The following is a 122,058-nucleotide window of genomic DNA, read 5'->3' on the forward strand; positions in this document are numbered from 1 at the left end:
ATGCGAGAAGGATCTTCAGCGCCCTTGTACTCGAATCCGAGTATATGGCGTTGCTGGATTGGCTGGACTCGGCGCTTGAAGAAGGAGAACATCACGGACGCGCCGGTTACTCCTATTTCCTTATACGCTGCGATGGTGTCTAGCAGCTCCTCGACTTGATCCATGTCCCCCATGGAAAGTTCGATATTCCACTCTGGCCACACAACAGGTGGATTATTTGATTTTTCTGGGAGTTGGGGGGCATGATTTTCGATATAGAACCAATGATTTTTCCACCCGAGAATGTTGGAGGGGAATTTGTACGATAGGTACTTATCGCCGGCCTGCTGTCTCAGTTGGATGCCGGTGCCCCCTACAACAGATGGATTCTTGGAGGTGGGTTGAGGTTTGACCCGGAAGAAGAAGCGGAAAAGGTCCTAGTGGGGTTCGATTCCAAGGAAGGCTTCACAGAAATGGATAAAAATCGAGATGTGGCAAATGGAGTTCAGGTTGAGATGATGGAGCTCAAGCCCGTAATAGTAAAGAAGGCCATGGAAAAAAGAGCAAGAGGGGAGGGCCAGACCCCGTTCGGCAAAATGGTAAAATGTGACGATTTCGTCAACATTTTCCATGGGGAAAGGATCACGAAGAGAGGGGCGCCAGTTAACAAGATTCTTGTCTTGGAGCAACCCCTCAGAAACAAGTCTATTGAGTTCGTGGAGGGAGCACTTACTGTGTGTCCACTCTCTAGATGGCGGCTGCGCTTTCTTCTTCTTCCCATCCTTCTCCGGTCTCTTGGGCGCCATTTCCAGATCCGCTCGCCACGAATTGCTTGGAGGCTGCGGGGAAAGGGGCGTGGGGATTTGGGTGGTTTGGGATTCTCCAAGTAGAAGGAGCGCGGAGTGCGGTTCTCTTTGGGGATTATTTGGCAAGATTCTTTGCGGATTGCAGATTGGAAGCACGGGTTTTACCCCCCAAGTTACCACGATGTTAAATAACCGGCAGCTGGATTCAGATTTACTGTTCCGAAGGGGAACAAATCGTCAAAGGGTATATTCGGAAGCCGAGGGGTCGTTTGGTGGACTCTTGGATAAATTATTCGATTAATCATATTTTTTGGGTCTATTGTCCCGAAAAAAGGGGTTTTTCGAATTCTAAAATCTAATTTCCATCATTTGTACCATCGCTCCAATTGTTTAACATGGGAACATTTTTACATTGCACGCCACGAGTTTTGGATCCTTATTTCCAAATTTGAGAGATTTGGATTCAAGGCTCGGGGGCTGCGGGGTACGTGGCATCGACTACTTACTTTTTGAATTTATTTGAAAAGTAAGGAGGATTCAAGACTAATGCGACCCTCAGCCTGATTCTCTGATTCAACCTAAGGCTCGGGGGCTACTCCATATGGAGTGCGATTTTACAATCGCACACCATATCAAAAATAAAATTCGGGGCATGAGCACCTCATAGCTTCGATGCAGCCAAATAAGTACTCGAAGAAGGACTTCAAGACGGAGCTTCAAAGAAGCCGAAGACTACTTCGAAAAGTACTCGATAAGCCTGCAGTACTCAGCTACGAAGAGCTCGGGGGCTTGTCAGACCCGGGGCCACGGGACTGTGTACATAACATAGTTTAAAGAGGTTTAAGAGATTAAGTCCGTCTTATCTCTTATTTATCTCGTTTATCTCTTATTTATCTCGTTTAAATAGGAGATAAAGCTAACCGATACAGAAGGAATCTACTCGAGATATATTCTGGTACGATTCCTTGACTAGTGTTGGTTAGTATCCTTGTAACCCTGGCCTCCCGGATATATAAGGGGGGACAGGGACCCTCTCAAAACAAGATCATCAGATCATCCTACACCCAAAGGAATACAAACCACCATACAGGACGTAGGGTATTACGCACCTCGCGGCCCGAAGCTGTCTACATCTTGTGTTCCTTGCACCTTCGAGTTCCTGATCTCGGTGTCTCCTCACCCAAATTTACCACCTTGGGTATATCCCTCGGTGGGCAGCCGGTAAAACACCGACAGGGTGTCGCCGAGATCGAATTCGAAAGTGCAAGGAACACAAAGTTTAGACAGGTTCGGGCCGTCGAGAGTATAATACCCTACGTCCTGTGTGGTTTGTATTGCCTTAGGTGTTGATCAAGGTGATCTCCTACATGAGGTACGAGTTGTCCCTTATGGTCCTTTTCGAGGAGGGTCCGTGTCCGCCCTTATACAGTCTGGAGGGACAGTGTTGCATAGAAATTCTAGCCAGATATGAGTTTAGAAGTCCTACCCAAGTAATTTTCGGGTAGTTTCCGACTGTTTCCAATTAGTTCTACTATGGTACGAGTAGTTACAATAGATGTGGGGCGTGGATCATATTTCATCCCCTATCCTAGGATATGTACGCTGTGTGCACAGTCCTGTGGGCCCGGATCTGATAAGTACTTTCTAAATTTTGTGTTGATTTGTATGCATAAATTCTAATATCATCTATAATCGTGGCCTGATCTACCAGAACCAAAGACCCGAAAATGGGCAACGAGGAGCCCGGTGTGCTTGAAATAGGAGATTGACGAGCCCGGTGGTTTTCTTTCCCTTGCCCTTGCTTTTGCCGTAAGACTTCTGCACCATGCTGGCACTAGTCTGGCCCTCAGCAGCCTTAGATCACCCATCCTTGGCCCGAGCTTTTTCCTCAACATCAAGGGATGCTATCAGATCAGATACTGATATCTCCATCCTCTTGTGTTTGAGAGTAGTGGCGAAATCCCTCCATGAAGGAGGCAACTTGGCAATAATGCCACCAGCCACAAACTTGTCGGGTAGGTTGATCTTGAGATGCTCAAGCTCCTTGGCCATGCACTGTATCTCATGAGCCTGCTCGACTACAGATTTTCCATTAGTCATCTTGTAGTCATGGTATTGCTCCATGATGTACAGCTCAGCACCAGCATCTGTGCCACCATAGTCGGCCTCCAGGGCGTCCCACAACTTTTTAGCGTCTGTATGATCGAGGTACACATCCTGTAGACGATCTACAAGTGTATCGATCACAGCGCCCATAAAAAGTATGTTGGCCTCGGTAAAGGCCTTCTCCTGCTCAGGGGTAAGAGTCCCCTCAGGTTTATCCTTGGACACCCACAGCACGTTCATGGCACGTTCCATCTCTTAAAATGCTTGCCAGAGAACTTCTTGGACCTTAGAGCATCAACAAATCGAGCCATGAAACTGAAATTCCTAAGATAAGGTTTTTGGATTGATGGAAAAAAATAAGAGTTTCAGTTTTAAACTAATCTGAAGATAAATCATGACCATGACGAAAATTGCGTACAGAAAACGAACATATCTAAATATGCTCATCAAGTGATTTAAGATATAATATTGCAGCAGCAAGATCAACCCTAACCAGATCATACTAGGTATGAAAGACACAGTTAGGGACAGAAAACCGTACGTTTCTTGCCTGACCGGAATAATCGGGTAAAGAAGACGACGGCGACGATCAGCACCTCCGCGCGCTTGACGACGCCGAGTCGCGCCCCACTGACGAGGAGGAAGACGAGCCGTGGCGATGAGAACGTAGAGGACGGCGATGTGGAAGCGTTCGAACAGTCGCGCATAGCGCTTCCCAAAAACCTTATTCACTCTCTCCTGGTGCAGGATCGCTGAGGACGAGGTTCCGGAGATCTGCTCTCCCGATCACCGGTGCACGCCGATGAACGGGACGAAGTAGCGTACGCGGTGGCACAGCAGGCAGGTTGAGGCGTGTTGTGCGTCTTCTGTGTTCTGTTTTTTCCTGTACCCGCGCGTATCTATAAGAAGGAACCGCTAGAGTTTTTGGCATCCTAAAAACCAATTCGGTTATGAGTTTCTAAAATTCCGCGCGTGAAATCCGTAACAGATTCGAAGTGGCAAAACAAATCTGCAAAAAGAAGCCGCGTGCCCGCAAGAATTGGACCGGATTTTGGTGGACTATTCACGCGCACGTCCCGCGCCCGCGCACTTCGCCCGGCGAGGCAAGCGAGCGTGCGCGTGTTTTCTTCTTTCTTCCTCTCACCCACACTTGCAAGAGCATGGAGAGCATCCAACTATTTAAGTTGGGTTTCTTCCACCTCCACTAGCAAGGTGGGACTAACTTGTTGCCATGCACCTTTGCACTAATGGGCCTTTGAGATTTTATTAGAATTATTTAGATTTACATGGTAGGCTTTTGCACTAATAGGCCCAAATATTCCAACACCGATGAAAGTTGTCACCAAGGTTTGTAACATTAGTGCTCTTGATGATTGATTTCAATGATTCTAGCACCTAATGCTAAGCTGCTAACTCCCTATGACGTGTCACTTCCTTGTAGGATCGTTAATACCAGACCTGCAAATGATGGACTATTGCGACCATGGTAGAATGTATAACATGCACTTTCTGAAGATAATCTCTAGTGAACTCAAGCGGAAGTCCAAGATTTTAAGCAGAAAACAAGTCCCGGATCGCAAGCTGAAGAATTTAGCATATAGAGCTCCATGCTCCAGTCCTTTATTTATCCTTGTTGAAGCTGAAGTCCTTGAACTCTGAGCAGAAGACAAGCCCCAGACTGCAAGCTGAAGCATTTGTAGCATTTGGAGCTCCGTGCTCCAGCTTTCTATCCTTTTTTTTTTCTTTTGAACTATGATGTTTTTGAGTTCGTTTCTGCTCCAGCACCAGGGAAGCGGAGCTAGCACTTTCATTTCATGATGTGTTTCTTTACATAACCGCAGATGATACTTGCCACAGAATCGAACAGTCCAGCATACTCATAAGCTGCTGCTTGAAATGCACGGGAATTGCTGAACTTTATCCCATGTTATGTGGGTACCCGACACCGGATGGTGTGCAGGGCGATCCTTGTGCAGAGGTCTCCTTGTTAAGGCCTGTTTGTTCAAAACTACATCTTGCAGCAACATTTCTCCTGTTAGTATTGTCAAACCAAGCAGAGGGTAAGTGTTCATAGAAAATTACTTTAGCACTGCACCTCATAAGCCATCCTCTGCTCTGTACGGCCACGAGACATGAGAAGCAGGCAAGCAGCAAAGCAAGGGATGGAAGGAGCAGAACAGAACAGAGACACGAACTCCTCTGCCTCTGAACCCAGCTCCTCTGCATCTCCTTGCTGGCCGCTGCTGGGGATCGCCACCCAAGAGGAGGCCTCGCCGAAGGTTACGTCGCACTTTCGGGCATTACAAAAAGTATTTCACGGTTCTGTTAATTTGATTTGCAGGACTAGCTCTTTCAGTGACGGTCGATTTCAGTCAGTGACGGTCAATTTCAGTGATGGTCGAAGGTTTGCGCCTAGCCGAATGAGCGAATGTTGCACTGTGACCTTCGTGCTAGGATGAACCACTCGCCTGGGCTCGTAATCAGCACGTCGGAGATTAAGACCGACCTCCGGATGACGAAGGAATCGGTTGTATAATCTTCGACGACACCAAGATCCGGGGCGGAGGAGCGAAGGTTACCCAGACCCTTCACCGTCACATGTGTAGCATCATCATCTTGTTGTGAATAATTTGTACATGCAAATGTCCGCAAATGACCTAGGAACCGAAATATCCGAATATCCAACAGATATTCGGGGTAGGTAGAGGCATTACCGGAACTGTATACGAAGGTAGGGGTATAAATACCCCCGCCTTTTACTGTAACCGAGATGAGTTTTAAGATTTTTGGGAGTGCGTATAAGGTTATTTCGTTGAGTTAGAACATTATTTTTCACTTTTTTATTTAGAAAAAATATATTTCGGATGACGACAGATACGCCCACCGTGTTTCAGCTCGACAAAAACTTACAATCACTACCGGAGATATATTCTTTGCCGAGTGTAAAATTTTTTGCCGAGTGCACTATTTCGAGCACTCGGCAAAGAGCCTCTTTGCCGAGTGTAACACTCGGCAAAACAAAACACTCGGCAAAGAGTCTCTTTGCCGAGTGTCGGGCACTCGGCAAAGAAAAACACTAGGCAAACAAAACATTTGCCGAGTGCTCTTTTTTGACACTCGGCAAAGGTATTTATTTGCCGAGTGCTTTTCATTGGCACTCGGCAAAATATATTTATTTTTTTTCTTTTTTGCTCTCAAACTTTTTCTGTTGTGATGTTACATTATCTTTAACTACGTATGCAAATTTGGCTCATTACTCGAACTGTTTGCTGTATTTAGTCAATTAATTTTATTTGATTGAATTTCTTGCGATAATTGAAATATGAACTGCAAGTCATGGGAAGAATGGAAAAAAATGAATGGAAAAATGATATTCTTGTTATTGAGCCTACTTTGACACCTTATCCACGAGAGGACTTGAAAACTTCAAACATCTTGATCACGAAGCATGACGACGAACTTGTGCTCCAATTATTTTTTAATTGTATAAAAAGCAAATGTGGTTAGAAAATCATGAAACTTGCCGAGATGTCATGATACCATATGGAAAGACTATGATAAAAATTTAAAAATATTTTATGAAAATTTGTCAGGAACATGCTTAACACCTAATCCGCCTTCATATGAAATCATGAAACTTGTTTGGACATGTTTCATTTGTAAGCATCGTATATTACAAATTTCACGAAATCTTGTCAAATTTTTATCACAGCCTCCCCATATGATGTCATGACATCTCGACAAGTTTCATAATTTTCTAACCATATTTGTCTTTTATATAATTTAAAAACAACTGGACCGCAAAGTTTGTGTTCAAGTTTTGTGAACAAGATGTTTGAATTTTCTGGTGTGTTCGTGGATACGGTGTCAACGTGCGCTCAATAACATGAATACCATTTTTTCATTCAATTGTTTCCATTCTTTGACTGACTTGCAGTTCAAATTTCAATTATTCTTAGAAATTCAATTAAATGAAATAAATTTACTAAATATAGCGAACACTTCGAGTAATGAGTCCAAATTGCATATGTAGTTCCAAATAATATAGGATTATAACAGAAAAAGTTTGATGATAAAAAGAAAAAAAATAAATCTATTTTGCCGAGTGTCAATAAAAAGCACTCGGCAAAGAATGTCTTTGCCGAGTGCCGTGGAAAAACGCTCGGCAAAGTAAAGGCGGGAGGGGCTAAAATTTTGGAACGGACCGGCGGGAGGTAACGAAAAAAATCTCCTTACTTGTTCAACTCCCGGCCCTCCATCCTGAGAGCTCGTCCTCCTCCCTCTTCCCTCCTCTCTCTCTCTCTCTCTCTCTCTCTCTCTCTCTGGTCGACGGCGACGGCCCTCCCCGGGCGCGGCGGCGGCGCGGCCCGCCCTCCCTGAGGCGCGGCGGCCCTCCCCGAGGGGCGGCGGCGGCGGCGCGGCCCGGGGCGCAGCGGCGGCGGCCCTCCCCGGGCGCGGCGGCGGCGCGGCCCGGGGCGCGGCGAAGGCACGGCCTGGGGCGCAGCCCAGGGCGCGGCGGCGGCGGCGGCCCGCCCTCCCCGGGCGCGGCGGCCCTCCCCGGGCGCGGCGGCGGCGGCGGCCCGCCTTCCCCGGGCGCGGCGGCCCTCCCCGGGTGCAGAGGCGGCGCGGCCCGGGGCGGGCGGCGGCGCGGCCCGGGGCGCGGCGGCGGCACGGCCCGGGGCGCGGCGGCGGCCCTCCCAGGGCGCGGCGGAGGCGCGGCCCGGGGCGCGGCGGCCCTCCCCGGGCGCGGCGGCGCGGCCCGAGGCGCGGCGGCGGCGGCGGCCCTCCCCGGGAGCGGCGGCGGCCCTTCCCGGCGCGGCGGCGGCGCGGCCCGAGGCGCGGCGGCGGCGGCGGCCCTCCCCGGGCGCGGCGGCCCTCCCTCCCCTGGCCGGCGGCGCGGCACTCCCTGGCCGGCGGCGCGGCACTCCCTCCCCTGGCCGGCAGCTGTTTTTTTTTTATTTTTTAAACGGGCCTTTGCCGAGTGCGGAAAAGGCGCTCAGCAAGATCTTTGCCGAGTGTCCGAAATAAGGCACTCGGCAAAGAGCTCTTTGCCGATAGATTCTTTACCGGGTGCTCTTTGCCGAGTGCTACACTCGGCAAAGGTTTTGCCGAGCGTTTTTCAATCTTTGCCGAGTGTTCTGGGCACTCGGCAAAGCGTAGCTTTCCGGTAGTGAATGACACTAGTAAACCATCAAAGAAGACCGTAAACTCCGGAACAATCGCTAAGCCTGAGCCAACGGCACCAAGCACTAGCCGTCCAAATAAGGAAATCCTACCTCCAGTATAAGGCTAAACTCCTCCGGAGCAAAAACCGAGACCCTCAAAGATACTTACGCAACGAAAACCAATAGCATCAAGTTCTTCTCAGTTGTCGCAGGACTTAGACGGGTGGCCAGCCATGCTACTAAATCCTAATCTGCGTGCATACAGGTGACGTGAAAGCGAGTACTACATCCTTCTTCCGTGCATGAGGCTTTAGCCGGTGCAATAAAAACCTTGATGCTGGTAAGTAGTCACGCGCTCGGACCGCCTCGCTCCAGACCTCTACGCAAGATACCGACGAGCTAAATCAGTACTAGGCGTCGCTTTCAATAGTTTATTATGGAGGAGTTTGAATGGCTCATCAGGATAAATATCTTCCTAGTTGTTGTTAAGATCATCTCACTAGATGTTTTAACATAGTTCTAGATAAATTATTATGCTAGCACGTAGCATAAAGCTTCAAGGCAACTCCTAGACGTGTGCACCAGGCTCGGTATCCCAATCCCAATCCTAATCTCATGAGGTGGACGAGAGAGGGAGATAAGAGAGAATCTATGCTGGTGGATACGCCACGCGACTGGAGGTTCCTTTTTCTTTCTGTAGCTTGATCCTGCAAAAAAAAAAACTTCGAGTTGCCATTATTAAACAAAACATGAGACCCAAGTGTTGCATTTAACAAACTACTGGCTTCGAGATGCATTATCGAAGTAATATTCTAAATAAATCATTAATAAAGTGAGCTGCCTACGTTTGCTCTATGAGCTAGCTCTTCAAGAACACATAGTACTCTCTCCTCACCTTATCTTTCTTCCATGTAAGCAAAATAATTGGAGGAGGCCTAATAGCATCCCCAAATAGAGCTGACATAGCTAGATGAGGAAGAATATTTTTCTGACGCCTTGACGTGGATGAGAGAGGGAGATAAGAGAGAATGTATGCTGGTGGATACGCCACGCGACTGGAGGTTCCTTTTTCTCAGCCTCTGCCCTCTGATATGCTTTGCATTTGCAGTGGAGGAGGTGATATGATCTATGGGCAGGAGCAAAGTAATAGCACTGAGTGGACCTCACGTCTTTTCTTTATCTCACTTCCATGTGATGCAATGACGACCCGACTGGCCTACCCTTTTTCTTTTCTTTTTCTCATCTTTTCTTTTCCTCTCCTATCCGCCCCATGCTCTGGCCGCATATATTCGTTTCAAATTACAGTCAATTTAGTTTGCATACTATAATTTCTTATTGGAACTTTCACGTAACCTGCTCAACTTACATCCCTGTCGAAAAATTTCATAGCATGCAATGGAATAAATCACTCCATGCATGATACGTAATGTCTAAAACGTACAGAATTTTGGAAACAGAGGGAGCACTGTGGATCCATTTTTTTCCAATGCATGGTTGTATGCGTGTTCACTTGTACAGAAAGTGAGCTTGGTACTCTCCAGTTTCCTTGTTTCCTTGTTTCCTTTAACGAAATGATCAGGAGCCCAATTGGTGTTGTCCAAAATGCAACTCTCCACTTAAACATTCTGTTAGTTATTACAAGATGTGATATGATTTAGTGATAAAAATTTTACGAGCACGGTGTCCAGAACCTCTAGCTGTCCATTGGTAATACATACTACTACATTATCTGCACCACTAATACCTACAGTGGACACTGGGACAATGTCAGAGTGTTAGGACAGGTGCAGGGTACTCCAGCTGGAAAAGGGAACGTCCACCACCCCTTCCTGATATCAGCTCTTGCTACATATTGATTTCTAGCTACTGAAACCAACTATTGCTTGGCTTCATCAGCTAGCTCTCTCCATACCGCATCTGCGTTTCCTTGTGTTGTGTTTTGGAGCTCCAGGCATAGCCATGGCTGAGGTACTGGCCACCATGGTGGTCGGGCCGCTGGTGTCCATGGTGAAGGAGAAGGCCTCCAGCTACCTCCTGGACCAGTACAAGGTGATGGAGGGCATGGAGGAGCAGCACAAGCTCCTCAAGCGCAAGCTGCCGGCCATCCTGGACGTCATCACCCACGCCGAGGAGCAGGCAGCAGCCAAGAGAGAAGGGGCGAAAGTTTGGCTAGAGGAGGTTCGGAAGGTTGCCTACCAGGCGAATGATGTCCTCGACGAGTTCAACTACGAGGCGCTGCGCCGCAAAGCCAAGAAGGAGGGCCACAACAAGGACCTCAGCCTAGATGTAATGAAGCTCTTCCCTACTCACAACCGTATTGTTTTCCGTCATAGGATGGCAAACAAGCTCTGCGTGATCTTGAAAGAAATTGATGTCCTCGTCGCCGAGATGAATGCATTTAGGTTCAAATTCAAACCAGAGCAGCCAGAGCCCACAAATTACTTAAGGCAGTATAATTCTAATATCATCGACCCAACAAACATCGCCAGCGAATCGAGAGCTGACGAGAAGGAGGCAGTTGTTTCTACATTGCTTGATCAAGTCGGCAATGAGAATCTCACGGTCCATCCAATTGTCGGTATGGGAGGGCTGGGCAAGACCACCTTAGCACAACTCATTTACAATGACCCTCAAATCCAGAAGCATTTCGAGTTGCGGCTTTGGGTGTGTGTCTCTGATAACTTTGATGCAGATTCCTTGGCTGATAGAATAGTGAAGGAGAATGGTTGTAATCCAAGTGGAAGTTCAGCACGGGAGAAGCTTCAAAACGTAGTGAGTGGGAAGAGGTACCTTCTCGTACTGGATGATGTCTGGAACCGTGATGAGCACAAGTGGGAAAGGCTGAAGTCCTACCTTCAACATGGTGGCAAAGGTAGCTCACTGCTGACAACAACCCGTGATGACAAAGTTGCTCAGCTAATGGGTACAACAGAAGTAAAAAATCTCAAAAGCTTAGATGAAACCCACATAAAGAATATTATTGAAACAAAAGCATTCGGTTCAAAACAAGTAGAGCAAAGGCCTCCTGAACTAGTTGACATGGTTGGTGACGTAGCTAAGAGATGTTCTGGCTCTCCTTTGGCTGCTACAGCTTTGGGCTTTGTACTGCGTACCAAGACCAGCAAGCAAGAATGGGATGCTGTACTAAATAGAAGCACAATTTGTGATGAGGAAAATGGAATTTTACCAGTACTAAAATTGAGTTACAATTGCTTGCCATCATATATGCGGCAATGCTTTGCTTTCTGTGCTATGTTTCCCAAGGATTATGAGATTGATGTGCAAAGTCTAATCCACCTATGGATGGCCAATGGTTTTATCCCAGAGCAACCAGGAGTGTGTCCCGAAACCATTGGAGAAAAAATTTTCAATGAGCTGAAGTCAAGGTCATTTTATCAGGATTTGAAGAGTGTCCCATTTGAACAAAAATATGATACTTTTGGACGGATCAAGTATATATATTGTTCTAAAATTACTTGTAAGATCCACGACCTTATGCATGATGTTGCAGAATCTTCTATGGGAAAAGAATGTGCCGCAATAGCTACACACCCAAGCCAAAGTGAGTATGCTCTTCATTCTGCTCGTCATTTGTATTTATCAGTGTGTCAACCAGAAAATCTTCTGAATGCTTCCGTAGAGAAAGGATCTCCAGCTTTCCAAACATTGATATGTGATCGATATGTAAAAGAAGATTTGAAGATCTTATCAAAATACAACTCTATCAGAGCTTTAAAGATCAAACGAGGTTCATTCCTAAGGCCGAAATATCTTCATCACCTGAGGTATCTTGATCTGTCAGAAAGTGATATTGAAGCACTTCCTGAAGACATTAGCATCCTATATCATCTGCAAACACTGGACCTTTTTTACTGTTGTAAGCTTGAACGACTTCCAAAGGAACTGAAGTATTTGACTTCCCTCCGTCACCTCTACACTCACGGATGTAGAAAGTTGAAAAGCATGCCCGGAGGGCTCGGACACCTCACTTCCCTACAGACACTTACATGCTTTGTAGCAGGTACCGACTCCGGTTGCAGTAATGTGAGAGAGCTGCAGGATTTGGACCTCGGTGGTAGACTAGAGCTAAGACAGCTCGAAAATGTCACAGGAGCAAATGGTGCGCAAGCAGCAGGTCTTGGAAACAAGAAAAAATTGACTGAACTGGAGTTAAGATGGACTTATGGTGATCAAGAAGCACAAAATAATAATCACAAAGAGGTGGTGGAAGGTCTCAAACCTCATGATGGGCTGAAGGTCCTGAGGATATATTCCTGTGGGAGCAGTACTTTTCCAACGTGGATGGATATGTTGAATGGCATGGTGGAGCTTGAGTTATCTGGTTGCAAAAAGCTCGAGAAGCTTCCTGCACTCTGGCAGTTACCAGCTCTGGAAATTCTTCACCTGACAGGATTGGAGAGTTTACATTGTTTGTGCAGCGGTGGTACTACAGCCGTCACATTTCAGAAACTGAAGGTGCTTATCTTGATTAAGATGCCAATATTTGAGGCATGGTTGGACACAGATGTGGTACAAGGAGAAGGGCCAATATTTCCCGAGGTTGAGAAGCTGGAGATTCATTTGTGTGGAAGTTTGACTGCACTACCAAAAGCAGCATTAGTGATTACGGAATCGTCTGACGAAGTTGACACTAAGTGCCGCTCCGCATTTCCAGCATTGAGGAACATGACGTTAACATTTTTGAATATGTTTGATAGATGGGAGGCAGTCGAAGGAACTCCAGGAGACGGGGTAACATTTCCTCGGCTCGTGGAACTGGGCATCTGGGATTGTGAAAGCCTGAGTGCACTACCAAAAGGAGGGTCATTAATTGTTAAACAATTATTTGGCCAAGCTGAAACTGTGTGTTGTCGCTCTGCATTTCCAGCACTGAGGAAACTAAAGTTATCTGGTTTGTGGGCCCTTGAGAGATGGGGGGCAGCCGAAGGAACTCCAGGAGAAGAGGTAACATTTCCTCTGCTGGAGGACTTGGAAATTGGTTGCTGCCCGAAGTTGACTTATCTACCTGAAGCACCCAAGCTAGGTAAAACTGTGTGTTGTCGCTCTGCATTTCCAGCACTGAGGAAACTAGAGTTATCTAGTTTGCGGGCCCTTGAGAGATGGGGGGCAGCCGAAGGAACTCCAAGAGAAGAGGTAACATTTCCTCTGCTGGAGGACTTGGAAATTGATGCCTGCCCGAAGTTGACTGATCTACCTGAAGCACCCAAGCTAAGTGGATTAGCCATACAAGGAGAAGGTCAACAAATATCCCTGCAGGCAGCTAGCAGATTCATTCCTTCGCTGTCCAGTCTGAGTCTGGATGTGTCACCCGATGACACGGAAACAACATTGCTGCATGTCAAGCAGAAATGGGATCATGAACTCCCCCTGGCAGCTATGACGCTAACTAGGTGCGACCTTATGTTCTCCTCCCACCCAGGTGCACTAGCGTTGTGGACATGCTTTGCACGGCTTGTAGATTTGACAATTGAGAATTGCGACGCTCTTGTCTACTGGCCAGAAAACGTGTTCCAGACCCTGGTATCCCTAAGGAGGTTATCGATTTGGAGATGCAGCAAACTGACAGGACACGCACAAGCTTCTGACGGGCAATCTGCTCCAGAACGGGGTAGACTCCCGCCACGTCTGGAATATCTATGTATAAGTGGTTGCACATCTTTGGTGGAGGTCCCCAACCTGCCGGCATCTCTCAAGGAATTAGGTATTGGTTTCTGCAGTGATAATATCAAGTCCATCATATTCGGTCAGCATGAGTACGTGATGCCAGTGGGTGGAGAAGTTGTCGTATAGCCGGACATGTCATCATTAATTCCAGGGTCCAGCGGTAGTGAGGCCACGGTTTCTACAGCTGTACTAAAGCTGTCATCAGCAGCCAACCATCGCTCCCTTCCATGCCTAGAATCTCTAAGTATATGGAAATGCGATCGTTTGTCAGAGGTTGCCAATCTTCCTCCGTCTATCAAGTTCTTGGACATTGATAGCTGCGGCAACCTTAAATCTCTATCTGGAAAGCTAGATGTCATCCAAAATTTAAATATTCGGTTCTGCGATAGGTTGGAGTCACTGGAATCTTGCGTAGGAGAGCTCCGATCTGTGAAAGAACTCAGGCTTCTTCATTGCAGAAGCCTGGTGTCCTTACCGGATGGGCCTCAAGCATACTCATCTCTTAGATATCTTGATATTGATGGTTGTGATGGTATAAAGTCACTTCCGCCGGGCCTACAGAGCCATCTGGATTGCCTCGAGGTGAATTTTATAGATGCCCGTTACAAAGGTAATCTCCAGTTTCCAGCTTGTTTCTTTTAACAAAATGATCAGGAGCTCAATTGGTGTTGTATAAAACGCAACTCTCCACTTAAAAGATTCTGTTAGTTATTACAAGATGTGGTATGATTTAGTGATAAAAACTTTGTGAGCGTGGTGTTTAGAACCTCTAGCCAACTGTTGATGATATATACATTGTATCAAGAACAATGCACAACTAATTCCTGTATTTATTTGCACTTTCTCCTGTATATGTACTTTCTAATTTCTTGTTGATTTGAATGCATAAATTCTAACATCATCTATAGGATCACGGCCTGATCTGCCAGAAACGACTTGGAAACGTGCAATCAGGACGCTGGCATGCTCGAAGTAGCAGATTGAGGACCTAATAAAGAAAGTTACCATCAAGTTTTTTTTGAGGGGATATCACCAAGGTTTGTAATATTAGTGTTCTTGATGATTGATTTCAAATGATTGTATCTTCTAATAATGCTGCCTCCCTATGAGGTGTGACTTCCTTGTAGGATCGTTGTTACCAGACCTGCAAATGATGGATTATTGTGACCGTGGTAGAATATATTACCTACACTTACTGAAGATAATCTCCAGTGAAGTCAAGTCCAAGTCCTTGATTTTGAGCAGAAACAAGTCATAGACTGCATGCTGAAGAATTTGTAGCATTTAGAGCTCCATGGTCCAGTTTGTTATCCTTCATTTTCTTTTCTTTTGAACTATGATGAGTTTGAGTTCAGTGTCTGCTCCAGCACAAGCGAAACACAGCTAGCACTTTCTTTTCATACACCGCTGAAGATATGTTGTTGTACGTCAAGCCGTTGTTTAAGCTGCTGCTTGAAATGCACTTAAATTGCTAAATATCCCATGTTATGTGCGTATCTGATGCTGAATGGTGTGCAGGGTGATTCTGTGCAGAGGTCTCGTTGTTAAGCAGCAAAGCAGGGGATGGAAGGAACAGAACAGAGAGACACGAACTCCTCTGCCTCTGAACCCAGCTCCTCTGTATCTCCTTGCTTGCGGCCTACTGGCAACCTCTGATCTAAATTCTCCCCGAATTCTCCTCTGGCTGCGTCCAAACTATCAAGCACGCGAGCTCAAGAGTTGGTTCTCGTAGTAGTCAAATCGAGAGCCACGGACATCATCAACTATCCAGCACCGCGACGCTGCAGCACTGCCACGCCGCCTGCAGGGTGTTCGGCGCTGGTCCTCACCCAGGAGTCAGAACCCCCAGCGCGTCTTCCACGCCTTCCTCGACCTCTACTCTGCCGCAGGATGCGCCCACGACGGTCTCCGTTGCAGTTTCAAGCACGCCGGCCGGCCCATCCAGCGGCGCTCAGAAGGTGTTCGACGAAATGACACTGGCGCCAAAAAACAATGTTCAGTTGAGCTAACGTTGAGTTCAAGCGAGTTCATCATCGACGGAGCGTGTTCCAGCCGGTTATCGGCTGAGCAGATGGCATATCCGCATATATCGGCGACGACCGCGAGCGGTGTGCGATCCATCATCCGTCGTTGTCCTTAAGGCCATGATCTGGCCCCATCCTCACCAAGAACAAGGACTGGCCTCTCCTAATGAAGGTCAAGCTCCAGGAGCAGCCGCCTCTGGAACATCACCTACACGTCGACCGAATAATGTCTTCATCGGTTTGCATCTCCGTTTGTCTGCCAACTACACGCTATGCTTCGTATACGGCTGTGTCTTGATTTGCGGTGTCACGAATGAAACTGGTGTGGTAAGCTTATAAAGATGTGTACTTACTCTATCCGTCCTATCGAAGGGTTTAAAATTTATACCTAAATATAACATATCCTAACATATTTTGAAAAGTAATTATTTCTATCCGGCCATGCAATCAGCAAAATGACAACCAAATAAGGCATTAAATAGGAGTACATGCGTTATTTTCTCATCTTTTTAATCTATCATAAAAATGGAAGGATGTCCTATGTTACAGGACAAAGGGAGTATCTCATCAACCCCTAGTTGATGTGGCACTTTAATAATAATAATGAATCAACTGGCAATTGGAAATAGAAATAGTTTAAGTATATTTTTTTAGGCGCTCAAGACAATATCTATTATATATTTTATAATAATTGCCTTTCGTAATTAGGGTTAGTTCAGATCTTGCTTGATTTTATATTTATTCTTTTTCCACTAGATACCATGAAAATGATTGTTTAATTTAATTATAATTTCTTTTGTTTTAGCATACTACTCCCTCCTGCACCCACCAGCGGCCCGCAAGAGCCCCGCGCCCTCGCCCCTCTCCCATCCCTCCCCTTCCCCCTTCCTCCGCTTCCCGGCCGCCACGCGCCCCCGCCTACCCCACCTCCACCGCCTCCGCTCCGCCTCCCCGGCCGCCGCCTCCGACCTCACCGCCTTCCCCAACCCGAACGGCATCCTCGCGCCCATCGACGTGGACGCCGCCACGGAGGCCGAGCTGCGGGAGAACGGGTTCCGGAGCACGCGCCGCACCAAGCTCGTCTGCACCGTGGGCCCGGCCACCTCGTCCCCGGAGCAGCTCGAGGCGCTCGCCGTCGGCGGGATGAACGTGGCGCGCGTCAACATGTGCCACGGGGACCGGGAGTGGCACCGGGGCGTCATTCGCGCCGTCAGGAGGCTCAACGAGGAGAAGGGCTTCGCCGTCGCCGTCATGATGGACACCGAGGGTAGCGAGATCCACATGGGGGACCTCGGCGGCGCGGCCTCGGCCAAGGCGGAGGTGAGGTGCCTGTATGTAAGCTGCTGTCCGGTTTGGCCTTTGCGTTGTAGTTATCAGAGTGAACGCCTTCATTCACTTGGACCGTTGGTCGTATTCGACGAAGGGTGCATTTGGCAGAGTCTGCTGAATGCAGCAGGTGCTCTGCCAAATAGTTTTCCAGATAGAAGTGCTCTGCCAAACAGTTTTCCAGATAGGAGTGATTCTTCTGATTCTGTGGAGTGGTAGAAGTAAGGGAGCTGGAAATAAGGGAGCTGGAAAGAAAAAAGTAGGTTCTCCTAATTGTGTAAAGTGATTCTCCGTCCTGATTTTAAGAGTTTATGCTAAAGAATCAACTTCAGCCACAGAATCTTCTCTCATAGAATCAACTCCCACAGAGAATCGGGATCTTGGAGCTCTACCAAACAGGCCCGAAATGTGTTTGTTGTAATTTTGGTGAGAGAAAAAGGTTGTGGTAATGTCAACATTGTAGTCTCATACTTCTACAAAACCTACCAAGCCAGCATTTCACAAAGAGTTCTTTCTACATGGAATGTTTGGTTGATTTAGATTTTCAGCTCACGTTTGAAATCATTATAGGAGGGAAAGCATGCATTCAGATTGTTGTCGAACACTGGACTGTGAAAGTAGTAGTCATTTTCAAGTCTGTCAATGTAACTCAAATAAAGTGCTTGGTAAAAATCACCATGTTTTGGTAAAAATCACCATGTCACTATGCCAAAACGGAGATTATCTCACCTTTCGGCTGTTTATTTTAAGTTTTTAACAATACAGTTAGAAGTTTGATTGTACACCTATTCAGTACTCCTTGTTTTTCTTAAGCAACATTATTTACTGAATGACTTCCATTTTTTGTTATTAAAATATTCCTCACGTAGTTAACAAATCCTGTCACATTTGTTGGATTCCACAGGATGAAGAAGTCTGGACATTTAGCGTTAGAGCATTTGAATTGCCTCTCCCAGAACGAACTATTAATGTGAACTATGATGGGTTCGCTGAAGGTATTTAAGCAAGCCTATTTGTTGATGTTGTTCATAGTTACTGTTCAGCGCCATAATTTTGCATCTAAATCCTACACAGATGTGAGAGTTGGTGATGAGCTTCTTGTGGATGGTGGAATGGCTCGATTTGAGGTGATTGAGAAGTTAGGACCTGACGTTAAGTGTCGCTGCACGGATCCTGGTTTATTGTTGCCACGTGCGAATCTTACATTCTGGCGTGATGGCAGTATTGTCCGTGAGAGGAATGCTATGCTTCCTACAATTTCATCAAAGGTAAACGCAGTGGCACAATAAATTTCTTGCTGTAATTACCAAAAGGCTGCAAAATTTTGTGAATCTATTCCGCCCCTTGGTACTAGTAATGCATTGGAGTTGCAGCTTCTTTTTCTGTCAATACCATGGTCAGTTCAAAACAACATGTATTACTTACTTTAAAGCCTTATATTGTGCACTGAAGCTCATTTCTGGATATTTTTTATCAGCTATTTCTTAAGAAGGCTTCTACCTCCTAGAGTTGTTTAATTGAAAAATGGAATCATCTAGTAGCAGATACTAATATTATAAGTTTATAACAATGCTTCTCCTTTTCTTGTCACAACTTGTGCAGGATTGGCTTGACATAGACTTTGGAATTGCCGAAGGTGTAGATTTCATCGCCGTTTCATTTGTCAAGTCTGCAGAAGTAATTAAACATTTGAAAAGCTACATAGCTGCAAGGAGTCGTGGCAGGTACCAAGAGTATAATTCTATACTGTTGTTTAAGTTTATGCTTTGTTGGAAAAACCATATTTGACATTATTAAACTGATAACAGGGGGTCCTAGAACTGTTCTAGATGCTTAGCCACTGTTGTTGGTTGGTTCCTGGTCAGTCCCAGATGATTACTCATATTGGTAGAGTTTTATTTGTACTCTAACCCCTAAAAAAATTCTCCCAGGAATGTATTGCTTTCTAACTTTCTATATAGTTTACTAGAGAAAACAGTGAATTAGCAAGCTATCCCTTTCCGGTGTACCTCCTTTTTCAAATAATGCTGTGCCGCAATGTGATTCACAGAAGAATAATAAGAACTATTCAAAATTGTATGGCCAACCTCAACCATAACTTGGTGTCATCTCTGTGCCAAAAAAAAACAGCACATGCTGTCATCTCAGCACCTACAATTCTTCTGCATGCATTAGAAAACTGTATGTGTATGCATCTCCTGTTTGTATTTGTAGTGCTACTGTCATATGATTTAGTGATAAAAATTTTACGAGCACGGTGTTCAGAACCTCTAGCTGTCTATTGTTAATACATACTCCTACATTATCTGCACCACTAATACCTTTAGTATATTTATATGGACATGTGTCATCTAAATCCGTTAACTTTGGGATATTGCATATTCGGGTATCTAAACATGTAAGTTTAGGCACCAGCATCCTGCACTTACTATAGTCATCCTTTAACTCCTATATATATATATATATATCTCTTTTTCTTGTTGTCCCTACAAAGGAATTTAAATATAAGATGATCTTTGCTGTTCACTTTTTTGACTATGGTTGTAATTGCTAATTCGGATAGTGTAAAATCAATCATCTTCCTCTAGTCATAAATTAAATTAAGCATGCCATCACAGAATTAATGCGGCCAAATGGTATTAGTTTTTATCCAAACGCCTTGGTGAATTAACTTTTCCCACGGTGCTTTGAACTGATACTATATATATATACGATAGTACAGTACTCTATGATTAATTTCCCTTTTAGCCTCTGATTCGGATCAGCTTACATTTAGAGAACCAATTAAAGCGGCATTTGTTCTGATGTTACTCTGCAAATTCACTGGCTTCATTGCATATAGTTTGAGTAAGTGTAGTTTTCTTTACTTTCCTTTTGCCTTTTTACATAAACAATAATTTCCTCTAAAACTTTTACTATTGGATACCATAGTGTATTCTTCTTTATATATACTACCTCCGTCCCAAATAACAATTCGTTTTGACTTTTCTAGATACATATATTTTTCTATGCACCGATATGTACACTATGTCTAGATATATAACAAAAACTACGTACGTAAAAAAACCAAAACGAATTGTAATTAGGAACGGAATTGTCAGTGTTTTACCGCCGCGCCTACCGAGAACCTCCAAGGTGGTGAGTTTGTAGGTAAGGTGTCGCCGAGATCAGAAATTCAAAGGTGCGAGGAACATAAAGTTTGATAGGTTCGAACCGCCGAGAGCGTAATACTCTACGTTCTGTGTGGTTTATATTGCCTTAAGTATTGATCGGGGTGATCTCCTGTACGAGGTACGAGTTGTCCCTCATGGTCCTGTTCGAGAAGGATCCCTGTCCGCCTTTATATAGTCTAGGTGGACAGGATTACATAGAAATACTAGCCAGATACGAGTTTAGGAGTCCTATCCGAGTATATTTCGGGTAGTTTCCGACTGTTTCCAACTAGTTCTACTATGGTATGAATAGTTACAACAGATGTGGGGCGTGGGCCATATTTCATCCCCTATCCTAGGATCTGTACTTTGTGTGCACAGTCCTATGGGCCCGGGTTACTTTCTAAGTTTCGTGTTGATTTGTATGCATAAATTCTAATATCATCTATGATCGTGGCCTGATCTACCAGAACCAAAGACCCGAAAATGGGCAACGAGGAGCCCCGTGTGCTTGAAATAGGAGATTGAGGACCGATGAAAGTTGTCACCAAGGTTTGTAACATTAGTGCTCTTGATGATTGATTTCAATGATTCGAGCTCCTCATGCTAAGCTGCTAACTCCCTATGACGTGTCACTTCCTTGTAGGATCGTTATTACCAAACCTGCAAATGATGGACTATTGTGACTATGGTAGAATGATGGGCTTTTGCCGAGCCGTCTGCTGCTGCACGTCCAGACTTTTCGCTGAGCCTGAGCCAACGGCACCAAGCACTAGTCGGGACAATCGCTGATTCTGAGCCAAACGGCACCAAGCACTAGCCGTTCCGTTCAAATAAGAAAACCTACCTCCAATACAAGGCTAAACTTCTCCGGAGCAAAAAATGCAAGGCTCCAATACAAGCACTAGCCGTCTGCTGCTGCACGTCCATTTGTCTCCTTGACTTTTCACCGTGGCCGTGCGCCGCTCCAAGGAGGCCCGAAGGGACTGAGCGCGGGGCGGAAGAGGTGCTGCCAGGAAAGAAGGATAATCACCATATAATCCATGCCACCGTCATCAACGAACAAACAACGCGCAGCGCTCCGGCAGGCGTTGCGAGGGTAGGGACATCATTTGGCTGGTCGAGATATTTTCGGGGCCCCACCACCCGCCGGGCTTGTGCTCCGGGGACGATCATTCCTCTCCCCAGTAGAGCTGCCGACACCACTCACCAGCACCACCATCAAATCATTGGCAAATTTATGGTCAAGCAGGTGACATGAAAACGATCTTCTCTATCTGATTTCGAATTGAAGTCCATAGTTAAGCTACAAAGCGAGTACTACATCCTTCTTTCGTGCATGAGGCTTTCAATAGTTTATTATGGAGGAGTTTGAATGGCTCATCAGGATAAATATCTTCCTGCTAGTTGTTGTTAAGATCATCTCACTAGATGGTTTAACATAGTTCTAGATAAATTATTATGCTAGCACGTAGCATAAAGCTTCAAGGCAACTCCTAGACGTGTGCACCAGGCTCGGTATCCCACACTCCTAATCTCATGACGTGGATGAGAGAGGGAGATAAGAGAGAATCTATGCTGGTGGATACGCCACGCGACTGGAGGTTCCTTTTTCTTTCTGTAGCTTGATCCTGCAAAAAAAAACTTCGAGTTGCCATTATTAAACAAAACATGAGACCCAAGTGTTGCATTTAACAAACTACTGGCTTCGAGATGCATTATTGTACATGATCAATATTGTACATGGGCCTAGGATGCTGATTATAACATGGTGTTATGTGCTGTGCAATCAGAACTTGATAGCAGAAGAGAGAGGGTCGTCTAATACAGTACAATAGGATTATCTAAATGGAATTACATAACAAGAGAACAGGATGTAGCATCAAGTTGCAGTTAGTCATCGTCAGGTACATTAAACTGTTATATGATTGCAAAACTTGGACGCAGGCTATGTTTATTGTAATTGGGTGCTCCTTTCCTGACATGATACGTTCCAGTTTCTTCAAATAGGTACTTCTCTTAATAGTAACAAGTATGTTTTGTATCAGTTCTCTGTATGAACATGCCTATTTTACCAGCTAAGGCTCTACACATATATATATATATATATATATATATGTACATCGCATGAAATTAGGCTCGTGGATGAAATAAACCTAACTGTTCTATATTCTCTTATAATTTCTTCTAATGAAACCTGAACTACTTTTTTGAAATGTCTTGTCAAGTTTTGGGACAACAGCTTAATGCGAAGGCCCATCTTAGGAAAGCAATTTTGCATTAGCTTTCTGATTCACGGACCTTCTTAGTTTTCTTTGATTTTCAGGATTGACACCGCAAAGCACCTATTTGAGCACACTGACCATGAGGGCTTAACGGCTGAGGTCTCTGGTGGAGCAGACAATCTCTTCTCTGAACAGAGGGCTTGAGTAGCAGTGTAACTGGCACCAAGAGCCTCAGCACGGAGACATCAACCCACGACAGCCTCGGATTATTAGTCTATAGAATCTGGAAATTGTAGTTTCCTTGCAAATGCAGTATCTCAGCACACTTGCGAATAGTCATTATGATCCGGTTGTTTTTCTGATTTTAGCATCAATTAGTCTAAGTTGTTACTTGCATAAAAGTTGATTAAGTTGGTGCCAAGAGAATACATGAATTCTTTGATTGCCTAATTTTCATAGAGGATCACGATTAGGCACCGCAATGAAGTAAATTGTATTATAGTTTGTAAGCGAGGTGAAACCAAATAAAATGTTTTCTCTAGGTTTAATTGAGCAGTCCATGTGCACGGGCACTTAACTAGTGCATAGAACTCATCGACCATGCTATTCCAGTTGTCCATATATAACAGATCATAGAGTTGTCCATTTGTTTGGATGGAGACTCTTTCTGTAGCTTGATCCTGCAAAAAAAAAAAAAAAAAAACTTCGAGTTGCCATTATTAAACAAAACATGAGACCCAAGTGTTGCATTTAACAAACTACTGGCTTCGAGATGCATTATCGAAAGTAGTATTCTTTATTCTCCTGGCCTCGATATGCTGATGGACGGTCTACAATTTCTGCAAAGTGCACATGGTCTCCTTCTCCCTAGACTGGCTCCTCGTTGGTTGATGAGATGCAAATCAAGATATTCAAATCAGACGCATCTGGACGAACGGCGTCAATGCTCTGAGTCTTCATTTTCCACAAAGCAGCTTCTCAAACCCATTGTCTAGCCTCTCCCTCTCCACCCAAACAACCGTGTTTCCCTGTGTCCTGTGCGTGTGTTTTGGAGCTCCAGGCGCAGCCATGGCTGAGGTACTGGCCACCATGGTGGTCGGGCCGCTGGTGTCCATGGTGAAGGAGAAGGCCTCCAGCTACCTCCTGGACCAGTACAAGGTGATGGAGGGCATGGAGGAGCAGCACAAGCTCCTCAAGCGCAAGCTGCCGGCCATCCTGGACGTCATCACCGACGCCGAGGAGCAGGCAGCAGCCAAGAGAGAAGGGGCGAAAGTTTGGCTAGAGGAGGTTCGGAAGGTTGCCTACCAGGCGAATGATGTCCTCGACGAGTTCAAGTACGAGGCGCTGCGCCGCAAAGCCAAGAAGGAGGGCCACAACAAGGACCTCGGCATAGATGTAATAAAGCTCTTCCCTACTCACAACCGTATAATTTTCCGTCACAGGATGGCAAACAAGCTCTGCATGATCTTGAAAGAAATTGATGTCCTCATCGCCGAGATGAATGCATTTAGGTTCAAATTCAAACCAGGGCAGCCAGAGCCCACAAATTACTTGAGGCAGTATAATTCTAATATCATCGACCCAACAAACATCGCCAGCAGATCGAGAGCTGATGAGAAGAAGGCAGTTGTTTCTACATTGCTTGCTCAAGTCGGCAATGAGAATCTCAAGGTCCATCCAATTGTCGGTATGGGAGGGTTGGGCAAGACCACCTTAGCACAACTCATTTACAATGACCCTGAAATCCAGAAGCATTTCGAGTTGCAGCTTTGGGTGTGTGTCTCTGATAACTTTGATGCAGATTCCTTGGCTGATAGAATAGTGAAAGAGAATGGTTGTAACCCAAGTGGAAGTTCAGCACTGGAGAAGCTTCAAAACGTAGTGAGTGGGAAGAGGTACCTCCTCGTACTGGATGATGTCTGGAACCGTGATGAGCACATGTGGGAAAGGCTGAAGTCCTACCTTCAACATGGTGGCAAAGGTAGCTCACTGCTGATAACAACCCGTGATGACAAAGTTGCTCAGCTAATGGGTGCAACAGAAGTAAAAAATCTCAAAAGCTTAGATGAAATCTACATAAAGGAAATTATTGAAACAAAAGCATTCAGTTCAAAACGAGTAGAGCAAAGGCCTCGTGAACTAGTTGACATGGTTGGTGACGTAGCTAAGAGATGTTCTGGCTCTCCTTTGGCTGCTACAGCTTTGGGCTCTGTACTGCGTACCAAGACCAGCAAGCAAGAATGGGATGCTGTACTAAATAGAAGCACAATTTGTGATGAGGAAAATGGAATTTTACCAGTACTTAAATTGAGTTACAATTGCTTGCCATCATATATGCGGCAATGCTTTGCTTTCTGTGCTATGTTTCCCAAGGATTATGAGATTGATGTGCAAAGTCTAATCCACCTATGGATGGCTAATGGTTTTATCCCAGAGCAACCAGGAGTGTGTCCTGAAACCATTGGAGAAAAAATTTTCAATGAGCTGAAGTCGAGGTCATTTTATCAGGATTTGAAGAGTGTCCCATTTAAACAAAAATATTATCCTTTTGGACGGATCAAGTATAAGTATTGTTCTAGAATTACTTGTAAGATCCACGACCTTATGCATGATGTTGCAGAATCTTCTATGGAAAAAGAATGTGCCGCAATAGCTACACACCCGAGCCAAAGTGAGTATGCTCTTCATTCTGCTCGTCATTTGTATTTATCAGTGCGTCAACCAGAAAATCTTCTAAATGCTTCCGTAGAGAAAGGATCTCCAGCTTTCCAAACATTGATATGTGATGGACATGTAAAAGAAGATTTGAAGATCTTATCAAAATACAACTCTATCAGAGCTTTAAAGATCAAACGAGGTTCATTCCTAAGGCCGAAATATCTTCATCACCTGAGGTATCTTGATCTCTCAAAAAGTGGTATCAAAGAACTTCCTGAAGACATTAGCATCCTATATCATCTGCAAACACTGAAACTTTCTTACTGTCGTAAGCTTGAACGACTTCCAAAGGAACTGAATTATTTGACTTCCCTCCGTCACCTCTACACTCACGGATGTACAAAGTTGAAAAGCATGCCCGGAGGGCTCAGACACCTCACTTCCCTGCAGACACTTACATGCTTTGTAGCAGGTACCGACTCCGGTTGCAGTAATGTGGGAGAGCTGCAGGATTTGGACCTCGGTAGTAGACTAGAGCTAAGACAGCTCGAAAATATCACAGGAGCAAATGGTGCGCAAGCAGCAGGTCTTGGAAACAAGAAAAAATTGACTGAACTGGAGTTAAGATGGACTGATGGTGATCAGGAAGCACAAAATAATAATCACGAAGAGGTGGTGGAAGGTCTGAAACCTCATGATGGGCTGAAAGTCCTGAGCATATATTCCTGTGGGAGCAGTACTTTTCCAACGTGGATGGATATGTTGAATGGCATGGTGGAGCTTAAGTTATCTCGTTGCAAAAAGCTCGAGAAGCTTCCTGCACTCTGGCAGTTACCAGCTCTGGAAATTCTTCACCTGACAGGATTGGAAAGTTTACATTGTTTGTGCAGCGGCGCTACTACAGCCGTCACATTTCCAAAACTGAAGGCACTTTTCTTGTTTAGGATGCCAAAATTTGAGGCATGGCTGGACACAGATGTGGTACAAGGAGAAGAGACAATATTTCCCAAAGTTGAGGAGCTGGAGATCTGGGCGTGTGGAAGTTTGACTGCACTACCGAAAGCAGCATCAGTGATTGCGGAATCGTCTGGCGGAGTTGATACTAAGTGCCGCTCTGCATTTCCAGCACTGAGGAAGCTAGACTTATTTAATCTGTCGGCTCTTGAGAGATGGGGTGCAGCCGAAGGAACTCCAGGAGAAGAGGTAACATTTCCTCTGCTGGAGGAGTTGAAAATTGATGCCTGCCCGAAGTTGACTGGTCTCCCTGAAACACCCAAGCTAGGTAAATTAGCCATAGAAGGATATGAGCAACAAATATCCCTGCAGGCAGCTAGCAGATGCATTCCTTCGCTGTCCAGTCTGAGTCTGGAAGTGTCACCCGATGACACGGAAACAACATTGCTGCATGTCAAGCAGAAATGGGATCATGAACTCCCCCTGGCAGCTATGACGCTAACTAGGTGCGACCTTTTGTTCTCCTCCCACCCAGGTGCACTAGCGTTGTGGACATGTTTTGCACGGCTTATAGATTTGAGAATTGGGGGTTGCGACGCTCTTGTCTACTGGCCAGAAAACGTGTTCCAGGTCCTGGTATCCCTAAGGAAGTTATCGATTTCGAGTTGCAGCAAACTGACAGGACACACACAAGCTTCTGACAGGCAATCTGCTCCAGAACGGGGTGGACTCCTGCCTAGTCTGGAATATCTATGGATAAATGATTGCACATCTTTGGTGGAGGTCCCCAACCTGTCGGCATCTCTCAAGGAATTACATATTAGTGGCTGCAGTGATAATATCAAGTCCATCATATTCGTACAGCCGGACACGTCATCATTAATTCCAGGGTCCAGCGGTAGTGAGGCCACGGCGTCTACAGCTGTACTCAAGCTGTCATCAGCAGCCAACCATCGCTCCCTTCCATGCCTAGAATCTCTAAGTATATGGAGATGCGATTGTTTGTCAGAGGTTGCCAATCTTCCTCCGTCTATCAAGGTCTTGGACATTTATAGGTGCGACAACCTTCAATCCTTATCAGGAAAGCTAGATGTCGTCCAAAAATTAAATATTATGATATGTAGTCGGTTGGAATCACTGGAATCTTGCGTAGGAGAGCTGCGGTCGCTGGAAAATCTCAAGCTTTATGCTTGCAGAAGCCTGGTGTCCATCCCGGATGGGCCTCAAGCATACTCATCTCTTAGAGTTCTTGAGATTCTAGATTGTGATGGTATAAAGTTGCTTCCGCGGAGCCTACGGAGCCGTTTGGATTGCCTCGAGGAGAAACATCTAGATGCTCGTTACGAAGGTAATCTCCAGTTTCCAGCTTGTTTCTTTTAACAAAATGATCAGGAGCTCAATTGGTGTTGTATAAAACACAACTCTCCACTTAAAAGATTCTGTTAGTTATTACAAGATGTGGTACGGTGGTAGGCTTCAGTGATAAAAACTTTGCGAGTGTGGTGTTTAAAACCTAAAGGCAAACATTGATTATATATACATTATATCGAGGACAATGCACCAGTAATACCTATATTTGTGTGCACTTGTTTCACCTAAATCCATTAACTGCCGGATGTTGCACATTAGGGGCATGAAAACAGGTACACCTGGATCAACAAGTTTAGGCACCAATCTCTCTCTTTTTGGGTCCGTACAAAGGAATTTAACTGTAAGATGATCTTTGCTGTTCAGTTTGTTACCTTGGTGGTAATTGTTAATTCGGATAGTGTAAAATCAATCATCTTACTTTAGTCATAAGCGGGGCATCATGGAATTGCTGCGGTCAAATTGTGTTAGTTTTATCCAAGTGGCTTGGTGAAAGTTTTCCCTGGCCCTTTGTACTGATACTATATGCTTGTGCGCTACTCTGACTATTTTCCCTTTTAGTATCTAAAATGTGTCAGCTTACATTTCTTGTTGTTAAAATCAGAATTGTTGTTAATTACGTTTCTTTGCGGTCAATTACGTTTCTTTGCAAAGTCACTAGCTCCATTCCTTGTTGTTAAAATCAGAATTCTCTCATGCGATTTTATGATGACTTTACAATCTTAGTTCCTTGGGTTGATTCTATGATTCTATTCAGTGGAGTCTACGATAAATCCTAGCAGGTATGATCCTACGATTTGCGATCCTACCATTGGTGTTCCCATCTGATTCAGGATCACGATTTTAACAACCTTGGCTCCATTGGATATACGTGTAGTTTTGTTTACATGGTTTATGTCTTTTTACATAATACTTTCCCTTTAAAACTTTTAGTACTATTGGATGCATAGTCTATTCTCCTGTATGTATACTTTCTAATCTCGTCTTGATTTTTATACATAAATTCTGACTTCATCTATCATTACGGCCTCATCTGCCAGAACCAAAGACTCTGATACGTGCAATCAGGAGGCTGGTCGACAAGGCTGCGACGAGATTGTTCCCGTGTTCCCAAGACGAGGAGAGTGACAGTGATTGAAATAGCAGATCAAGGGCTTGATGAAAGTTATCACCAAGGTTTGTAGTACTAGTGTTCTCGATGATTGACTTCAAATGATACTAGCTCCTAATAATGCTGACTCCCTATGAGGTGTGACTTCCTTGTAGGATCGTTGTTACCAGACCTGCAAATGATGGATTATTGCGACCGTGGCAGAATATATTACCTACACTTTCTGAAGATAATCTCCAGTGAAGTCAAGTCCAAGTCCTTCATTTTGAGCAGAAACAAGTCATAGACTGCAAGCTGAAGAATTTGTAGCATTTAGAGCTCCATGCTCCAGTTTGTTATCCTTCATTTTCTTTTCTTTTGAACTATGATGAGTTTGAGTTCAGTGTCTGCTCCAGCACAAGCGAAACACAGCTAGCACATTCTTTTCATACACCGCTGAAGATATGTTGTTGTACGTCAAGCCGTTGTTTAAGCTGCTGCTTGAAATGCACTTAAATTGCTAAACATCCCATGTTATGTGCGTATCTGATTCTGAATGGTGTGCAGGGTGATTCTGTGCAGAGGTCTCGTTGTTAAGCAGCAAAGCAGGGGATGGAAGGAACAGAACAGAGAGACACGAACTCCTCTGCCTCTGAACCCAGCTCCTCTGTATCTCCTTGCTTGCGGCCTACTGGCAACCTCTGATCTAAATTCTCCCCGAATTCTCCTCTGGCTGCGTCCAAACTATCAAGCACGCGAGCTCAAGAGTTGGTTCTCGTAGTAGTCAAATCGAGAGCCACGGACATCATCAACAACCTCGTCGGCGCCTCCAGCACCGCGACGCTGAAGCACTGCCACGCCGCCTGCAGGGTGTTCGGCGCTGGTCCTCACCCAGGAGTCAGAACCCCCAGCGCGTCTTCCATGCCTTCCTCGACCTCTACTCTGCCGCAGGATGCGCCCACGACGGTCTCCGTTGCATTCAAGCACGCCGGCCGGCCCATCCAGCGGCGCTCAGAAGGTGCTCGACGAAATGACACTGGCGCCAAAAAACAATGTTCAGTTGAGCTAACGTTGAGTTCAAGCGAGCTCATCATCGACGGAGCGTGTTCCAGCCGGTTAACGGCTGAGCAGATGGCATATCCCCATATATCGGCGACGACCGCGAGCGGTGTGTGATCCATCATCCGTCGTTGTCCTTAAGGCCATGAACTGGCCCCATCCTCACCAAGAACAAGGACTGGCCTCTCCTAATGAAGGTCAAGCTCCAGGAGCAGCCGCCTCTGGACCATCACCTACACGTCGACCGAACAGACACTAGTTTTCATCGGTTTGCATCTCCGTTTGTCTATGCTAGAGAATCACCTTCAGCCATATAATCACTTCTCTCAGAGAATCAACTTCCACGGAGAATCAGAATCAGTTGGAGCTCTACCAAACAGGCCCGATATGTGTTTGTTGCAGTTTTGGTGAGAGAAAAAGGTTGTGGTAATGTCAACATTGTAGTCTCATACTTCTACAAAACCTACCGTAGGTGAAGCAGCAACAGCCAACACGAAAAATGGATCCTGGATCATCGGAGTAGGTAAAAAACCCGCTTCTCCTCAAGGTCAATCTTTCGAGCTACCGTGCTCCCGTCATCATCTGATCCTCCAAAAAGACAGCGTGTCTCGTTTCTACGAACTTTGTATATCCATTAGGACAGTAGAAACGATAACCCTTCGACTTTTCTGGATAGCCAATAAAATGACAACTTACCGTCTTAGGATCTAATTTTCCAATACTTGGATTAAATACTTTTGCCTCAGCTGAACAGCCCCACACATGTAAATAATTTAGTGTGGGTTTTCTCTCTGTCCATAACTCATACGATATTTTAGGCACCGACTTACTCGGTACGCGATTTAGAATATAAATAGCGGTTTTCAACGCCTCCATCCATAAATTAATCGGTAACGTGGAGTAGCTTAGCATACTTCTCACCATATCCATTAAGGTACGGTTACGTCTTTCAGCGACTCCATTTTGCTGAGGCTCGCCCGGTGCAGAGTACTGAGCTACTATTCCATTTTCCTGTAGAAACCTTGCAAAGGGTCCAGGAATTTGACCATATGGGGTGTGTCGACCGTGGTACTCACCTCCACGGTCAGATCTTACTACTTTTATCTTAAGATTTTGCTGATTTTCTACTTCAGCCTTAAAAATCTTGAATTTATCTAATGCTTCTGATCTTTCTTTAATTGGATAAATATAGCCATAACGTGAATAATCATCTGTAAACGTTATGAACGAATCATAACCATCTACAGACTTTATGTGAAATGGACCACAGATATCTGTGTGCACTATCTCCAAAACCCCTGAACTGCGTTTGGCTCCTTTCTTTATTTTCTTACTCTATTTTCTTAACGTACTTTCCTTAACGCAATCGATGCAATGTTCTTCATCTGAAAAATCTAACGGATGGAGAATATTTTCTTTAATTAATCTCTCAATTCTCCCCCACGAAATATGGCCTAAACGACAGTGCCATAATTTCGCTGAATTTTCGTTATCGCATCGTTTGCGTTTATTGCTTGTGTCGTTAGTCGTATGTTCAATACTCGCAGTATTGCTAACAGAATTCACAGTCTCATGCATAGGCAACATATAAAGTTTGTCTTGTCGGATGGTAAGACCAACACACTGACTATTGAATATAATCTCACATTGTTCTTTGCCAAAATGGCAATCATAACCATCATCTGCCAAACATGATACTGAAATTAAATTTCTAGACAAAGAGGGTACATAAAGAACATTATGTAACTGGAGTCTAAAGCCGTTCTCTAATTCTAACGTGAGTTGATAAACTGCTTCAACGTCGGCTCTAACTCCATTGGCGACTTTCAGCCATCTATCCCCTCTTTGCAGCATCGTCCTTGTACTTATACCCTGCAAGGAATTAGCAACATGAACAGTTGCACCTGAGTCAATCCACCAAGTAGATTGAGAATAACTTACGTACAGGGTCTCATCTATAAATGTGATAATATCCTCACCTTTCTTAATTAAATGCTTTAGAAAGTCTGGGCAGTCTTTCTTGTAGTGTCCTGTCTTGTGACACCACATGCATTGATCTTTCTCAATGTGCGGTTGATCTTTCTTTGCACCCTTGCCTGGGTGAGTCGAAGAAGAAGAAGAAGTGGAAACTCGTTTGAACTGAGGTTTCCCTTGTGGCCTCGTGTATTTATCAGAAGAGTTATTTCTTTTGTTGTGCCTAACATAGTTGAGCGTGGTTGAGCGTGTCACCATGCGAGGCCTTAAGTCTTTCCTCTTCTTGCACGCACATCGCGATGAGCTTCTCTAGGTCCCATGTCTCTGGGCTGATGTTGTAGTTAACAACAAAAGTTTCAAACTCTTTCGGTAGGGAAGCCAGAACCAAATGGACAACGAAAGCATGAGGAAGCTCCATGTCCATAGGCTTGAGCTTAGATGCCATGTTGCTCATCTTCAGTATGTGCTCTCTCACACCACCGCCAGTGTACTTGTCATTTACTAACCTCTGAATCAGAGTTTGCGCATAAGCTTTTGAAGAGCCAACAAATTGACTCTCAACTTTCTTCAAGTACTCAACTGCGGTGGCACAATCTGGGATTGCTCCCCTGATACTGTCTATAATGAAACTCTTGATGACCATCAAGCACTTTCTGTTGAAAGAGTTCCATTTTGCTCTCTCAAGATCATACTTCATTTGAACATTTGCATGTTCTCTCTGGCGAGCTTGCCAAGCGGCAGAGGTCTCATCCGGGTCCCTCACCAGTTCCGCGGGACTAACGGGACACAGTGAGGTAATAGCTAAGTCAATATCTGACAGTGCGAGAGCCACTTCTAGCTTCTGTGCCCATATCCCGTAGTTGGAACCATCCAACGGCGGTATAGCATTAATGAAAGTCATTGCATTAGATCCTGAAATTTAAATCAAGAAAAGTGAGAACTATTTTATAAAATAATAATTGCATATCTCAATTCAACGTTGGTCAATATTAAGATATACAAATAACTGACTACATTAATTCTAAATTACCGTTGGGTAGAATTAGAACAAATGCATGGAAACTTATTGAAAAAATTATAATACTGCTATTATCAACGTTGGTCAGAAAATAACAATATGATAACTGAAGAAAACATAAAACTGACTCCTTTAATTATAATGTCCCGGTGGTTCTAAAATAATTAAAGGATAGAACTTAGTTGAATTTGCAGCGGAAAAATTAAATTATTCTTACTTTCAGAAACTTTCTGTCTTACTACCTCTCTATAGAATTTATCACGTTGGTGCAAAATAAAATAGAGAAGAAAACATACATGAAATGGCTAAAAGGGTTTCTGAAAAAATTACTTAATTGTAAAAGCTACTGTGCATTTGGTCCAGCCCACATGGTGGCCCATCACGGTCCAGTGCGGCCCAGCCCAACACGCGCTCACCCGCGCGCGGGGCTCTGACCCGCGCACCAGGCCGCAACCTGGGCCTGGGCCGGGAAAACGGCGTCCCGCCTAGGCCATAAGAGGCCCAGCTGCTCCGGGTCCGACGGCTGTCCGGCCGTTGCGGCCGGAACAAAAACGCCCCAGTCCGCAGCCACCCCTTCAAACCCTAGATCCATTTCGCCCGCTCCTCCCCCGGCCTCTCCTTCTTCCTCCTCGTGACGGCGACCGAAGGCGTGGCGCCGCCGCGGGCCTCCTCGCCGGCGAGTGCGCTCGCCTGGACGTGAGCGCGCCGCCGTCGAGTGGGCCCGAGGTGGCTAGCTGGCCCGCGCGCGACGGCACGGTGGGGATCCGCGAGCTTGACGAGCTCGGGATGCCTCGGTCCTTTGACGACGGAGGTTCGTCGGGGCTTCTGAGCCTCGGCGTTGCTATCCCGTGGAGCAAGGAGCTCCCGTTGGCGAGGTAAGTTTCATGTCTTGCGCGGTTAGGGTTAGGTGTAGGGTTAGGGTTAGGGTTTAGCGCGGGGTGCTTGGCTTCTTTCACCCCGAAAGGGGTTCAATCGTTCTGTTCTTGCTTTCTTTCGAGTTGATACGAAATCCTCTCCTTCTAATTGCTTGTCAATGTTCTTACCCGAGCCTAACTACACTTAGTTAGGCCTACTGATACCATTGTTAATTCTTAGGGATTGACTAAGTGCTAGATAGCTCGGTCATTAGCTAAACAATAATGGTACTTAGGACTAATCGAGGGAGAAACAGAGAGAGGGAAAAAGAGATATGGCGTACCTCCGGTCGATGAGCTGGAATCGCCATTGTTGGCCATGGTGGAGATGATGCCGAGCCGGAGTCAAGGTCGAGGATGTGATTGCGGCGGCGATGCAGTGCAGAGGCAGCGGTGCTTCCCGTCGCCTCAGCGCCCCTTAGATCGGATTGGGCTAGGGTTTTAGGTGGGTCTACAGGCGACACGGCGAACTTCGTTACGCGTGCCCCGACCCCACCTCTTGCTTTTATTTGGCGCCGCGACGGGGGCCCACATGCCATTGTCTTGGCTGTGCGCCCCCGATTAGGGCGCGTAACGGACTCCGGATCGGTCGTTGGACCGATCCGGGGTGAGATCAAACTAACAATCTCGTTGCAAAAAGCTCGAGAAGCTTCCTGCACTCTGGCAGTTACCAGCTCTGGAAATTCTTCACCTGACAGGATTGGAAAGTTTACATTGTTTGTGCAGCGGCGCTACTACAGCCGTCACATTTCCAAAACTGAAGGCACTTTTCTTGTTTAGGATGCCAAAATTTGAGGCATGGCTGGACACAGATGTGGTACAAGGAGAAGAGACAATATTTCCCAAAGTTGAGGAGCTGGAGATCTGGGCGTGTGGAAGTTTGACTGCACTACCGAAAGCAGCATCAGTGATTGCGGAATCGTCTGGCGGAGTTGATACTAAGTGCCGCTCTGCATTTCCAGCACTGAGGAAGCTAGACTTATTTAATCTGTCGGCTCTTGAGAGATGGGGTGCAGCCGAAGGAACTCCAGGAGAAGAGGTAACATTTCCTCTGCTGGAGGAGTTGAAAATTGATGCCTGCCCGAAGTTGACTGGTCTCCCTGAAACACCCAAGCTAGGTAAATTAGCCATAGAAGGATATGAGCAACAAATATCCCTGCAGGCAGCTAGCAGATGCATTCCTTCGCTGTCCAGTCTGAGTCTGGAAGTGTCACCCGATGACACGGAAACAACATTGCTGCATGTCAAGCAGAAATGGGATCATGAACTCCCCCTGGCAGCTATGACGCTAACTAGGTGCGACCTTTTGTTCTCCTCCCACCCAGGTGCACTAGCGTTGTGGACATGTTTTGCACGGCTTATAGATTTGAGAATTGGGGGTTGCGACGCTCTTGTCTACTGGCCAGAAAACGTGTTCCAGGTCCTGGTATCCCTAAGGAAGTTATCGATTTCGAGTTGCAGCAAACTGACAGGACACACACAAGCTTCTGACAGGCAATCTGCTCCAGAACGGGGTGGACTCCTGCCAGGTCTGGAATATCTATGGATAAATGATTGCACATCTTTGGTGGAGGTCCCCAACCTGTCGGCATCTCTCAAGGAATTACATATTAGTGGCTGCAGTGATAATATCAAGTCCATCATATTCGTACAGCCGGACACGTCATCATTAATTCCAGGGTCCAGCGGTAGTGAGGCCACGGCGTCTACAGCTGTACTCAAGCTGTCATCAGCAGCCAACCATCGCTCCCTTCCGTGCCTAGAATTTCTACGTATATTCAAATGCGATCGTTTGTCAGAGGTTGCCAATCTTCCTCCGTCTATCAAGATCTTGGGCATTTATCAGTGCGGCAACCTTCAATCCCTATCAGGAAAGCTAGATGTCGTCCAAAGATTAAATATTAAGTCCTGCGGTATGTTGGAATCACTGGAATCTTGCGTAGGAGAGCTGCGGTCGCTGGAAGAACTTAGGCTTGATGGTTGCGAAAGCCTGGTGTCCTTACTGGATGGGCCTCAAGCATACTCATCTCTTAGAGTTCTTGAGATTCGTGGTTGTGATGGTATAAAGTTGCTTCCGTGGAGCCGACGGAGCCGTTTGGATTGCCTCGAGGAGAAACTTATAGATGCCCGTTACAAAGGTAATCTCCAGTTTCCAGCTTGTTTCTTTTGACAAAATAATCAGGAGCTCAATTGGTGTTGTACAAAACGCAGCTCTCCACTTAAAAAATTCTATTAGTTATTACAAGATGTGGTATGATTTAGTGATAAAAACTTTGTGAGTGTGGTGTTTAGAACCTATAGCCAACCGTTGATGATATATACATTGTATCGAGAACAATGCACAACTAATTCCTATATTTATTTGCACTTTCTCCTGTATATGTACTTTCTAATTTCTTGTTGATTTGAATGCATAAATTCTAACATCATCTATATGATCACGGCCTGATCTGCCAGAAATGACTTGGAAACGTGCAATCAGGACGCTGGCGTGCTCGAAATAGCAGGTTGAGGACCTAATAAAGAAAGTTACCATCAAGTTTTTTTTTTATGGGATATCACCACGGTTTGTAATATTAGTGTTCTTGATGATTGATTTCAAATGATTGTATCTCCTAATAATGCTGACTCCCTATGAGGTGTGACTTCCTTGTAGGATTGTTGTTACCAGACCTGCAAATGATGGATTATTGTGACCGTGGTAGAATATATTACCTACGCTTTCTGAAGATAATCTCCAGTGAAGTCAAGTCCAAGTCCTTGATTTTGAGCAGAAACAAGTCATAGAATGCAAGCTGAAGAATTTGTAGCATTTGGAGCTTCATGCTCCAGTTTGTTATCCTTCATTTTCTTTTCTTTTGAACTATGATGAGTTTGAGTTCAGTGTCTGCTCCAGCACAAGCGAAACACAGCTAGCACTTTCTTTTCATACACCGCTGAAGATACTCATGTTGTTGTACGTCAAGCCGTTGTTTAAGCTGCTGCTTGAAATGCACTTAAATTGCTAAATATCCCATGTTATGTGCGTATCTGATGCTGAATGGTGTGCAGGGTGATTCTGTGCAGAGGTCTCGTTGTTAAGCAGCAAAGCAGGGGATGGATGGAACAGAACAGAGAGACACGAACTCCTCTGCCTCTGAACCCTGCTCCTGTGTATCTCCTTGCTTGCGGCCTACTGGCAACCTCTGATCTAAATTCTCCCCGAATTCTCCTCTGGCTGTGTCCAAACTATCAAGCACGCGAGCTCAAGAGTTGGTTCTCGTAGTAGTCAAATCGAGAGCCACGGACATCATTAACAACCTCGTCGGCGCCTCCAGCACCGTGATGCTGCAGCACTGCCACGCCGCCTGCAGGGTGTTCGGCGCTGGTCCTCACCCAGCAGTCAGAACCCCCAGCGCGTCTTCCACGCCTTCCTCGACCTCTTACTCTGCCGCAGGATGCGCCCACGACGGTCTCCGTTGCAGTTTCAAGCACGCCGGCCGGCCCACCCAGCGGCGCTCAGAAGGTGCTCGACGAAATGACACTGGCGCCAAAAAACAATGTTCAGTTGAGCTAACGTTGAGTTCAAGCGAGTTCATCATCGACGGAGCGTGTTCCAGCCGGTTGTCGGCTGAGCAGATGGCATATCCGCATATATCGGCGACGACCGCGAGCGGCGTGGGATCCATCATCCGTCGTTGTCCTTAAGGCCATGAACTGGCCCCATCCTCACCAAGAACAAGGACTGGCCTCTCCTAATGAAGGTCAAGCTCCAGGAGCAGCCGCCTCTGGAACATCCCCTACACGTCGACCGAACAGACACTAGTTTTCATCGGTTTGCATCTCCGTTTGTCTGCCAACTACACGCTATGCTTCGTATACGGCTGTGTCTTGATTTGCGGTATCACGTATGAAACTGAAGTGGTAAGTGTACTCCATCCATCCTAGAATACAAGGTATCGAAGGGTTTAAAATTTGTACCTAAATATATTTAGATATTCTAACATATTTTGGAAAGTAATTATTTTTAGCCGGCCATGCAATCAGCAAAATAACAACCAAATAAGCCATTAAATAGGAGTGCATGCATTATTTTCTCATCTCTTTAATCTATCATAAAAATGGAAGGGTGCGGAGCAAAGGGAATATCTCATCACCCCTCTAGTTGATGTGGCACTTTAATAATAATGAATGAACTGGCAATTGGAAATAGAAATAGTCTAAGTATATTTTTTAGACGCTCAAGACAATATCTATTATATATTTTATAATAATTGCAGTTTTTGAAACCTTTCGCAATTGGGGTTAGTTCAGATCTTGCTTGGTTTTATATTTATTCTTTTCCCACTAGATACCATGAAAATGATTGTTTAATTTAATTATAATTTTTTTGTTTTAGCATGGTACTCTCTATCCTAAATTATAATTTATTTTAATTTTTCTAAATATATAATTTTTACTATGATATATGTGTAGATATAGATGTATAGTAAAAATATATGTATTTAGAAAAGATGAAACGAACTGTAATTTAGGAAGAGACAGTAGTTCGTATTTTGCTTCATATAAATCAGGTACAAGGTGACTGAGCCATCCTCTCAAAAACTGACAACGATATTTAATCTTTAGTTTTAACCATATTTAGTACAGCACAAACTGACAATGACACGGTGCCCGCGCACGTGCTGCTCACGTAGGACACAACCGCCAGCTCACTCCTCCACGTCACGCTCCTGCGGCGACGCTCCCCAAGCGAGCTGGGAGCCTGCCTCGCAATCTCCGCCACCCCATCGAAGAAGGTTGTCACGCGCCACCGCATCTCCCTCCACTCCCCCGCCACCGCCACCGCCATGGCCGCCGCCGCGCACTCCCTCCTGCACCCACCAGCGGCCCGCAAGGGCGCCGCGCCCTCGCCCCTCTCCCATCCCTCCCCTTCCCCCTTCCTCCGCTTCCCGGCCGCCACGCGCCCCCGCCTACCCCACCTCCACCGCCTCCGCTCCGCCTCCCCGGCCGCCGCCTCCGACCTCACCGCCTTCCCCAACCCGAACGGCATCCTCGCGCCCATCGACGTGGACGCCGCCACGGAGGCCGAGCTGCGGGAGAACGGGTTCCGGAGCACGCGCCGCACCAAGCTCGTCTGCACCGTGGGCCCGGCCACCTCGTCCCCGGAGCAGCTCGAGGCGCTCGCCGTCGGCGGGATGAACGTGGCGCGCGTCAACATGTGCCACGGGGACCGGGAGTGGCACCGGGGCGTCATCCGCGCCGTCAGGAGGCTCAACGAGGAGAAGGGCTTCGCCGTCGCCGTCATGATGGACACCGAGGGTAGCGAGATCCACATGGGGGACCTCGGCGGCGCGGCCTCGGCCAAGGCGGAGGTGAGGTGCCTGTATGTAAGCTGCTGTCCGGTTTGGCCTTTGCGTCGTAGTTATCAGAGTGAGCGCCTTCATTCACTTGGACCGTTGGACGTATTCGACGAAGGGTGCATTTGGCAGAGTCCGCTGAATGCAGCAGGTGCTCTACCAAACAATTTTCCAGATAGAAGTGATCTCTGCTGATTCTGTGGAGTGGTAGAACTAAGGGAGGTTCTCCTAATTCTATGAAGTGATTTTCCGTCCTGATTTTAAGAGTTTATGCTAGAGAATCACCTTCAGCCACAGAATCACTTCTCTCAGAGAATCAACTCCCACAGAGAATCAGGATCAGTTGGAGCTCTACCAAACAGGCCCGAAATGTGTTTGTTGCAGTTTTGGTGAGAGAAAAAGGTTGTGGTAATGTCAACATTGTAGTCTCATACTTCTACAAAACCTATCGAGCCAGCATTTCATGAAGAGTTCTTTCTACATCGAATGTTTGGTTGATTTAGATTTTCAGCTCACGTTTGAAATCATTATAGGAGGGAAAGCATGCATTCAGATTGTTATCGAACACTGGACTGTGAAAGTAGTAGTCATTTTCAAGTCTGTCAATGTAACTCAAATAAAGTGCTTGGTAAAAGTCACCATGTTTTGGTAAAAATCACCATGTCACTATGCCAAAACGGAGATTATCTCACCCTTCGGCTGTTTATTTTAAGTTTTTAACAATACAGTTAGAAGTTTGATTGTACACCTATTCAGTACTCCTTGTTTTTCTTAAGCAACATTATTTACTGAATGACTTCCATTTTTTGTTATTATAATATTCCTCACGTAGTTAACAAATCCTGTCACATTTGTTGGATTCCACAGGATGGAGAAGTCTGGACATTTAGCGTTAGAGCATTTGAATTGCCTCTCCCAGAACGAACTATTAATGTGAACTATGATGGGTTCGCTGAAGGTATTTAAGCAAGCCTATTTGTTGATGTTGTTCATAGTTATTGTTCAGCGCCATAATTTTGCATCTAAATCCTACACAGATGTGAGAGTTGGTGATGAGCTTCTTGTGGATGGTGGAATGGCTCGATTTGAGGTGATTGAGAAGTTAGGACCTGACGTTAAGTGTCGCTGCACGGATCCTGGTTTATTGTTGCCACGTGCGAATCTTACATTCTGGCGTGATGGCAGTATTGTCCGTGAGAGGAATGCTATGCTTCCTACAATTTCATCAAAGGTAAACTCAGTGGCACAATAAATTTCTTGCTGTAATTACCAAAAGGCTGCAAAATTTTGTGAATCTATTCCGCCCCTTGGTACTAGTAATGCATTGGAGTTGCAGCTTCTTTTTCTGTCAATACCATGGTCAGTTCAAAACAACATGTATTACTTACTTTAAAGCCTTATATTGTGCACTGAAGCTCATTTCTGGATATTTTTTATCAGCTACTTCTTAAGAAGGCTTCTACCTCCTAGAGTTGTTTAATTGAAAAATGGAATCATCTAGTAGCAGATACTAATATTATAAGTTTATAACAATGCTGCTCCTTTTCTTGTGACAACTTGTGCAGGATTGGCTTGACATAGACTTTGGAATTGCCGAAGGTTGTGATTTCATCGCCGTTTCATTTGTCAAGTCTGCAGAAGTAATTAAACATTTGAAAAGCTACATAGCTGCAAGGAGTCGTGGCAGGTACCAAGAGTATAATTCTATACTGTTGTTTAAGTTTATGCTTTGTTGGAAAAACCATATTTGACATTATTAAACTGATAACGGGGGGTCCTAGAACTGTTCTAGATGCTTAACCACTGTTGTTGGTTGGTTCCTGGTCAGTCCCAGATGATTACTCATATTGGTAGAGTTTTATTTGTACTCTAACCCCTAAAAAATTCTGCCAGGAATGTATTGCTTTCTAACTTTCTATGTAGTTTACTAGAGAAAACAGTGAATTAGCAAGCTACCCCCTTTCCGGTGTACCTCCTTTTTCAAATAATGCTGTGCTGCAACGTGATTCACTGAAGAATAATAAGAACTATTCAAAATTGTATGGCCAGCCTCAACCATAACTTGGTGTCATCTCTGTGCCAAAAAAAACAGCACATGGTGTCATCTCAGCACCTACAATTCTTCTGCATGCATTAGAAAATTGTATGTGTATGCATCTCCTATTTGTATTTGTAGTGCTACTGTCATTTTGCCATTGTACGTCCATCTCATGTTTTTGTGGGTAAAATTTAGTTAGTGACATACAGAGTTACCTACTTAAAGTCGCTAGTCCCAAACGGCCAACATAATCAAACTTGTTGTGTGAAAGGACCTCAAGATGCCTAGAGGGGGGTGAATAGGCTTATCTGTAACTTAAAACACTTTGAACACTGTCAGTAACACAGATGTCCGGATACTCCGGATATATGTTCGGATACTCTGGACTTTGTGTCCGGAGTTTCCGGAGATAATGTCCGGACTATCCGGGTATGAAACAATCTACACAAAAACAAAGATACTGATGCTGTAATTTAGATCGAGTAAATTTAGAAGAACTAGTGGTACCTTTGGAATGTTTCTCACCAGTTGTCTTGCTCTAGAGACTTGTATAATAGTAGATCGACCACAAACCCTAAAATATTAGTCTCACAAGCAAGTAACTAATAGTTCAAAACAAAGTGACACGGAGAGGCAAGGATATGTTTCCCGGAGTTCACTCCCAAAGGAGCTACGTCTCCGTTGAGGAAGAGTTCAAGAGACGGTGCTCAAGAACCTCTATGCTCCTCTCCCAAGGGTGAGACCAACGCTCAAATCCAAGGTCACCTACTATGTGTTCCTCCGAGAGGAATGACGATTACAAACTTCCCGTAGTGCTCACAACTTGCTTGAGCACTCACAAGCGACGCCTAGCCGTCTAGGAGCTTGAAGCTCCAAGAGTAACAAACTTAAATCCACCGGCTAGAGTAGAATGATGTGCTCAAGAGATGGAATGGAAGCTCGCTAGCACAAATCTTTGCTCTTGCAACAATCTCACTTGAATCCCCAAAGGAAATCACTCAAGAATGAAGAAAGGGGGAGTGAGAGAGTTCTTTAGCTTGTGGGCATTTCTGGTCGAAGTGAGCAAGAGAGAGTATGAGTGAAGGGGTATGGGGGGTATTTATACCCCCTCTCACATAAACTAGCCGTTGGCGAAAGGGTACCCGGATACTCCGGGTATATGTCCGGATACTCCGGATACTCCGGACTCAGAGAAATTTACGGACGGGGAACAGTTACCCGGAGACTCCGGGTATATGTCCGGATACTCCGGATGTCTTTGTCCGGATATTCCGGACCAGGACCCGGACACTCCGGGTTTAGCAGGGGATTTCACAAGAAGGCTGTTTACAGTGGTAGGTTTGATTCTCATGGTTTTTTAGGTTCTCTTGAGCACAACTACCACGTCAACACCTGTAGATCAAAGTCCCTCTTGATAGTACGGCGTTCCTATACTCGATTTCAAAATAAAATCTAATTTCAAGTAAACTTGAAGCACCGCTTTTCATTTCCTTTTTGAGGGGTCATGCTTCGTAATATGCTTTACTTATTCACCTTTAGCACCTGCACACATGCTTGATAACACGATTAAATATACATGTGCTTTGTCATCTAACACCAAAACCCACTAAGGGGCCTAGATATCTTTCATTGTGTTATCTTTACACCTTAATTGGTTGGGCCTTGCAAACATCCAAAGAAAAAAGGATTGCATAAGTTTTTCTTACTAGATGCGCTAGTACTGTGTTTCTGAAATGTTTCCTTCATTTTGTTGAACTTTGTTGGTTGCTCAGTCTAATGCTTTATTGTATATGATCAGTGATATATCAGTCCTTGCGAAAATTGAGAGCATTGACTCTTTAAAGAACCTGGAGGAGATCATCCGAGCATCAGATGGTGCCATGGTAGCCAGAGGGGATATGGGGGCACAGGTTCCCTTAGAGCAGGTCCCCTCAATACAGCAAAAGATAGTTCAACTGTGCAGGCAGCTCAACAAGCCAGTCATTGTTGCTTCTCAGCTCCTCGAATCAATGATCGAGTATCCTACACCCACAAGGGCTGAAGTTGCTGATGTTTCTGAAGCTGTCCGCCAGCGTGCGGATGCTCTAATGCTTTCTGGTGAGTCAGCAATGGGGAGATATCCAGAGAAGGCTCTTAGTGTTCTTAGGAGTGTTAGCCTCAGGATTGAGAAGTGGTGGCGGGAGGAGAAGCGCCATGAGGCACTGGAACTTCAAGGAGTTTCATCTTCCTTCTCTGACAAGGTATCAGAAGAAATCTGCAATTCGGCAGCTAAAATGGGTAAGTACTGCCACCACGCACTCAGTGCCTATGAAAACTATGTTGTCATAGCAAGTGATATATTCGACTGCTTTGCTATTGCATTTTCCTATTGTTGTCCATTACCTTGGTTGCTGGCAGAACATTTTAATTCCATTGCTTAGAAGATATGTCTAAACAAAACTGATTTCATCTGCAGCTAACGGCTTGGGAGCAGACGCCGTTTTTGTTTTCACGAAGACTGGCCACATGGCCTCCCTGCTCTCACGATGCCGTCCTGATTGTCCTGTTTTCGCCTTCACAACCTCGACATCCATCAGGAGGCGTCTGAACCTCCAGTGGGGGCTCATCCCCTTCCGCCTTAGCTTCTCCGACGACATGGAGAGCAACCTGAACCGCACCTTCTCCCTGCTCAAGGCCAGGGGCATGATCCAGTCAGGGGACCTGGTCATCGCGCTCTCCGACATGCTGCAGTCCATCCAGGTGATGAACGTACCCTAAGAAAGAGCCATTTATCTCCGCACTGCCCCGTCATCTATGAGATGATCAGATGAGATGGAATACGTATTTTATCGGCACCTTGGAGGACAGTTCCTTGCACTGAAAATTTTCACTTTCACCCTGTATTAGATGCTAGGCATGACTAGAGAACGGTAGCAATAATTTGCGGCTTTCTGCCTGTTGTAAAACTGTTATGCTGTTATTGCTTCTAGGCTTTATAGTCCGACCTTGGGGTGACTTTGATGTGCAAGCTTGAGTCTCGCTGTGTTCCGTGATGGGCTTATAGGTATGCAAATCTTGCATCCTGTTTGAATTCATGTGGGCTTCATTCTGGTCAGAGCTCAAAGCTGGCTCTTCGCCTTTTTCTGCGCCGTCCGTCCATTGCAGATTAATGGCTGAGATCCATTGCCAGATCTCTCAAATTTCATTCATCTGCTTGATGATAGATCTCCCAGAATATGAAGAATGTCCAACAAAAACAGAACCAATTTCCATGGATACGCTGCAAGGCTGATGTTCACCATGTGGACTGGACTGCAGTGACCACTACGATCACTTGCTCTCGATGACTGCTACCCAGGAGACGGCTGGAACCTCCAGGGAGGGCCCTCCAACGTCGTCTTCGGCGTCAGCTTCTCCGGCGACATGGCGAGCAACCTGGACCGCACCTTGCTGCCGGGCATGGTCCAGCCCGGCGACCTGGCGATGGCGCTCGCCGACGTGCTGCAGCCCATCCAGGTGACGAGCGTACCCGGAGGGGCCAGTACCTCCGTGTCACGCGATCCCTGCCCGGGATGCGACACGGCCTTGATTGATCGCCAACACCTTGAGCTTGAGAGACGGTTCATTGTACCGAAATTATTCGCCTTTTCTGCTGCATTGGATTATGAATCTCTATTTGGCAGAGCTCCGGATCCAGAAAAATTAATTTTGGAGCACTTGGAGCTAGCACTACTAGAAAACAAGCAAGCTATAGGCAAATATTTTGGTATGAACTAGATCCGGTACTAATGCTCAGCAGAAGCTCCAAGAAAAATCGTGGATCTGGAGCTGCAGGTATCTTAGGAGCATTTAGATGAATCACTTTTTCATAGTGTAAAATATATTCAGATATTTAAATCACTTTATTTTAGTCTTCAAACTACAGATCGAACCCGAAGATGAAGCAACAACCTGAAACTGGCCAAAGCCTGCTGTTTTTTTGCGAGCTAGACATCCACAACCACAAGCCTGAGCTTCGGGCAACACGGAGTTCACGTGAACGGCAGACAAATCCAACGGTGCCGTGTTAAGTATGAGGCCAGTCCGGTGGTCTGCACCCTCCCAGGTGTCTCCTGCGAGTGGTGGTCAGAGGTCTGCTCGTCTCCACTCTCCACGGAACGGTCGCTGAGTGTGCCACTGCACAACACTTTGACTTGTGAGCCTTACCTTAATCTTGACATGATCTCATCTATCCATTGAGAGAGACTGCCACTCTTCCCAGTCGTGACACACATGGTGTAGTGATTTGTCATCATCGCAAAACCCCGGCAGGTCGAAAATTTCGGCAAGTTACTTGCCAAAAAGAAAAGGTATAACCGACATTATACTATATAGATTGTTAATAAGTGCAGGATCTGCTATATATTCCACTATAATTTTCGGTAAAATATAAAATCATGAATCCGATGGTACACAAAACAGCGGTAAAATATAAAGGTTTTGGTTGTAATGCGCTGCTTAGAATGCATTAGTAAGTATATTATTGTGAAATAAATTGAAGTCAAATGAGAAACGAAATGATTTAATTCTCAAGCCTCTAGATGAAAAAATGTTTCTATTTACAATATTGTGATACATTATCTAGATACACGAGGTCTTCGCACAACATACAACGACATATTTGGAATCATGTGGAATTTTGCTGATGACACTTGTTAGTTACCCATTTTGCCACTTGGCTACAAACGCAACTACAAAAAACCGCTCTCTCTTAAGTCCCAGCCAAGCAACTGGCCTAGGAAATTAAGCCTATATATGTCTAATAGTACCAAAGAAAGGTTACAAAGCACACATACCAAACACAAATTATGACAAACTCACAAAATGACATGAATAGCACACTTTCATTTTATATAGAAAAAAGGCATCTCTCTCAAAAGAAACCAAAAAACCTCTCATTATCCTCTATAGGGTATCATCATCACCTCTATCCCCATCAAACGCTTAGTATGGGGGCAAATAGACGTGACACCTGCTTTGTGGCAAACAAAGGGTCCAAAAGGCATCGCTTTCATATGGAGAGAGAGAGAGGGAGGGAGGGAAAACAATGAATTTACGTTTGTGAAGTAAAAGTGGTGTGAGGTCGGTGGGGCCACAGTGCTCCCCCTTTCTAGAATGTCCTTGCATCTTTCTGTGGTGAAAATAAGTCACCAGAGTTGATCCCTATATGTATATCAATATATCGTTACATGTGGTAAATAAACGAGTCAAAACCAGATAAACCTCAGAAGAGACACCATCACCAGCATATTCTTGTGTATATGCTGAACTGGCCTTTCATACCATCCCTCATTGCAACATATCACCTCACAATATGAAATTAAACCCGCGGCCTCAAAAATCTAAGATAAGTGTGGTATCACATTCACAAAGTCTGCACACAAGTGAAATGCGCAAATAACGAATATCCAGTCGAATATTCATAAAGCTCCGTTTGGAACCTTGGAATGGAATTCCATTCTAATAATCATAATTTAGATATAAATCTATTAAGCTAATATGATTATATATGAATATATTTGTATAATATTGTTGGTCATATTAGGGAGATACTTATGTGCTATATTTCTACTATAGTGGAGTGAGTCAAAGAGCGTGCTATAAGTTACAAATAGAAAGATAGCTTGGTGGTGTATAAAATCAATTTTAATCTCCCATCCTATAAATTTAGGATAGAGTTATATCTAAACTTTTAAAAATGGTGGGATGTCAAATTCTAAGCTAAATAGTTTAGTTTATTAAGTAGATTTTAATTTCTCCAAAATGAGAGGATCCAAACGGCCCATAACTTTTTTTTCTGAATCTATGTTTGTGCAACATCATAATTAGCACAAGTAAAGAAAGATTAATGACAAAGAGGCAGGTGATAAAGCCTATCTAGCTACAAGAAAGCAGGGAGCATTCTTTAGAGCTAAGGCTATTCAGTTTTCAGTCTCATCTACCTGGTGGTGCTCAATCTCTGATGCTTCAATAAGTCCCTTTCTGCCCGGCCTCTGCATGTGGGGCCAGGACATGTGTCGCAGTCATAGTGAGCCCACTATTAAATGCACATGAAAGTGATCAGTACTTGATGACTTTTTTGCTGCTCTTCTTTCATTTGAAAAGGGCCGGCTGGGAGCAAATCATGCATGCATCCTCCATGATATCCCTACCAAATCATCCTACCTTATGTTTTGTTTTTGCCTTTGTACATATGGTTAGTGTAATAATTTCCCAACCAATCATCACCTTGTGCACTTACTTCTTGTAGGGCTTGACCATAGGAAAGGCATTTTTCAACCACTGATCTGACCAAATAACCACTGATTGTCGCAATAACCAACTGGAACAGTTTGGACTCTCAGCAACTAAACTTCTCATCAACTCTGAAGGTTGCCACTCCCTTCTAAAACTAGGTCACTTAAACTACAGGTTAAGTGAACAGACAAATTAAATTTTCCCTTGTTGTTTGTTTCTCACAGATTAGTTAAACTGACCTAAATCTTGCCAAATCTTGCTGACAACAGCATTTCTGGTGAGAGGATATAGTATAAGCCTCATCTCTTCCTTTTGATCCTCGGAAGTGATTGAGCAGTAGCTGATGTGAGCTTCTCAAGGTGTTTGTTGTTTAGGTAGCTAGGGACTATACGTATGGTTCTTTTGATTGCTACGCACATAGACTGCATGACGAGGTTCTGCACAACATTATGGTTTCTGAATGCCTTTCTCCTAGATCCTAAGGAAACTAGTGCTTAGAACACTTGAATAACTGCATTCATGCGTGTCAGAGTGTAAATTTCTTATAGAAGCTACGTTTCTTTTCTTTTGCATTGGCAAGCCAAAAATCAACATAAAATTGTTGAATTGTTCTAAATCGAGTCGCTAGCAAAATATTCTAAAGAAGAACAGCATATTATTAAGTCGGAAAAGGTGTTTGCTTTCCGAACTGATCGGTGTCTCCAGTGCTTTGACAGGAGATGTAAGAGTATATATAGATCATTTTGGATAAGTTTTTCTTACTAGGCATGACGCCAAGGACGGCATGATCAAAAGTTTCCAAGTTCAGGATAGATTAACAAATTAGATCAAGTTGTAGTTGAAGTATAAATACTCAAGAAAGGAACAAGAGACAAACTAAACCCACCCAAAACACTCAAGCTGTACCTTGTTGCAATGTCCAGTTTAATGGTGTCCAAAACACTTTCACTAAAAAAATGGAGCAAAATAACTTTCACCGTGACGAAGACTTGTGTAAGCCTGCCTATGATTCATTGCTAATTGCTCTAATTTACAAGATGAGATCATAGATGTGCCAAAACTTGTGGTCATCAAATTGTGCAGACGCCAATGATGATCTGTTGGTCCATTAAACATTTAAACCAGACTCAATTAGTCAATTTACTGGCTACAATACATATCAAATCACCGACCATGAATCCGAAAAGATATGAACTGAATTTGGATTGAATATATTTGGAGGACACGAATGGAAAGAGACATGCAACATTTACCACAAGTCTGCTCACAAAGAAAAAGGATCAAGTGTGAAAAAAATAGCGAAATTACATTGATTTCTTCTTTATCAACGAGATTGGGAAACTTAGACCATGCAGAAGCTTATCCAAAAAAGGATTATTGATCAAACAATAATTAAGCACGTCATCAAGACAGTTGTTCATATTAATCATTGTGCCTTGGGCTTATCCATTCCGGTCAGGTCCTGTAGCCAGCTGAAAACGAAATGGCATGGGAGGTGTTCTAGAGAGCAATAATTTGGCTTCTTGGGACATCTTCCATACGACCATACCCAAAAGCGACCGGTTCTTCAGTCTGTTCTACGATAGAGAAATAGGTGCCATGAACTACTCTGATTTCAGGTATGCTAGTTTCGGCCACTGTTGTGGATGTTACAATATTTGTAGCATTTCATCTAACAAATTTTCTATATATTATGAATGGATTTCTCTTCATGCATCTAGTCAGATATTGTCGTACAGATACATGCATATATTTGGCCAAAAGAAAAATGATTGATCATGGTAGAGCTACAGATTAAAAACCTACATTTTCTTCTAGAAAAAAGGGGATCTCTCTGTCTCTCTCTCTCTCTCTCTCTCTCTCTCTCTCTCTCTCTCTCTCTCTCTCTCTCTCTCTCTCTCTCTCTCTCTCTCATGCAGTTTCAGGACAGTACTGAGACCATGTTCCCTACTTTTTAGAACCGAAAGTCAAGATAGAAAGGCCCAAAAGTGCATACCACCAAAACAAGGCAAATATACACATTGTGTGTGATCTAAGAATTTCTCAAGAAAGGAAAAGGTGTGATGATCCGGCAAGGTGGGTTTGTTGGTTCAGTACATGATCGATATATCATGCATCTTGCATATGAGGAACCAAAACCATCAGCTTTGCAAGGTGTAGCCTTCGGTTTTTAATGGGGGCAGAGAATAGTGGTTAGGGGACAGTGTCAAGAAAGAATCAAGTCGTTACACCAATAGATAGGAACAAATAACCACCCGTCAGGTAGGCCCCTTTTCACAAATACAAAATCAAAGGATCATGATCTGCCCTTATCACTTGTTAGCAAAAAAAACATAATATACAGAAATGCTATACGACATGAAAATAATATGCATGTCTATTTGTCGAAGGTGTCAACATACATGTGTCGTATACGGGGTTTTTTCTCTAAACGTGAAATGCACATATTTCCTAGAAACGGTCATTTTACCATGCCATGTGCATTACAGATAGCCTTTTTGACACAACGTAGGTAAGTCCAAGATATATATATTGTCAGCATAGATCTCCAGGTACCCACAAAAGCTATTGGTAAGAAGTCGGACTGCTACTAGGATTCTCTATAAGTACTGGAACTTCTACCTTGTAACCGATTAGTATCCCGCCCCCTGAACTATATAAAGGAGCGCTGGGGTACCTAAATCGGCAAATCAGCCAACAGGCAACTTAACACCAAAACTCATAGCGTAATATACAATACCACAAACAGGACGTAGGGCATTACACTGATCTGGCGGTGCGAACCTATCAAAATATGTGTCTTGTGTCCTCACGTTTACCTGCAAGTTCCAGATCCGGCGATCCCTCACCAAATAATCTCCTACCTTAGGATATCCCTAGGTAGGCTGGCGGGAAAAATACCGACGGTTGGCGCCCACCATGGGGTAGATCGTCGAATCATCGGGCGAGATTGAAGAACCTCTTCATCAAGATTATCCACTCCACGTGGCGGTTCAATTTGTTGAGTTTGAGATCGGATCTTTGAGTGAACGACTATATCAACATCAACATGCTGCTTCTACTTCAGCTTCGTGAGAACGCTCGACGACCCGCCGATGACTATTTTGACTACTCGTCTTGACTAGAAAATTAGTCATGAGCGGGCCTCACGCCGTCAATAACTGATCAGAATCGATTCCGACTAGTCGGGCACCATCAACAACTATCGCGGTTTCATCGACAACCGCCACGACTTCATGGACAATCATCCACGAATCAAGCTAACTCATTTAAACCTTTTCTAACATGTTCTTCACAGGATCAGCTACTATTTTGGGTATCTCAGACGAAAATTATCCTCGGGGGCTACACCATAATCGATTTGTTGACTAACAGCCCACACACTTGGTACATTGAGTTCGTAGGGCGCTGCCCACACGCTTGGTACACCGAGTTGTGTCGGGCTCACAGCGGCTACACCTTACGGACATGTGCGCTGCTACACGCACTCTCGCCGACTACTTTATGCCAATGAGCATTCTTCTTGTCGCAATGCCGACTTCTTATTTCTGCACGTTGTTTTCTCATAACGGTCGCTAATCTACTCGGATAGCACATACTTTAATCTGTGAAATCTCGGCTCTTCTGTCACGCCTAACGCCTCTACGCGTACACGAGACAAAGATCTCATACACGCTATGAGCAATGGCTAAAACCGGACCAGGTGCTTAAACGTAATAGACGGACTACTCGGGAGAGCTGCATGGACTAAACAAGAGCTTGACACAACAAGTTTATTTTTACACCAAATAAATTTCGGTATCTTCGCATTATGCTATATAATGTGTACATTGTGTTTCTCAGATCGAGTTTCGGCAACAACTCTCCACTTCAATCGGTACATCTACGATGGCTTCGCTAGCTCCCAGGCTCGGAGGCTGGGCACCAATAACTACTCGACGTGGCTTCTACGACTCGCCTAGCTCGGGGGCTGGATGCCGCAAAACTACTCGGATGTTGACTCATGTGAAGACTGAAGGCGAAAAAGGTAACCCTTGGTTACTGCGTGACTGAAGGCGAAAAAGGTAACCCTTGATTACTGCGTGCTTAAAAAACCAGCGGTGGTCTAAGGGTCCTTTGGGATAAGATCTGTTTTGAGCGGTATTTTAACCATCAATTCAGATTCTACAAAATTCTACAACGCATGCCACGTTCTTTTGGATCTTTTTTTCAAACCTTGAGATTTAGATTTAAGGATCGGGGGCTGCATGATACGTGTCATCAGCGACTTATTTTTCAAATCTATTTGGAAAACGAAGGAAAAAAAGATTCAAGACTAATTTGATCCTCAGCCTGATTCTTCGATTCAACGTATGGCTCGGGGGCTACTCTATATGGAGTGCGGTTTTTATCGCACCTCATATAAAAGAAGACTAAAGACTACTCGCGGCTTGAGCACCTCACAGCCTCGAGGCAGTCAAAAAAGTACTCGGAAGACACCTTCAAAATGGAGTTTTAGAAGAACTCAAAGATGCCTCCAAAAGTACTACGAAGCCAGCACTACTCGGCTACAAAGAGCTCGGGAACGTGTTAGAGATAGATCCCCACGTACCCGCAAGAAAGCTACTCGTAAGAAAAATGAAGTCGAACTCCTACTAGTATTCCTCTCTAATCCTACTAGAACTCTATCCTGTAATCCTATCAGGACTCCTACCTTGTAACCGATTAGTATCCCGCCTCTATAGTATATAAAGGAGGGTAGGGTAGCTAGATCAGTAGAGCAACCAACAGGCAACTCAACACCGAAACTCAGGGCGCAATATACAATACCACAAATAGGATGCAGGGCATTACGCTAATCTGACGGTCCGAACCCGTCTAAATCTGTATCTTGTGTTCTCGCGTTTACTTAGATCCGGCGATCCCTCAAATAATCTTCTAACTTAGAATACCCCTAAGTAGGCTGGCGGTAAAAACACCGACATATATTTTAAATTGACCAATTTGATCAGGGCACTGTAGGTGGCATGTCAAATGAACTGGGCCAATCTTAGTTTTGGAATATGTAGAATTCAATTCATGCTAAAAAGATTATTCAATAAGTTTTATATGGTAAAAAGTCATACACAGAATGTGTTCCATCGCTATCTCTTTAGCAAAACAGTCCCTCAAAATCCAGATAAAACAATCAAGTGGAAAAAGACAAAGCCATGCTCACTAAGCAAGGAACATTTTACATGACTATCCGCTTGCAATTTCATTCATAAAACTAATAAACTTACGCTGACAAGAAAGTAGCAGCACCAAGGTGAGAACTAGGAGCGAAAGCATATGTGATAAACAGAAAATGTATTATCTTTTCAGAGTATAATTTATAGGTCAAATATTAATTTGGTAAAAAGGAGAGAAACAAACAAGATCACCCATATAGAAAAAAACACATAGCTCGTACAAAATACCAATGCCTTCACAAAATTAGTAACTACCAAGAACAGAAAATCTTTTTTCACTCACCAGCATATTTTAGAGCCTCCAGCTACAACAGGCCAAGACCACCTCGCAACCAATCCAGCCGCTGCCCGGCCGGACCAGGCAAAGGAAAGCAAAGGCGCCAGGAAACGGAAAAGCCACGGGGGGAAGGAAAAGGAAAGGGGGGCACAGGTGGCCCGGCACACGAGATCCCGTGGGGCACGCCGCGGCCGCTCTTCCTGTGGCGGGCTCGCGCTTTCCGCACAGTACACGGAAGGCATCGCCCCCTGCGTGACGCGCCTGTGGCCGTCGCTGTCGCCGGTGCGCCCGGGCCACGCGCCGCGCGCCGCGTGTCCCCCCCGCAGTACGCGGGCAGGGGCAGCGGCGTCCCCAGTGACTATGTGACTATGGCCTTTTCCTGATTTGCCCCTGGCTATGTGACTAGTTTACGGCTTTGACACCAGCTGTTGGTTTTTTTGGGACGGCAAGGCCGATGACGCTTTCCTTCCCGCCTTTGGTAAAGCAGGTAGTATTAGAGTGAAGATCTACTCTACCTAGAATGGTCAAGATCGTTAGTTGTGTGATGTTTTGATTGGTAAAGCTACCGACGTTAATGGAAAAATGACACGTTTTGAGAAAAATAAGCCACACAATATGGAGGAATAAAGTCATTCAAGATGGTCACGGCGAGTCTTATTAGTCTGTGTATGATCAAACACGAGACTTATTGTGATTTCCCAATATATAAATATCTATTCACATCAACTCGTAGAATTTAGGAGACTTGTAATTCTTTTCATCCACAACCGCAACATATATTCTATAAATATTTTGTCTTAAAAATTCTATAAATTTCCCTCATCAGCTTAAATAGCTGTCCTAATCCCAATTTTTCTGTTTCAACGTTATAATGCTGAAACCAGTAATTACAAGAAGTGCACACCTCTCTGTCAGTACTTTTGCCTTGATTCTTCTACCATTCACGCACAAAACCACGGGCAGCGGAGACAAGGGCAAATTCCAAGAAGAGCAAACTCGCCATTCGACACCCAAATCACCTTTTCCACAGAAATCCCTGGACTACCCCTGCCTATACGGCACTTCGTTCCTCTCCCTCGGCCTCACGACGGCCAGGGGCAAATCTGTCACTTCATCTTGCGCCCACGGAGTTCCCTGTCCCTCAGCGGCAACAACACCGTGACCCACCGCTCGGGCCCACCTGTCAACGTCGTCCTCGCCCCCGTCCCCACACCGCCTCCACCCACTACGCCACGTACTCGGCGGGCCCACCCACGCGCCCCGTCACCCACCCTTCCTCCCTCTCCGGCCTCCCTCTTTATAAGACCTCGCGGGTAACTCCACTGTCTCACTCCTCCGTCTCCGTCCGCGTGGAGAAGAAGAGAGCGCGACCCGCCGGACATGGCCGACGCCGGCGAGCCTCCTGTGAGCGAATACCACAACTAGGACGGTGTAGTTAGGTACCGTTCAGTTCTAAACAAGGCACGCGGCGGCCGTCATTCTTGGTCTGTCGAGCGAGGGAGGTGGTTGTTGGGTGTGTGGAGAGGGTGCGGTGGTTGCCGGCGGTCGATGACGTTTCTGTTCCCGGTCAGGAGCCAGCAGGGCGCGATGGAGGGAAGGCCGCCGGCGCCGCCGAGGGTGTCCATGTTCCGGCGGCTGATGGTGCGGGTGACCCCGGCCGAGCGCCTGGCCGCGGACGGCAAGGAGAGGGAGAAGGAGGAGAGGCCGCCGGCCGCCGGGGACGCCGAGGTCGGGTCGTTGGGGCTGGACCGGATGGTGCTGAGCTTCATGGAGGACAACGCGGCCGTGGTGGAGCGGCCCCCGCGGGGCCGCTGCAACTGCTTCAACGGCAACCAGGACGGCAGCGACGACGAGGACTTCGACTACTTCCTCCCCTCCGCCTCCGCCCCCGCCGCCGCGCCAGCCGCGGCCGGCGATGCCTTGGAGCTGCTCAAGGTAGCGTCTCTTGTCCGGACTCATTTCGTATCGCTTCCGGAAGAATCAATCGCTCGTCGTCGAGTGCGTCCACGAACTGATTTTGTTTTCCTCCCCCTTTCGGCGTCCGTGGCAGGGCCTGGTGCAGTGCGCGAGCACGGCGGAGCGGAACCTCCTCGCCGACGCGTCGCGGATCGCCGAGCGGTGCGGCAAGGGCGGCTACGGGTCCGGTCGGAAGAAGGCGGACGTCCGGCGCGCGGTGGCGGACGGGCTCCGGGCGCTCGGGTACGACGCCGCCGTGTGCACGTCGCGGTGGGACAAGGGCCCCTCGCACCCGGCGGGGGAGCACGAGTACATCGACGCGGTGGTGGTGGTGGAGCCCGGGCCCGGGGCAGGGGCCGGGGCGGCGACGGCGACCCGCCTCGTGGTGGAGGTGGACTTCCGGTCGGAGTTCGAGGTGGCGCGGCCCACCAAGGCGTACCGCGCGGCGCTGCAGGCGCTGCCGCCGCTGTTCGTGGGCACCCCCGACCGGCTCGGCCGGGTCGTGGCCCTCGTCGCCGACGCCGCGCGGCAGAGCCTCCGGAAGCGCGGGCTCCACTTCCCGCCGTGGCGCAAGCCCGAGTACATGCGCGCCAAGTGGCTGTCCCCGCACGCCCGCACCGGCGTCGCGGACAAGCCGCCGGCGGTCGCCACACCGGTGTCCGCTGGCAGCTTCTCCGGCGAGTTCGAGCTGCGGTTCGACGAGAAGCCGAAGGCGCCGGACGACACCACCGGCGAGGAGAAGAAGATCACGGTGGTGGTGTCGCCGTCGCCGTGGCGCCCGCAGGACCCCGAGGCGAGCAAGCAGAGCCCGCCTCCGCCGGCGCCGCCGCCGCAGGCCAAGGGGAAGGTTGTCACGGGGCTCGCCTCCGTGCTCTGATCCCCCGCGCGGCGGCGTGCCGGATCGAATAACGCTAACGAGCACCCTCCTCCTGCGGCCACTAGCTAGCTGATCGACCCAAGAACTCCACCCAAATCTTCATTTTGTCGCCTTTTTTTCTCTTCGCGATTATCGATCCGTCCGAGGGCCGGCTCCAGGTGTTTTAGCGGTTTTCCGGCTCCTCGGAAAATAGAGAGAAAAAACGCTTCTTTTTGTCCCTTCTTTTTCCTTTTTGTTGCTGCGGAAGTTTCGGTTCTCCGCCGCCGGGGGAACGGAAGGAACCTGGCGGTTTGCGGTTCCTCGTCCCCTGGTGCTGAGAGGAAAGACGAAGGAAGAACAGGCCTCGTCGCCATGACCTGAGGCTCTGAACTACCTGTACTACTGTACCATGTTCGTCAGGTCATGTCAGGCTTGTGATTTCATTGAAGAGGCACTTGTAAAAAACCAGTCTACTACAGCTACTTCTCTTCTCGATTCTCTAGTGGCAATGTTGCAAACAGTGTTGGTGATGGAGTCATCTCATCAGCTGAGCTCTGTTGCGAGCAGCTTTCGTGTTGACTGGGTCGACAGGTTACGGCGAGCTTTTTTTTTTACTGGTTTTACTCGCGGAGAAACTGAAGAAACGGCGAGGAGTGAGGTTTGAGCACTGCCGGGCGGCTGCTGCTGCTGGCTGAGCTGAGCTGAGCGCAGCAGGGAGTGGCGGTGGCGGGGCGGGTACTGCGAGGGTGGGGCCCGGCGTCACTGACCGGGCAGGATCTCGCTGCCAGGTCGTCGTCGCCTCTAGAGTTCCAGGAGGTGAGCGTGCGCGCAGCAGGCCTGCGCTGCGCTCGTGCCGTCTCGAGAGGCGCGTGGGCGGCGGCGACCGACGGCGAGGCCGACGCGTGCGCGCAGGCCCATGACGACGGCGTGGTGGGTGCTCACCTCCCACCGCTACCTCGCCGCCTCCTGCCTCCCTTTGCGTTAGCGCGGTTAAAAAAAATCAACTTATTTTTAGGACCCAACAACTTTTACTGGTAGTAATTTCCTCCCCTCCGGGTAAGCGGAGCCCTGGAGTATGCACGTAGACGAGCACACGGTGAAAGGAGACGGTGGTGCATTTTGACCGAGTAAACAACTGTTACGCGTGACAGATCGTACTGCCAGGTGGGGTAGGTCAAGGTCTCAGAGAAGAGAAGGGACCCACGCCCCCAGGTTAGGTTCACTGCGGCGCCAGCGACCGGCGCAGGCCTGCGCCGTGCCCGTGGTGTCTCGAGGGGCGGCGAGACGCGAGGCCGAGGCCGCCGCCGACGCGTGCGTGCGTGCGCGCGCGTCGCCTCGCACGCTCACCGTGCTGCCTGTATCCCCTCCGTCTCCGACGGCCAAAAGTCTCCCGACTCCGACGACGTCCTCGGACTCCGTTGTGCCGAAGCCGCACGACCTCCACAGCAACCGCATCCATGAATCACCCAACGGCTAATTAATCAATTATTATAAGTATTAATTAACCGATGAGCTGGACCCTTGGCCGGCTGGACACCGGCACGTACCAGTGGCTTCGGCTTCGGCTTCGGCTTCGGCTTCGCCGCCGCAGGATCTTATCTTACTGCCCGGCTGACCACAGGCTTTGCGTCCCGCGCTCGCACGAGAACGCAGGTAGATCGAGGCAAAGCCGTTTGCAGTTTCGAGCAGACAGCCGCGGCGTCCAAGGGTAAACAAAAAAAGAAGCTAGCGCGACGAACGGTAACAGCTCCCCCTCCAGTTCGCTCGCACGCACGCATATGGGGCTGTGGCCGCCGCCGCCTCGGCCGTGGGCGCATCGTGCTTTGGGGAAGCCTTGGGAGCAACGGAGTCGCCACGCTTGCTTTGCGTCTGCACCCGAGCCGCGCCCGCGCGCTGGTCTAGGAGGGACGGTGAGGTGGTGCCCCGGCTGCCGGTGTCACTGGTCCCGACCCGGTGAACGCCCTTGCCATGCTGGGAGCGCAGAGGAGAAATGATGGGAGCAGAGGGGAAGCTCCCTCCAGGCTCCAGCCATGTTGTGCTGCACTGAGTTGGGAAATGCTTGGGTTAAATTTATGCTTCAGAAGATGGAAATGTACACGAGCGTATAAGATTGCTGTACCTGAGGGAGCCCGGCCTGGCATGCTTTCCTTTGCCACCAACATGATTTCTTGGATTTCCAGGGACCGACTTAAACCCACATGACAATATCTCAGGTAACTGAACGTTCGCCTCAACCACCACAGAAATGCTTTGTCACATTACCACGAGTTCACAAACCATCGCCACCCAACCCACGGAGTCACAGTCACAGAGACGCTGTGATTCATGGGCCCTCGCTTGCTCTCTGCCACTGGATAACATAACGAGAAAACACGAAACTATATAAGTTAGCTTTCAGCCGCCAAATAAAACATATATTGCATAGCTAGTAGCTACAGGAAAGGCACAGTAGATAAAAGTCCATGATTTCAGCTTGTGGTACCATCCAGTTTAACGGAATGACACGAAGAGCTTAATTACTTTTTCAATGCAAGCATGCTATTTTCATGGGAATCGTTAATCCATCCCAGTCCCAGATTGACAATTATCAGCCACCAGCAGAGGCAGAGCCTCATGGAGGCCATACTGGGCTAGTCTATGTGCCCTTCTTCCTATGCCTCCATATGATTGATTAGTTAGCCAATACCTATACAATACATTGAGCTCGAATTTACTATATTGGTCTCCATAGCACAGTATATCATGTTTAAGATCCAAGTGTTGGTGTTTCACCTCTACAATGGCCCCCACCTGAATGCAGCTACTATGGCTTAAACTAAAAATAAAAACAATAGTTTTACAGCTCCGGCATAAAGTAAGCATCGTGTCACTATTTTGTTTATTTAAAGTATCAAGGTATTGATCCTGCACCAAACCAGATTCCTAGTCATTGGAAAATCCGTACAGTTATTGTATAAATCCCTACCTTTGGAAAAAAAAAGCATAGTAACTTTATCTCTAATTTACCAAGTCAATTGATACTCAACTCATTTATGGAGAACCCAGTAAAAGCCCACAAATACAATGATAAGCTGGCTATGCCCAAAAGTTCAAATGAAACCTACAGTGCATTTGCTACTCCACAACAGAAAGATCCCATCAAGCTAGACTATTCCCTAGAATTACCCTTGGGCACCTCAATTAAAGTAGTTATATTCTGAAGAACAAACTGTGAACAAATTGTGGCAAACTTCAAGACAACATGTGGAAATAAAATTTGAGGTGCACCTGTTTTCATACTCCAAAAAAGGTGATGTAAGAAAGTATGCCTACCTAGATATTTTACTTGCCTACTCAGAGTTTTGTACCTTGGGGTGGTTCAATACTGCAGATAGGATGTGCAACTGGACAGGTAGAAAGGTCCATTATGTATCACTCACAAATATGATCACTGCACTACTAGAAACTTTCCCTTCCTTTCCCATTCAGGCATTTTCCTGCCAACATTATGGCCGAACTATCTCAAAGAATCGGCTAATATGTTTGCTATCACGCTAAATCAGTATTCTGAGAGACTGCAACAGTTCTGCAAAGTTCAAGTGTTGTATGTCAGCTGTGATATATTTCATGCATTTAACTAATTATTTTGCATAAGTACTGAGAAAAAAAAAGTGATAGCTCAGTTGGTAGAGCCCCCAAGTAGAAAAGGTTGCCCACCCCAGCTCAAACCCAGGTCCTCACAGCTTGTGACTACCTCCCTAAAGGGTTCAGTACTCCCATCTCTTAAGGCAAACCCAGGGGCACATATTTCCCACATGGTCGAGTTTTTTTATTAATGTTATTACTTGAATAAAGATGTCCATTGTTTCAGTTGAGTACGTATCCTTATTTTCCATCATGATCATGGCAATGAAAAAGGTATACAAATACAGTTCATGAATGCTTACAACAGATTTCTTAATTTCTAGAGTTCACAAGAACAGGGTAGGGTCAAGATTTTCAAAGGAATAACCAATTCTTCTACCAAAGAAAAATTTAGAAGCAGGGGTAATTTTGCAAATTGCAATGGGACAGGCACAAATTATAAGAAGTTATTACCTTTGTAAATTTATTTGTGAGTACAGATCAAAGTATTCCAATTATTTTTTATTAGTGTCACTAGGCATACAGATGGGAAAGAAATATGTAACATTCCCAAGTTCGCTCATTAGGAACATTGATGGTACAAGTTGTAACTGGAGAAGAAATATGTACCAGATCAACATGCATGACGAACGGTGTGCTGGAAGGCAAGATGCGCTTCATTTTGATCTTCAAAACATACCAAGCTTCACATAGTACCAAAACCATGACAGCCATTACAACATACAGCATATACACTAAAACCTTCTAATACACCTCGAGATTGGCTGGCTGCCTGACCAAATTTTGCACCATCATTCCCCAAGTTCGCTCATTAGGAACTATCCCTCCACTTACTGCTTTGTTTAGAAGCATAGCCGCATCATCAATCAATCTGACTTTGCAGTGCCAACTAATGAGAATATTATATGTGATAATATCAGGATGCACATTTTCGTTGGGTAGCTTCTCTAGGAGATTTAAAGCAGCATGTGTCCATCCCATTTTGCACAATCCATTTATGAGGGTATTGTAAGTCACAATATCAGGAGTGAGTCCTTGATTCAACATCTCCTTTGAGAGCTCTAGTGCATCGCGTACCTTCCTTGCTTTGCAGAGCTCACTGATCAGGATGTTGTATGAGAAATTATTTGGCTTAATTCCCTTTTCCATCATTTCCTGAAGCAACCCCATACTCCGATCAACATTCCCCTCTTTGCAGAGGGCTTTTATCAGCCCATTGTAGCTAATAACATCTAGTGAGCAGCCATGAAGTACCATTTCATTAGCAAGCCTCAGGCCCTGCTGCCACCTTCCATTACGCAGAAGTGCATGAATGAGAGTGTTATAAGTTATTCCATTGGCGACAACACCCTCTTCAAGTAAGTTTCCAAAAAGATGTTCCGCCTCCTCCATCCTGTCATTGTTGCACAAATGATAAATTATTGTATTGTACGTGCAAATATCAGGCTTGCACCCCTGATTCTTCATCTCTTGGACAAGCCTCATTGCATCATCAAACCTGCCATCCTTGCATATCGCATATATCATTCCATTGTATCCTTGGGAATTCATAATCAAGCCCTTCACCAACATCTGGTCCAGCATTGCTCTTGTGTCTTCCCACATGCCATTCCTGCAAAAAGAATGCAGCAAGGTCGTGTAGGTCACGACATTAGGAGCATAACCCTTCTCCTCCATCACACCAAGAATCCGCATAGCCGAACCAATCCTCCCAAGCTTGCAAAGACCATGTATCAATATATTGTATGTGTGCACATCTGGCGGGCAGCCTTTGGAGGCCATCATCTCATACAGTTCTGTCGCCTTAGCCAGCTTCCCCTCAGCCAAGCACCCACCAATCACCGTGTTAAACAACACGACGTTAACCTCTGGTACCCTCCCCAGCATTGCCAACGCCTCATCCACCTGCCTTGCTCTGCACAGCCCCTCCAGGAGGAACCCGTACGTCAGAACGCTCGGCGTGCACCCCTTCATCATCATCCTCTCCACCAGCCTGGCCGCGTCGCGCACCCGCCCGAGCCCGCACAGGCCGCGCACGACATCGTCGAAGGTGTTCACGTCCGCTGGACAACCCATCAGGAACATCTCGTCGAGGAGCGTGGCGGCCTCGGCGACCCCGCCCTGGTCGCACAGCGCGTGGATGACCGTCTGGTACAGCACGGCGTCGGGCACACAGCCGTGGCGCGCCATCCCGCGGAGCAGCGCGAGGGCCTCGTCGGCGCGGCCGAGGCGGCAGAGCGCGCGCGCGGCGACCCCGAAGGTGAAGGTGGTGGGCGGCACGCCGTCCCTGAGCATCCGGCGGTACAGTGCCAGCGCGTCGGCGTGGCAGTCGGCCCGCGCGAGCGTGGAGAGCACGACGTTGAAGGAGCGGAAGGACGGGGCGACGGCGAAGCGGCGGGGCATTTGGTCGAGCAGGTGGAGCGCGCGGCCGGGGGGCAGGGAGCGGAGGAGCGGGATCAGGAGGGACTCGCGGAGCGGGGGTAGGCGGGCGGGCGGGACGGAGTCGAGGAGCGCGAGCGCGCGGTCCGGGTCGGCGGCGGCGAGGACGGGGCGGAGCGGGAGGGAGGAGGGCGAGAGCGCGGGGTGGGAGGCCGCGTACCAGTCGAGGAGGAGCAGGGAGGTGGCCGGGGAGAGCGGGAGCGCGAGGAGGCGGGCGAGGCGGCGCGGGGTGAGCGGGCGGGAGGAGAGCGTGGCGCGGAGGCGGGAGAGGTCGAACGGCGCGAGGAGCTCCGGCCATGACGTCGCGCCGGCGGTGGAGGTGGCCGCGGGCCGCGGGTGCGGGTGCGGGGGCTCTCCCATGCCAGCGCGGGCAGGCACCCGCGATGTTTGAGCTGAGCCGATTCGAGTGAAAGCACGTGATGCAGGCACGACCGGCCGTGCGAGTGCGATCGGTGGTCTGGTTCCGCACGAACGTCTTACGTCACACTCTCTGATGCGGCGCCATTGCCACCATGGTCCATGGCACCACCGCACCGCGCACCACGACCATCCTCGGTCACAGTACGCAGTTACACTCGTCACCAGAAGCCTTCCTCAAATTCTGAGGTCAATGCCTGATGTGTCAGATTCCCGAGATGCAAGATTCTATTGTTTGGTTGCACATGTACCTCTCCGGTTCCGGTCTGGCTCGCCGCATGCAGAAGGGAGTCCTGGGCCTGGCTCGGCAGATGCAGGCAAAATCGGCGTTCCCAGCGAGCATGGATGCAAGCGAGTGCTCTTGATGCTCAGCTTTTTTAGGTCCGCGCAATGCAGGTAACCAAACAATACTTGTAGCTAGCCAGACTGAATAGAATCAGGCAACCAAACATAGCACTCTTACATGCGCCGACAATCCAGCAGCCAACTAAAGAGGGGGGCTCATCTTCTCTCTTCTTCTTTCTCCCCTTCTCTTCTTCTTCTCCTCCTCTTTTCTTCTTTATTCTTTATTCAAAAATAGAGGAGGACCTAAGTGGTATCCATTGATATTAGAGAGGTAGAGGGCTTGATCCCTAGCCCCCTTAGGCTCCACCCCTTGCGCCAAGCCTGTCCCGCTCGGGCCTGGCTCTGGAATGCGAGCCAGGCTAGCCAAATACACCAACCAATCACGCGCTTTGTTTCCACGCTTGGAAGTATCTAAATTTTATTTTGGCGTTGCAGCACTAAAATCAAGGTTTATATTATATTTCATTAGGTGCATCATAGATTTACATATTATGTTGTTGGATTGTTTTTATTATACACACGCGTAAAGAAAACACTAGGCTTGACACACATAGCCAACACCGCAAAACAAACATGCAAGATTCACGAAGAAATGAAATTTCAAATACGTAGCACAAATCACGTCAAAATCACGCTCGCTCTCTATACTTCCCTTGCTATCATGGTGCTCCGTGCCTACAAATTCACTACCTAGCATTCATCGTAATTAGAGACGCACTAGCAATTTTAGTAGGACACACCAATCTCCACCTGCCTGTTCACTCTACCTTCTACCTACTGCCAGTGTGGGGATAGTTTGTCTCCAAATATTTTTAGGTGTGTCTCCTTGTCAACTGCCCGTCAAGGGAATCCGTTTATGATCGGAGTATCGGACGCGCCAGCAAGTCGATTGACAGATAAATAGAATTGTCAAGAAGCAAATCTCTATTTTATCAAGCATAGCAAAGTTCAGGCTTCCTATACGTTTCTGATTTTTTCAGATCACCTTTTCATAACCCAGTGATAGGATACAACAATATAGCAGAGTGGGAACGGGGCCTATTCCCCCTGCACACCAGCTCTCTCAGCATGGAATACACATGAGCTACCGTCTTCCCACATCTGGCTAGATTATCTCTAGTTAGTAGCCAGTTTTAGATGTCAACCAGTGCAACTGAGAGTTATATACGACCATATTTATGTTGTAAAATAGGGGCATCTACTTCAAGGGTGAAAACCATCATGCTTGCAAAATGGACAATCTCATTTACCAATCACGCCCTCAAAAAAATTGTCCAATTTAATAAGAAATACTATGGACCATTTTAAAAAATTACAAAGAAAGCATTAAATTTATATCATCCTTGGGAAAACAAATGGTCGGAGATCTTAGAGTAAATAGGCATTTTTGTATATTCCTTATTAACACAGGTACAAAAAAATTCAAATTGTCCTTCTCACAAGGACTCCAAAGAGTGCCCAGACCAATAAGCTCTAAAATTAAGAGTGATTATGTATTTTCAAATAGGAAACTCGAATCACATCACTCAAAAGTTATGGCCTTATGCACTTAATCCTAAAAAATAATTTGAAAGCAAATATAGCCGGCATAAATTTAGCGCACAAAGTGAAAAAGTGAAGGAAACATAAGTAATTTAGTTATCATTAGTAAATTGAGGATTTATGCATAGGTCTTAAAAGAACTATTCCCTCTATTCTAAATTGTAGGTCGTTTTGGCAAATCTAGATATATAGATTTTACTAATTTTCTTATACATATCCTTGTTGGAAATTTTTTCGAGGAAAGTTGAAAGATAATTTCTTCTAGGATACATATAGTGCAAACAATTCCAAACTACCAAAGAGAACATTTGTTTTTTACTTAGGTCAAAGAAAACTTGTTTTGCTCGTACAAACGGTTTGGAATTGCTTGGGTTGCTCCTTCTCCGTTGGGCCGACATGACCAGGCCCATTTGGGGCCTTTAGGTTTAGGTCTACCCGAAGCCTGTTATTTTCCACCACACCCAATCCAACGGCTGGGACTTCACCCCACCTCCTATAAAGAAACTACCCACTTTGCCAATCCATCCCCATCCCATGTCTGACTAGGGTTTCCTCCGCCGCCGCCGCCGTCGCAACGCCGTTCGCTGCTCTAGTTACGGCGCCCTAATTGTTTCTCTCGATTGGATTTGATCATAAAGCATGGTGGTTTGTTTCCTGGTTCTTTGTATTGTTGCCCTCCTATTGTCTCGAATTTTTTTCTCTGTTTGTTTGTTCTTTGTTTCGTTTGCTGGGATCGATCTTCGAGTGGTCACTGGCTGGACTGTGATGAAAAATGCAACCAAAACACACCATCTTTCGGGGCTGATTGGCTCGTGCCATGCTGCCAACTCTGCAATTCTGATGTCCCTCTTGATACGCCCCAGCTCTCTGTTTGAATGGTTTTGCACGATGCGTCTTTTCATCAAGAGATTCAGTCATGTTCGTTTTATTGGGCCTTTTGTTGCCTTTTTCATTGAGACTTTGTTTGGATCGGAGAAGTGAGTTTGTTTGATGGCCGGTGATGAGAAACTTCGCATAAAAGAACACCATCTTTCGGGGCTGATTGGCTCGTCACGAGCCATGCTGCCACTCTGCAATTCTGAGGCCAAACCGTGCAAACCATTTACTCTTGAGGTTGGAGTAAAAGAGCCAAATTTGCTTGTCTTTCTAGTCGAGTTCAAAATTTAAATTCAAAGACCTGACTTGCAGCAAATCAGCCCAAGAAAAGGGAGCTGATTTTCGATGTGAAGCTATCTTGGTGTTCAAATCACAATGCTTAAAAAAACCATGCCACTAACAGTAATACGATGCCCTGAAGTCTGAATCTGAAGACCCGACTCTGAATGCCAAAGTCACTCTGAATCTGAAGAGGCATAATGACTCTGAATCTGAAGACGCAAAATGACTCTGAATTTGAAGACGCAACGTGGATCATCTTGCAGCAGCAGACCATCTACATCTGGTTGAAGCAGTCACGAGCCTATGCCTCTGCAGCTGATGATGCTTGGCAGCGGGAAGCCGAAATGAAATGCACGACGGCGGCGTTGAGGTAGCGAAGGATCCGGAGGACTTTGCAGTTTGCTGCTGTTTCGTTTGGGCTGGGCCTCTCTCAACCTTCGGCTCGTAAACTAGGCCCAAATGCTGATCTGCGGACCCACCCGCAGCCCATCCATGCCTCTGGGCCTCCGGCCACTCTTCTGAGCTGTCTGGGAAGTGGCCCATCGTGCTGACACGTGGATATTAACACATCCTCGATAAAGATTCTAAAGCGAATTAACTAAGGTGGTGTTTGGATCCAAGGGCAAATGGCAAAAGGGCAAATGGTAAAATTTTTGCTCCTGTCACATCAGATGTTTGGACGCTAATTAAAAATATTAAATATAGTTTAATTAAAAAACTAATTACATAGATGAGGACCAAATGACGAGACGAATCTATTAAGCCTAATTAATCCATAATTAGCAAAATTACGGTAGCATTTGCCCTTTTGCACTTTGGGGTGTTTGGATCCAAAAGTGCAAAAAAAGTGCAAAAGAGTAAAAGTTTTGCACTTTCTCTTTCTCTTTTCATGGGATCCGAACAGGCCCTAATCCCCATTTGAACATGATTAATTTACGAACGAATCAAAAGCTTCCCCTCTGATCGCCTCTTCCACTTCCGCCAGGCGACGCCGGCCACCTCGCCTCGCCGCGACGTCTCCTTCCTCCCGCTCGCCAAGCAAAAGCCACCGTCCCTGCGAGGGCGAGGTCACGGAATCCGAGCCCTTTATCAGCCCGCCCCCGGTGCTGGCGTGGGGCCTCTCCGTTTCCCTCCTCCGCGTCCAAGCCTCCTCCCCACGACCCGAGGAGAAACCGCCTAGCCGTTTCAGGGCGATCGCGGTTGGGTTTCGAGGTCCGGTCCCGCCTCCTTGCGGGCGGAAGGTGGCTTGGCGTTGGCGGCGATGGGGTGGCGGGCACGTGCCCCGGCGGTCTTGGCGGCGGCGGCGGCGCTGTGGTTGCTCGCTGCCGCCGCGGCAGGGGATGCCGATGCCGGCGACCTAGAGCGCGCGTAAGTTGGAAATAAACTTTATTTTTAAAACCTTAATGGGGATGCAATTCTAAGTGTAAGTTGGAAACGTTTCGTTGATGTTTCCCGATTTCCTTTTCCTGCGTTTAAGCGTCAGGTTTCGCGTTGGATTCTTCATCCGGCGTTAGATTGTAGCATCGGGTTCAGACGGCAGCATCGTTTCATTCAGGTCACGTTTTAGCTAGGAAGAAGCCCAAATTTCAGTCGCGAACCGATCCTCCCCGCATCCATTGCATACCAGGCCATTTTGCGCAATTTTAAAAATGTACGAATTTCTGCTGCTTTGGTTGAGTGACAGAAATGCTTTATGGGCGGCTCGTGCTGGCCTATTTTTATGTGAAATGTAGTTATATGCGAAGCTTGAGTTGTGGAAGGGGAGTAGGTTCTTGCTGATGCATGGGGGTGAAACCAAGTGGGTATAGTCATGTGAAACGTGGAGTAGGTACTACTCTGTGTGGTATTACTTGCTTGGTACAGAACTAATCAAGCATACAAACGTTGTTTTTTGTATGTAAAAGGATGACAATTATTAAATTGAACACTTGGCCATCTGATCTTATCCACAAACTGTGGTCTAACGGAATGAGGCATTTTACTGTTTGGATGGATGGTAAAGCTAATCTAGCAAATGTTTTCTGAGTGGATGGGAGTGAAACATATGTGTCCTGTTCCATTTAATTCTACTATAACTTAAAAGATATGAATCAATTGAGATGGAACATATCAGTAATCGTCAACAAGATAGACTGTAAAAAGTTCATTTATTTGCCAGACTTTTGACCAGAGATAGTAATGCAGGTTCCCAATAGTCGAACCAGATTATGGTCACACGAAACTCCGTCTTGCAAAAGAAGGTTTGGAGGCCATTCAGAGGATCAAAACTCCAATAGCTGCTGTCTCTGTATGTTCGAACTTTAATATTTGAATGACTTATTAGTTTATATGGATACTGGATATTTATTTTATCATAAGAAACACAAACATGTTGCCTTTTTACTAAGTTTTGTGTCTGTTGTTGTAAAAATCAGGTTATTGGTCCGTATCGATCTGGCAAATCTTTTCTTCTCAACCAGCTCCTCTCCCTATCATGTGACAAAGGTACACTGAGCTTCTGCTCTACATCATACTTCAGAAAATTAAGTATTTTGACTTTGGACTGGAGGGATGTTAAATTTCTTGCCCAGGTTTTGGAGTTGGACACATGCGGGATACCAAAACAAAAGGTAAGATGACCTGCTAATTAAAAGCAAGATAATGTTCTCATTATATGTTTATCAGAGGATATGAACACACTGAACCACATGTTGTAGGTATATGGGTTTGGGGTACCCCCATTGAGGTGGATATTGATGGCTCCGTAGTTTCTGTCCTATACCTTGACACTGAAGGATTTGAGAGTGTTGGAAAATCAAATGTATATGATGATAGGTTGGTTGCTACAAATAATTCATGCTAATTCTGAATTATCATTTTCTTGTTTGGATGTAGCAACAAATGCGTTAAAATTTTTGCTTGTGGCAGGATATTTGCTCTGGCAACTGTTTTAAGTTCTGTTCTGATCTACAATCTTCCTGAGACCGTGAGTTTCTCTCCCTTGATGCCTCCAGGGCTTTCATCTCTACTCTTTCATTTGATAGGAGTTAATTTACACCTTCTGGTGACAGATTCGTGAAGCTGATATATCTAGGCTTTCATTTGCTGTTGAAATTGCTGAAGAATTCTATGGAAGGTTTGCTTGATTCTAGTTCTGATTTGAAACTTTCCAGTTAATATAATTACCCTGTATTCTAACTTATTTCCAATTTTCCCCCTCGGACTTGTGGAAACCAGAGTCAAGGTACTACTTCATTAAGTTAAATCTTCGAGTTATGAAGTGGAAAACTATATCAAAATCACATGTTTGTCTCTGCAGGGGCAAGATGTTGCTTTTGAGCCAGCAAAACTTCTGTGGCTAATCCAGAGGGATTTCCTCCGTAAGTTGCTTCCTGTTTCGCGTATCACTATTTTTTGTTTGGATGGTGTCATATTTATTTTGGCTTTTGTATAGAAATAGATAATAAGTTATGGATCAGATCATCAGAATTGAGGTTCTACGGAATAGTCTTCTGATCTCCTAGTATGGTAAATGTTGCTATCTATTCAAGCTCCACTTTAGGGTTGATTGACCTAAACAGTTTTTGGATAGATACATGGTGCCAACTCTTCAAATTAGTTACTGATTCTTTTCGTTTCTCGAAAAATGTCCATCTAAATTAGTTCCTTCAGGTAACCTCCCCTCACCCCAGGTAGTCTAAGTAATTTGTTACCTATTTTTTTTTCTGAATACATACCATTGATGTGATTAGAAAACACATGGTAAATACATAGGTAATGAACCATAACACTTACTAGCTGTATGGAGATAATTTTTTCATGGGGTTTGTAAAGTACATACCATCACATTAATTGGTTGATGCTCTCTCTAGGTACCTGCATTTTCGTAAGGTAGTTGTTGCATTAGTCATTAGTATATGTTGCAGTCTCACAGTAGTAGTGATATATGCTCTTATATCGAAACTTCTTAAACTTCCTCTGATGTCGCTAACTTCCATCATGCAGAAGGAAAATCTGTTCAGCAGATGGTTGACGAAGCACTCCAACAGGTGCCTAACAACAATGGTTAGTTCAAGTTATCTTACAAACTAATATATTGTATTGTTTTGCTCTTCTATAGAAGCAACTCTTTTGCACTTTTCAGATCTGGATATATTTTATCAGCAGTTGAACTCAACTTACCCTTTTGTGTATTGCTACAGGAGACAAATATATTGATGAGGTAACAGTTATTTGAGCCGATATGTTTCTAACTTGAAGATATGATATGCAATTTTGGTTGAAGAAAATGGCTTTCATGTTTATGTCAGATCAACCAAATCAGAGACTCTTTGGCGGTTATGGGAGATAACAGTACAGCTTTTAGCTTGCCACAGGTGTGTTGCATAAGACAACCTTTTGATTTTTCTTTTCCTGCAATACCATTAGCAGCACTGATGGCTGTGAATTTTTGGGTTCTCAAGTATCTCACTTCAGTAGACATTATGTTATGTGGATTAAAGCTTATCAAAAGTGTAAAACATGATCCTGATGGAGGACTTAATTGTTTAACTTTTCTCTTTTAAGCTACATATATAAGAACAGTACATACTATTCTTTAAATTGTCCTATACTCCTATGTGAATTCAGTTTGGTGATCTGCACTATGATTTTTTTTGTGTGTGTTTGTGCCCATTGGTAGCTGAGATGCTGAAATTCTTTCCAGCCTCATCTGCAAAGGACACAGTTATGTGATCTGGACGACCAAGAACTTGATCCGTTGTACCTAGAAAGGAGGGATCAGCTGAAAAAAATTGTTTCATCCATGATAAAACCAAAAGTTGTGCAGGGTAGAACTCTAAACGGGACAGAGTTTGTATCCTTCCTAGGGCAGGTAATACTTCTCCGAATGTTCATTACTTACATAGAGTATCTCGATATATACTTGCAAAATATTCAAAACTATTCCCTTTGTTTTAGATACTTGAGGCTTTGAATAAAGGTGAAATTCCATCAACGGGATCACTTGTTGAAGTTTTCAATAAGGCCATTGTTGAACGTTGCTTGAAGTTGTATAATGAAAGAATGGGCAGAGCAGGTCTTCCACTATCAATGGATAAACTTCAGCAGTTTCATGACCTGGCAAAAGATGAAGCTAGAAGCCTCTTCGACAAGCAGCATTTCGGTAAACATCATGCTGCTCAATCCACCTCCAAGCTTGATGAAGAGATTAAAAAGGTTACCTGACATTTTATTCATCATTTTATCAGTCCATAATAAAATCTTGTTCTGCATTGTGTCCCGGTCATGAAGTTTCTATTCCTTGCTAGAGTTCAAGATTTTCTATTTATTCCTTTAGACCCATAAACTAAGTATGGCAGTGTAATGTTTTTATGCGTGTTATTTTGTGGCGAATTCAAACACTTTGATTGCATGGCTTTAGTGGAAGAAGTATTTTGTCATTTTTTATTTTGTGTGTTGCAGCCTATGCAATATGGAAAGAAATCTTCAGTAATACCTAACCAGTTATTCTTTTTAGGTCTTCAGAAACTTTGGTCAAGCCAACGAATATCAGTCATCAAAGCTGTGCGAAGCAAGATTCTCTGAGTGTGAAGATAAAATGGAACACCTTCAAGTCTTAAAGCTTCCGTCCATGGCAAAATTTGATGCAGGATTTCTTCTCTGCAATCAAAGTTTTGAAATGGATTGCGTGGGGCCAGCCAAGGAAATTTATCAACGCCGGATGTCAAAGGTTTATCTCTTTTAACTTACGCTGCAAGTTAAGATGGATCATGATTAACTGTGATGGATTTGAGGGATAATGAACAGAGCTGTTTGTTGTACTATAGTATATGTTTCCCCAGTAACTTGACTGTATTTGCTATCTGACATTGTTAAAACTGAATCGAGTTCTATCGTCCATGCACGCTTCCAGATGCTGGCGAGGTCACGTGCTCTTTTCATCAAGGAGTACAACAACAAGCTCTTCAACTGGCTGGTGATATTCTCCCTGGTCATGGTTGTCATCGGGCGCTTCGTGGTCAAGTTCTTCCTGCTCGAGATTGCTGCCTGGGTGATGTTTGCCTTCCTGGAGACGTACACGAGGCTGTTCTGGTCCTCGGAGTCCCTGTACTACAACCCTGTCTGGCATGTCGTCGTCTCTACCTGGGAAACCATTGTCTACAGCCCTATTCTTGATCTTGACAGGTATGTACTCTTCCTCCCTGTGACAATACAGCGCCCATGTAATCTTAATCTCTGATGGGTTGTTGCTCTTATATGCTGCTGATCTTCTTGCACAGATGGGCAATCCCGATCCTTGTCGTGCTGTCATTTTTGGCGATTTATTGGCGTTGTCTGGGCGGAAGGAAAGGGATCGCACGATCGTTGCTGCCTCTGTACAATGGGTCTTACAGAAGCTCCAATCGTCCAAGAACAGACTGATCCATCAACTACACCCAAACAACAAGAGCATGTACATACTCCACCTGTTGGCTGGGCGTGATTTTATCTGTGCTCTCAGCCAACGGATAACAGATTAATTTAAGTCCACATGGATATGAATAGGACAGCAAAAATGAGCATCCTAGAGGATGCAAGCTTCTGTTGTATTGTAAATATGTAATCCAAACAGAGTAATTATGCTCAAGAGGTGTCTTGTGCTCACCCAGCTCAATTGCATTCTTTATAGTAACATTAAACTGAGTAAAGAGATGATGATGTACGAAATATGGCCTTTCTTTTATTCTGTACCATTTAATGGAGAGCCTAGAACTCAAATGTGCCATTTGAATTGGCTCCCAACAAGAAATACAGTGAATTACATGTAGGCAATTCTCACAGCTCAAAGCAGATAACCCACAGCCACTTCAATGTTATTACGACAACAGCAGCAAAAGGATGTTACAGACCAGGGCCAAACAAATGTTCCATATCAACAACCAGAGTGACATTCTCTACCATTTCTGTGAGCTGGATTTATGATCTGTGATGTTCCCTAGTCACCAATCCACTCAGCTCTGCTGCCTCTTCCGAGCTATTTCCCGAGCCCTCTCACGAAGTTCTTCGGGCGGTGGTGGTCGTGGACCTTCAGGTGGATAAACCACATACGGACGCTGGAAAGGGTGCATACAGATAGCTCAGTCTTCATGTAAAGATACATAAGTGTAGGGTATATCAACACATACAGCTAACGTATGTCTTTGGCAAGTTTGTGATCAATGAATGAACCAACTGTAGGAAATGTTAATTTCAGAATGAAAAAAGAAACTTAAACATCAACTGAGGGACATACAGGATCAGCCATGTTGCCTAGGAGTTGAGCACGATGTTGTTAGGATTCAAACACATTTTTATTAGGATTCAGAAGAAGAATATCTAGGGAGAAACTGAGAAACAAGGTGTTGTTTCACTAAGAAAAGAAAGTCACCCTGATTCAAGCTAAAGAGGGCTCAAACCTTGGTGGTGATTTGGTTAATGTGTGCACGTGCATGTGAATCCACACCTCCCCAGCAGAGAGAAGCTGCTGTAAGGATACAAGCAGGCATTCAGCACCCTGGTTAATGAACTACAACTTGTTGCTTGTTCTGTATAATTTTCTGAAAGAGTGTTTGCGGTGTGTTTGGCTAAAAGTATGCTGCAAGCCAGCTGCCTAGTGCTGTAACAAAACCTATAAATTTCTCTTCTTAATGCAACGATTGGCACTTATACTGCACATACACGGAAAAAAAATTCTGTTTAATGCAAAGACAATAGATAAGCACTCCTGTGCATACTAGAAATGTTGATTAATAAGATTGTTGCATCCGGATCCAATTGGATCTGCATAAACTAGTGAGATTGGGGCAGCGCCATCTTAAGTGCATCCCTCTCTCGATCAACAGGAGCAGCACATCAGGTCATGGTTCAGAACCACTTCAAAATTCGGCTCATGGCTGAAAATGGTTTTGAAATTCAGCAACCGGAACATAAATCCTAGCGCTAGCGGCCCCCAAATGTGTGCCACAGGCACAGCTGAGCCCCAGATCCCCAATCGGCTCCAAGCCCTAGTCCTTAGCCAAGAGCAACCACACAAGCAGCGGTAGTACCAATCCGTCCAGCTAATTAGCCTGATACCTCCTCAAGAGCAGAGCGACGGTTCAGGGGGAGAGAACGAGGGAGAGGGGAGAGTGGAAGAAACGTACGAGGCCCATGAGCTTCTTGAGCGTCTTGGAGTCGGTGGCGACGAGGTAGGTGAGCGCGACGGGCACGGAGACGTAGACGCCGAACTTGGCGATCTCCAGAACCCCCTTGGACGTCCCCAGCGACGACATGCTCCGCCGGCGACGGCGACCCACGACCCCCTTCCTCCCTTCTTCCCCCTCCTCTACTCCACTCCCCGCCGCCCCCCTGGCCTCACTCTGAACTCAAAACCACTGCCCCTCTCTGTCTCTCCCCCTCGACGGCGGCGGCGGCGGCCCGCGGGACTGAACCGCCCCGGTCTGGTTTAGATTTGGGTTCGAGCTCGGATGCGGGGGCGGAGACCGGCCACGTACACCCAAACGTGGCAGCGATGCTACCTAGCGGTGCAATGGGCTGGGCCATTTTTATCGAGAACCGCAGTGTTTTTGACGGGCCAAATTTTAGGGGGGCCGCCGAACTTCGGCCTGGAACCAAACGACAACCTAAATTTCGGGGTAGGCCGAAGTTTGGGCTTTGGCTCGGTTAACCAAACGTGCCATAAAAAAATCTGAAAATGTTGTTTTTTTTTCCCAATTAGAGGACGGCCGTTTTCAAGTCCTCCACGATAAACGTTTAGAGTAGATTTAGCTCAAACGTTGATGGATTGCATTGGAATATCATATCGCCTTAGTAAAGCTAATGTGGATTTCTTTTCCAGTTTGAGAAAGGATAACATAGCTCAAATTTTCATGTAGAGTTTATAAAAAAGGATCGTTTAATGTAAAATCTGAACTATCTTTAAATAATTCACACAGAGTCTTGCACAAAGATGGATGAATCAAAATGACACTTTTATCAACATCTTGGGAGCTAGGAGCAATCAGAATACTCCTTATTGCAGTCACTTCAATGTCAATGGAGGCAACCTTGTGCCTTATTCAGAAGGTGTTACCAACGACTCCAGGACGCACAAAAACCACAGGTCCAGAAAAAACGACGACGACGGCGATGACACAACACAGTTCAACTTATTTCAGAATTAGAGGTTGTAGTGCCTAGTGCATACTAGTATCCATCCACGCTCATGGACTCGTCCACACCAGACGGCACGGATTCCGGCGATGTGGAGTCGGAGGAGGCCGGCATGGCGCCCAACCTCTTCTGGAGAAGCTCGACGGCTGCCCCGTGATGCGCTGCGATCCGGTTTAGCATCGCGCTGTTGGAAGCTCCATTGCTGGTTGGCTTCTCAGCTTGCAATGGCGCCGGGGCCGTCGTCCTCGGCACGAAGTTGTTGTCAGCCGTGGCATCTGTTGAGCTCATCAGGTAGTCAATGATGTTGTCAAGGATAGGGCCTGAAGCGTCAGCGTTGGCCGGCACCTGATGAAGGGGCCTGGGGGGCTGTGATGAGCTCATCCCTGTGACCCTCTTCAGGGCATCCTCTGCCATCTTCACCTGCAATAATATTACATGTTGTGTGAACTTATCCACATACTTCGATTCATATTGTAATATAAGCACTAGTCAATCAGTTAGTTACACTGGTTTGCAATAAGGATACACTATGTATAGTAACTGCACCTGGTTCTTGCAATAGGGATTAGGGAATTCTCTAGTGTGTCTAATTGACACATGTTGTGATAGATGGCACAACCAATTTTAATCCTATGAATAAATCAGAATTTACATGTGCCATTTCTCAGTACTAGATGATTGTCCTTCTAGGAATCATGATAAGAAAATTTGGTATGTTGATATGTTACACGCATCCTCCATTTTTCGCATAAGTTAAACATGGCAAAAATGGCAAAAATCTTATTCTCCTAACACTTTAATAGAATACATAAATCTCTCTCTACATAAACTACATGATTTGCAAGAAGGCACTTGAGGATTCAGTGCATTGGACGTGTTAGAGCAAACATCATACCTTAGCTCTTAGGGTCTCCATGTCAGCCTTCAGCACCCTATTGTCAACAGTGGCATCAGTATACTTCTGGTTCAAAGCAGCAAGGCGCCTCAGCAAAGAAGAGTTTTCAACTCTTAAGTGTGCAACCTGTAACCATCTGGCACCATTCATACCCACTGCTTTCACCGCATTCCTAAATTTTTTGAGTATGAGATCGAATGAAACAACTTTGCGAAACCGCACCTGGTCCTCCATGTCCTTCAAGTGAGCTGCCTTTCTATACCTTGAGCGCCTGGCTGATTCTCGATTGGATTCCTTTCTAAAAGTTTGGTAACAATATAAGTTCAGAAGTCAGAAAATAATTTCCATAGTATTTTGAGCTTCTACAGCATTGAGCTGCTTTTCAAAAGGATGTGGGTGAAAACATACATGATGTAAATGTTACCTTTTCCTCACTTTTTCTTCAGTAGGCAAGTTAAATCCCAGTATCTCTACTTCTCCATCCATATCGTCATCATCTGATGGTGAAGGCTCCCTTGAGGAAGAGCGAGTAGCAAACCTTGCGCGAATATATGCATTTCGAACACGATTTATTGGGCCTTCACCATTGGACTTGTTCTGCACAGGATTCCTGTTACCTGGAATGAGCAAAAAGAGGAGAAAAGTATGTCTTGCGTACATAATCAACTTTGGTTTCAACATTATTCAATCATAGTAGTAATGCCCAATATACAATAGTGACCGTAACTGGGAACAATATAGTACCTCCAATGTAATTGGTTGAGCCTTGAGAACGTCCTGGAGGCACAACACTAGAAGCCTGTGAATGGACATGCCAAAATTTGAAGTTAAAACAGCAGAGTGGAAACCTCTAAACAACTACGTAATGAAACAAACACATGCACGTGCAAAGTCAACAATTTCTAATGTAATAAATTGTTCACATATAAATGGATTGTTTTGTTGTTACTAATAGTTAGTGAATGAAATGCCATGATTTCATCTCGTAAATTCCTCATGGACCTTGTATAATATTTTAGACATATTGCAAAAGGAGATGCTAATTTTGTTTACCATATCTTTGATCACAGCTTTTACCTTATTGATAAGTGATAATTATGTTTCCCTATTTTAATATTTTGCAACCAAATAGTCAAGGTGCAAAACGAGTAAGAATGGAGTGTGCCAAAAATATCACTTCCAACAGATCATGGAAAATTGTCTAGTTGTTTGTGTAGCCATGGCACAGCTCCAACAGATCATGATCACAAGAAATTGTAATACTATCTCCATATCACAAATTATCTATCCGCATTTCTTTAAAATGTGTTTACATGCCCTAGATGTGATTTGTACTACTTCACCAGAGCACAGTTATGTAAATGTATTTGTAATAACTAACCAAGATTGCTTTCAATTGTTCAATTGCACCCCTAGCTAAGCACACTACAAAACATAATGTATACACCATTTATAGATCAGAAACATCGGAAAAAGATAGGCAATAGAGGTACCCTCCACATGGCAACGGTGGCAAGGTCCTCCTCCAACTTCCGCTTCAGGATGATGTTGTACTCCATGGCGTTGCCTAGTGCGCTAACCGCCATAGGCGCCATCGCTGCATGGTCCACCTCCACCACTGGTTCAGCATGGAGGGCTGAGCCACCGCTGCTAGAGTTCCCCCCTGCTGATGCATCAGCTAGCTGAAGCTCCTCTTCCAGTAACCTCTCAAAGCTCCACTCTGAGGAGCTCTGATCCACTGTGTTGCCACACCCGCCATCACCGTGAGTAACAACGCCATCTATGACACCGTTGCCGGTCACCGGAGATCCCTCCGGTTGCGGTAGATCCCAGAAGGGGTCAAGGATCTCCTCCATTGAGATGGCATGATCCATGTTAATAGAATCCCTGATGATTTCTAGCTTAAGTGAATTTTAAGGAAACAAAGAGGTGGCAAGGGGAGGAAGGACCCAGTGACATGGGTTTGCCTACTGCTATGAGCCCATGAGGAGTTATGCTCGGGTGTGTGGGTTTGAAGGGTGTTCTCTCCCCCCCTATTTATCTACTGCAAGGTTGTGCTTTCGGAAATTTCTGGAGAGGCAAAAGTGCGTGGACCTTGCACTCAATGTGAACCGAGCAGCCACGTTCTATGTGACCACGGCAAGAGGACAAGTAATTTTGTTTGGGAAGGGAACGAAAAAGGCTAACAGAAAGCAAAGTTAGGTGAGGTGCTACGAAGTTATATTATGGGTTTTATCGTGACGCTATATGTATGTTTTGTTTCCTTTAAACACTTTAACACGTGTTGGTAATAAGCCAAGCGCAGTTCAAAGTATCAAACTAACCATCTCCCTGTGTTTCTAGCTTCAAATAATTGGAGAACAAGTCTCACTGACTTTGTGCTAGATACCATGGCTGCTACCAACATGTATTTGCACTTTCTGTTCAACCTAGATCTTTGAGGTTGATGTGGAGAAAGAGAAACTACGAGTAACATAAAAAATATAAAATAACCTTCGCTTGCAATGTGATAATCTGTCCAAATGAAAGGAAAGGTAAACAGAAATCTCAGCTACATCCTATGGGGATATTGTATATGGGATATGCATGGGATAATGCTGTTTCGTTTTTTGTTTCTTGTGTGATTTGCTATGCTTGTAGTAGTCCTCAACTAATTAGCCAACAAACTATGCTTGTCCATTTGTAACCTTTTGTATCAATGAAGCTACACTTTATCTATTAATAAAGTGCACACGAAAACATAAAACGTGTACTCTATGCACTAGATTGTAGCTTATCAATATATGTATGCTTTTAGTGCTAGTATGTGATGATCTTAATATGGTATTTGTAGTCTCATTATTTTATATAGCTTCCGTCCCAAAATATAGCAACGCTTATAGTTCAAATGCTATCTCAGATATAGCTATGTTTAGAGTTTCAGCTGGTGGTGACTCGGCGATGATCTAAAGTGCCCCTCCTTCGCCAGGCCTGTCCTGTCCTTGCACTGCGTAGCCATCCGGAGGCAACAAATTAGAAACATATTGGAAGGCGTGCATGCAATAAAATGGAAGGCGTGCAAGAAATTGTTCAAAGTCCTCATGCACCAGAAATGGAGGCGTGCATGCAAAATTTTTCCTTTTTAACATGTTGACCTTGCAACATATAGGAAGATAACGCTGCCATGCATGTACAGATCACACATGCATACGTGCATTCATGTCAGCGTACATTTTATCCTCAATTCGTGTAAAAAAAGTTAACGTATGTTAGTAACATGGACTACGTAAGCGTAACTCGCACTCAACTACTAATGTGGGACTATAAACCCCCCACAACCTTGCGTGCACATATATATGGGCCAATATGGGCCTTATTCAAATTGGTTCAGGATGTCACAGTCTTCCGTTTATGGATATTCTAAAAAGCAACAAAGCAATGACACAACAATTCAATAGGAAGTTGAGTTTTCAAGTCAAAACATTTTTCTTCCTCATTTAAGAAGAGCCAAACGCCAAAATTGGATTTACTCCCTTGATTGGCGTCTAGGTATTTCTCCCCCATTAGTCAGACATTCATATGTTTAATTGGACTAGTAATTGACCTTTTCAATTTTGGTTGGTTCTTATCTGCCGCCTGAATGTACAATCAAATGGAAGCTTGTCCTTCTGAACAAGTACTTGAAATCCATCTATAATAACCGAAGTAAGTCTATCAGAATGTTGGCCAATTTATTTGATTTGCAGGTGTACAATAGAAGCACGCTGTAATGGTTCACTTCAATCTAGAGACAGTCTCACTGCTTCAGACATGCCATACATTTTTACTCGTATGCCAGGTTAATGCAAGAATGGCCAGAAGCAATGTCTTCAATAATCATGCCGCCTCATCCATAAACACAATAGAGGCACATCTTGAAGAAATGACGGGATTAAATGAGAAACACCACTCATGATCATGACCTTATTCATATTCACTAGAGGCGACTCTCAACCAGTTCCCCGTGCAACGTATATGAAGAATGTCTTCTGCGCTTTTAATATAATGACCTTGATTTATTCAATTGAGCATTCAACATAAGGACATACTTATTTTCGCCACAAAAGAACAACCCCGCAATCCTAAACTGGAAAATAAAAAGGAAGAAATCTTTCAAGTGTTCTCAAGAAAATGGTTGGTTCATTCCAATGCAGCCTTCAGGTTCTTGGCTAACTCTTCTAGCTTCTTCAATCCTTCTTCAGGAGAAGCAGATTCCCCCAATAGCCTAACCATCGCGCTACCAACGATCACACCATCTGCACCCCAACCTGCAATCTGAATTATAGACAATGTATCAGTCAGGGTGTCGGGACCAGAACAAGTAGGCAATGATCCCAGATCCTGTAGTTAGCAGGAATGATGCCAATTATGATTTACCTGCTTCACATGCTCAGCAGTTGACACACCAAAGCCAACCGCCACGGGTTTTTCTGTGACCTACACAAAGCAACATATTTGGTATTAGCATTGTGACCTTTGGACAATACTTAGGAACTAACACTACTTCACAAAGTAGCATAAAAAAAGGATGGTGCAACTGCAAACCTTCTTGATATCCTGAAGAAGAGATTGCACCTTGTTGCTTACATTCGCACGTGTACCAGTAACTCCAACAGTGCTTACCTGAATAGCATAAGGGTTAGCAGATGAATCAAACATATTAAAAGAGATTCAGTAGTGATATTGTGATAAAGTTGAAAAGTATGGGTGAAAACCAATTAGCTATCATGCAAAATCCGCACAGGAAAGTGAAGTGCAAGCAATCAGGTGCATGTCTTTTCAAACTATAGTTTTATATCCATTATATTGTTCAGTCAGTCTGAGCATGTTAGCACAGCTACCACCAGGACATCTTCTCAATGGCAGACTAAATACTTGAGACTTCCAAATGTTTCACCTTGGTTTGAGATCAGGTGCCTTGTCAAGCAGTAGTAAGTAAACCTTCTTTCAGGAAAAGTATGTCAGAGCAGTTACATATGTTTGGTAGGTTTATGCGGACAACTTGAAATGGCTTAGGTTGTTCAAAATTTTGCTGACTCAGTGTGTAATAGGTATATTGTACAATGCAATTGTTCTTCTTGAATCTTATATCTACTAGTTTAACTAGTCCAAGGTGCAAAATTATTGATTAGGGATCATAGGAATGCCGTATGAGAATATATAATTTAAGAGATTCAGAATTTGAGACACGTACAAGATAAATAAATCCTTCTGAAGCCTGTGCAATTTTCTCCATTCTTTCATTTGGTGTAGTTGGTGTTGTCAGTAGCACCTGAAAAACATTCATTCAAAGTAAATCCTATTAAATAGCTGGCATAACAAACAACGTTACCACAAACTGCATAGATGAAGGAATATCTGTTGTTCAGGCATACCAGCTTATAAGCACTAAGGACTGAGGAACTGATAGTATGGCACTATGGATATGATCATGACGCTGACGCATGGGTTCAAGATGGAACTTGTAACGTGTTGCTCTTATTGAGCTTATGCATGTTATGTTAATTTTATACAAATTATATCCAATGAGGTCCTCTGTCACTGTTCTAGGAAAATTAACGCTACTAAGTGAGTCATATATTTTAACTTAGAAGAAAATGAGAGGGGCAAAAAAGGAAACCCCACAGCTTAAGAATTATGGGTACATGCATGAAGTCTCCAGATAGCTTCACATTTACTTGCAGTTTGCAGCAAAACAATAGTTATATGTTACAGTTTTGTACCAGAATTTAAATACGAATTAACTAATGAGACCTCTTCAAAAAAAAACTTCACAAGGAATTCTTGATCCTGTTTGCCCCAAACAAATGTCCAGGCACAACAGCTGTAAAACAGGATAAGGTGTACACCATAGCATGATAAGGGTCCTACCAGCTCAAGGTTGTTCTTAGCAGCCTCGCTCCTCAAAATATCTGTCTCTTCCAAAGGAACATCAGGTACCACAAGGCCTGCATGGTAGTAATACATAAGTAACTTGATTATTGCACTGGAAAACGAATTCCTGTGAAGCCAATCCAACTGTTGTACAATATCAATTGTCAAGATTTGGCTCTGCTGTTATCTGAACAATGCTGTGCATTAGACAAACTAACATGCAAATGAAGTTAACTAACGTGATATGTATTTGAGAATGCATTTTAATGCGAAAAGAGCATCACTAAAATCATGTGATTAATTATACAAGAAATATTACCATGTAAACCAGCTTCCTTAACAATGGTCATGAAGTTTGGGATTCCGCGCTTCAGAATCGGGTTATAATATGTGAAAAGCGACACTGGGCAGGACAGCTCAGGTATCACCTCCTTAACCATGGAGATGACATCCTCGAACGTGGTGCCTTTTGCTAGCGCACGTGTTGCAGAGGCCTAAAATGGCGCAACCAAAAGTCAATAACTCATAAGCAAAGGCATACAAGCACAACAGGACATAATAGAACATATAGCAGAGGCACCGTATGACTCACCTGAATAACAGGGCCATCAGCCAATGGATCAGAGTAAGGCACACCCAATTCAATCACGTCTGAACCACACGCATCAAGGATCTTGAGTGCCTTCGCTGTGGTGGCCAAGTCAGGGTCACCAGCAGTGATGAAGGGAACGAGGGCAGTCTGAAGATTCTCAGATATTAGCGAACTTAAACTAGACAATAGATACAGAGGAAAGAAATCGAAGTTTGAAACTCAAATTGCTGATCTTGAATGATACATCTCACCAAATTTCAGCAACTTGAGTACAGTTGTTTTATAAAATATAAATCTTACGATACAAACACGTGTAGCAGCACAGAGTGCAGAGGAAAGTAACATGGCAAGTGACGAAATGAAAATATCTTATTTGCCATCGCAAAATTTTGCAATCCCAAAATGTGTCATTGACATGTGGCGCCCACATGTCAGTGGCACATTCAGAGGATCCCGAAAAATGCAATGACACACCATGAATTTACCCAATGTCACCTAACACTGATCACTTGGAGGAACTGAATCTTATATGCATCCTACACACCAACAATCCTTTAGTCTCCACGATCCCCATCATTATGTGCCAGAATATAAGACCAGCTGCCATGGCCAAGGCAGAAATGGACAGGCCTAATTCTTCGCAGCTTTACACCAACCGAAACATGACCCGATCTAGACGATCTCGACACGAACTCACCTCCCAAATTAAAATGCAAAGCAAAAACAGTATGACGCAGTCCGGTCACCACAGTCAGTCAACGCACCCTGTGCCAACCCATCGAATCTCACTCAGCGCAAAACCGCACTACCCTGCAGGATCAGACCAAGCCCCCAAGCCACCCAATGGACCGATATGCACGGAGGACGGCGCGCCGAATACGTTTTTTTTCTTAAACCAAAAGGAGAGAGAGAAAATGACTCGTCGTGGAGGGGATTCGGTAGCGGCTCACCTTCCCCTGCTCCCTGAGCTCGGCGAAGGTCCCGGAGATGCTGCGCTTATCCTGCGCCACGGCGGCCGCCGCTGCCCTGACGGCGACCCCGGGCCCGGCGACCGCGCCCCGGAACGAGACCCTCCCCGCGGCCGGCGCGGCGCCCCGCCTGGGCCCCGCGGCGGCGAGCGACGCCGACCCGGCGGTGGAGGCGGCGGCCTTGAGCGCGAACGCCATGGCGTAGTAGGATGGGGGCGCTGGGTGGCCGCCTGCCTGCCTCACGTGCGCGCGCGCGGGGTGCTCGACGCCGTGCTCGGGGGGGTGGGGGATAGGTGTGTGTGTGAGGTGGTGGCTGGTTGACGCTGCCCATTTAACAAGGGGCCCGGGGGTTGGTGGGCCGAGATGGAGGCGTCGACCGGGCGCCTGCGGGCCCGCCACCCCCTCCCTGTGCCCACTGTCAGCGATCCCGTATAGTACTCTTTGCCATGTGGAGTTTTCTGTTTGCGTCCTAAAATATGGGTCACGGATCTCTATGCCCAAGCACACGTGCCTGCATAAATTTTTCTCATTATCTGTTGCTGATTTGAATCAGGCAACTGGGCTTTTTTATAAAAAAAACGGCATCACAGGATCGATGAGTATCCATGAGCACGTTGGCCATCCAATAACAAAATAACATCGTTAATTTCTGAAACGAAGTTTTGTGAAAAATAACCCGGATAGGTATGAGATCCATTCATCCATGGCATATTCGCAAGGGACCTACCCATGTTAACTTTGCCAAGCGACCCTGCTTTATTACCCATGTAGATCTCATCAAGTTTATGCGCATTGCCTTTAATATAAACATCTTATTTACCCTGCTGAATTGTAGTTTGGGATGGAGGAGTATTACGCATTTATCGAGTAGTAAAAACTTGTTTAGCGTCCGTCAAAGAAGAATTACCTAAATCACCGTTGGAAAAAAAATATATAAAAGCTGTTGGATAGTTTGATTTGAAGAAAGGCACTAGCACACACGGCGGTGCCGGTCCTTGCCCGCCGCCGAGGACAGGAGACAGCCGAGAAGGCCGGGCATCGACGCCGTGCGACCTGTCGATCAATCGTAGTAGCGACCTGACGAAGCGGCAGCGCCCAAGTCCAAGCAATTCCTGGACACGCCACGCAGCCGTCAAAGTGAGAGATCGACAGGCACGCGACGCCGTCCGAGGAGAAAGGAAAGAAAGCTCAGATTGGATTGGCCTTGCCTTGCCATCACAGAGAACAATCAAACCCAGTGATACGATGGTCAGGTAGCGTAGCAGCATCACAAAAGCCCAGCTGCGACTGAGATACCGTCGCTCTCCGTGGTTGCGTGAACGGCGATGGCATGCTCAGGCGCTCAGCTCCACTTTTCCGATATCTTGCCCCTCTAAAACTTGCACCCCCGTCACGTCTTTTCATTGTTCGGAATTTTTCTATAAAATTCTTTTAGAGAACTCTTTTTACTAAAATTTTATGGAAATTTGTTTCATTGAAGGTTTAAAAACAAATACAAACATGCAATCAGATCATGTTATATATATTATAACCTTTCGAGGAATTTCAGGCGGTGGTGGTGGTGTGGGGGAGGAACGGTCACCTTTTTAGGAGGAAACAATGAGCCTAGACTATCCGAAGAGTCATATATTTTAAAATAAAAAATATAAGGAGAGTTTTAAGAAGAGAGAAATTTGACTAATTTCTACATTGTATTTTTTATATAAACTTACGCTCTGAATTGGAATTTCGGTTTGGTTGGATATATTAGTCTAATCTGGATGTGCTTAACATAGTTTAGATCCCAAATGTGAGGCCTCCTAATATGTGCCCACGTGTGCTAAGAACTCCTGCCACACGGTAGTCCTGTCCTCCGATCTTGTTCTTGTTAGTATCTTTTTCCCCGCAACTTTTCTATTTTTAGAAAAAAATCTGATGATTTAGATGCACAAGTGTTGAACAACTTGTGTTCACAACTTTTTCACATAAGCTTTTTATCTTTTTTTAGAAACTTGTTCAAATAACTTTTCAAAACAATTCATTCAATGGACCTAAGTTTGTATAAAACTTTTTTTAGAACAATTTGTTCAACTAAGTTTTGTACATAACTTGTTTGAATTAATCTTTTTAGGTATCCTATGTATACAAGAAAAAAAGTGTCTCAACCCTGATTATGTTTGGTGTGCCATGGATGGAACTGAGAGGCTCCGCTGCCGGTGACCTTTTCTTCTTTGCAAAACTTCATCACTTTAGTTATTTGTCTTACCCGTTCCCCCGTGAAAAGCTAATAGGCTTGAACTTACACATAGGGAAGGGAAAATTGTAAAGACCAACTCATATGTCACCCTGACTTGAGCTTTCACCGTATGCAGTCAATTTTCTCGAGACCCTCTCACACGTTTTTGAAGCAAAGACGACCTCATCATACATGTGTTAAAGATACTACGGGTCGTTTGCCAATGTGGAGCCGCTAATATAGTCTTTGTCAAAGTCCTATATCTCTGTAGATACAAACCAACATTTTTCTTAGAGGTTCTACCAAGAGAACTACGGATGAAAAGCTTAAGGTTTTTGCTAGCTTAAAGATCTCTTCACGACAGCACAATGAACAAGAATAATCCAAACATCGGAACAAACTTGAACATGTTAAATCTCAACTTGTGCACCTAAGCATCATGTTCCTATGGGCAATTTTGCTCCAAGGCGGCCCAACATTATCGGCGAAAACGTCCGGAATCGGCTAAGCACATGTACGTGTAGCGAAATAGATTTTGTAATGGAGGTAAGGGGCATTCATATGCATTAGACATTTGTGGTGCTTTATCTCGAAATTCAGATAATATTAGGCGTTCTTTTGCAAATTTTTCTGTAGCGATTGGAGTCTACAGTAATTTAGTTTTTTTTTTGGTTAAGGAATGAAGTTCCAACCGTGAATTCCGTTTACACCCCTGGAGCAGCTGGGCCCTACCAACGGCCCACGGCCCACGGCCCATAACCCCTCCGCCTCCTCCCCCGCCCCGGCCCTCTACTAAAGAAACGCCAAACCGAGCCACCCCTCCCCGGCGCCTTCACACTTCCCAAGCAATCCGACCGCACTCCCCTTGTCTTCTCTTGTCGCGAGCCGCCGGAAGCTTCGGCCCCTGACGCGCGGGCCCCCCTCCCCCGCTCCCGTCCCCGTCGCCGGCCATGGCCGGCCAGCCGCCGCCGCCCGGGGGCGCCGAGGACGACTTCCTCGAGCACTTCTTCGCCTTCCCCTCCGCGGCCTCCGCCGGCGCCGGCGGGGGGCACGCGGGCGCCGGCCTCCACGGCGGGGACCACCCCTTCCCCCTCGCCCTCAGCCTCGACGCCGCCGCCGAGGCCTCCGCCAAGCAGGTGAGCTCGTCCCCCGCGCCGCGCGAGTGGCCCCTTCGGCTGCCCCTGCTATTTGTGAGTGACTTGTGAGTGAGCAGGGCTGACTCCTGACCGACGGTGCGCGTGCTCTTGCAGGACCGGGACCCCGTGCAGCTCGCCGGCCTCTTCCCGCCGGTGTTCGGCGGCGGCGGCAGCGTGCAGCAGCCGCACCTCCGCGGCCCTCCGCCTCCACAGGTAGCAGCCGCACGGCCAATATTGTGCCCCGACTGAATGCTATGTTCCATTCCCTTTTCACTCGGGAGTTTTCGAGGCTGCTGCTAATTCTTGTCGGTCACATGCAGATGTTCCACGCGCAGCCGAAGCCGGGCGAGGGAGCCATGGCGCCGCAGCCGCCGGCGCCTCGGCCCAAGGTGCGGGCACGGCGGGGGCAGGCGACCGATCCCCACAGCATCGCTGAGAGGGTAATAGCTGATAAACTCATCATTTCGATTAAAATTGTTGCGATTTAGGCTGCTATGTCATCATCTGGTGCACATGTTTGCGAATTCACGGCTGATCTGGCCTGTAGTGGCCACGAGATTTTGGGTGCCCTTTTTCTGTTTTTAAGTAGGTTGCTTGCCACTGAGATTGTCTCGGGTTTAAGCTAGATTAGCAGATGTTGCGGTGCAAGTAATTGGATGTGTTTAAGGAAAGGGTTCCTTTCATACCTAGTTGTTGGGTGGCTGCTGTGGTGGCGGTATATGGCGTGCTGTTTAAGCATCATGAGCTGCTTGCAGTGTAACCATGATGTTGCATTGTATTGGAAGTCACCACCTTTTAGACAGTTCATACATCAAACTGGAAACTTGTTTTGTAGTGAGGGTGCTATGATTACCAGAGAGGTATCTAATGATTGTGTTTCGAAGTGTAAAACACTTGGTGCTGAGGCAATGCATTATAATAGCCATTAAAAATGGAATGGCAAGCCTGTTGCTCACATATTTTTTAGCTTTACTTTCTATTTTATACTGATTTTTCTTCCTGAATTCTCATAGGGATTCTCAGCAGCTTTTTCTTTAACCTCCATCTGTTTTGGTGCAGCTAAGGAGAGAGAGAATAGCAGAAAGGATGAGGGCATTGCAGGAATTGGTTCCCAACACAAACAAGGTAATAATTCATGCCATATTTCCGGATGTCATTATATGCATGCTAGGACTTGCGTGTTTGACATGCCTACCATGGAATTTTCAGCAAGTGGTCCAGGCTTATGATGACCTGACAGTAGGGTTTCTCACTGTCTTATGAACATGATTATTGCTGAGATGATAATTATTGTTCCCTTATGAGTACATAATTTTGTTCACCAACAGTGTTTTGCATATCGATTGAAGTAACATGAATACCGGTTTTGGTTCAGTCAAATTGTTTTATGGTTGTTATGAACGAGAAATTGAGAAATGATACCGTGTCAATTGGATATTGAGCTTTGATCTGTGACAAAATGTTGAACAGTAAGCTTGATGTATTACTTCAAACTGTGCAGACAGATAGGGCAGCCATGCTAGATGAGATCCTTGATTATGTGAAGTTTCTTAGGCTTCAAGTAAAGGTATGCCTTTTTCAATGTAGTGTTGTCTTTAACATCATAAGCAACATGAACATCCCATTGTCTTTTGTCTATTTAATATGGAAACCTGTCTAATCTTTCAGGTTTTGAGTATGAGCAGACTGGGTGGTGCTGGTGCAGTTGCACAGCTGGTTTCCGATATTCCGCTGTCAGTTAAGGTAAAACTCAAAAAAATATAGAGTTTTACGCTAGTAGCTCATTCTGAAATTATTTTGATTAAAAATGGTGGTTAATTTTCACAAATTATTCAACCCCTTTTTCATATGTAGAACAGAACAGAGATATAATCATTCATATTTAGGTTAGTTGCCACAGATTATTTGCATGTGTGCATTCTTGGCTTTTATTAGTCAGCAACAACCACACCTGTTGCTGTTTGTTGATAAACAATTTTCTAATGTTTACTAATGAGTTGACTAGTGGTTATATCTTCTACATCTATCAAGGAAATGCCAATTTTGTTTTACTGGTAGCGGATATGTGGCTTGGCCTGTTTTCACTGTGGGCTGACCTTTCTTCAGCAATCAATCTTGAAAGCATATGTTTTGTCAAATTTTGTACTTTCATAGCATGGTTGCACTGATAATATAACACAGCCATGATGCTTTCTTGATTAACGTTACCATGTCCAGATTCATGGTATTTTTCTTTTGTATCTTCATTATGAGTTGCACCATATGTTTTACACCCTCTACTCTTGCTTGAACAACTAGGGTGAGGCAAGTGACAGTGGGAGCACACAGCAGATATGGGAAAAGTGGTCAACTGATGGCACAGAGAAGCAGGTGGCGAAGTTGATGGAAGATGACATCGGGGCAGCGATGCAGTTCCTGCAATCCAAAGCACTGTGCATGATGCCGATTTCACTTGCAATGGCAATCTATGACACTCAACATACCCAGGATGGCCACTCACTGAAGCCTGAACCCAATACATCTTCGTAGTATAGTAACATCAACCTTAGCATGCATTTCACCCCTAGTACTATTTAGGCATCGATATATCCAAAGTGTATGATATACCGAGCATTTCAATGTGCTAACCGTGAAGTAGGAAAGGACCAAAAAGATCATCTCCTCTCGAATCAGTTAAATTGGTATATGATGTAACCACCCTTTCCCTATTTTGTTCAAAGCAGCTTTGATTGCAAGGATATGGTAAGCAATATTCTACTCAGGCTCATACATCTTTCAACTTTCAATGTGCCTATGAGTGCAAGTGATGGGTAGAGCTACCAAAGAGTCTAGCTTGCTCTCATGCTGTTTCCTTTTGGGTCTGTAGTGCACTAGCCATACACTTTGTGGTAGGGCTGGCCACCCTTTTGGTAGTGGATGTTTGGACTAATGAAAAGGGGCTGCTGATGTATGTGTGTAAGTCTGAGCAAATGGTTGACGAAATTTGAAAGAATGTTGAGATGGAAGGTGATGTTGATGGCGAATGGTGGCGTGATATCCTGTCAATTTTTCTAGAGTGTGGATGGAGGTCTCGGTCAATGGAGGCTGAGCGTGCGATGATCGACTTGCTAGTGGGAGCGTGCTCCTCCTGGGCTTCACTTTTCTGTCTCCAAGTCGCCATCTTGATAAGAACTGTCTGTTAAAGTTTTATCCCCTTTTTGTGCTACTGGTTCATACATGAAGCTATATATATTCCTCTAGGCTGACTTAACATGTGTTCAGGATTCATGCTGGCGCCCTTTTTCTTAGGGTGTGGGTAACAGCTGTTATCTCACTGTTCATTGCCGTCGATGGCAGGTTTTCCTTCCAAGTTTCTGTCATGAGCCTGCTAATCTGATTGTCACCAGTCTTGGATATTTGACACTTGTGTGAAGTTTATCTGCTATTGACAGCAAGTAATTGAAACTTGAAAGGTGGTGTTCATAGCTGGTGCAGACTTGGAGTACCTTTGCCTGGATGGATTCCACTACTGGAAGGCTCATAGGCACGAGTTAAAGGGGCAATTTTTTCTGAAATCAAGAGAAAGTCGAGTCAATTTATTATGCTGAATCCCTTTTTGAATACATTGGCACTTGCTTTACAAAAAAGTGCTAATTGGTTGGCACAATTATTTGTACCAGTTGGATTACCATAGTTACATGTAAATGCTGGTGCCTTCTATGTACCTTGCAAGAATATTATCTGCATCTGCCGTTGTAAACTTCTTTTGAATTCTGTTTGAGAAAGATGACACCGTTGCGCTGATCCGGTTCCAGCTAGTGCGGTTGGTGGTTGGTCCAAATGTTCAATTCATCATTGGTCTGGCTGCTGCTGCTGTTTGTTAATAGTATCTTTTGATGTTCCTTATTATTTGTGGTTTCTCTTGGCATGCATGCTCAACATTATGACAATGCGGGACATGCACAAAGGTTGCACATCAGCCGTATGATATTGGTATTCTAGTCGGAGAGAACGAAGAGAAATCTCCTTTTGTTGCACAAAAATGTCTCCTTTTGTTCATAGGGCCAGCCAGACAACCATGGCATTATTGTAGGCATGAAACATAAGAGCAAACTTGTCTAACTTTGATGTAACTTAGTGTAGCACCAAACGTATGTTTTCAGCTTGAAAACTAACAGAAATATAATCTTGTCTAATGACATCTTGCCACAGCTCCACAAGTATATGGTTCATGGGATTCGACTAGAAAATTAAAATATACGCTGACACCCCTAACTTACGACAGGGATACGAATTTACATAAGGGATTTGTGACAAACAGGCCTGATGATCATGGGAAGGTCAATGCGCTCGTCAACCGATACTTCTGAAAGTCAGCGTTCAACAAAAGATACTTCATCACGATTACAGTTACAGATGTTCAACAGTGACCATAATTCAGTCCATATTTTTGTGCAGCCTCTGCTGCCAGGGGTTCAACTGCATTTCGAATCCTAGCATAATCTTGAGTGTCCATCTGCAGAGGCAGAAGCAGCCTATGAAGATCGAAATCATCTCCATGGTAGGCATGAAGCCTTGCAAAAATGGCGGCGACTGGGCCGTATGCAGACATGCCTGTGGCTATTTTGATTGTTTCCTGCAGCTTAGGTAAATGCTTCTTTACCTCTCCCAAATTGTCAATACGAGCCAACAAATCTTCATGGTGACCGATCTTTATCGTGTTCTCAATGTCTTTGAGTATGGATAGACGATTAGTTAGCATCTCATGGATGGATCCTTGGATCTTGGCAAAAAGATCATTGTAACTCTTCAACTCTATCACCAGCCAGTTCTTCTCATTAATGGCTTTCCTAAGCTGTTTATTTAGCTTTCTGGAATTCCATTTGGCTGCTTTTAATAATCTGAAGACATAGGCCAATCCGGTCCTCTAGAACTAGTAGAGGAATGAAAAAGGGTACTGTAAGAAACATTTACTTTGCTAAAATATGGAAACTTACGAAAAAAAGGTTTGAAGTTTATACCTGTATTTCTCTGTTCAACATCTATGTTCCTTTTCTCAACTATAGTATTATTATGCTTCAGAATCATCATGTCCTTATCCTTTTTGGCCATCTCAGATTTCAGTGTTTCATTTTCTTGGAACAGTTCTCTCTGAGAAGCCATAATCTCTTGAGACCGCTTGCATTCACTCTGCAGCTTCTCAGTCTGCTCTTTAAGTCTCTCTTCGAGAATTCCGACCCTTCCAAAAGCTGCAATTTTCTCTGATCTTGCGTTTTCCAACTCTCTGTGGTTTAGATTATTATTAAGGAAAGATTCACAACATTAAGCAAATAATCAGGAAGGTAACAAGAATCCTTACTCCTTCAATCTGGCAACATCTTTATAAACCTGACTTTGGTAAGCCTCAATACGCTGCAATAGACTTTCTGAATTCTAGTAGACATGAAAGCCGTGTAAATGATTAGAAAAATAACTATAATATCAAAAATAATTTGAGCTATTTTCTTACTTGATTACAGATGTTATAGAGGTCAGTCCTCAAGTTTTTGTCGTACTGAAACTGAGTCTGGATATGGGAAATATCACTTGTAGCTACTACAGTGGTTGCAGGAGGCACTGAAGGTGCAGACTTTGTTGGTATCTTCTTTCTAATCTGATCCGGAACTGGGGTTACAGGTGCCGCCTGGCTTTGTCTGGGGTCAGTCTGATCAAGTGCAAGTGCCTCCATCTGGACAAGATTAAAGCTCCAGCCTCAGCACCCTAAAATATATCTATCTCCCCACAAATAGACCTCGTTTTATCATTGCAAAACACAATAACATTTCAAAAACAAAAAAATACTGGCATAGAGAAATCATGGGCCAATCCTTGAGAAGTTGAATCTTTGACCACTTCGACCTCAACCTCCTTTTCATGTGCCTTGCTTGAAGGAATGGAAGCCATAGCTGTAGATATTCTTGCATTTGTGGATGGAGGACCAGATATTGCAGGACTTGGAGATAGGAAAGTCGAGGGAGTCCTTCTCGAAAAGTTAAGTTAGATAGTTACTTAGACAGAATAAATTTGAAAATATCATTTTAAAATACGTGTATGCATATTTCTTACATATAAGTGATGCCACATGTACTCAACCCAAAGACGTTTTGAGATACTACCATCCGTTTGCCTGAATCTCTCTTTTCAGAAGTTGCGAGGACTGGTTCTCTGATGCGAGGTTTCATAAAAACATTAGGATTAATCTCCTCCTCTTCATCTCTTCTCAGAATTGTCATGATGGGGAGAGGAAAATGTCTAAATCTATCTAGGCTTGACGTGCTGAGTTTTGTTGGAGATGCAGGCTGTTCCATCCCAAGCTTCTCACAAGTTTCAGTTTCAGAGTTCATGGGTTCATCCATCAAAGAGGCACCTGTTTTCCTGGTTGCCTTGGTTGCATAATCTTCCCCACCAGTTCCAGGTGAAGGTGAAGGCTGGGAAACCAATGCTGGATGCAGGGGAGAGATTTCATCCACCTTGCGCTTCTTAATAGGAAACATCGTTGACCTTATGTGTTGCAGGCCATGATCCGCTCTGTACAGAAGGTTGCATATAGGGAAGCCTATTAGGGATCTGTTGTAGCCATTAAAATTTCAGGCTGAGTAGCACATGTTCTTTGTTAATCTAGTTGACATAACAGTAAGAAAAAGACTGATAGAGCATTGGCTATAGCCACAAACTGATGATATGAAGACCAAAATATTGACAACAGCCATGAGCACAAGACAGTTCATGATTATATACATTGCATAAGAACAATCTATATGACACACAAGAAGCCTTAGAGACATGTCATAATATGCCACTGTAGGATAAAAGTAGCCCCTCAAAAAATTTTAGGGCAATTTAACAGTAGAGATATTACAAGTTCATTGAAGAAGCAGGAGGTAAGGTACGGAAAGAAAGTTAATATTGCTGGAGAAAAATGGTTAAGCCAAGATGATTTAGCTACTCCCTGAAACATGCAAAATGCTCTCACTTAAAGAGTCAAGAAAGGATGAGACCTTCTTATGCAGAATCTCTTGCGAATCAATATTTTTTTTCATGTTATGAATCACATTCTACTATTTTCCACGATAGCGCTTATAAACCAAAATTCCAACAGAAAAGATATATAGCACATAGATACGATCATAATCATTGCCCCAATCTCCTGGTTAAGCATGACTGCAAAATAACATCAAATTAGTTATGTAAACAGACAAGACCTGAGCTTCTCCAGTGGAGCACACCCCAAATCGGTGTAGCAGTTAGGTCAGCATTTGATATCCTCATCCTCGAACTTCTGATATATGCATTTCCTGCAGACTGATGAGAGCATACCATAATATCAATGACTGCAGCAATGTAAGATAGTACGATATCTACAAATTAGCAACAATATAAGATGAAGATTAGAATTACTTCAAGTACAAATGTGGTACAAAACGTATGCAAACAAATTAACCACACAGTCAGTAATTCTTTGGGCTCGACCTAACCTTGGTCAGAACCAGCACCACCAAATCACCAACCAATTGACCCATCCCCTAATAAACTTCCGCACACAAGTAAATGGGAGAGCATGCCCATTTCACGCATCAAGAAACGCTGGCGCACGGCACGCCGCGCACGAGGAGAGAGAGGATGGCGGCAGGGGGAGCTCACAGGAGTGGAGGCACTCGGAGACGTTGGGTGGCGTCGCGGAGGATGCCGCCGCAGAGGCCGCAGGTGACGCACGGCGCCACGCTCGGGCGGCGCACAACCCCTGCCCTGTCGGCGTCCACGCAGTCGCCTCCCCGCGCGGGGGGCCGCTCGGGCGGCACGGTAGTGCGGGAGGGCCGGTTTGCAGACGGCGAGGCCGAGGTTTGCTGGGGTTTTGTTTTCGTCTTCTCCGACCGTGCCATAGCGGTGAGGTAAGTGTTTTCTTTTGGTGCTTCGGCTTTTTTTTACGCCTCTCGTCCGAATACAGCTGTTCATTTGGTCCTTCAGCTTTGTTCTACCAAACTTTAGCATTCTCTTCACATTTTAGTTTGTTTTATTTAAGGTAAAAACTTTTGAAAGTACTTCAAAATACTATGGACCATATATCTATTCTAGTAGTTTATTAGGATTCCAACGGTGCCTTTTACGAACGGCTAACTGTAATCAGTCCTCTTTAGAATTTTCAATATTTTAGAGATATCTAATTGAGATATTTCCAAGAATTATTTACTTAAGTGGCTGACGGTTTCTTTTGAAAAATACGATTGCTAATCTATTTTCCCCTTAATTACCTCCCCCCCCCCCCCACAACAGAAAAAAGGCTACAAAGCTTACTTGTGAAAAAATATGAACAAAAATAATAAGAACATCACCAACAAATCTTTTAGCAAATCTTGGTCGGAGCATATGGACTGAAACCAAAATACTACTCTCTCCGTTTCAAATTGTAGATCATTTTAGCAAATCTAGATGTATAATTTTTGCTATGTATCTGAACATAATATTTATCTAGATGTATAACAAAAACTATGTATCTAGATTTGCCAAAATAATCTCAAAATTTGAAGAGAAAATGGTACGAGAAGTATACATCCGGTTGACATGTGACTCTTTTCAAGAAAATAAAGATTTTTGTCCTTGAGAAAGTTTGCTACAGGATAGCCAACAGGTGGACACTGTTCAACATGGTACAGCCTATAGACGTACAGTAGTTACAACTTACAATTTTAGTAATAGTGCCACCAATGATTTATTGTAAGCACTATATGCACCAGTAGATCAAATGTTACTGCTAAGTTTTGTACATGACACTGACACGTACTGCTAGAGTATATTTATTGAACTCAACGATAGATACTACGTACCACTTGGGAACACATGTACAACGACTGTATGCATTTTCTATCTGAAGCCATGACTAGCTGCTGCAAATAAAAGAAGTGACAAAAAAAGTGTTGGAGCATGTAATGTTCAGACTTCAAACCAACCAGGTCAGAGCAGACCTGGATACACAATCAGCTGTTTATTCTTCACTTTATTCTTTCTTGCACACACACATAGGATAGGAGTACATAACTACACACTAGGACAGTGCATGATGACTGTATAGATGGATGGACAGGACAGATCAAGCTGAAGCTGAAGCTCCAGATCAAGCGTAGTACTTGACGATGCTTGTGTAGTTGGTGAGCTTGTCGTAGTAGCGGTCCCAGATCATGAACCCCCCGTAGTTGTCGGCCTTCTGCGCCGACGGCGCGACGTCGTAGTAGACGTTCTTGGGGTGCACCCACCCGTGCGTCATCACCGACGCCGTCATCCCGACGTAGAACCTCGTCGCCGGATACGCCGCCGTCCACTCGTCCCACCGCAGGTGCCAGTACGCCTCGCAGTCGGGGTCGTCGTAGATCCTGACGTGGACCCGCTCGAAGATCCCCGTGTCCACCGCGCGCTTCAGGTACCCCGCCGGCGGGAACGCGCACCGCGGCGTCGCCGTCAGGTGCAGCGGCTTCCCGGGCCCGCCGCGGATGTTGTGCTTGGCGAGCTCCAGCGCCAGCACGTCGTAGCGGTCCGCCGCCGTGCCGCGCTCCAGGAAGAGGTCCACGCCGTCCAGCCACGCGTCGCCGAAGGGGCGGTGGACGCCCGGCTTGCGGCCGCCGAAGTAGGCGTTCCAGAGGTGGTCGAAGAGGTCGAGCGCCGCCTGCTCGGACGGGAGCGAGTAGCCCGAGCCGAAGCCGCCGACGGAGAGCGACACCGGGACGCCCTTGTACTGGCAGTGCTTGATGTCGTCGCCGAGGCCGGCGAGGGGGTGGCCGGACAGGTCGAGGTGGTACCGGCCGTGGCCGTAGACGTCGAGGAAGGACATGATGACCATGGTGTAGAGGCCGGAGTCGCAGGCCTCCCGGAGCGTGCCCTCGTCCTTGTTCCGGCCCCAGAACACGGTCACCTGCCCGGTCTTGTTCCCCGCCGCCGCCGCCGGCCCGGCGAGGCAGACCAGGGCCGCCAGGGCCGTGACGGAGGCTGCCCTGATCCAGCTCGCGAGCGCCATTGCTCGATCGACTGTTTCTTGCCAATCTTGGTTAATTACTTTACTCGTGTGCTCTTGATCAGTGGTGCGAAGAACTAGCTGGAATCGACTCCGCTATATATATATTATTCGAGAGGGAGACGGAAACGTGGAATTCAGAGGCAGCTATAGATCGATGGTTGACCGGGGCAAGAAGGTTTCAGCAGCCAGCTATCTTCCGATTGCCCCCTTATCCATCCGTGTGGAAGACTGCAACAACGTTTTCCATGGAGCTGACTATGAGCTTTCAGCTTTGGAGAACATGGAGGACAGCTCACCAGGCTGATACCTCGGATGAAAGCGACGTGCATCCACGACGAAGGCTGAGTCCACTGGCGGGGGGAGATATCGCCCCGCCACGTCAGCTCTCACCCTCACTCTAACCCCACACTCACCCCACCCCTCCAATGCACAGGCTATAGTGCCAGCTCTCACTTCTCTCTTCTCCACGTCAGCTTTTTTTTTTCCAAATTTAATTATTTCAACCTCCACGTGGACCAATAGAAACGCGCCACGTCACTCCCGCCCCACCACTCTCACCCGACGCCAACGCACCGCCTCGCTACCGCCCGCCTACCGCCTGCCAACGCGGGCGAGAGCGGGGCGATAGCGCCCGCTCTCGCCCGGCGGTAGTGCTACCGCCTTCTCTCTCCCTCTCGCCTGCCTCTCGCCTCGCTCTCGCCTGGGCTGGGGCGATAGGGGGGCGGTATCGCCCCCCATTGGCACCAGCCGAAGGAAGGAGAAGCAGCAGCTAGCCGCCATCGTCGTTCACGCATTGCGGCAATTTTTAATTCTCGTGCTGGTCAGCTGGTCGATGATGCCGATCAAGCAACAGAGGCGCGATGTCGGTGCCCTCATGTCTCTAGATCTCTCAGTTCACATAGTTTGTGCTACTACTTTTATCTTATCCAGGGGTTGACACACATGGTTTATATATAGTTTATAGTCAGTGGCGGAGGACCATGGAGGCAAGGTATGGCAACTGCCATACCTTGTTTTTCCTATGGTAGTATATTTCTCTTAATCCTTAGTTTCGATCAGTTAAGTAATGAGTATTTGACAATAGAGAAAAGTAGAAAAAGAAGTAGCCCTCCTCAGCGGTTGTAGAAGTGGGCAAGTGGTTTGTTAGTCGTACATCCGCGTGATAAATAGCAAGTTTTGTTGCTTAAAGATTGATTGACTCCGACATACCTCAATTTTTATACGTCCTCCGCCACTATTTATAGTGCTGTTCAACGGGCCTGACACACATGGTTTATATATAGTTTATAGTGCTGTTCAACGGTTGACCTAGGAGTGACCCAGGAGTGATGCAGCAGCCAGGCTGCTTCCTTTGTGCGTTATCTTTAGTGTGTCGTCCAAGTTATTAACAGATACTGATGCTGATTATGTTTGTGGTTTGAACATTCAGATAGATAACCTTTTTTTAAGAAAAACGAAGTGGCTGGAGAGCAACCTATTGTATTAATTAGAAAGGAAAAAAGCCGGACGGCCACGGATCGACCCCGAAGTCTGAAAAGAAAAAAACTGTACAAGCACACAAGAGGTGCAGAAAGAAAAAACTTCACCGCCAACCTCAAAGCTGGAAGAGTGCATGAAGATGCTAATCCTAGATAACCTCTTTTAATTCTTGTGCTAATTCTAGAGGCCAAAGTTTAAAAGGAAGAAGAGACGTGAGTTAGAGTGCTCCAGCACTCGGTTTCTTGCTTCGTGGGAGTTTTGATCACCTTCATGAAAATAATTTTTTTTGCAGCATGAGTTGTTAATCCCCTCACGAAATCTCCATTTTGTGGTAGTGCAATATGTAAGCGTTCAAGGGTATAGTGAGCATAACATATGAGGAAATTCGAGTGTTTTATGGGTTTTTGTTTATATAACAATTAGTTTACATTGGAACTATACAAAGTTACAACCATCTTTTTAACTTTGTTTAGTCATAGTGGTGTAACAAAACTTAGTAGTAACATTTGATCTCCTGGTGCATAGTGCTTACAATAAATCATTGGTGTAGCACTATTACTAAAAATTGTAAGTTGTAGTTTGTAAGTTGTAACTACTGTACGTCTATAGGTTGTACCATGTTGAAGTGTTTGAACAGTGTCCACTTGTCAGCGTACCAACTGTCTTGTAGCAAACTTTCCCGAGGACAAAAAATCTTCATTTTCTTGAAAAGAGTTGCATAAGTTCTCATACCATTTCTGCTATTATTGCAATATATACCCATCATAATAGCATTTTGGTTTCAGTCCATATGGCCCAGCCAAGAGTTGTGGTGTTATGAAATTAATAATACCTTGATAGTTTTAGTTTGTATAGGGTTAAGACAGCTTAACTAATACTCCGGGTGTGGAGTAAGCCGTTGTGATCCAAATTTGGCTTCTTCAGCAGGTTAATCCTTACGTAAGAGAGATAAAAAAAACTTGTAAGAGATGTGCTATATCTACAAATGTACTGTAGGGGTGTTGATGAATCATGATTCTATTGTTTTCTTCATAATCCAACCTGACACTGCTTTTTTCAAACCGAGCTTCGCTTTAAATTCTCTAGGCTAAACTTTTAGCTCCTTTACTACCCCTGTCGGTGTTGCTCCACATGGACGTTGGGTGTCACATCGGTCTTTATTGGACGCAACGTGTCTCTGTCTAAAATAATATGCGTGGGAGACCATATTGAGTCTAAATAGGTCATATACTTGTTGAGTGCTGATGAATGTTGATGAAGAGATTAGTGACAAAGAAAGTGACAGAACAGATAAAAATCAAACCGAATAATTAACCGTTTATTCTTCCACAGGCCTCACTTTATTCTTGCACAAGCATGCTGTGAGGAGACAAGCAGCAGATGCACAACATACACACAGAGTGAGGCATGGAACATGGATTGACAGTGATGATGGAGCTCCATCTAAGCCCATTGGATAGCGTAGCTGCTGTAGTTGTTCTGCTTGTCGGCGTAGCGCTCCCAGATCATGATGCCGCCGTAGTTGGCCGCCTTCTGCACCACCGGCACGACGCCGTAGTAGAGGTTCTTGGGGTGCACGTAGCCGACGACCTGCTCCGACGCCGGCAGCCCGACGTAGACCCCGGAGTTGGGGTACGCCGCCGTCCACTTGTCCCACTCCGCCTGCCAGTTGGCGGCGCAGTACCCGTCGCCGTAGAACCTGACGTTGATGCGGGTGATGACCCCCGTGGCGAGCGCCCGCTCCAGGCGGGGGTCCGGGTACCGGCACCGCGGCGTCGCCGACAGCTGCGCCGGCGTCCGGCCGCGGAAGTCCTTGTTGTAGCTCCACAGCCGCGCGGCCAGCACATCGTAGTGGTCGGGGGGGCCCTGGTCGATGAAGAGGTCGATGCCGTCGAGCTCCGCGTCGCCGAACGGGCGGTGCACGCCGCTGCGGTGGCCGGCGAGGTAGGCGAACCAGAGGTGGTCGGCGAGGTCCGTCGCGGCCTGGGCGCTGGGGAGCGAGTACTGGCCGCCGGAGCCGCCGATGGAGAGGAAAACGAGGATGCTCTTGGACTGGCAGTGCTTGATGTCGGCGCCGATGGGGCCGGTGGGGTGGCCGGAGAGGTCCAGGCTGGTCTTGCCGTGGCCGAAGACGCTGAGGAAGGAGATGATGACGAAGGTGTAGGTGCCGGTGTCGCAGGCCTCCCGGAGGGAGCCCTCGGCCTTGTTCCGGCCCCAGAACACGGTCACCTGCCCCGTCTTCCCCGTCGCCGCGGCTGGGCCGGCGAGGAGGGAGAGGAGGGCCACCGCGAGGGCCAGGAGGGAGCCTAGCCTCCGGCGGCTTGCGACCGCCATTGTTGATGGATGATTGCTTCTTCAATTCTTGCTTGCTTAGCTTCTTATATATAGCCTTGGATTGGGAATTTGGGAATTGGGATTGGAATATTATTGGTGTGTTCATCTTGAACTTGTCAAGCAGCTTGGAATTCGGATAGCGTGGAGGACAGCTCACCAAGCTAATACACCCAACTGAAAACGACATGTTCATCGACCAGTTTTGTTCAAGCAGTACGGCTGCTACTCCTTTTCTGGCGGCGACAAGCAACCGACGTGGTATCGGGCCCGATGGATCATCTTATCCACTGGTTGACGACGTGCTCCCCTTCGTTCTGCAGAAACGACTTGAGTGACAGCAACTTCTCTCGCCCGCAGAGTTTTACCACCATCGTAGAATAAGTTGACCGTTAAAGTTCGGTAACCTGTACGGTACGGTACACTACACCCACTGGTATTTTTCCCGACCATCATTTGCAAATGGCTAACTGAGCATGAATCTTACAAGGTACTACCTCCGTTCCAAAATGTAGGCTGTTTTAATTTTTCTAAATTTATAGATTTTGGTATATACCTAAACATATATTATATCTAGATATCTATCAAATGTTATGAATCCAAAAATACTAAAACAACCTACATTTTAGAACAGAGGAAATATACGTTACCGACCAAGAAGTCCAAATCAGAACAAGAGTTCTCCAATACAAGGCTAGGAAGACTTGTACCGGTGGCGTTGGACTAAGATGGGTGCTACTCCTCATCTTCCCACCGCAAGTTGCACGAAGGCAGCATCAGAATGCGGGGAGGTGAAGAGAATTTGGAGAAGCTGGCCCCCACCAAAGATGAAGTTTTTCACCTGGACACCTGGTTGGCCACCAAAGGCCGGATTTGGACCGCGGACCGCCGCCTCCGCCGTCACGATCTCGAAGCACATGATTTATGCTGGTTGTGTGACCAGGAGAAAAGAACGAGACACCGGCCAGTCCACCTGTTCGTCTCCTGCTCATTTGCGAAGGAGGTATGGTGGGGGATATTGTCGTGGTTCGGTTGCACCTGCAATTTCGCGGATGGTGAACTGCAGGACTGGTGGGTGCACTTGCGCAAGCTGCAGCCTAGGAGCTGAAGGAAAAGGCCTGGACTCGTTGTTCATGCTCACACTTTGGGGGCTCTGGAAGGAGCTAGTGCAATGCACGGTTGTTTGAGCACCGTTCGAGCCAAGTGCGAGACCTCTTGGACCGGATCAGGGCAGAGGCTTCTCTGTGGATCGAAGCGGGAACGCTTCAGCTAGGTCGATCGTCTTAGGCGGGAGTAGTCGACCTTTGAGCTGTCCGGTTCTCTCTTTTCTTAGTGCACTGAGTGCCTAATGTTTCCGTGTGAGCCCTGCTCCGCGAGTTGTATTGTTAACATTTTTATCCTCTTCTTAATACAATGATACGCAACCCTCCTACGTATTCGAGAAGAAAAAAGAATTGTGTACAACAGTTAACAAGTGATCTCTGCAGTCGGCCAGTTCAAAATGCAACTCTTGGTAAAACTGCCATGGCTTCTAGTGATCTTGGTGAATAGTAGAGTATCCAGACTTGTACTCCTCAATTTGAAATCATTAGACTTGTATCGTTTCGTTATTATAAGCCTTTGAACGACAATTGCTTTGTTAATGTATGTATATTTTTTGTACAAAGTCGATGTCATTAGGTTTGTATTAAAAAATGTTCTTATGATCATACTTTCGTATCGCATCATGACATATTAATAGGGTAATTGTTAGTCAAAAGTCTTGTCCTAACGAAACAAAGTATAACTTGTAAAAGATAGAGGGATTAAATATTACCAAACCATGAAATTTTGGAACAAATTAAGTGAAGGCAACATATCAGGTGCAAACAAGGGTATCCGTGCAAACTTCGTGCAAACCAACTAACAAAAGTCGCAAAAAATTCTTTAAAAATTATGTATATACTTCATAGACTACTCTACCACTGTATAAAATTTCAAGTTCAAATTCATCATATGTCAAGAGATACTAAAAAGAGAAAATTCTAAGAGATAAATAAAAGAGAAAACTCTTAAAACTTTCTCTTTTTTGTATCTCTTAACATATGATGAATTTGAACTTGAAATTTTATACAGTGGTAGAGTAGTCTATGAAGTATATACATAATTTTTTTGAGAATTTTTTGCGACTTTTGTTAGTTGGTTTGCACGCGTTTGCACGGACACCCTTGTTTGCACCTGATATGTTGCCGTAAGTAAATGTACAATGGAGATCACCCACTATTGCTAGGTGCATGTATCAGGTTACTAAATTGCTTATATGGTTTATTTTAATTAGAAATGAGAAGATAAAAATAAAGATAAATCATCATTAGAGTTGCCGTGGACTTATAACTACTGCATTTTAGCGAAATACTATATAAACCTATATTTAGGATATTGGGGCATAGGTTGGAGGGGCCGTGATGAGCAGACCCAATATAGAATTAGGGTATAATATTATGTTTTGTTTTCTTTACAAAGTTCACAATATAAGACATTCTATCCATTCTTTAATAAAATTTTGTTCCTTTCAAATAAATTTTTATTTTATGTTTTCATTTTTTTTAAATTTCATAACACCACACAAAATTTATTTTCTTTATATCATGAGTTTAGATTTTGTATGTTTTTAACTCTTTTAAGGAAAACATATTACTTACAAAACTATATATATATATATATATCTTGTTTTGTGTTTTCTTACAAATTTTGTAACTTCCTAATATAATTTATAGTGTGCTTTCTACAAATTTCGTAACTATTTGGTTGAATTTCAAGTTATGTTTCATTTACAAAATTATCATATACGGAATATTTTCCCTTTTTGCAAGGATTCATATTACATTCATTTTTCTAGCATGTATTTTTGCAACATCTAAATATTTCCAACAAATACTTTTTAACATCTGTACTATATGATGAACCGGTGCATAAACACAAATACTGTTCTCCAAGGTTGAAAGCAGCACACGTCAAGTGAAAGGAATTTCAAGTCAGTACTTTCGACAGCAAAGCTCTCACATTGCAGACGTTTTCATTTTTCACACAGCAAAATGTCAACGTACTGTATCTGGTGCGTTCAGACTGGGAGGGACAGCCTTAGCTTTCCTTCATTTTTCCCAAGATATGACACATTTTTTTTTACAAACTCTTGTGCACTGTGCACATTAATTCTTACATACTCTGTATCTTTGTGCAACGTTTGCTGCCAGGGGATCAATTGCATTCCGAATCCTAGCATAATCTTGCCCATTGAGATGCAGAGGCAGGATAAGCCTTTGAAGGTCAAAGTTGTCTCCATGATAGGCACGAAGCCTTATTAGCATGGCAGCAGCTGGGCTGTATGCAGAAAGGCTTGTGGCTATTTCAATGGTTTCCAACATCTTAGGCAGATGCTCCTGTATCCGTCCCAGAGCATCAATACGATCCAACAAATGTTGGAAATGACCAAGCTTTAACGTGATCGAAATGTCTTTTAGTCGAGATATTCGTACAGTTGATGATCTACGGATGCAACTTGGATCGTGGCGAGGCCATCATTATAGGTCTCCATGTTATTAGCTCGTTTCTCTCATTGATGGCTTTCCCAAGCTGTTCATTTAATTTTCTTGTATTGAACTTCTCTGCTTCTAATAAACTGTTGACCTGGTCAATCTGGTCCTCTAGAGCTAGAGAAATAAAAAGATGTTCTGTAAGAAAACATTCAATTATGCTGAAATACGGAGACTTAAGATAACGCCTCTAACTTCATACCTGAATTTCTCTGTTCGACCTCTATGCTTCTTTTCTCAATCATAGTGATATTATGCTTCAAACTGCTCAGCTCCTCATTCTTCTCGGTCATATCATATTTCAGGGCTCTATATTCTCGGAGCACTTCTCTCTGAGCAGCCTCAGTTTCTTGTGACTGCTTGGATTCAGTTTGAATTCGCTCAGTCTGCTCTTCGAGTCTCTCTTTGAGAACTTTGGCCCTCTCAAAAGCTACAGTTTTCTCTGATCTTGCATTTTCCAGCTCTCTGTGATTTAGATTAGTATAATAAAGCAAGTTAATAATATTAAGCAAATAATGCTTACTCCTTTAATCTGGCAACTTCTTTATAAATCTGACTTTGGTTTATGTAAGCCTCAAACCACTGCATGATTCTTTCTGAATTCTAGCAGACAAAAAATATGCAACGGGTTAGAAAACAGTGGCTATAATTTGAGAAAAAAAATTATGAGTACAATTCTTCATTGCAAATGCGGAGGACTTGCCTCCTCAAGGTTTCATTACACTGGACCGAAGTTAGAATATGGGAAGGATCATTTGTGGTTACCACAGTGGTGGAAGAAGGCACTGAAGATGGAGAGTCTGTCTGTTTATCCATGCTAATCTGATCCGGTATTGGGGCAGTAGTGGTCGCCTGGCTCTGCCTAGGGGCTGCTGGAGCTGCAGAGGGTTCCATCCCAAGCCTCTCATCTGCCTCGGTTTCAGTTTCACTGTCCATTGGTTCGCCCATCAAACATACATCTGGAACTATAGTCGACCTTACATGTGGTAGGCTATGGTTACCTCTGTAAATTATTCAAAGAAACATGTAAAAAGAGTAGGCAAACTGGACGTCGGGAAGGTGGGATGTCCGGGTAAACAAGGTCGTGCAAGCGGAGGTCTGACTCCTGGAGCCTCAAAGCTGCAGCGATGTCACTACGGTGCAAGACATGGCTCTCTCCCTCAAACATAAACATAATCCGAGAGCGGTCACTCTGAATGAAGACTGTGGAGTAGAAAATCTCAACCCAATCTAAAATGTAGTGGCCTGGCAGAGTGAACAAGTCGAGCATCCCGAGCATGTAGTTGAAGTACTGCTGAAAGCTCTCGACTGCCATAGGGACTGCTCGTGCCATGGTGTTCATCACCAAACGCCTGTGAGGCTGAACCTGAGTGCGAGTGTGGTGGTATGCTCGGTGAAAACGCTGCTGCAACTCAGTCCAGAAAGGGTGGTCATCTGGAGTCTGGCGCTGCTCAGGAAACCACAAATCCCTATCGTGAAACCTGTACTTCCAGACAAACTGAGAACTCCCCTTCAAGATGGTCTTGACTGAGGGAAGTCTGGGAGCCACAACCTCTGACTCGGACCCTGAACCCTCTGGCTGCTGCTCTGACGGCTGCTGCTGCTGCCTCTGGGGCTCCTCACGAGTCCGCTTCCTGCCGCTGCGAGCAGTCGAAGCTGGAGGAGTCGGTGTGGCCACTGGCTGAGTGCGAGTACGCGAGGAGCGCCTCAGCTGTGGAGGAGGTGGCCCCTCAGGAGCTGCGGGTGAGCCGAACTGGTCGACTATCCGAAAAGCTGCTCTGGCTCCACCACGCTCAGCTCGCTCTGTTGCTGCAACAACTGCAAGAGAGGTACCACGAATTCACTGACGAGAAGAACAGCTGGTTCCCAAATGAGGTCGATATTGGTATTAAAAAATGGCAAGCAAAGCTGCATTAGCAACGACTACAGCATGTAAAATGTTTGCTCACTTGCAGAGTCAACTAAGGATGAGACCTTTGAGACAGGATTTTTAATCATGCTTTCCCATGTAATCAATCGCAGTCTACTGTTTTCCAAATACTTTTTACCGGCACTGATTATATAATGTACTTCAACAAGAAAAGGTGAAAGGGCAGATGCCTAATAAAATTCACTGGAGCATGCTTCTACACTAGTAAGTGGTACTGCCAAGTACAAACTAACAGAAAATAGTTAGGGAAACAGACAGGACCTGAGTTTCGCCAGTGGATTGCAACCCAAATCAATGTCACACTTAGGACAGCGGTTGATATTCTTATGTGTCAGCTCATCAACTATGCATTCCCTGCAAACTGATCCAAACACATAATGATAGATTAGAGGAAATGTAGAGCTGGGTGTTTATGAATAAGGAACAATTTATCTCTTTGACAACAATTTTTTGTAACTTTATGTCAATTTATTGCAACAAAATCATACTTTTATGAGAGCATTTCTAGAAGCAGCCTAGCAACATAATTTTCATACAGTGAATCTTGATAGTTGTGAACAGTAGGCATCCCCTTTACAGTCAACAGAGGGAGTATTTATAAGCGTGAGCTCAGGAGGAAGCACACCTAATGTCAAGAAAGTATTTAGTGGATAGGGGTAGAGGGTGGAGGCGGAGCTTACAGGAATGAGGCACTCCGTGATGATGGCTGCGACGCGGAGGAAGCCGCCGCGGAGCCCGCATGTGACGCACGACGCGACCCCCGAGCGGCGCACCATCACCTCCGCATCCGCGCCCTGCGCGACGGCGGTGCCGTCGGAGCACGGGCTGGCCACAGGCGAAGCTCGCCGGCCTCTTCTCCTCATGATGATTCCTGCATTGCAAATCAGGCAACGGGTCCGTATCAGCACAGTGCATCTCGTCAACCGCGATGAGACGCACCATCCCAACTCAAGAGCCAGCAGTCCGGATTCCCCAGCCGTGACGAACCAGATACTGCTGCGTGTTGCGCCCGTAGGAGGCCGCTCGATCCGGGAGGTGCCGCTCGAGCGAGCGGGCAGCGGCGCGGTGCGGTCAGACAGAGAGGGAGGGGCCGGCGCAGTGAGGTGCGATCAGGGTCAGGGTAGGGAAGAGGAAGCGTCAACCGGCCAGGAGAGCCGCAGCGGAGGCGGCGATAGGGTTTCAGCGGAGGACGGCGGCGGGGGTAATGGAGGGATGGGCGGTGCTGGAGCTGGGAGAGCAGTGGTGCCGGGATGGGATCATGGGAGTCCGCCCGGATGGAGCAAAGCGCCCCGAGTGAGGGCGAGGAGTGAGGAACTGAGGAGACGTTGATCTCGGTAGAAAACCCCCGGGTGCCTGAAGTTGTCGCCCCATAGATTTTTTTGGGAAACTATTGGATGGTCACGTGGAAGGACTACACTAGAACTATTACGTGGTTTGCTACTGTTCATATGCTCATGACCATCCAAGGTCCAAGCATCATGTGCGGTAGACTCTATTTTTCACTTTACTCCATCCCATACTGACACACTCCTATATGCAAAGATAAATACAAATAATAATATCAAAAGCAATGCGGTTTCAAAATATAAAAATATCATAAATTCAAAGCAAGCATCTAAGTTAAAATCCGACTAGATCACTGTTTAACTCTCAACGATACCCTAAAATAAGACCACACTTGCATATATTTAGATGGCAACTTCTTCGTGGTAGAAAATGCTTTGTCTTGATTCTAATCTGCTTACGATTTTTCAAAAACATGCTTATGTGTTTATAACTAAAAGGTTGCTTATTATAAGTTGGTTGGGAACTGAGTTCGATAGAAGATAATAACTCCGTGATGGGAAGAGAGCACTAATGATATGAAGGTATGATAAGATGGCCGGATATATAGTTAAGTGGAACAAGTCAATATATTTTATGTCAAAGATGTACGTAATTTTGTTGAATACTCTTAGGTATTGTATTTGGTTTATTATTGTCTTTTTTAGTTGGTATAGACAATTTTTGTGTCTATTTAAAATATGGCTTCAAAATATAGACAGATCAGTCTTGTTGTGTTGATAAAATTATAAGAATTACAATGGTGCAAGGGATCCTAAATCGATATATAATTTAGAAAATATAAGCAATTGAAGATGATTCGATCTCTTTTTTCACACGTTCAAACTTTGTTTTACATGGATGCAGGCAACTCTTTTTATAGATAAAAGTAGAAAAGATATATGTTCATGATAATAATACTTTCTAAATTTAGGTGTGCCGTAAAAGAATGTTAAAATACATCCGGCCGTACATTAGCTGGAGTTTTTTGCTTTTTTTAACCGGCTAGCCTATAGTTGATATTTTCACTTCTTTTTCCACCTCACAAGATTCGTATTGTTGCATACTCCTCTATTTTTTAAGGAAAAAAATAGAACAGTAGGAATTTAGAAAAGAACCAGATAAAAAAAATTGATCCGTCATTGAAAACTATTATGGGTGGAGCAATGAGGTGGTAAAGGTGCGCCATCGGCCACGATCAAGTGGAAGGGCCAAAGCGAGGATAAGGATAGCTCGAGTGTTCTTCCGAATAGAATTGTAGTACAAAAATATCGAACCATGCACACTGTTAGTGATCAAGTTAAATTGGGTGCATTTGGAAGGTGTTTTAACAAACCAAGTAAAATGTTGAATATTTCAAACTGTTTTATTAGAATTCCTAGCTTGCTACGTTAATTCATAAAATAACAAATCACGGACAAATAGTTTTAATGATTCCATAATGCCGAGTGTTTTCACAAACTTCGAGTGTATCTTTCCAGAGGGTTTTCAGGATTCCACCATACTGAATATTTTGCCAATCGTTCTGTACTTCCAGTTGTGGATCCCTATCCTCTGCGGTAATGCAGATGCAAACAGTAAAAGAGTAGCTAGTTTTAATTTGATGCATCAAGTATTCCACTGTTAGCTTTCATGAGCAAGAGATTCGTGTGATCAAGTTAACGAGTCACACACTTATGATGGACACACAACCATTCGATCTTCACTTTAAGGGAGAGATCAAGGGGTAAGAAAATTCACATTTTTTTTAGTGTGGCAACTACTAAATTAACTTGATCACTCCAACAGACACAACCACTTTTACCGTTCAAAAAAAAGACACAACTACTTTTAGTGTGGCAACCATCACACCAAACCTACTAGACATGGAAATAAAAGTTCCTTTTTTATATAAATTACAGGAGCCACATGAATAAATATGAAAAATCAACTGCAAACATAAAATTGGCTCTTTGCATCAGCTTCAAACAGAATTGAATTTACATTATTTTGGTACACCAGACAGAACCAAACAGCACAGGAAGGAGATTAACAAGAAGCTAAGCTACAACTAAACAGACGGATACAGCACTATACAAAGCTACTAACATGCAACCAGAGGAAGAAACAACCTGAAACATCAGCAGAAGTTCAAGAAAGGTCCGATGTCTCTGCTTCAATCCAGAACCCAGCATCGGTGGGGATAGTCTCCAAGTTGTCAGGAACCGCCCTTGCTGCATCCAAGACTTGACGGACATATCTTGCATGCTCTTTCTTCCTATATTCCAATTCCTTGTTCAGATGCTCAATTTGATTTTCTAGATCTAGAAAAATGGAAATGTAGCGTAAGATTTAACTCATGGCAAAATATTTGAAAGGTGAACAGAGAAAGTTTGATCTTTACATGTCTTGTCTGACTCAAACATGTCACAGTAATATTTGAGTGTAGCAAGCTCATCACTTTTCTCTGAAATATCTGACATCAGATCCTGGTTGTCTGCTTTTTCATTTTCTAGTTCTCTGAAATTGACAAGAGTAACAAGTAAATTATTGTTCTTAAAAAATCTAGCTGAAGAAGTTTTAAGAGAACAAACTCATTAAGTCTGGAATTCTCTGCCTCCAAGGATTGGCTTCGGCTTTCAAGACCCAGGACTATTTGGGACTCTCTTTGGAGCCTCTCTTCAAGAATTCTTATTCTCTCAACAGCAGCTTCTCGTTCATTTTCCAATTCTCTTTGGAGCCTCTCTTTAAGGATTCTAGTCCTCTCAGCAGCTGCTGCTCTTTCATCTTCCAATTCTCGTTGGTGCCTCTCTTCGAGAATTCTCGTCTTCTCAAGAGAAGCTGCTCTTTCATTTTCCAATTGCCTACAGGTGCAATCAAGTAACAAATATACACGATTACACATTGTTGTTCATAGGGGCAAAAGGTTGTTAAAGAAATTTTTCAGGAAGCTCACTCTATTAATTTGGAGTTCTCTGCCTTAAATTGGTTTATGTAGGCATCATACCTCCCCATGATCCTTGCATTACTCTGGTATACATGTTAGAAAATTCTAACCAATAGCATTGCTTTCAATCAAACTCGTGTGAGAAATGTGTTTACCTCATTCAACAATGTGAGAATATCTCCCCTGAAGCTTTCATCATCCTGGACAGTCATCCTAGAATGGGATGAGCTGCCAGCCACTACCGAAGTATTGGTCATCTGTACAGTCAGTTCTTGTTGCTGGTACTCAGTATCAGAGGTCGCTGGAGGCCCAAAAGTCTCTGGGTCCTGCCTGGGGGCTAACTGATCGAGGGCAACTACCTCCTCTAGGACAGGTGGTGGTTGCCACACAATCAAGGCTCCAGTCTCCGCAGAAAGACTGCATGCTGAGTAAAAGTCCCGACACCTAATTCGTGACAAAACATCTCTTCCAACAGGAGCAAGATTCTGATAAGAAAAAAAAAGCAATTTAAGGACTATAAAAACCTACCTACCTATGAAAATTATGGAGAAAACGAAAAACCTTACCAATGTGGAAGACTCATGAACTGATTCCTGAGCTACCAAAGCCTCATCAATCACCTCAACCTCCACCTTCTGTAAGTGTGGCAGCAGTACAGTGCTTCCTTCTACAGCTATATCCACCACTAAAGAAAGGTTCGATTCAGCCGGTACCTTTTCCTTCCTCTTCTTGACAGTGGCAACCTTGCGCCTCTTAGAAGGAAATATCACTGACCTGATGTGTTGCAGGCTATGATCAGGTCTATCAATTATTCAAAGCAACATGTAAGATTTCCCTTTTACCAGAAAAAAGGTTGCATTATGGGAATTCCAAGCTGCATCTAGTTGATAATATAATAGAAATGGACAGGGTAGAGCATTTTCTGTTGCTGCAAAGTGCAAACCGAGGACAGCAAAGTATTGACACCGGTATATCATGATCCATAATGATTTGCATCGCAAACCATAAGTCCATAACTATCTATTTTACACACAGGAACCTTAGACGCATCACGCATCTGAAGGTCCAAAGTAGCTTGCAATTTCTTTTAGAGAAATAGGAGGAATACTATGAGTTCACTGAAAAAGAAGAAAGGGAGAAGATGCAGAAAGAAATTGGTAGAAAAAAAAAAGAGTTTTAAGCCAACCCATAAAATGCTAGCTTGCAACGAATCCACCTTGTTAATAAAAAATGCAGACTAAGAGCAACTAGGGAGAGAAACAGACAAGACCTGAGCTTCTCCAATGGAGCACGGCCTAAATGGATGCCGCACGTGGGGCAGCACTTTATATTTTCCTTGGCCAACTTGTCATATATGCATTTCCTGCAAACTGAACTAAACACGCTATTATCGATGACTGAAGAAATTGAAGTTCAAGACGTTTACGGATTGCTAGCAGCAATTTCAAGTTTTTTCTTGACAGCACTACCCACTGGCACTGAGCAGCTTGGTCTAGGCGACAAAGCACAGAGAGCACTCGTGCTCAGCTAACTGCGACCGGTGCGCTCATCCCGCAGACACATGCGCACATGTCCCATGCAAAAAACCGATTACAAAGTCGAAATCGAACGGAATCCAATCGATGACAGACGGATTGGAACTGGGAAGGCCATTCCCATACCCCGGCGCCGGCAGCCAGGGACGCTCACATCAGCAAACAGGGTGGGGAACTCCGCTCAAAAAAGGAGTAGCATTTCGAGGATCCCACCAGCAGGCGGGGGAGCTTACAGGCGTCGAGGCACTCGGAGAAGGCGGTGGCGTCGCGGATGAGGCCGCCGCAGATCCCGCAGGTGACGCACGGCTCGACGACCGAGCGGCGCACCAGCGCCTCCGTGGCCGCGCCCGCGCGGCCGCCGCCTCGGGCCCGCCGCGCGGAGGTGCGGCGAGGCGGCGGGCCGGGCGGCAGGAGGGCGGTGCTGCCGGGGCGCGGGCGCGGGCCGGCCGTCGTCGCCGCAGCCGAGGCTCGCCGGGCTCCCTGTATCATCGCTGATGTGGGGAGATGGGTTCGGGGGGCCGAGACTACAGTTGTGGGTACAAGGGGGGTTTATTGACTAAGGCCTCCGTAGCAAACCAAAATTAGAAGAATTTTAAGGCCTCGTTTCGACGACTCCAATCTTGGCCCAATATAATTTTGGGTGGGCCGATAATTTGAATTTAACTATATCAAAACAGTAGTCTAGGTTGGTTTTCTTTCGGATTGATCAACCTAGGAAGAATGGTTTTATATTTGAAAAAAAGTAGGCACCTAAATTTGTCGAGATTTATCTCAACGAGGATTTGAACGAGCTAGATGATTCATACATATACCTGGTACGGCGATGTGCCCACCGCTTTGCAAAGCTCTGAATGACTTCGTGGATCTCTAGGATGTGTGGTGTGTGTATAGTTTGTAGGTCTAGCGTGAACATAGGGTGTGCGAGCAATTGTACCATAAAAAATAATTTGAGGTAGGCTCATTTTCCTCTATTTTAGAACAGAAAAATGTATCTCTACAACTTATAAAGATCTTACCGTTCTGTCTGAATTTTGGCAAAAGAATTATTCTAGCATGTATCTTTTTTCCATGAATCATATGTTTTCCATGCATTCCATCCGGTCCCTCATCCTCGTAATTTTCCTGTATTTGCTTCTAAGATCTTACTACTCCCTTCTATCATAAATACTCTAGGCCTTTTATTTTACCTGTTTAACCTTTTCAAAATTTGACCCAATAAACTTCACATTATTTATTTTAGAAATTGACTTAATAACTTTTACAAATCTAGTTTAGAAACGTAGCGATTTAAACTTGATTGAAGGGTCGCCAATACGGTGATGGTATGGCTCTTAGGCTCAGAGAAATCAGCAAAACGGAATGCTCTACTGCTTCTGAGTTTCAGAGGAATCGGACTACTTGTTCCTGGCCGTGCTGCTCGCCCAGAGGTTGAGCGGACGCGTGGCTCACATGACTGGTGGCTCATGGTTCGGGGCGGCGCGACACGGCGCCGGTGCTTTAGCTCCACGGAGTCCTAGGGCCTTGGGCCGCTTGGCACCATGGTGGTGAACCTCTTTTAAAAAAAATGAGCTAAAAAAATTAAATTCGAAAAAGGGTGCCGTTCGGAAGATTTATGAAAATGGGTACTTCCCGCCTGTTGATCAGGCGGGAGGCGTGGGGCCGGGGACCTTCGGCTCATCCAATGGACGGAGGTTCCAAAACTTTTTCTAGACCCCTCCCGAGGACCTCTTCATGAATAAAAAATTTCTTATTCGCGAAGAGCCTCCTGAAGCATCCCGCCCGCCCGTTGGGTGGGAGGTTCCCTCCTTATTTTTGTTTTTTTATTTTAGTTTATTATTATTGGTTTTTTTATTTTGGTTTTTTATTTTGGTTTTTGATGGTTATGGTTTTTTTATGGTTTTTGGTTTTTGATGGTTTTTGATAGTTTTGATGGAATTTAGTTCAATTTTAGGAAGAAGATTACGGTATCTAAAGCTCGTATGAAGATGGTTAAGTGATAACATTTTGCAATGTAGAATCCAAATATTACGACATCAAGCCATTAAAAATAAAATAGTATGATAACAAACAAGTTTAAATATACAAATGCCAAGTCAATGCGGCAAATATTACAAATACACATAATGGTCTGTTAAAATTACAAATACACATCCAGGTCTGATACAAACTCAACGCGGCAAATATTACACATGAGCAAACAACGCTCAAATAAAATTACAACTAAACGATGCCTGATGTCGTAGCAACACTCGATCGTCGACGTCTCCCACTCCTTGATGCAACCGGAGGTCTTCCATCTGTAGCATCACCTGTAGGGCCAGCTTCAGCAGAACTGGGCCCAGCATCATTGTTTGGACAACGTTTATACGTGTGTCCACTCTGATTACATGCACTGCAGCGCTGTATCTTCGGACGGAGCTCTGACTCATCCATGTCATTACGAATACGCCGTGTCTGACGGCGCCCTCTCTTAACCCGAGCTGTTCTCGGGTCTGGAATATATATCACAGGATTCGCTGTCTCAGTGAACGATCCAACCATACGGAATCCATAGATATCATACTGTCAGGTGCTGGTAATTGTCTCCTTTCTGAAGTAATAGGAAACATATATATCGACAAGATGTCGAATATCCGCACAAGCAGCCATTACATAAGAACAAGGTATGTGCAGCAACTTTGGCCTCATGCATGAGCAACAACAAGTTCCATCAAACTTGAGGATGCACTCCTTTACAGGAGTTTGACGTCTCATGCCACATCGTGCTCTGTCTTTGGGAGCTACCTCAAACTTGAGCTCCTGTGTACCACATTGTCGTACATGGTGTAGCTGGGCGCTAGCTGTCTTCTTGGTCATATATTCTATCATCATTTTTCCAAAATATCTGTCAGGATCTTGCATATATGTCTGATTTCTAGTGAACCAATCTCTAAAGTAATTGGTACACCCGTGGACGATGAATTCCACAATTGCAACCATTGGAAGCCCACGAACACCTCGCAGCACTCAATTGTAAACCTCGGCGAAGTTGGTGGTCATTATGCCGTACCTTGCACCATCGGAATCATAAAGCAACGCCCACTCCTCTTTCGGTTCATTCTCAATCCATTCAGAAAAGGTTTTTACCGCTAACCCAGACCTTCTGCGAGTACGTGCAGTATCTGCTGGCAAAGGACACAAAGCCTCTGCTTCGTCCTGTGCAGTTCTGATTTTTGCTACGTCCTCGCTTCTTTTCTTCTCGGTCAGTTCATCAAGTTCCTGTGAGAAAGGTCCCATCGATGCACAGGAGAGGCCGGCAGTGTTGGAATGCGTTAATGCATGGACCCAAGCTGAAAAAGGCCCGCTGCAATATGAAGGGCGGACCTTCTCCTCTGTCTAGATTTTTTAGGTTATAATAGTTTCCATGATTTCTCTGACAAAGGACGGCCAGCAATCGAGAAAGATTATCATATACAGCCTCGAACGTCCCAAACCTCATCTCCAACACCTTCTGTTTTGCACTCCATGCCTTGCTGTACGAGATGGTATACTTGTACTTCTTCTGAATATGCCTGATAATAAACTTTGGTTCAAATGACATGTTCTCTACTATCATCCCGTACATCTCATTTGCGATTGTAAGATTGCGATGGGTCTTCTGCACGCCCGGCAAATGACAAGTGTGCTGAGTGACAATTGAGCATTCCCAATAATCTTTCCATTTGCCTTTATAGGCATGCACCCGCCACGGACAGCCCTCCTTCACACATACCACATCGTACTTACGAGATTTGCACTCGACTATTTTAAACTCTCGCATAAGAGAGAAACCAACACTTAACAGCTTTCTTCACCTCATCAATTGAGTGGTATCTCGCACCCTGGACAACTTCATTCTCCTTGTAATCCGAAGGCACGCTGGATCCCTCATCTACGACAACATGACTGAAGTCGCTGCTTACCAATTCTTCAGGCACATCCTCGTTATCATCAGACGAATCGGCATTCATTGCTTCATCCAATTCACGTTCTTCGTCTTGCAACTGTTCAACAATAAAGGGTATGTTCTCCCCCTCATCAGCCACGTATTGAGGTGCTGCAGTGCCACCTGTCTTAATGTTTGGCTTTTCAACTTCTTCATCAATATTTTTATCCCCCGGAGCAGCTTCAATATTTATCAAAGGGTTCTGGTGCACACTGACAAGGAGTACCAGTGGCCATTGCCAATGACTTGCATTTTGCAGATAAGTTAACCAGTTCTCATTGCTTGCAAGTGGCGTCAGCTCCCAGATCAAAGCGTGAGTGGTACGATTTATGACGCACTGAACACACAGTGTGTGTCTCCTGATTAATCCTTAATCCCCTCATTAACCAGTTGCATAGTGATTCAAATGTCCTCTCGTGCGGTCTGATAATTCCTCTGACCGCACAGTTGAATTCACTTAAATCTACCCCATTCGGCCCATAAATCACATTTTCTTCTCCGTAATATATACTGAAAATACCCTTCTCGGAAGACATATCTGTCAATCATTAATAAACTAGTTATTCTACATATTAATACACAACGATCCTAAGTTTCAGCGATTCCCAGATTATATTTTCCAGATTCTAAACTATTCAGAATATAAATTATACTAAAAATAATTAAAAATACTAAAAACTATTCAAAACATAACTACCCTAAGAAATATTTCCTAGATTATAATTATTTTCAAGTAATCATACGACTAGAATGAGAATATACCTCCAAATCGATGTGTGAACAGAGCTTCGCCGCTTCCTCTTCTCTCTTCCTCTCCTCCCTTTCTTTTTTTCCTGGTTTTTGCTGAATAAAATGGAAATTTAGGGGCAGGTGGGGGCTTATATAGCGGGGGGACCTCCCGCCCGCCCAACGGGCGGGATGCCCCTCGGCACTACCTCCCGCCCGTTGGATGGGCGGGACGCCCCCGTAGCCGCATCAGGGACCTCTTCGCGAATAAGAAAAATTTCTTATTCGCGAAGAGGCCCTCGGGTATAAGTTTTGGAACCTCCCGCCCGCTGGTTGGGCGGGAGGTCCCCGGCCCCACGCCCCCCGCCCGATCAACGGGCGGGACGTACCCATTTTCCCAAATTTTCCGAACCGGCACCCCTTTTTTGAATTTTATTTTTTTAAAACTCTTTTTTTAAAATAAGTCGGCTGCGGCCGCCGTTCTGGCGGGGGTCCGACCGAAAGAAAGCCAACATCCGAGACCGATCTGCTCCGCGGCGCAGGCGACATGCCAGCCTCGATGGAGATGCCGAGCGGGCGTGTGCCCCGGGTGTCCAGAGCGCGCTCCCCGCTCGCCGCCGCCGTCCGTCGCGCCCGGCGTCGTCGGAGATGACGGCTTCGTGTACATGTGCCGCGCTTCCACCGGAGGTCTTCCTTGGCGGCGTGTACGGTGCACGAGTGCCTGCTTCCCCCCACGGCGCCTCCGCGCCTACTCGCCGCAGACACCCGGCGCGCGCGTGTCGCCGTTGCCATATCCATCCTGTTTTCCTCTGAGGTAACAGCCGCCTCTTTGGGGGGTCTCACCGACGCGGCGACGCCGAGCTGATGGTGACCGCGGCCTCCGCCATGGCGGTCGTCTAGAGCATGGCGCGAGCTCAGCTTCGGCACTCTGCTAGTGCTCGAGCTCGACTGATGACACGATCAGGAACGGGGGCTGCGAGTGCCGAGAGAAATTAAACGACGCACCCTAATGTTCAGAGAATGTGCAACTTTTTCAAAAAAAAAAAGCAAAAACAACATCTTATGAAGTTATCTCAATGGCCATTCAGCTAATGTCGCCTAACTAAATGTCGACGGTCCTGTATATCTGACTTCATCAAATCCGTGCATGGTGTGCATTTGTTCCTGAACCTTTCAGATCCTCCGCAATCGTGCTGCCCTATCAGTGCCTGCAAGTTACTCATTCTTATTTTCATGTTCAAGGCTAATGTTCAGGAACAGGTACAGGCTAATGCATCAAACCATTGAACAGCATACCCATTCTTCTTTTCTTTTTACCCCATCCTTTAAATCTTAAAATTAAAGAAATAGAGAAATCTCTTGATAGATGCTCCCACTCTACTCTCTCTCTCTCTCTCTCTCTCTCTCTCTCTCTCTCTCTCTCACTCTCTTTCTCTGTCTGCGCGCGCGTGTGTGTGAAGCACTCTGGTGAGCACCCTGAGTTTGTCAAACACTTGTTGAAGCACTCACAATTGATCCCTCACCTGAAGTGGCCAGTGCCACTCTAAGTACTGCAGAACAGAAGAAAAAAAAGCCAAGACAACATCAGCAGGTTTACAAATGAATTTCCCCTCATTGAACACTTGTTTCTAACCAAGCCCAAGGAACCAACATTTTTCTCCTAAAGTGCTAACACAGAACAGGCATACAACAATCGCTTATTATCATCAGCTCTGCCAGTTAACAACCACACTTGATCACATTAACAGAAGATGGACTCAGAAAATGCAGAACAATACCTATCCCTTTTAGTATAAATCACCATCCATACTTCTATGTTGTAGAGTACCATACCGTAGCTAAGGAATGCGTAGGGTTAAAGATAAATGTGAGGCTGATAACTGGCGTGTAGAAGCTCAATCACACAGGTATTAGGTAATGGCCTTCTAGGTCTCATTCCTGCTAGTTGCCTTCCTTGGCTAGCCTAAATCAAGATAGTTTAAGATCCCATCATATGCTAATAACATAGGTAATTGAGGAATCAACTCCTACAGCATATCTAGCCATTGCAACAGCAGCCATACAAGGCAATATGAGTGTAGGTGTATCATATCACAGCTTTTTATGACATTGGGAGAATACAAATTTATAAACCTGTGCACATATACTATTTTTGGACACCAACCAAAATACTTCCCATATATGCTGAATGTTGCAACTGACCATGTGTGCCTCACACTTGGAGAGTCTCGAGGTCATAAGTAGATGTCACATCCGGTCTTAAGGATAAAACTGAATGCATAAATATATGTATGCCAGGATCAAGTTTTATACATATGGTGACTTCATCAATGAATAATCAGTAACAGTATCATGAAAGAAGAACTAAAATATTATCAGAGTTATATAACTTATCTTGGAAACGAAGGTTCCAAAGCTTCTCAAGCAATCTACCGGGGGTTGCATACACCTAGAACTCAGCATCATCTTCAAAAGACTTCACATCAACTTTTTCTTCTGAGCAGCAATTATAACAAGCGTTAGTACACTTATGGTTGGTACTCAGCAAGTGTTGGAAATTATATGACATGAAGGCCAAAAGCAAGGAAAGGCTGCTGGCTTACTGCGATATTAATCATGCCATAAATATGGTCCACGATTTATTTCATCTTCAAGTTCATTAATCATGTGAGGGTCCAAGCCGCTCTTAACTGTGAGCATGACTGATATATCAGCTTTTACTCTGCAGAGGTTGTACACTTTACCCAAAATTCGTGTCTCCTGATTTTTCCGAGGTAGCTAGCCTCTTAAACACTTCCGAGGTGAGTGGCAAGTGATTCACTACGAGACCTTTACAAGGATTCCCTAACTTATGACAATCTACTAAAGTTTCAAGTCAAAGCGGTCATAACTCTCCCTAGTGAGCAGTGCCTTAGTCAAGGACCACATATCAAAGCCTCAAGAGGATCGAGCTGTATCCCGTTGATGCAACCCATCTTGCCCTTTCAGAAGGATTATCATAAGTTAGAATCTCTAATTAATTAGTCAAGATCAGAGCCATGAAGTATTATGGTTGCACTATTTTCTAGGTGTTCGATCTCCATGTTCCGATTAAACAGATGATCTTGTGGTAACAACACATAGCGCATGAACATGGATAGAACAGGTGTAGCATCATCATTGTTGTCATCATGATTATATATTATTCCCAAACCAGCACCAGTTGTAGCAACTAAGCAATAACTACCCAACATAAAGGTAAAACTCAGGTTAACGAGGAATGATCATAAAGACTAGGCATATCCTTAATTAGGATCCATCAAAATTAAGACACATGCATGCATAAGGAAAAAGTTATATTTATTGTTATTATTAGGATAAAAGAATGATAAAAAACACTTACCTTTCTTCAACTCTTGTTCTTGAAACTCTTAATCTTCAAAACTCTTCGATCGCGATCCTTCTAACATCAAATGAGCATCGGACCGAAGCACAACAACAAACAAATAAGAAGAACTAAGAACAACACACCAAACAAAATGAAAGCTTAAAGAGAGCATAGTAAAGGATAGGGTTCGTTGCTACTGTCACAAGAGCGTAAGAAACACAGAAGACGGAGCTACGGTTAAAAATAAACAGCTATCGGAAGGTTTATGTTATAAAAGAGAACAAAGAAACTCTAAGCTTCATTTATTTTAATTTAGAAATAAAATATAAAGGATATTTGAAAGAAAATATCCTTGATTATAATTAACTCATATTATATTTTGCATCTGTAAAACAAAGTAGAACTTAGTCAAATTTTATTTATAATTGTCTATGTATAAATTATACTAATTAAATAATTAATTAGCAAAGAACTTGTGAGAACATCTAAACGTATAATTCTATATGATTCAAGTTGAACTAAATAAATTAAATTAAAAACACATTTGACTTAATATTAATCAAGTTAACATTAATTATAAAAACGGAGTATAGATCTAATTGGATTTTAATTGGAAAAACTAGATGAGAGAACATTAATTAAATTAAATCTATATTTAATTTTAAAACAGAAACTATGGTACAACAACACTTCTAAACTATAGCTTAGAGTTTTAGAAGACTAACGCAAAAAGAATGAATCGGATCTAAAACGCGGAAACTACGAACGAAATAATGTTGCAAGGACCTAGTTGCCATTAACTATAGATCTGGAGGGCTAGCAGCAAAGATTTGCAAGACACAGAAACAGTGCTCACAATTGCTCGCAAATTAGAAAAAGTTTAGAGTTAAATCTGAAAAAGACCATGGGTGGGGCTGGGTTGAAATGATCTATTAAATCTAGGGTGTATTATGTGATATTTGCAAGACACAAAAAACAGCCGAAATTACAGGATTTCTTGGGGCTTAGATGGAAAAAGCTTGGGAATAGCTCCCATCGTGCCCGGCAGCACTGGCTGCTCAGATTGGCGGCGCACGGGAGACCTCGGCGCGTGGGGGAAACGAAAGAGGAGAGGGAGGGGGTTCCCTTTGATGGCTTACCCGCGGCGGAGGCTCACCGTGGCGGCCGGATTTCGACCGGGAAGAGGAGGCAGCGGTTCTGCTCCGGCGTGTAGAACTGGCGGCGCTGGTTGTCGCGTGCAGAAGATGCGCGGCTGCATGGGGGGCGCGGCGCGGCAGGGAGCAGGGCACAGCTATGCAGCAGGGCAGGGGGCGATGGGGAGGCCGGGAGGGGCGCGTGCAGGGAGGCGCACGGAGGGGCGAGGGGCGCTCGGGATTCGGTACCTCGTGAGCAAGAGAGGCGGCGAGCAGGGAGGAGCTGGGCTGCAGGCTGCAGCAGGGGACGCGCAGGGCCTTTGGGTGCTCGCGTTTTATAGGCGCGAGCGGCCAATTCGGCGTGGCGCGCACGCCAAGAACGGCGGCGGCGCGTAGCCGTAGCCTACCCGGATTTGGCCTGCCTACAGCTCGGGTTGGGCTGGCTGGGTCGGCTAGGCGTGCAAGCTCGGCCAAAAAAACAGCCGCACAAGCAGAGAGGAGAGTGGGTAGGTTCAGGAACCAAGTTCGTGTGGGCCGAACTGGCTTCGGTCATGAACTAAAAACGAAAATAGTCAGAGAAGAAAACGAGGGGAAAAAATGTAGGCTTACGGGTCGATCGATCGATCTGTCTTGGGTCAGATTCGACCTGTTAGCGCGAAGATGGCCTGTTCGGAGGGAATAAGAGAAAAGAGGTGGTTTGGATCGGGAAAAGTAGGCTGGCTAGGACGAAACGGTTTCGGCCAGCAGGGTTGGAATATTATGTTGGGCTGCGGAAAGAAGAAAAGAAAGGAAGATGGAAACTGACCAGTGCAAGTCGATGGGCTGATCGAGAAGGAATTGGTCGTAGAGAGGAGGAAGAAAGAGGGGAGGGATCGGTCTGGATCATTGGTGGGTTAAGTTGGATTTGCAGCGACGATGCAGAACACTAGATGTGATAGTTATGATAGCAGACCATCGTCGGAAAGATACCGAAAACGAGCCATGGGGCACCGTTTCGAGCGTGATTTGATCGGGGAGAAAGATTAGAAAATGGAGAACTCGAACGGATAGAGGAAAAAGAGATGATGGTGATATAACAGATCGCTCCAACACGACGAGATATTGGGAACTAAAGAACGAGATAAAGAAAGGAAAACATGTTTGGGAGCTTCCTCGTAGGAAAAAAATCCTTTGGGCAACTCCAAATCTTAATAAAAAGTCTCGGGATCATTTTTATTAGCCAAAAGCTACGGATGAGGAGGTGGTGGTTGAGCTCAAGCTTGCGTATGGTATGATTCTAGGATTTAAGGCGGACTAGACCCAAAACAAGTTGAATTCAGCTCGAGATGAAAACAAAACAAATTCATTCTTCCAGAATATATTTTCAGGCTTAAAATAAATCTAGAAAATTCTAGATAAATCTTTTCAACCACGAAAAAAAATATTCCGAAGGTCCAAAGAAATTCAAGGAAGCATCCTAGAGATAATTTGGGATGCGAGGAATTCAAATAAAATACTTGGAACTCATGATAAAGATTTTAGAGCCTTCTAATAAATGGATTTAGCTCTAGGAAAAATAAGAATAAATCCTAGAAAATTCTGAAAAATTCTCAGAAAATCTAAACGATAGATAAGAACATCCTAAAAGGTACTCACAATCCAAAATTAAATATTTTGGAGTATGACAGTGGACTTTCCAAGTGTGAGGTTTTTGATGGTTGGATTCGTTGAGTCAGCATGACATTAAGCCTGTAATGATAAATCTTCTTAGTAAATGTGCTGGGTTGAAAAAGGTTGTGTGCGCTGTTTGGTTTGTCGTAAGGGTAAGTGTGTTCACGTTCACCTTATCAAATTTCTTTGATCCAAATGCCATGTGTGTCAACATATTGATAACACAAAATATGCATGGTGCACAAACTGTAAATAATCTCATCATATAATTGGGACAGGGGTAGTGGATCTTGA

General features: G+C 45.1%; 16 protein-coding genes and 2 non-coding genes across 32 annotated transcripts; 10 read left to right on the top strand and 8 right to left on the bottom strand.

Moving 5' to 3' along the window:
• The first annotated feature begins 9,833 nt into the window (after positions 1-9,833).
• LOC112880091 (putative disease resistance protein RGA4) lies at positions 9,834-15,139 on the top strand. 2 transcript variants are annotated; one of them, XM_025944575.1, is made up of 3 exons: positions 9,839-14,351; positions 14,650-14,778; positions 14,869-15,139. In XM_025944575.1, exon 1 carries the CDS (start codon positions 10,016-10,018, stop codon positions 13,865-13,867), a length of 3,852 nt encoding a protein of 1,283 aa, XP_025800360.1. In that variant the 5' UTR covers positions 9,839-10,015; the 3' UTR covers positions 13,868-14,351; positions 14,650-14,778; positions 14,869-15,139. The 2 variants fall into 2 exon arrangements, with proteins under 2 accessions (XP_025800361.1, XP_025800360.1); XM_025944576.1 differs by lacking the exons at positions 14,650-14,778; positions 14,869-15,139 and having other exon boundaries at positions 9,834-11,841; positions 11,939-12,108.
• On the top strand, positions 13,874-23,016 carry LOC112880168 (pyruvate kinase isozyme A, chloroplastic-like). Its single transcript, XM_025944675.1, has 6 exons — positions 13,874-14,351; positions 16,571-17,085; positions 17,996-18,086; positions 18,166-18,359; positions 18,694-18,815; positions 22,570-23,016. Exons 1-6 carry the CDS (start codon positions 13,874-13,876, stop codon positions 22,670-22,672), a joined length of 1,503 nt encoding a protein of 500 aa, XP_025800460.1. The 3' UTR covers positions 22,673-23,016.
• A 510-nt stretch (positions 23,017-23,526) lies between these two features.
• On the top strand, positions 23,527-29,063 carry LOC112880089 (putative disease resistance protein RGA4). Of its 4 annotated transcripts, XM_025944572.1 has the most exons (4): positions 23,527-25,139; positions 25,218-27,428; positions 28,489-28,624; positions 28,715-29,063. In XM_025944572.1, the coding sequence occupies exons 1-3, from the start codon at positions 23,537-23,539 to the stop codon at positions 28,584-28,586; spliced, it is 3,912 nt and encodes a 1,303-aa protein (XP_025800357.1). In that variant the 5' UTR covers positions 23,527-23,536; the 3' UTR covers positions 28,587-28,624; positions 28,715-29,063. The 4 variants fall into 4 exon arrangements, 3 of the variants coding, with proteins under 3 accessions (XP_025800357.1, XP_025800354.1, XP_025800355.1); XR_003226232.1 differs by lacking the exon at positions 28,715-29,063 and having other exon boundaries at positions 23,527-27,135; positions 27,234-27,428; positions 28,489-28,620; XM_025944569.1 differs by having other exon boundaries at positions 23,527-27,428.
• A 5,075-nt stretch (positions 29,064-34,138) lies between these two features.
• LOC112880092 lies at positions 34,139-36,519 on the top strand. The gene is made up of 3 exons (XM_025944577.1): positions 34,139-35,641; positions 35,961-36,069; positions 36,160-36,519. Exons 1-2 carry the CDS (start codon positions 34,285-34,287, stop codon positions 36,005-36,007), a joined length of 1,404 nt encoding a protein of 467 aa, XP_025800362.1. The 5' UTR covers positions 34,139-34,284; the 3' UTR covers positions 36,008-36,069; positions 36,160-36,519.
• An 828-nt stretch (positions 36,520-37,347) lies between these two features.
• On the top strand, positions 37,348-43,954 carry LOC112883364 (pyruvate kinase isozyme A, chloroplastic-like). 2 transcript variants are annotated; one of them, XM_025948655.1, is made up of 7 exons: positions 37,348-37,406; positions 38,180-38,872; positions 39,710-39,800; positions 39,880-40,073; positions 40,408-40,529; positions 42,679-43,157; positions 43,336-43,954. In XM_025948655.1, exons 2-7 carry the CDS (start codon positions 38,333-38,335, stop codon positions 43,635-43,637), a joined length of 1,728 nt encoding a protein of 575 aa, XP_025804440.1. In that variant the 5' UTR covers positions 37,348-37,406; positions 38,180-38,332; the 3' UTR covers positions 43,638-43,954. The 2 variants fall into 2 exon arrangements, with proteins under 2 accessions (XP_025804440.1, XP_025804441.1); XM_025948656.1 differs by lacking the exon at positions 37,348-37,406 and having other exon boundaries at positions 38,209-38,857.
• A 9,988-nt stretch (positions 43,955-53,942) lies between these two features.
• LOC112880567 lies at positions 53,943-55,899 on the top strand. Its single transcript, XM_025945263.1, has 2 exons — positions 53,943-54,557; positions 54,673-55,899. Exons 1-2 carry the CDS (start codon positions 54,171-54,173, stop codon positions 55,453-55,455), a joined length of 1,170 nt encoding a protein of 389 aa, XP_025801048.1. The 5' UTR covers positions 53,943-54,170; the 3' UTR covers positions 55,456-55,899.
• Positions 55,900-56,072: 173 nt separating this feature from the next.
• Positions 56,073-62,039, bottom strand: LOC112880565 (pentatricopeptide repeat-containing protein At5g64320, mitochondrial). Of its 5 annotated transcripts, XM_025945259.1 has the most exons (5): positions 59,668-62,039; positions 58,747-58,999; positions 57,554-57,784; positions 56,982-57,477; positions 56,073-56,872 (listed from the first exon to the last, which is right to left on the bottom strand). In XM_025945259.1, the coding sequence occupies exon 1, from the start codon at positions 61,855-61,857 to the stop codon at positions 59,803-59,805; it is 2,055 nt and encodes a 684-aa protein (XP_025801044.1). In that variant the 5' UTR covers positions 61,858-62,039; the 3' UTR covers positions 56,073-56,872; positions 56,982-57,477; positions 57,554-57,784; positions 58,747-58,999; positions 59,668-59,802. The 5 variants fall into 5 exon arrangements, with proteins under 5 accessions (XP_025801044.1, XP_025801045.1, XP_025801046.1 ...); XM_025945260.1 differs by lacking the exon at positions 56,073-56,872 and having other exon boundaries at positions 56,893-57,477; positions 58,782-58,999; XM_025945261.1 differs by lacking the exon at positions 56,073-56,872 and having other exon boundaries at positions 56,893-57,472.
• A 2,519-nt stretch (positions 62,040-64,558) lies between these two features.
• Positions 64,559-64,647, top strand: LOC112883652. Its single transcript, XR_003226907.1, has one exon. It is a non-coding gene; the product is annotated as a small nucleolar RNA SNORD96 family (small nucleolar RNA).
• Positions 64,648-64,792: 145 nt separating this feature from the next.
• Positions 64,793-64,888, top strand: LOC112883651. Its single transcript, XR_003226906.1, has one exon. It is a non-coding gene; the product is annotated as a small nucleolar RNA SNORD96 family (small nucleolar RNA).
• Positions 64,889-65,892: 1,004 nt separating this feature from the next.
• On the top strand, positions 65,893-71,641 carry LOC112882402 (guanylate-binding protein 4-like). The gene is made up of 17 exons (XM_025947457.1): positions 65,893-66,327; positions 67,144-67,246; positions 67,374-67,443; positions 67,530-67,568; positions 67,656-67,773; positions 67,867-67,924; positions 68,010-68,074; positions 68,176-68,182; positions 68,258-68,318; positions 68,944-69,003; positions 69,141-69,160; positions 69,249-69,314; positions 69,644-69,811; positions 69,898-70,155; positions 70,457-70,669; positions 70,853-71,124; positions 71,220-71,641. The coding sequence occupies exons 1-17, from the start codon at positions 66,221-66,223 to the stop codon at positions 71,359-71,361; spliced, it is 1,827 nt and encodes a 608-aa protein (XP_025803242.1). The 5' UTR covers positions 65,893-66,220; the 3' UTR covers positions 71,362-71,641.
• LOC112882403 lies at positions 71,640-73,393 on the bottom strand. The gene is made up of 2 exons (XM_025947458.1): positions 73,101-73,393; positions 71,640-72,032 (listed from the first exon to the last, which is right to left on the bottom strand). Exons 1-2 carry the CDS (start codon positions 73,227-73,229, stop codon positions 71,931-71,933), a joined length of 231 nt encoding a protein of 76 aa, XP_025803243.1. The 5' UTR covers positions 73,230-73,393; the 3' UTR covers positions 71,640-71,930.
• A 749-nt stretch (positions 73,394-74,142) lies between these two features.
• LOC112880177 (regulatory protein opaque-2-like) lies at positions 74,143-76,878 on the bottom strand. The gene is made up of 6 exons (XM_025944684.1): positions 76,498-76,878; positions 75,749-75,803; positions 75,429-75,621; positions 75,227-75,302; positions 75,005-75,130; positions 74,143-74,529 (listed from the first exon to the last, which is right to left on the bottom strand). The coding sequence occupies exons 1-6, from the start codon at positions 76,876-76,878 to the stop codon at positions 74,143-74,145; spliced, it is 1,218 nt and encodes a 405-aa protein (XP_025800469.1).
• A 2,057-nt stretch (positions 76,879-78,935) lies between these two features.
• LOC112882973 (tryptophan synthase alpha chain-like) lies at positions 78,936-82,747 on the bottom strand. The gene is made up of 8 exons (XM_025948175.1): positions 82,439-82,747; positions 81,489-81,635; positions 81,216-81,390; positions 80,894-80,970; positions 80,217-80,294; positions 79,568-79,645; positions 79,400-79,459; positions 78,936-79,297 (listed from the first exon to the last, which is right to left on the bottom strand). Exons 1-8 carry the CDS (start codon positions 82,652-82,654, stop codon positions 79,163-79,165), a joined length of 966 nt encoding a protein of 321 aa, XP_025803960.1. The 5' UTR covers positions 82,655-82,747; the 3' UTR covers positions 78,936-79,162.
• A 2,740-nt stretch (positions 82,748-85,487) lies between these two features.
• On the top strand, positions 85,488-88,593 carry LOC112883182 (transcription factor UNE12). The gene is made up of 7 exons (XM_025948442.1): positions 85,488-85,807; positions 85,922-86,020; positions 86,128-86,247; positions 86,867-86,932; positions 87,309-87,374; positions 87,476-87,550; positions 88,106-88,593. The coding sequence occupies exons 1-7, from the start codon at positions 85,622-85,624 to the stop codon at positions 88,334-88,336; spliced, it is 843 nt and encodes a 280-aa protein (XP_025804227.1). The 5' UTR covers positions 85,488-85,621; the 3' UTR covers positions 88,337-88,593.
• Positions 88,594-89,884: 1,291 nt separating this feature from the next.
• Positions 89,885-93,697, bottom strand: LOC112879777. Of its 6 annotated transcripts, XM_025944176.1 has the most exons (9): positions 93,467-93,697; positions 93,028-93,127; positions 92,237-92,353; positions 91,892-92,206; positions 91,628-91,808; positions 91,296-91,514; positions 91,146-91,219; positions 90,808-91,070; positions 89,885-90,719 (listed from the first exon to the last, which is right to left on the bottom strand). In XM_025944176.1, exons 3-9 carry the CDS (start codon positions 92,317-92,319, stop codon positions 90,646-90,648), a joined length of 1,209 nt encoding a protein of 402 aa, XP_025799961.1. In that variant the 5' UTR covers positions 92,320-92,353; positions 93,028-93,127; positions 93,467-93,697; the 3' UTR covers positions 89,885-90,645. The 6 variants fall into 6 exon arrangements, with proteins under 6 accessions (XP_025799961.1, XP_025799963.1, XP_025799959.1 ...); XM_025944178.1 differs by having other exon boundaries at positions 91,691-91,805; positions 91,892-92,353; XM_025944174.1 differs by having other exon boundaries at positions 91,628-91,805; positions 91,892-92,353.
• Positions 93,698-94,723: 1,026 nt separating this feature from the next.
• On the bottom strand, positions 94,724-96,017 carry LOC112881537 (xylanase inhibitor protein 1-like). Its single transcript, XM_025946277.1, has one exon. It carries the CDS (start codon positions 95,826-95,828, stop codon positions 94,935-94,937), a length of 894 nt encoding a protein of 297 aa, XP_025802062.1. The 5' UTR covers positions 95,829-96,017; the 3' UTR covers positions 94,724-94,934.
• Positions 96,018-98,598: 2,581 nt separating this feature from the next.
• On the bottom strand, positions 98,599-99,699 carry LOC112883430 (xylanase inhibitor protein 1-like). The gene has a single exon (XM_025948725.1). It carries the CDS (start codon positions 99,639-99,641, stop codon positions 98,751-98,753), a length of 891 nt encoding a protein of 296 aa, XP_025804510.1. The 5' UTR covers positions 99,642-99,699; the 3' UTR covers positions 98,599-98,750.
• An 8,695-nt stretch (positions 99,700-108,394) lies between these two features.
• On the bottom strand, positions 108,395-111,413 carry LOC112882149. Its single transcript, XM_025947138.1, has 8 exons — positions 111,158-111,413; positions 110,660-110,759; positions 109,956-110,190; positions 109,545-109,874; positions 109,399-109,472; positions 109,037-109,306; positions 108,847-108,962; positions 108,395-108,766 (listed from the first exon to the last, which is right to left on the bottom strand). Exons 1-8 carry the CDS (start codon positions 111,411-111,413, stop codon positions 108,594-108,596), a joined length of 1,554 nt encoding a protein of 517 aa, XP_025802923.1. The 3' UTR covers positions 108,395-108,593.
• Positions 111,414-122,058: the final 10,645 nt, after the last annotated feature.

This window comes from Panicum hallii, chromosome 2, assembly GCF_002211085.1.
Source record: "Panicum hallii strain FIL2 chromosome 2, PHallii_v3.1, whole genome shotgun sequence".
NCBI classification, from domain to species: domain Eukaryota; kingdom Viridiplantae; phylum Streptophyta; class Magnoliopsida; order Poales; family Poaceae; genus Panicum; species Panicum hallii.

Coding starts and splice junctions, on each gene's coding strand:
- LOC112882973 (XM_025948175.1), bottom strand. CDS start 82,654: ATGGCGTTCGCGCTCAAGGCCGCCGCCTCCACCGCCGGGTCGGCGTCG. Junction 80,295..80,893: donor CTAAGAACAACCTTGAGCTG/GTAGGACCCTTA, acceptor AATGTTTTTCAG/GTGCTACTGACAACACCAAC. Junction 79,646..80,216: donor CAGAAGGATTTATTTATCTT/GTACGTGTCTCA, acceptor TATGCTATTCAG/GTAAGCACTGTTGGAGTTAC.
- LOC112883430 (XM_025948725.1), bottom strand. CDS start 99,641: ATGGCGGTCGCAAGCCGCCGGAGGCTAGGCTCCCTCCTGGCCCTCGCG.
- LOC112880089 (XM_025944569.1), top strand. CDS start 23,537: ATGGCTGAGGTACTGGCCACCATGGTGGTCGGGCCGCTGGTGTCCATG. Junction 27,429..28,488: donor TCTAGATGCTCGTTACGAAG/GTAATCTCCAGT, acceptor CTCATCTGCCAG/AACCAAAGACTCTGATACGT.
- LOC112880565 (XM_025945259.1), bottom strand. CDS start 61,857: ATGGGAGAGCCCCCGCACCCGCACCCGCGGCCCGCGGCCACCTCCACC.
- LOC112880177 (XM_025944684.1), bottom strand. CDS start 76,878: ATGGATCATGCCATCTCAATGGAGGAGATCCTTGACCCCTTCTGGGAT. Junction 75,131..75,226: donor TGAAGGACATGGAGGACCAG/GTGCGGTTTCGC, acceptor AGATGGTTACAG/GTTGCACACTTAAGAGTTGA. Junction 74,530..75,004: donor TGGAGACCCTAAGAGCTAAG/GTATGATGTTTG, acceptor ATATTATTGCAG/GTGAAGATGGCAGAGGATGC.
- LOC112880168 (XM_025944675.1), top strand. CDS start 13,874: ATGTCATCATTAATTCCAGGGTCCAGCGGTAGTGAGGCCACGGTTTCT. Junction 14,352..16,570: donor TATAGATGCCCGTTACAAAG/GTAATCTCCAGT, acceptor CTTTTGTTTTAG/CATACTACTCCCTCCTGCAC. Junction 17,086..17,995: donor CGGCCTCGGCCAAGGCGGAG/GTGAGGTGCCTG, acceptor TGGATTCCACAG/GATGAAGAAGTCTGGACATT.
- LOC112880567 (XM_025945263.1), top strand. CDS start 54,171: ATGACGTTTCTGTTCCCGGTCAGGAGCCAGCAGGGCGCGATGGAGGGA. Junction 54,558..54,672: donor ATGCCTTGGAGCTGCTCAAG/GTAGCGTCTCTT, acceptor CGTCCGTGGCAG/GGCCTGGTGCAGTGCGCGAG.
- LOC112883182 (XM_025948442.1), top strand. CDS start 85,622: ATGGCCGGCCAGCCGCCGCCGCCCGGGGGCGCCGAGGACGACTTCCTC. Junction 85,808..85,921: donor CCGAGGCCTCCGCCAAGCAG/GTGAGCTCGTCC, acceptor GTGCTCTTGCAG/GACCGGGACCCCGTGCAGCT. Junction 87,551..88,105: donor ATATTCCGCTGTCAGTTAAG/GTAAAACTCAAA, acceptor TTGAACAACTAG/GGTGAGGCAAGTGACAGTGG.
- LOC112882403 (XM_025947458.1), bottom strand. CDS start 73,229: ATGTCGTCGCTGGGGACGTCCAAGGGGGTTCTGGAGATCGCCAAGTTC. Junction 72,033..73,100: donor TCAAGAAGCTCATGGGCCTC/GTACGTTTCTTC, acceptor CACCCTTTCCAG/CGTCCGTATGTGGTTTATCC.
- LOC112879777 (XM_025944172.1), bottom strand. CDS start 92,319: ATGTTTCCTATTAAGAAGCGCAAGGTGGATGAAATCTCTCCCCTGCAT. Junction 91,071..91,145: donor GATGTTGCCAGATTGAAGGA/GTAAGGATTCTT, acceptor TCTAAACCACAG/AGAGTTGGAAAACGCAAGAT. Junction 90,720..90,807: donor TGTTGAACAGAGAAATACAG/GTATAAACTTCA, acceptor TTCCTCTACTAG/TTCTAGAGGACCGGATTGGC.
- LOC112883364 (XM_025948655.1), top strand. CDS start 38,333: ATGGCCGCCGCCGCGCACTCCCTCCTGCACCCACCAGCGGCCCGCAAG. Junction 39,801..39,879: donor CTATGATGGGTTCGCTGAAG/GTATTTAAGCAA, acceptor AATCCTACACAG/ATGTGAGAGTTGGTGATGAG. Junction 40,530..42,678: donor GCTGCAAGGAGTCGTGGCAG/GTACCAAGAGTA, acceptor GTATATGATCAG/TGATATATCAGTCCTTGCGA.
- LOC112880091 (XM_025944575.1), top strand. CDS start 10,016: ATGGCTGAGGTACTGGCCACCATGGTGGTCGGGCCGCTGGTGTCCATG.
- LOC112880092 (XM_025944577.1), top strand. CDS start 34,285: ATGCCAAAATTTGAGGCATGGCTGGACACAGATGTGGTACAAGGAGAA. Junction 35,642..35,960: donor TATAGATGCCCGTTACAAAG/GTAATCTCCAGT, acceptor CTGATCTGCCAG/AAATGACTTGGAAACGTGCA.
- LOC112881537 (XM_025946277.1), bottom strand. CDS start 95,828: ATGGCGCTCGCGAGCTGGATCAGGGCAGCCTCCGTCACGGCCCTGGCG.
- LOC112882149 (XM_025947138.1), bottom strand. CDS start 111,413: ATGATACAGGGAGCCCGGCGAGCCTCGGCTGCGGCGACGACGGCCGGC. Junction 110,760..111,157: donor CTCCGAGTGCCTCGACGCCT/GTAAGCTCCCCC, acceptor TGTTTAGTTCAG/TTTGCAGGAAATGCATATAT. Junction 109,307..109,398: donor GAGAACTCCAAATTAATAGA/GTGAGCTTCCTG, acceptor TTGCACCTGTAG/GCAATTGGAAAATGAAAGAG.
- LOC112882402 (XM_025947457.1), top strand. CDS start 66,221: ATGGGGTGGCGGGCACGTGCCCCGGCGGTCTTGGCGGCGGCGGCGGCG. Junction 67,774..67,866: donor TCAAATGTATATGATGATAG/GTTGGTTGCTAC, acceptor TGCTTGTGGCAG/GATATTTGCTCTGGCAACTG. Junction 69,004..69,140: donor ACAGGTGCCTAACAACAATG/GTTAGTTCAAGT, acceptor GTATTGCTACAG/GAGACAAATATATTGATGAG.